This window comes from Anomaloglossus baeobatrachus, chromosome 2 (assembly GCF_048569485.1).
Source record: "Anomaloglossus baeobatrachus isolate aAnoBae1 chromosome 2, aAnoBae1.hap1, whole genome shotgun sequence".
In the NCBI taxonomy this organism is placed as follows: domain Eukaryota; kingdom Metazoa; phylum Chordata; class Amphibia; order Anura; family Aromobatidae; genus Anomaloglossus; species Anomaloglossus baeobatrachus.
In genome coordinates this window covers 286,418,704-286,562,882 of record NC_134354.1, presented here as the reverse complement: position 1 = coordinate 286,562,882, position 144,179 = coordinate 286,418,704, and the positions used below count along the sequence as shown (strand labels likewise).

General features: G+C 44.2%; 1 protein-coding gene across 1 annotated transcript; it reads right to left on the bottom strand.

The window, feature by feature from the left end:
- Positions 1-37,655: 37,655 nt before the first annotated feature.
- PLCXD2 (phosphatidylinositol specific phospholipase C X domain containing 2) lies at positions 37,656-137,839 on the bottom strand. The gene is made up of 4 exons (XM_075333824.1): positions 137,581-137,839; positions 86,358-86,818; positions 46,755-46,996; positions 37,656-38,216 (listed from the first exon to the last, which is right to left on the bottom strand). Exons 1-4 carry the CDS (start codon positions 137,663-137,665, stop codon positions 38,054-38,056), a joined length of 951 nt encoding a protein of 316 aa, XP_075189939.1. The 5' UTR covers positions 137,666-137,839; the 3' UTR covers positions 37,656-38,053.
- Between the last annotated feature and the right edge of the window lie 6,340 nt (positions 137,840-144,179).

Below are 144,179 nucleotides of genomic sequence, written 5' to 3'. Positions count from 1 at the left end.
AGGGGCTCAGTGCAGCTAATCAAAAGCTAGGGCTCAGTTCGTCTAAATAGTAGTTATGAGCTCACTGAGGCTAATCACAAGTTAGGGGCTTAGTTCATCTTATAAAAACTTAGGGGTTCAGTAGAGCTAATAAAAGGTTAAGGGCTCAGATCATCTAATAAGTAATTTGGGACTCCGTGCAGCCAATCAGAAGCTAAGGGCTCAGTTCATCTAAACAGTAGTTAGTGGCTTAGGGCAGTTAATCAGAAGTTAGAAGCTCAATGTAGCTAATTAGAAGTTAGGGGATCAGAGCATCTCAATAAAAGTTATGGGTGCAGCACATACTGTATATTACAAGCTAGGGGCAGCTAATCAGAAGTAATGGATCCTTAGTGCTAATTAGAAGTTAGAGGCTCAGTTAATGTAATCAGAGGTTAGGGGCTTGGTACAGCTAATGAGAAGTAGGGTTTCAGTTCATCTAATAAGACTTTAAGAGCTCAATGTGGTTAATGAAAAGTTAAGAGCTCAGTGCAGTTAATCAAAAGTTAAGGACATAATGTAGCTAATCAGAAGTTGGGGCTCAATTCACCTAATGCTACATTAGGGGCTCAGTGCCGCTAATGAGACATTAGGGGCTCAGTGCATCTCATTAGAAATTAGGGGCTCTTTGCAGCTAATCAGAAGTTAGAGACTCAGTGTGTCTTTAGTTCCAGTGATCTGTGGACTTTTAGAACATGAATATTTCCCAAGTCTTTGTGACACATACCCATATTTTATTATACGATAGTGATAGTCTGAATGGGGACAATAAAAGAAAATTACCCTGAGAGAACATGATTTCCATGGATGACATCTTTTCACAAGAAGCTGAAGAATTTAGTGAAGCAGGTTGCACATGTAATGATGATACAGACACGCCTAAAATGTTAGATAGCTGTCAGCTTATGGTGATTCATACGGTATGCATTCTAGAATAATTATATAATCATGGTGCTCCGCTCTTATTCTAATTATCTGTTTGGCTTCTATACAACTATAAATTCAGTAATTTGCTAGCGAGGAGTGGTGCCTACCTGACGCTTGAGTTGTAATTACAGTTTCATAGGAAGAGCCTGGCCTCAATGCTGACAAGCACCTATTGGTAGCAGATTCTAATAATATGTGGTTTCAGGAAAATTGATAGCAATTCTATCATAAAATATGAAGCACAATAAGGGATTTCTTGTGTAAACACCACATTGATATTTGACTTAAATGTTTCAAAGCATCATTTTATAAATCTTATTATATTAAAAAGGGAGATACATTACAAGCAATAATCGATCTATAATACATAGGATAATTTGCTGATCACTGGTGATCCAAGAACTACGTATGATATAGCCACATATCTCGCCTAGACCAGAAAACTTTAAAAATCCTATTTACTTTCTTATGCAATATATTAAAATTAAAATTATAAATATACTACCCTCCACAGATATAGCAATTCTCCTAAAAAATATACAGTGCTCAGCATAAATAAACACATTCCCTTTCAAAAGTAATTTCTAATCAATTCCTCACTGAGTATAAGAACAATATCCAAATTTTTATAAGACTGAGTGTCATAGAATACTTTTTTAACCCATAACATGAAAGTAAGGTTAATAATATAACTTTCATTATAAAATCTTCAGTTTTACTCAAATTAGTTAATGCAAAAATGAATATACTGTACCCCCACATCAAATACTACTACATATAGTATTTTGTGTGAGCTCCATGATTTTTAAGGACAGTTTCAAGTCTTGTACGCATAGAATGAAAAGGTTGGAGTTATCACACTGCTGCGGGTAACGCAGAGCCGTGGAGGTGGCCAGGACGCAGCAGCTGATGGGGAAAGGTAAGTGCTCCATGAGCTAAAGACGATGTTTGGATGGTCGCAGGGGCCAGAGGTGGTGGAGAGGAGGGCCCGCCAAACCCAGCCCCTGCTTCAGCTGGATGTGCTTCGGGGGGCACACATCCAGCTGAAATGCATCTTGGCGCAGAGATGACACCGCGTGATGTGGGAGCCAGGGAGGGTGAGAAAAATTATTTAATTGTTTTGCATTAGAGACAAAACAGAAACATATTTACCAGGATTAGTGGACAACAAACAGGAAAAATCCGCTCTGAATCCGTCAGGTGAAATAAAATTTAGCTTTTAATTATTCCATTAAAAAATTCATGACACTGGCATATAGTATACTGACATCATCGGTGGTTTAAAGATGGAAAAAAAGAACGCTTTTCGGCGGCAGTGCCTTCCTCCTTCCTCAGGAACCGGAGGAAGGCACCGCCGCAGAAACAAAGTGTTTTTTTCCATCTTTAAACCACCAAACCACCGATGATGTCAGTATACTATATGCCAGTGTCATGAACTTTTTAATGGAAAAATTAAAAGCTAAATTTTATTTCACCTGACGAATTCCCAGCAGATTTTTCCTGTTTGATGTCCACTGATCTACTGTGTGGCTGGCTACCATATATCCTGCTTGGATCCAAAGGGAGTTACCTGAAGGTTTTATACAGGCATACCTTTTAAGTGGTGAGCATTTCTATTTCCCCTTTTTTTGCATCATTTACCAGGATTGGGTCATATATACCAGGAGGGGAACATATATATCAGGAGGGGCCCAGGATAGAGACATATAAACCAGGAGAGAGACATATAAACCAGAAGGGGGACATATAAATCAGATGGGGCCCAGGATGGGGACATATAAACCAGGAAAGGTACATATGTACCAGGAGGGGGACATACATACTTGGAGAGGTCCAGGATGGGGACATATATAGCAGGAAGGGGACATATATACCTAGGAGGAGGACATATATTCCAGGAGGGGACATATATACCAGTAGGAGGACATTTATACCAGTAGGGCTCAAGAATGGGGATATATACAAGGTTGGGGGGATATATACCAGGAGGTGCCCAGGATGGGGTACATATATACCAGGAGAGGGACATATAAACAAGGAGGGGAACATATAAACAAGGAGGAGCAAAGGAAAGGGACATATATACCAGGAAGGGGACAAATAAACCAGGATGGGGACATATATACCAGGAGGGGCCCAGTAAGAGGACATATATACCAGGAAGAGGACATATATGCTAGAAAGGTGACAAATAAACTAGAATGGAGAAATATATACCAGGATGGACCTAGGAGGGAGACATATATATATTTGGAGGGGGCCAGGATGGAGACATACCAGCAAGGGGACATATATACCAGGAGAAGGACATATATAAAAGGAGAAAGACATATACCAGTAGGGAGACATATATGTGGCAGTAAGTCAATAGGGTGTATAAAAAATGTATAATAAAACTTACAGAGTAAATACAACACAGCAGTTTTGCTGTTTCACGCTAACAAAGCAGCTTTTCCTCTTAAGGTCTGCCCTGTTCATGGGGTGTAAGGGGTACTTTGCACACTATGACATTGCAAGCCGATGCTTGCGATGCCGAGCATGATAGTCCCCGCCCCCGTCGCAGCAGCGATCTCTTGTGATAGCTGCCGTAGCGAACATTATCACTACGGCAGCTTCACATGGACTTACCTGCCCTGCGACGTTACTCTGGCCAGCGATCCGCCTACTTCCTAAGGGGACGGGTCGTGCGGCGTCACAGCGACGTCACACGGCAGGCGGCCAATAGAAGTGGGGGGCGGAGATGAGCGGGACGTAAGCATCCCGCCCACCTCCTTCCTTCCGCATAGCCGGCGTGAGCCGCAGGACGCAGGTAGGAGATGTTCCTCGCTCCTGCGGCTTCACACAGCGATGTGTGCTGCCGCAGGAACGAGGAACAACATCATAACATTGGTCCTTCCGAAATTATGGAAATGACCGACGCTACACCGATGATACGATTTCGACGCTTTTGCGCTCCTTAATCGTATCAAAAACGATTTACACACTACGATGTCGACAGCGACGCCGGATGTGCGTCACTTTCAATTTGACCCCACCAACATCGCACCTGCAATGTCATAGTGTGCAAAGTACCCCTAACTGTTGACATCATACTGATTGACAGACAGGTCTCTGGGGTTATGTTGTCAATTAGCATGAATCCGGCAGTCACACCCCTTCAACAGAGCAGGGTGGAAGAGAAGCAGTTGTTCTATGAATGTGGCATCACTGTAAGTCGCATTAGAGTCAGCAGGAGTGCTCCATGGCAACTTTAAGCCCTCAGTGATCGGTACAGAGCACTACAGGCAGGTAGTTATCAACTGATACTTATGAAGAGGTTAACTCATGCTGTAATAGTCATTAACAGTGGCATTTTTGGTTGAATTTGTAGAAACCACATGATTTAATAGTTTTCTTGTGGTATTTTAGTTCTTCTTGTTTATTTGGTTTATTATATAGAGCAGAACATTTGTAAATGTAACTAATAAACCTAATGTGCAATAGAGGATGAATAATTTTAATTGCAACTGTACATTCACAACAGAAAAGGCACCTATAAAATATTTTTGTCAGGTCGCTAATGATAAAACTTTTTAATTTTATGCTTAGAATGCTGCAATTTTCCTTCCTTTGGTTTGCACTTTTTTATTGATACATTCTAATTCACAGTCTATGACTTGTGTTAAGAATTGTAGATCCGACCACGGTACTTGGAAGCATCAAGTTTGCAATCATTTGCATTGATTCAGAATTCAGTCTTTGAGGTGGTGGAAGGAGAAGAATGAACAACATAAACAAACATTTTGTTAATTTGCAGATAGCTTTTATTTTTAGTAGATCACCATTTGTATACACAACCTTAGCAGATCAAGATTGTACACTATTTAATGATTTGTCTCTCGATCTAAACCTTTAATGAACTGTAACGGGGGCAGGGGGCGCCTCAGGGGGTGTAGTCGAGTCCCCTCGCCTTGTGGGCCGCAGGCTAAACCCCGGCCCGGCCGTCACTTGCAAAACAGGTGTGTTGTTGGGGCAGAGTGTGGATGCATGGGGCCCATTCATGACAGCGTTCCTTCTGTGCTCTCCAGCTCCTTCTTCACTTTCAGGAAAGAGACAATTGCAGGCAGCGGGTAAACCAAACACCGTTTTATTAAACAAAGCTTCCATCTTTCTGTTTGCAGCAGTCTTACTTTAGTACGTTACAAGTTACAAGTCCTTTTCTACAAAAACGGTTTCCTTTTTCTCTACGGGAACTTTCCTTTGCCTGCAGGGGCCAATTGTTATCCCCCTAGCAGTGGTACTCCTATCCCGATTTTAGTCCAGCCCTTTCCCAGGGATTTGTATTGAACTAGGGGACGGCTCCAGTACTCACTACCGGCTCCGGATTAGCTCCAACTTCTCCGCTCCACTGCCACAGCACCCACTCCTGCACTCTGCCCCAGCACTTCTCCTCAGCTCTCTCTCCTGTTACATCTCACAGCACACTGGACTCTGCATTCAGAACCCTTCCTTCCCCACCTAGGCTGCCCTGCCCCTTCCTTCCCTGCCACTGTTACCAGGGGAACCACTGCTCTACACTGGCAGCTAGTGGGGAAACAGTTTATGGCAGGTAACATTTTACCATCAACATTTACAATTTGCCACCATACTACTGTGGCGTCTTCAGGGGGGGGAAAACCGCTCCTTCACTACCAGGGGTCCGACTACCCCTTACAGAACCTTGTAATAGGCTACCCATTTTATTCGTTCATCAATTTGTCTCTTTAAAATTATATAGCTGCTTTTCAAAAACCTGGAATGGGGTATATGAGAAGATTTTTTTTTTTTTTACTATGGTCCTAAGAACAAACAGGCAGGTAGTTGCTAACGTCCTTCCTGTTCTGCCGAGCACATATCTCAGCCAGCACAGAGCAATACAAACCGCTCCTGTCAGCAATTCTGCGCCTTCTGTTGATGTAACCTTTAGAGAGCAGCAGTTGCCCTCTGGCAATGGGGCACGATGGCAGAAATCTAACTTTGGTCAACCTAACTGCGGGGAAACCTGCTGTCCATCAGCGTGACGACTGTAGTCACACCCCGTCCACAGGGCAGACCAAAAGAGACAGAGCTGCTCTACTGATGGGGTGTCATTGCAGGTGTCATGCTGATTGACAGATGGCTCACCTCTACCCAACTTCGGGGCACCTGCTGTCAATCAGCATAATGACTGTAGTCACAACCCATTGACAGAGAAGCCTAGAAGAGGTGGCGCTGCTCTGTTATTGGGGCATGATGGCTGATGTCATGCTGATTGAGAGATGGCTCATCTCTACCTAACTGCAAGGCACCTGCTGTCATCCATCATGATGACTGTTGGCACACCTCATTGACAAAGCAGACCAGAAGAGACAGAGTTGCTCTGTTGACATGTCTGTAATCCATCTAAGCTGGTGCCAGGCTAAACAGGCAGGTAGTTAGTTCTTAGGCCCATATGAAAACATCAAAAGTCCCAGATAACAATATAAGATACAAAAGGAGGCTCTGGGATCTATTTCTCAAAAAACATTTACTAATATGACTTCCATTTCCACATATTAAGGCTGCTTTACACACAACAATATCGCTAGCGATCTTGTTAGTGATGTGACACTCCCAGATCATTGTTACGATTTTCCGAGATCGCTCATAGGTCGTTTTGTAGCGGTCACACTACACATTTCACAAATGACGCTACATCGTTCAGCGATATATTGTTTGATCAAGGCGGTCGTGTGGATGTTGTTCGTCATTGGCAGGGTGTCAAACGTAGCAATATGTCTGCTACGTTCGAAACGACGAACAATATTTTGAAACTGAACGACGTGTCAACGATCAACGATTTTCACCCTATTTGCGATAGTTCGGAGTCACACGTACAGTTAGGTCCAGAAATATTTGGACAGTGACACAAGTTTTGTTATTTTAGCTGTTTACAAAAACATGTTCAGAAATACAATTATATATATAATATGGGCTGAAAGTGCACACTCCCAGCTGCAATATGAGAGTTTTCACATCCAAATCGGAGAAAGGGTTTAGGAATCATAGCTCTGTAATGCATAGCCTCCTCTTTTTCAAGGGACCAAAAGTAATTGGACAAGGGACTCTAAGGGCTGCAATTAACTCTGAAGGCGTCTCCTTCGTTAACCTGTAATCAATGAAGTAGTTAAAAGGTCTTGGGTTGATTACAGGTGTGTGGTTTTGCATTTGGAAGCTGTTGCTGTGACCAGACAACATGCGGTCTAAGGAACTCTCAATTGAGGTGAAGCAGAACATCCTGAGGCTGTAAAAAAAGAAAAAATCCATCAGAGAGATAGCAGACATGCTTGGAGTAGCAAAATCAACAGTCGGGTACATTCTGAGAAAAAAGGAATTGACTGGTGAGCTTGGGAACTCAAAAAGGCCTGGGCGTCCACGGATGACAACAGTGGTGGATGATCGCCGCATACTTTCTTTGGTGAAGAAGAACCCGTTCACAACATCAACTGAAGTCCAGAACACTCTCAGTGAAGTAGGTGTATCTGTCTCTAAGTCAACAGTAAAGAGAAGACTCCATGAAAGTAAATACAAAGGGTTCACATCTAGATGCAAACCATTCATCAATTCCAAAAATAGACAGGCCAGAGTTAAATTTGCTGAAAAACACCTCATGAAGCCAGCTCAGTTCTGGAAAAGTATTCTATGGACAGATGAGACAAAGATCAACCTGTACCAGAATGATGGGAAGAAAAAAGTTTGGAGAAGAAAGGGAACAGCACATGATCCAAGGCACACCACATCCTCTGTAAAACATGGTGGAGGCAACGTGATGGCATGGGCATGCATGGCTTTCAATGGCACTGGGTCACTTGTGTTTATTGATGACATAACAGCAGACAAGAGTAGCCGGAGGAATTCTGAAGTGTACCGGGATATACTTTCAGCCCAGATTCAGCCAAATGCCACAAAGTTGATCGGACGGTGCTTCATAGTACAGATGGACAATGACCCCAAGCATACAGACAAAGCTACCCAGGAGTTCATGAGTGCAAAAAAGTGGAACATTCTGCAATGGCCAAGTCAATCACCAGATCTTAACCCAATTGAGCATGCATTTCACTTGCTCAAATCCAGACTTAAGACGGAAAGACCCACAAACAAGCAAGACCTGAAGGCTGTGGCTGTAAAGGCCTGGCAAAGCATTAAGAAGGAGGAAACCCAGCGTTTGGTGATGTCCATGGGTTCCAGACTTAAGGCAGTGATTGCCTCCAAAGTATTCGCAACAAAATATTGAAAATAAAAATATTTTGTTTGGGTTTGGTTTATTTGTCCAATTACTTTTGACCTCCTAAAATGTGGAGTGTTTGTAAAGAAATGTGTACAATTCCTACAATTTCTATCAGATATTTTTGTTCAAACCTTCAAATTAAACGTTACAATCTGCACTTGAATTCTGTTGTAGAGGTTTCATTTCAAATCCAATGTGGTGGCATGCAGAGCCCAACTCACGAAAATTGTGTCACTGTCCAAATATTTCTGGACCTAACTGTAGGTGTCACACGCAACACCGTGACCGCGGCGACATATCGTCAGATAAATCGTAGTGTGTAAACCGGCCTTTATTTAATCTGCATTACTCTTTCTTGGATACAATAGTGACTGTCCTCACCAAGTAGATATCAGCCTTATCATCTCCTGGACATTACTTTGAAAATCCAAAGTGAAGTAACAGCTAATAGCAATTAAGTCGCGTCTGTATTGATATGAGTGTACATTATGCTGCAGTACAGAATGTCCCTTACCTTGTGTTCCCTGGGATTACTATGTACGTTTGGTTAACCTTAATATGAGGTTGTCATCTCAATCACCAGTTTATAAATGGCCTTAAATGACCAGTACCATATGTTTTTCTTTACGTCTCTATGGTTATACCATATCTTATGGAAAATCGAGCTTTTAACAACCTGTGTTCTATCTTATTTGTGCCCAATGCACTTTTGAAAGTCAACCTTCTGTTTCTTATGATTTTTTTACAAAGACAGAATAAGTGTTTTGCATCCAAAGCAAGTATGTAAATACATTGGCATTACTCAACATTTTAACATTTATAGGGGAACTGTCACCAGTTTTTTAGTACCTCAACAATTTGAACAACCTTTTTCTGCTACTGATATGCATTTCACAAATGATTACATTGTCTCCTGACTCCCCCCTGTTTACCCTAAAATACCATTTTATTTGGTCTTATGCTGTATTTAAATGTGGAAGGTCCTGTCCAATGGTCCTCCTTGCGGCCTCTGTTTCTCCTATCTGCTGATAAAAGACGTTCTCCGGCTCTGATTTATATGGATGATGAGTCCTGTGTCATCCACGTAGCTGAACAAATTATCGCGCCTGCGCAGTAGCGTTTGCAGACGTGAAGGTGCACTATGCTCTGCCCTACTGTGGGCATGCGCAGTGATGTCCTTTATTCTGCCCACAGTAGGGTGGAGCAAAGTGGGCCTGCACGGCTGACAATTATAGTGCACAGGCGCTAGAATTCATTCAGCTTTGCAGATGACAGAGGATGTGTCATCCACATCAATCAGAACAATTGAATGTTTTTTTAAGCAGAGAGGATGAACAGATGCCGCAAAGAGCATGCCCCTAGGACTGGACCATCCTCATTAAAATCTAGTACGGAACCAAATCAAATGGTATTTTGGAGGTTTACAAGGGGGTCAGACAGCAATGTAGTCATTTGTGAAATGCACAACAGCAGCAGAAAAAGGTTGTGGCATTTGTTGAGATACTAAAATACTGGTGACAGGTTCCCTTTAAACCAAGGATGTAGTCATGGCACACATCACATATTGAATTATTTGTTTTATTTGTACTATCTTTATGATAGAAAGTCACATTTTAGCCCTTGTTGAAGCACAGCTAACAAAAAACTTTGAACATATACCATATGGTTTATTAGGCAGCAGTGATGAAATGCCACACTTGACTCATGGCATTGGCAGACAGACATTATTCTCAATAATTACCTTTTGACAAGTCATCTGTAAAGTAAAATTGAATTGTAGATGGTAAATCCTGACATGATTGCATTTTATTCAGATGATATTCATGTCCTGTGATTATGCAGACATCAAGATTAACTATGTGTCGGACACATGGAAGGATGTAGTCTCTTTTACAGTAGTCACGTTCCTAGTTGTAATACAATTAACACACATTTAGTTAATTTTTCTATACTTGTATCTAGGTAATGACATTCTTATTAGTTTTTCAGTAATTGTGCTAAACAATTTTAAAGTAAAATATTTTGTACTTCAGATATGACTTTTTAAAATTAAAAAGATGACTTGTTTAGAGTAGTTGGTACACAAGTACTTACTATAACATTTTTACACAGGCTAGTTTTCGTAGGCCCATGTAAACAGGATAGTAAACAAGTGCTGAATAACCTCTATATAGTTGATCGGTGCTTGATAACTAGCTAAAATCCGGCTGTATAGACAGATATTGCAAAGCATAGCCCCCAGGGGAACACTACTCCTGGTGGACCGCCACTTCTGAGTTGGAATGTTGCATCCTGTCCACTATGCCAAGTCAGGGCTGCACCTAGGAATTTCAGGGCCCCATACTGGTAAAATTTTGGGGCACCCTTGGGACTCCACCTCCACTACCTTGAACATTCCATAGTCCCACCGCCCATTCTTGGAAAAACTCCTGCACATGTGAGTACACAGGTTGGATATGTATATATACAATATTTATGTAATATAGAGACTGCTATGGACTGTATACACAATAGAGACTGCTGCAGGCTGTATACACAATAGAGACTGCTGTGGGCTGTAGACACAATAGAAACTGCTGAGAGCTATATACACAATAGAGACTGCTATAGGCTATATATACAACAGAGACTGCTGCAGGCTGTATACACAATAGAGACTACTACCAATTATATACACAATAGAAACTGCTTTGGGCTGTATACACAATAGAGACTGATGTGGGCTGTATAAACAGTAGAGACTGCTGCAGGCTGTATACACAATAGAGACTGCTGTGGGCTGTATACAAAATTGAGGCTGCTATAGGCTGTATACACAATAGAGGCTTCTGCGGGCTGTATATGGAATATACAGCTGCTGTGCACTGTATATAGAATAGAGGCTGGTGCAAGCTGTACATAGAATAGAGGCTGCTGCAGGCAAGGCTGCTGATAGCTGTATACAGATTAGAGACTGCAGCAGGCTGTATATACAATAGATGCTGCTGCTGGCTGTTTAAAAAAAAAGAGGCTGCTGCTAGCTGTAGATAAAATAACGGCTACTGCAGGCTGTATATAGAATAAAGACTGCTGAGGGCTGTGTAGAGAATAGAGGTTGCTGCAGGCTGAATATAGGATAGAGGCTGCTGCGGCCAGTCGATAGAATAGAGGCTGCTACAGGCTGTATATGGAGTAGAGGCTGCTACTGGCTGTATGTGGAATAGAGACTGGTGTGGGCTGTATATAAAATAGAAGCTGCCGCAGACTGTATATAGAATTGAGGCTGTGGGCTGTATATAGAATAAAGGCTGTTGCTGGCTAGGCTGCTGTTGGCTGTATATAGAATAGAAATAACAATCAAAAGACTGCTGGAACACCATTACAAATGTGAACAAGGTGCTAGCTAAAAAAGACACAATTTATATAAAGTGAAAGCTGCACACCAAATTCAAAGAAATATGAATAAGCATAACTGCTCTATGATACATAAAGAAATGAAAAATACAATTAGCCATATGAAAAATTTGAAAAATTGAAAATGTGACATTGCATGACTACTAAAGATTATTTGAAAAAATAGATATTTTGCTAATGTATTGATCAATTCATTACTGCCCAATAACCACTTCACAGTAATCTCTTATTTATCGGGTCCCTAACCAAATGTTACCTCTATGTGCGGTTAACACCTGGTTGTGTATGGGAAGCCAGTTACCTGGCTATATAGGAAATTGAATAAACATGGCTGAAGGGCTGGACTAGATTTTCAGACAAAAAAAACTGCATAACCATCAAAAAGACTGCTGGAACACCATTACAAATGTGAACAGGGTGCTAGGTAAAAAATACACAATTTATATAGAATAGAGGCTGCTATGGGCTGTATATAGAATAGTGGCTGCTGTGGGCTGTATGTAAAATAGAGGCTACTGCAGGCTGTATATAGAATAGAGGCTGAAGCTGTGGGCTGTATATAGAATAGACTGCAGGCTTTATATAGTTAGATACATATTAGCAGATTTCTATATTTTCTCCACCATGATTTTAAAGATACTTTAACTCAAAGGAATACATGTCATCAACAAACAAACAGAAATCAGAGTATATTGTATCAAAATAATTTTATTTTGCAAAAAATATTTTTTTTAAATTTTTTTTATTTATTCCAAATCACTAAAAACATCACAACATCAAGAAAAACATCACCAGAAAAAACACATAGACAAAGGGATCTTTGACCTAAAAAAATATTATTGGTGAGGAGAGCAGAAGGAGGTTATACTTTGTTCATAACGAAAATATATCAGAGTCTATATCATTAAAACATCACCTATGCCCTTTCACCAATATTAGAAACAGCACTGATACATATATTAAATTAATAAATATTACATTAATAAATACATATAATAGCCTCTGTATATAAATATTCAATCCCCAAAGGAACAAATTCAACTCTCATATAAATCTATAAAACCTATATAGGAGGGATCTCATCTACATACATATAGATTCCCCCTTAGAAATGATATTAGATTATAGCTATGGAGTTTATAAGGAGTACAAGGGGTTAATAAGGAGGAAAAGCACAGCCCATTCACTGACTTGTCTACTCGGGCTGGATGTGAATATCCACTACCCCCAAACACGACTAAATCAATCACCTTATAACAGAGGCTCTTAGTTAAATGTAGCATAAATTACTGTACCATACTTGCCTAGTATAAGGTCAAAGAAACCCTCAGAACCTCGACGCACGTTTCAAGACAAACCTTTTCATCAGGAGGCTGAAGATGAAAAGGTTTGTCTTGAAACGTGCGTCGAGGTTCTGAGGGTTTCTTTGACCTTATACTAGGCAAGTATGGTACAGTAATTTATGCTGTTATAAGGCGATTGATTTAGTCGTGTTTGGGGGTAGTGGATATTCACATCCAGCCCGAGTAGACAAGTCATGGGCTGTGCTTTTCCTCCTTATTAACCCCTTGTACTCCTTATAAACTCCATAGCTATAATCTAATATCATTTCTAAGGGGGAATCTATATGTATGTAGATGAGATCCCTCCTTAATGATATAAACACTGATATATTTTCGTTATGAACAAAGTATAACCTCCTTCTGCTCTCCTCACCAATAATATTTTTTTAGGTCAAAGATCCCTTTGTCTATGTGTTTTTTCTGGTGATGTTTTTCTTGATGTTGTGATGTTTTTAGTGATTTGGAATAAATAAAAAAAAATTAAAAAAAATATTTTTTGCAAAATAAAATTATTTTGATACAATATACTCTGGTTTCTGTTTGTTTGTTGGTGACAGGCTTTATATAGTGTATACACAGCACTATACTGTACACACATCCACACTGTATACATATAGTATATACAGACACTATATTACATAATATAATGTAGACCTGTATATACAGAAGGATGCTGTGTATGAGCTTAGATGGGAGCCAGAAGACAGACACACACAGACTATACTTACCAGCCACCGGCGACTTCGACGCTCAGATCCTGGTGCGCTCTGTGGGGACGTCCAGTTTGTACTATGCATAGCAGTCTATTTAGCACATGCACAGTACAAACCTCATGAGGAACAGAGGGCCAGACGGCAGCGTCTGACACCACTGAAGATGTCACACTCGACCAGGTCTCTCTGCTTTCTGCTGTCGTGAAGGTGACTGAGGTGGGGCGCAGAAAAGAGGTGGAGGGTAGGGCCTGGGGCTTAATAAAGTATAAAGTAATTTCCCAGTCCCCCCTCTTCAACGGGCCCCATACAACAAGGGTAATAATGCCCTGATGGCAGCCCTGTGCCAAGTGTAAGCAGAATATGAGAATGCAAAAGCGCAGTAAGGGCAACTCAGTGGTGACTCAACAACATGTATTTATTTTACATAAACAGAGGCGTAGTGGTCATTATATGATGCGGGAAATTCACAAATGACAATTGTAAGGCAGATTAATACATGGAAAAAGATGTACAAGGTATATATGTAATATTATTACTTAGTTTCTTGTAATTTTTTAAAGAGCATCATAAAATTTCATCCTTTATTCATAAAAATATTAAAAAAGAAAAAACAATGGTTTTTCCTTCAAATAATACAAACAGCTCACAAAGCCACCACGGTGAAAAACCTACTAAGTTGGGTCAGTTCAGTTTTGACTGCCCAGCATATCAAGTATAGACCAAAGACAGTCACTATAATGGCCACTAGATGTCATATAAAAAACACAAGAAAAAACACAATAGACAGAACAAAAAATAGTGATTTTTCTATAGGCAACGGACAATGGTCCTGTTAGAAAAACTTAGCAAAACAAATCAATTAAACCTAAATAAATATACGTATGCTCCTAGGATGCTGACAGTGGTCAGACAAAAGAGAAATTAACATATATCATAGCATAAGAACAAGGAATGGTCTCACTGCGTCCTTCTATATTAGGGCATGCAGGGTCTCCATCGGAGTTCTGGGTCCAGAGTACTGATCCAGTTTTAACTGTCCCTATTCACTCCTGGAGAACAAAATAAAAAATACCTGCTATCCCAGTCTCGTGTCCTAACAAGGATGGTCCACAGCTAAATGTATCAAGCTGGACCCCTAAGATGACCCTAACTGCGTCCCGACGTGTTTCGTCCTCAGTGACTCCTCAGGGGACATAGTGCTTCATGTAGGTAAGGTCCTTGCTGCCAGCTATCACACACCCATAGTGCTAAAGAGCCAGGTACATTCAAAATGGGGTCTTTTAAACATACTAGCTACACATCTAATCCAATCAAGACGGTGTAAACTCACCTGATATTGATTCCGTCAGATCTGTGCGTTATGGTGCCATAATTATAATCGCATCATTCACGTGTATTTTGGCTTCCTGGAAGGCATCGCATGCGTTCCACCTGAGTCACGCCCCCCGCAACCGGAAGCCAAAACAGGAGGAGATAAATCTCTCCTCGCTTCCTGTGTCACGTGTCATCCGCGCGAGCAGACGAGCTATGCACGATAACACAGGATGCGAAGGAGGAGGAGAAAACTCCACCCCCCACACTGAGAAGGAAAGCTTGCGTTCCATACAGAACCACGTTTCTCATTATCCGGACATCCGGTGAGGGACAGAGTATTCCTCCTCCCAGAATGCAAAGCGTGCGTTCCACTGATAACCACGCTCAGACTTTGCGTATACAGAGGGAGGGGGAGATAAGAGCCAAACTCTTCCTATATCCACCCGCAAATCAGGCGTCGCTGCAAACAAACAAAAAAGCAGCGGAGAATGACATAAATCATATCATCCAGGGAAAAGGAGAGGCAGTCATCCCTCATTCTGTTGTATATAGCTGACGGACTATTCAGATACAGAGCATCAAATCCACTCCATGTAAATGTTCAATGGCTGAGAATAAAGGTCACGTCTTGTTTGTATTTCACACAGACCCTCAATATATAACAAAAAGCATCCACAAACAAGTGAACGATTTATTCACAAAAGTATAATATATATTCCAAAGGCACCACTAACGCAACTAAATGTGAATAGTGTTACACTTATACATGACAGCAACAAACAGGTGTAAGTCACACTATTGGTGACTCCATTGCAGACCTATGGAGACACATGGCAGGCGGCCAATAGAAGCGGAGGGGCGGAGATAAGCGGGACGTAAACATCCCGCCCACCTCCTTCCTTCCGCATAGCCGGTGGAGGCAGGTAAGGAGAAGTTCCTCGCTCCGGCGGCTTCATACACAGCGATGTGTGCTGCCGCAGGAACGAGGAACAACATCGTACCTGTCGCTGCAGCGAAATTATGAAAATGACTGACACTACACAGATCACCGATTTATGACGCTTTTGCGATCATTTATTTGTGCATCTAGGCTTTACAAGTTGCAACGTCGTTACTGGCGCCGGATGTGCGTCACTTTCTATTTGACCCCGACGACATCGCAGTAGCGATGTCGCAACGTGCAAAGTACCCCTAAGTGTCACCCCACATTCTGTCACAATTATAATTCTCTAAATAATATGATCTAACAATACACAGCCCCAATGGGACAATGGCAGAACCCACTAAGCTGAAAGTCTAATTCTAGTGGCTAATCTTTATGTCACGCTAGGTACGGGGAAATACCAAGTGCAAGGCAAAAGGAAAAGGAAGGGAAACCCTGTGTCTAGGGAGAGGGAAGATGGTGACTCCAGAACAAACGTACTGTTGGACCCTGGGGTCCATCATCACCTTAGATATGTTTCGCATCTCTGCACTGAGTCGGATACCTGACCCTAGGTATCCCTACTGTAGGAAGTGGCAGAGCTAAATCCCCTCCTATGGAGAAGTGCTATTGTAATATAAATTATTATTATTATTTATTATTATAGCGCCATCAATTCCATGGCGCTTTACATGTGAAAGGGGTATACATAATAGGGACAAGTACAGTCATGGCCAAAAGTTTGAGAATGCTACAAATATTAATTTTTACAAAGTCTACTGCTTAAGTTTTTCTAATGGCAATTTGCATATACTCCAGAATGTCATAAAGAGTGATCAGCTTAACAGCAATTACTTGCAAAGTCAATATTGGCTAAGAAAATGAACTTTAACCCCCAAAACACATTTCAACAGCATTGCATTCCTGCCTTAAAAGGAGCAGCTAACATTGTTTTAGTTATTGTTCCATTAACACAGGTGTGGGTGTTGATGAGGACAGGGCTGGCGATCAATCAGTCATGATTAAGTAAGAATGACACCATTGGACACTTTAAAAGGAGGCTGGTGCTTGGTATCATTGTTTCTCTTCAGTTAACCATGGTTATCTCTAAAGAAACACATGCAGCCATCATTGCTCTGCACAAAAATGGCCTAACAGGGAAGAGTAACGCAGCTACAAAGATTGCACCTCAGTCAACAATCTATCGCATCATCAAGAACTTCAAGGAGAGAGCTTCCATTGTTGCCAAAAAGGCTCCAGGGCGCCCAAGAAGGACCAGCAAACGCCAGGACCGTATCTTAAAACTGTTTCAGCTGCGGGATCGGACTACCAGCAGTGCCGAGCTAGCTCAGTAATGGCAGCAGGCTGGTGTGAGTGCTTCTGCACGCACTGTGAGGTGGAGACTCTTTGAGCAAGGCCTGGTTTCAAGGAGGGCAGCAAAGAAGCCACTTCTCTCCAGAAAAAACATCAGGGACCGACTGATATTCTGCAAAAGGTACAGGGAGTGGACTGATGAGGACTGGGGTAAAGTAATTTTCTCAGATGAATCTCCTTTTCGATTGTTTGGGACATCTGGAAAACAGCTTATTAGGAGAAGAGGTGAGCGCTACCACCAGTCTTGTCTCATGCCAACTGTTAAGCATCCTGAAACGATTCATGTGTGGGGTTGCTTCTCAGCCAAGGCAATCGGCTCACTCACAGTCTTGCCTAAAAACACAGCCATGAATAAAGAATGGTACCAGAATGTCCTCCAAGAGCAACTTCTCCCATCTGTCCAAGAGCAGTTTGGCGCCCAACAATGCCTTTTCCAGCATGATGGAGCACCTTGCCATAAAGCAAAGGTGATCACTAAATGGCTCATGGAACAAAACATAGAGATTTTGGGTCCATGGCCTGGAAACTCCCCAGATCTTAATCCCTTTGAGAACTTGTGGGCAATCATCAAGAGACGGGTGGACAAACAAAAACCAACAAATTCTGGCAAAATGCAAGCATTGCTTATGCAAGAATGGACAGCTATCAGTCAGGATTTGGTCCAGAAGTTGATTGAGAGCATGCCAGGGAGAATTGCAGAGGTCCTGAAGAAGAAGGGTCAACACTGCAAATATTGACTTGCTGCATTAACTCATTCTAACTGTCAATATAACCTTTTGGTACTCATAATATGATTGCAATTATATTTCTGTATGTGATGTAAACATCAGACAAACACAATTAAAAACCAGAGGGCAACAGATCATGTGAAAATAGAATTTTGGTGTCATTCTCAAAACCTTTGGCCATGACTGTACAATAATCCTAAACAATACAAGACACAGACAGGTACAGGAGGATAGAGGTCCCTGCCCGCGAAGGCTCACAGTCTACAAGGAATAGGTGAGGATACAGTAGGTTAGGGTAGAGCTGATATATAAAAGTCTAATGTATTTAATGTAGTATGTAGCAGAGCTGGATGTGCGCTGCATTTGCTGCGCCCTAGCGATCACAGGTGTCATATGTTTAAGGACCTGTGCGCACTTACCGGTTTTTGTCGCGGATTTCCTGCGGTTTTGCTGCATGTTTCTCTGCATGTTATGTTCATAACATCTCTGCAGTGATTCACCAGCAAATCCTATGGGAAAAAAAAATGCTGTGCGCACTATGCAGATTTTGACAGCTGCATGTTTTGCTGCGGGATTCCCGCAGCAAAAACAATTGCATGTCACTTCTTTTCCGCATGGCATTTCACTCCATTGACTGCAATGTAATCGGGAAATCCCTCAGGGAATAATGCAGGTAGCAAATTCTGTACGGTTCATTGTGTTTTTCTGCATTATGCCCTGCGGTATTTCGCGTTTTTCGGGACATAATGTTAATGACTGCCGTGCAGTTTGCAGGGAAGGGATGTCATTATGACAGGAAGAGCAAGCGGAGCAGAGAGTAAACACACACACACAGACACAGACATATAGAATATACATATAAATCAAACGGACATATAAAAATAAAAAAATGTGTGCTCCGCCGTATTTTTACCGTCCAGCCGAAGTAAACACACAGCGTCGGCCCGGTATTCTCAGGCTGGGGAAGGCAAGGGCCATGGTTAATGCCCCCTCCCACAGCCGAGAATATCAGCCCGCAGCTGCCTCGGGACTGTCGCATCCATTACGTGGCAGTCCTGGAGTGTCCCCGGCTCTTCCTGTTGCCGTGATGCGGTGGCAATCAGGGTAATAATGAGTTGTTGGCAGCGCATCACACCGCCACTAAGTCCAGGCTTTAATCATGGCTGCGTCTATGAGACAGCTTTCATGATTAACCCGTAAGTAAAGTGAATAAACACACACACACTGAAAAATCCTTTATTATAAATAAAACACAAAAAAGCCCCTCTTTCACCCCTTTATTAACCCCCCCCCCCAAACACACAGCTCTGGCGTAATCCACCGAGGTCCCACGTCGCTTGCATCCAGTAAGCCGCGACTGACACTGGACTGAATTCAGCCTCGTAACGAGCCTGCAGAGAGGTAACCACAGGTCATTTCTCACGGCCGGTAATGTGAACACACTACCGCTCGGGAGAACTGCCGTGTGTCAATTGTTGATGGAATTGTCCTCTATCTATCTATCTATCTATCTATCTATCTATCTATCTATCTATCTATCTATCTCTCTAACTATCTATCTAATCTATCTATGTATCCCTCTATCTATTCTTCTATCTGTCTATTTATCTATTTATCTATCTATGTACTATCTATCTCAGAAGGAAATTACTTTTTTTTTTTCAATGCGCTTTATTGCATTAAATGCATTAACACACATGTACTAACCTGCGGCAATACCGTGGTAATACCGCGGTAAAAATGCAGCAAGCCGCGGCAAACCGCATGCGGTTTTCGGGTACGGTTTGCCGCGTTTTTTTTAACGCGGGTGCGGTAATCTTTCAGACCCTGCGGAATTTTCTTAAGAAAATTCAGTTTTCCAGTGCGCACAGGGCCTTATTGTAAGAAATGTATTTGATAATATGCATGCTTTAGAGTACTGTAAATAATTTGTAATGTAAAATGCTATCCCCTTGTGCTGTGTGAGGTGGGAGACATAGTTTAGTAGAGCCAGGAGCAAGATAGATATAGTCAGTGCTTTTTTTGCTGCGGTATGTGCCACATGTGTTCTGAAGCGACAAAAAGAGAAACTTTCAGCTCACCCATTCCATGTGCTCAGATTTCCTTCTGCTGCTCGGGCTGCAGGTGCTGTTACCTGTGTATAATGAAGAGGGAAGAGTTCTGCCCAGCGCAAGAAGGAGAGATACGTCAGTAAATTTCCAGGTGCTTTATTCTGCTTGGTTTCCAATAAAAACAGTCATATAAACATATGAACAGTTATGTGTTCTGAAGAGCGCTGAGGGCCAGCACCTCTTGCTCTATCCACATGGCTAATTTGTAAACTATACAAATTAGCCATGTGTGGAGCGGAGGCACAAGCAGAGTAGCTACTGGAGCTTCAGGACCTGCCTGACCTCAGGAGGGGTGGTGCCTCCTCGGACCTACGGAGGCTGTGATTGGCTGACGAACGCCTCTCAGCCAATCACGGCCACTGGAATGTTTCAGCCATTGAAAATGCTATAGCACTGATCATTGGCTGGAGCTGGGTGACCTCTGCTTCACCCGCCCCAGCTCTGATTGAAGAGATAGGCCTTGTGACCGATCTCTCCAATCTCTGTGGATCTGGGGCCGGTGACCGCTCCCCTCAGCTTCACTCCGTCCGTGCAAGCTGAGGAGAGCGATCCCTGCAAGTGACGCATCAGTAAGTTATAGCCGCCGCTGCCCCCTCCATCTGCCTCTCCCCTTCCATCAGCCGTTGCCCCCTCCATCTGCCACCGCTCTCCCCATCAGCCACTGCCCTCTCCATCTGCCACAGCTCTCACCATCAGCCGCTGCCCCCTCCATCTCCCACCGCTCTCCCCATCAGCCGCTGCCCCCTCCATCTGCCTCCCCCTCCTTCAGCCGCTGCCCCCTCCATCTGCCACCGCTCTCCCCATCAGCCGCTGCTCCCCTCCTTGATTGAAATTAGCGTACAGACTACAAAACTGAATAATGAGAAACAGGGCTACACCGTCCATTGGACAAGTTAAGCAGTTTGCTCAGGCAGCACTATATTCAGGGGGACGGGAATGCGGCCGGGGGCGGAGCTGTATGGGGACTGACATTTTCCGCCGCCCAGTGCCTCAACAGATAAACCGTGCACAGGATATCCCGGCCGCCCGACAGCACCCCCTCCCCGCTCCTCAATCTCGGCCGATGGCACCTGACATCACCCCCCCGCTCCTCACCTCAGAGATGCGTACCGGCAAATATTTTTTTACATAAAAAGCGCTGGATATAGTACTAATATAGGATGTTTTAGTGTAATGTAACTAGGGGCCAAGTCTGCAGGAGTGGGGTGTCAGTGGTAGTTAGTGAATTAGAACAGGAACAGTTGCAAATAGCCAGTTGGTAACCAGGGAGATGGAGACAAGGAGGGAGAGGTGAGCAAAGTAGGATCAGAAAGACAGGGAAGTTTAAAGTCAGTGAAGCAAGTGTGCAGACAGGGCCATAAGTGAGGGCCTTTCCAGGATGGGATGAATCCTCCCATATGTCAATATCTCACCCTGCGGACAAGCTGTAGAGCATCATGGGATCAGTGGGATATTGGGATATAGAGACCGCCGATGGCACCCTGAAATGGTTGGGAGCTGCTAAGTCATCCGAGGGCCAGAGTGAAACACGGCAGCCACAATCAACAGCTGGGTGGAAGTTGAGCTCCTGCTGGGTCCAAAAGGGAAAGAGATAAATCCAGCAGGAAAACTACCTATACTAATGAATACTGACAGTAGGAACAATGGAAATTCAGGGAGCATGCTGCGCAGCCAGATTGTGTGATCTTCGATGGCTAGCAACCACATAACTGTAACACGTGACACACCTGTGACACGTCTCAATCAGGAAGCCAGACACCTCTGTTAACGGAAGCGCAGCCCCAGTCCTCTAACTAGTACTGTATTGTACACTTGAACAGGAAGCAACAGCTCCCAGGAACAGTTCTTATACAAAATCAGTTCTCCTCTTTGTTCAGGTATTTGGTCTCCTCAGGGAATAGTGTTCGGTCTTCTCTGGGAATGGTTTTCGATCTTCTCTGGGAATGCTGCTCTGTCTTTTCTGAATGGTGTTCGCTGTGTGTTACGCCACAGGAGCGAGGAACTTCACCTTACCTGCCGCCGCCGTCTCTACGGAAGGAAGGAGGTGGGCGGGATGTTTACATCTGTCACGCTCCCCGTGTCCCAGCACCACTCCTTACCCACTGATCCACTCCATGTGTCCAGCAGTCATGGCTGCCGCTCCCGCTCCTGCTCCCCTGAGTCCTGCTCCTGGTCTTATGAGTCTGACTCTGAGTATTGGCCTCATGGTTCTGTATAGGACCAGGCCGCGCCCACTCTCCTGGTCTTATAGGCCCAGCACACCTGCAGCAGGAAATGACATGAGGCTGTGCTGGGTATATAAGACTTGCCTTTCCATGTGGGCGGGGCCTGATCAACGTGTCCTGAAGCTTGTCTTCTGAGCTAGGTGCTCAGGTCCCCTTGTGCTGTGCCCTGTTACTGTTTTGTCTTTTGCTACCGGGTACCTGTGCCTGTTTCCAGTATTATCCTAAAGAACTCCGTGACCCTGGTTACACCCGTCCCGGCCACGCCAGTGCTCCGGCTGCCGTGTACCCTGCCCCCCAGTGGGGTACTTGGTCCAGAGGATCCACCTCCTGGGCTTACCAGTCCTCCCGGTCCTGACAGATTGATCAGGCCATGGATCCCGCTGGAGCGCAAACATCCGAGCTGGCTGAGCTGCGCCAGGAGCTGGCACAACAGCGTGAAACCCTGACCCGGATGCTGAAATTCCTGGCGTCCGTGGACCACCGGTTATATACGCTGCAGACCGCCGCCTCGTCTGAGTCCACGCAGCAACCGGTCTCTACGTCCGAACCCGTTGTCTCTGCAGCCTCGCAACTCCGCCTCGCGGCACCGCCTCGCTATGCTGGGGACCCCAAGAACTGCCGGGGGTTTTTGAACCAGTGCTCGCTGCACTTCAAATTACTCCCGCACCTCTTCGCTTCCGATCAAGCCAAGATAGCCTTTGTGATGTCCCACCTGGAAGGCGAGGCGTTGTCCTGGATAAATCCGTTGTGGGAGAACGAGGATCCGGTGACGACCGACATCCGGGAATTCCTTCAGGCTTTTCGAAGTACCTTTGATGAACCGGGACGCAGTACCGCGGTTACCTCCTCGCTCCTCCGGCTACGCCAAGGAACCCTGACGGTGGGCCAGTACGCCATCCAGTTTCGCACGCTTGCCTCCGAGCTAGGCTGGAACAACGAGGCATTGACGGCAGCCTTCTGGGAGGGGCTCTCCGGTCGCATCAAGGATGAATTAGCTGGTCGTGACGTTCCCCGTACCTTGGATGCTTTGGTATCCCTAGCCACCCGGATTGACCTCCGTTTCCAAGAGCGAACCAAGGAAGTATCCCGGGAGAAGCGACCAATCCGTCACATCTCCGTTCCGCAGAGGTCTACCGTTCCCCCGCCACTGCCGTTCTGCGATTCTACTCCTGAACCAATGCAAATCGACCGACTGAGCCAAGCTGAACAACGCCGTGCAGAGCGACTTGCCCGGGGCCTGTGTTTCTATTGTGGAAGCGGTACACATCTGCTTCGTTCTTGCCCGGAGAGACCAGGTAGACCCCAAGTCCAAGGGATGGTGGGAACCGCCACCCTTGGTACCGGAATCCCTTCAGTCCCGGTTACACAGACTGTCCAGGTCACGACCGAGAAAACCCAGTTCACGGCAGAGGCTCACATTGATTCGGGAGCAGCGGGTAATTTCATCCTACAAGCTACCGTGGACCGTTATCGGATACCGGTCATCCCGCTTGCAAAACCCCTCTGGTTCGCCTCCGTGGACGGAAAACCACTATACGAACCTGTCCGGTACACCACCGAACCCGTGAGACTTTGTATTGGTTCCCTGCACACTGAGACTATTGCGTTATACGTCATCCCGAGAATGACTCCTGCGCTCCTGCTGGGTCTGCCCTGGCTACAACTACATGACCCTGACATCAGTTGGCGCTCTGGTGCAATCACTCGCTGGAGTCCCTCGTGCCATAACTGTCTACAGCCCGTTCCTCAGCCCCTGGCACCTGACCCTATTATGTCACAAGAAGAGGAGAAAATGACGCAGTCCAGCGTTGTACCACAGATCCTGGCACTTGTGCCTGTGGTGCCACCAGAACCAGAAGTGATGACGCACTCCAGCGTCGTTCCACCGTCCCTGATGATTGAGACTCTGATGCCACCGGCTACCGGGGATGAGTCACTGTCCTGTGCCCGGTCCGAGACGCCCGGGCCGGTCCTTCACGATGCCAGTCCTGTTTCTGTCGGTCCTCCTCTTCCCGTTGCCCCCGTCGCCACTGCCGGTAGATCGGCTAAGCGCCGTGCGGCTAAGAAGGTGGTACGGGGTCAGCGGTCCTTCCCCGCCTTTGCGTTGGGTCCCGGTCCGGTGTCTCGATCCGGGGTGCCCCTGGGGTTCTGTGCTCGGAGGGGGGGGCTTAGAGGGGGGGGTACTGTCACGCTCCCCGTGTCCCAGCACCACTCCTTACCCACTGATCCACTCCATGTGTCCAGCAGTCATGGCTGCCGCTCCCGCTCCTGCTCCCCTGAGTCCTGCTCCTGGTCTTATGAGTCTGACTCTGAGTATTGGCCTCATGGTTCTGTATAGGACCAGGCCGCGCCCACTCTCCTGGTCTTATAGGCCCAGCACACCTGCAGCAGGAAATGACATGAGGCTGTGCTGGGTATATAAGACTTGCCTTTCCATGTGGGCGGGGCCTGATCAACGTGTCCTGAAGCTTGTCTTCTGAGCTAGGTGCTCAGGTCCCCTTGTGCTGTGCCCTGTTACTGTTTTGTCTTTTGCTACCGGGTACCTGTGCCTGTTTCCAGTATTATCCTAAAGAACTCCGTGACCCTGGTTACACCCGTCCCGGCCACGCCAGTGCTCCGGCTGCCGTGTACCCTGCCCCCCAGTGGGGTACTTGGTCCAGAGGATCCACCTCCTGGGCTTACCAGTCCTCCCGGTCCTGACAACATCCTGCTCATCTCTGCCCCTCCGCCGCTATTGGCCGCCTGCCGTGTGACGTCGCTATGACGCCGCACGACCCGCCCCCTTAGGAAGGAGGCGGGTCGCCGGCCAGAGCGACGGTCGCAGGGCAGGTGAGTGCATGTGAAGCTGGCGTAGCGATAATTTCCGCTACGCCAGCTATCACAAGATATCGTACCTGCGACAGGGGCAGGGACTATCGCGTGCGACATCGCAGCATCGGCTTGCGATGTCGCAACGTGCAAAGCCCGCCTAACTCTTGCTAGCCTGCCCTTGAACCACAGGTATTTGAGTCAACACCTGAGTCACCCTGCATTGATCAGAAACATCAGGGAAGTTAGCAGGCAGAGTGCAGGAATCTGAAGTTTCCCCAGATCCTGATACCGACATGACGGTCGGTGATGCTTGCAAAAATCTCCTTGTGACACACCTGCTCTGGAAAAAACATTTCTCTGGCTGGTCTCCCCGAGTTCAGTGATTGTTTTGTCTTGCTGGTCTACTGGCATTGCTCCCACCTAGCCAGAATCCTACTCCACACTGATGAGGGGCAATACCCTGAAACAGCTGTCTGTGGATGGATATCTGGTCTTGGTATTTCCCTTGTCATATCTTAAAACTTGTCAAAGAGTTGGATATTGACTAAAAGGGCCACTTAATATGGTGGTTATGGTTGTCTCCTTAAAAAGAGCCACTCCTTGGCTGGGTTCTTCCCGGAGGGATATCTGGCTATTTTCTGTGTCGAGACTCCTAACAGAGGCTCCATGGACCTTTATTGATTTGCATACTTCCCAGGGGGCAATGCACCTAGGATTTCGGTGTTGAGCGCCTTTGCTGTCTGCCGGCAGTGTTTTCTCTGGCTGGTCTCCCTGTGATCAGATTGTTTTGTCTTAAAGGAGGCCAAGGAAAAGATGCCTTTCTCAATACCAAATGGGTGTTACCAGTACATTAGGATGCCTTTCAGGTTGCATGGAGCTCCGGCCACCTTTCAGAGGGCCATGGATCAGGTCCTAACCCCTCACAAAATGTATGCAGGGGCCTACCTAGATGACATCATCATATTCAGTCAAGACTGGGGAAGTTATTTGAGCCAGGTCCAGGCAAAACTTGACGCCTTAAGGAAAGAGAACTTTAATCAACAACAACGAGAAATGTGTAATGAGAATGGAGGAAGCCAAGTTTCTGGGCTATGTGATAAGCAGAGGTAAGATATGACCTCAGATAAACAGGATAGTGGTTATTAATAGTTTGCCACAGCTCTGTTACGTCACCATCGGAGTCGGCTCCAGCGACTTCTGCTCCGATCGCCAGGCGATGCCGTGTTCCTGCCGTGGATGGTGCTGGTGATGGGAGAGGAGTCGATGCCAGCGGCACCGGTGGGTGCAGGCTCCGATCATCCACTCGGCTGGGTTATCTTGGGATCTGCAGTACCACTGGCTGACTGTGGGTGGCATGTGTCTTCCAGCTGAAGTTGCCAGCATTCAGCTACAGCCAATGGGAAGACACCACACCCTTCTTAGTTCCCCTCTTGTCTGCTGACCTCTGCCAAAGATAGTTCTGATTTCCTGATCCGCCCTATTCTGTTTTGTGATTCCTGTGTGCTGACTTCTGCGTGTTTTCTGACTACCCTTCTGCCTGCTGTTTTTGTACCTCGCTGCCCGATCCGGATTTGACCTCTGCTACGTTTTCTGATTACGTCCTGGCCTGCCGATTCTGTCCCTGTTCTGCTATTCCTGGTTTGACCCTGCCTGACGACTACTCTCATCGGACTGCAGCCTTCCACAGGTAGTAATCTCCAGGGCCCTGTGTAATTCCAAATCCCTGTATAGGGGGTTAAAGGGTTTCCGGGTTCTGGGGGTCCTGCTTGGTGAGTGGCTTCCCTCTAGCCTGTCCATTACATCCCATCTGAGTCTGTTGAACCAGGCAGGTGTTACAAGCTCCTATTGAAGAATCAGGTCAGGGCATTTCTAGGCATTGTGGGCTAAAAAGCATAGCCAAAGAAATAATCAAGATAATAAAATTATAAACATAGGAAAAAGCAAGATAGTATTTACCAGCCATGGTCATAAAAACAAATGCACAGACAAGACGCAGCAGTTCCCCATAATAAAGGAGGTAACACAGGTGGAAAAGACTGAAAAAATAATCACTCTTAATCCACCAGTTCAGAGAGGGGGTGATTGCCCTGTATTAGAATTGCACACAGATGAAGCTTGTAATAGGGCGCAAGTCACATACATGTGAAGCACAAGGCCTAGCCAACAGCCTATTGCACATCCCTTGTATTTAACTAGGCGGGCTGCCCGGCACTCTCTCAGATCACCACTGAAGTACAGGCCTCTAGTTTACAAGGTTAGGTGACCATTTACGTGGCTTGTAAACTAGAGGCCTGTACCTCTGTGGTGGAATGAGAGAGTACAGGGCAGCCTGCCTAATCGAATGCATTATGTGACGATGTTGTGCATTTTTTTCTGCATAACTTTTTTCAAGATTTAGGGTCCAGTTTATTTTATTTACGGACTCTTGAATCATAGGGCTTTTTTTCATAGAACAAATCTTATTCAATGAGCTTATATATTATCTTTCAGTTGTCAGAAAGTGTTCTATATAACTGAGTACATATACCAAAGGAATCATGTCAATTTCCCTATAAATTTTCCTAAATATATTACCCATCATTTCCTATACTTTTCTAGGTGTGGACTACATAATAGCATAAATCATATTCGTCACAAAGTCAAAAATGGGCTTTTTTCTGGCCAACTGCTATTTTATCAACTGTTACATCATTTTTCGGAGACTCCTCCCCATATGGGTATTTTCTTTGGACCTCAAAGTGGTAGAGGCTCTTTTAGCTGTCTTTTTCCACTCCTTTAAATGAGGATTAGTACGCATGGACAGGGAATACACAATGTCTGTGTTCTTCCAACCCACTAAACAAAGTTCTTGATGCACCTATGTTCTCTTGGAAATTCTACCTCCATGGTAGGTAAACAGTTTTAAGAAATTTTCTGCCATTCTCAACTGGAGAAAAAACATAACCCTTGTCAGAGGAAAAAGATACAGTAGAATAATCACTAAATAATTCTTCGCTGTCTCCAAACGTCTTCTCAGAGCTAGATTCAGATATTACGTCTGTTTGAAGACGTAGTACAGTAAAGCGGGCTTTACACACTGCGATATCGCCCGAGCTTTGTCGTTGGGGTCACGGTTTTAGTGACGCACTTCCGCAATCGTTAGCGATATAGCTTTGTGTAACAGCGTTCAGCGATGTAAAATCGTCGCAAAAGCGTGATTTATCGCTAATCGGCTACACGGGTCCTAATTCCTAAAAATCGTTGTTATTTCGTTGTAACTATCGTTGCTCGTTCCTTTCAACATACTTTTCGTTACGTGTGACACTACTAAAGCGACTTAAAAAATTGTTGCCTCTAGCCTCATCATCGATACGGGCGTGTATGGTGTTTTAAATGTTCAATACGCCTACTTGATTCCTATTTGCTAACGCATCTGCTCCATGATTGGACCATAATATATGTAATACGCTAACATCCTTTTAGCGTTTTTCCATTTGGTGGGTTCATTTCCTAGGTTAATTTCGTAGCTTTTGGACGTGTCCTGCTGCCTCCGTGTACGGCGTATAGTTTGGCGTCATTCGTCCGTGAGATAAACTTCGCATGTGAGCTTGTTTGGTTTTTTTTTTTTTTGTTTCAATAATTGTTGTATATTTTTCCTCTTTTTTTTTGGTTTATGTCTTCCTTTGTATTATACCATTTAAATCTGTTAGTATTTTTAGATTGGGTTAATCATAATTTAGTAAATAGCCTATATTATGACTGTATTTGTGTTTCTTTAATACATGACAGTTATATATATTATATTAAGCATTATTGTATGTTAATCAAGATTGCAGGCATCCAAACTTTAAAGTTTAAAAGCCGTCAAACATTACTGTGACCAATAAGAATATGATTCCTATCTGTTAAAGGTTTTTATTGTGAGACTCCAAAAAAATGTTGTATTATTTTAAACATAAAAAAAAAAAAAATACACAAAAATTACTATATTATTCTCTGTTATACAGGCTAAATATGCGTAGTGAGCCTGAAAATGCCGTCATAGCTGCCATGCTTGTAGCCGGAGGAGCCCTTGCACTTGCCGAGGATCATGACATGCGAAGCAGAACTAGAAAAAGACGAATTTGGGCACGCAAATGGCTACTAGAGAGACAACGCTATACACACATGCACCTTGTAAGAGACCTACAAGAGCATAACCCACATGACTTTCGAAACTACTTACGCATGTCTGAAAGCTCGTTCTCATACCTTTTAGAGAAAGTCCGCCCTTATATCATGCGCAATAATACAGTAATGCGTCAGGCAGTACCTGTAGACGAGCGTTTGGGGGTGACTCTTCGATTCTTGGCTACAGGACGCAGTTTGACTGACCTTCAATATTCATCAGCAGTGTCCCGCTCTCTACTTAGCTCATTAATTCCAGAGACATGTTTGGCAATAGCACATGCTTTACATGACTACATGCATTTGCCAAATAGTCCAAGTGATTGGGAAAATATTTCAAATACATTCAACCTATTATGGCAATTCCCGAATTGTGGTGGCGCAATTGACGGCAAACACATAAGGATAATGCAGCCACATAATTCTGGCTCATATTATTACAACTACAAGGGCTACCACAGCATTATCCTTATGGCGATTGTCAACGCCACTTATGATTTTCTGTACATTGATATCGGCATGAATGGGCGAGTTTCTGATGGTGGGGTATTTGAACATACGGAGTTTGCATTACGGCTAAAACAAAATCAACTACAATTACCTACCAACCAAAATACCATTGGAAATTTAAATTTTGTTTTTTTGGCGGACGAGGCCTTTCCATTACAACGTCATTTGTTACGCCCATATCCACTTACAGGCTTGAATGTAGAAAGACGCATTTTTAATTATCGTCTATGCAGAGCTAGAAGAGTTGTCGAGAATGCTTTTGGCATCTTAAGCAGTAGATTTCGTATCTTTTCCATGCCAATCAACTTAAAACTGGAATCCATTGACAATGTTGTGCTTGCATGCTGTTATTTGCATAATTTTCTCAGAAAAAGAGATGGCCTTGAATATGTTCCACCTGGCTTTGTTGATGTAGAAAATCAAAGTAATGGTGTTGTTGAGCTTGGGGCATGGCGTCAGCAAGTTAACCCACTGGATAATCTTTTGCCACAGCCACCCCTGTCACGTAGTATGATGGATGCAATGGAAAACAGAACCAATTATTGTAATTTTTTTAATGGCCCAGGGGCTGTGTCATGGCAGCATGTTTCTAATTAATTAATGAGTTAAGGTGATCATTAAACATGAGATAGCATGTTTGTGTTAAAATAATGTAAGTAATATTTTTGAAAATGGTATAATTTTTTAAAAAATTGCCTTAAGGGTGTAAAGAATATGATTTTGAAGGGAAAAATGTTTATTCTGTTATGAAAGTAAATTTTTTATTTTTACTTAATACAACATTGGGAATATGGTTTTTTTTTATGGTCAAAACATTTGTAATCATCACAAAATAATGTTTGATTGTAAACCAAATATTTATTCTGGCAAACATATTAATTTAAAAAGGAACAAAAAACAATAAATAACTAATTAAGCATTACAAGCATTCTGTCAATCATTTATCTCGTATGATAAATTTGATTTAATAATATTTTTGATTTTTACATGACATAAACCATTATGATTTCCAAAATATACGCCACATTTCCTTTACTAAAATATAAATCACATACAAATTTTTTTATAAATTAAACAACAAAGTGTTAAAAAAAACAACGCATTTGCGGATACAAAAATGAGCACATAAGTCTTATTAATGTACATTACGGCGTAATACAATGTTCAGTTTGTTAACATGTAAATAAAGAAACGTCATGACGTCCAAACGTCTAAAGGACCATGTGACACGCCACACTGTGTACCTGCTGATCTAAAGCGAAACTGAAAGGGAAAATGGCAACCAACAAACGTGCTAAGGTCTGGGGCCAAGGGGAGGTCCAATACTTGGTGAAAAGGATGGATGCACTGGACTATATATGTGCAAAGACATATCAACGTCCTATGGGACATAAAAGAAGTGTTGTTAAAAAAATATGCAGGGGCCTGTACCGTAAATTTCATATCAGACGCACATCAACGCAGGTACTGAAGAAATGGGCTGATTTAAAGTACAGGGATAAGGAGAGAATAGAAGAAATTCGAAGTGACCTGGTAGTGATAGCTGGTAAGATATTTTTTCATCCTTACATAATATATATTTCTGATTTATAATATCAAAAAATTACAGTTGTTGTTGTTAAAATCATTTAAGGTCTGCTGTGATTTTTTCTACCAAATAATCACAACATAATTTTTTTTTTTTGGTTTAATTAAATTTTTTTTTATTTAATGTTAACAGATGTAAATTCATTGAATAATGAATCAAGCCAGCCCACTAACAATAATGAAGAAAATGTGGGTCAGCAGCTGGCTCCAAGCATGGATTCCAACCGTGAAAATAGCCTACCCATTTTAAATGAGGAAGCAGACAGCCTTGATTATGATGTTATTTCACCATCATCAGGACATGCTGATGCTGATGTAATGTCTGAAGAGAATATGGAGGACAATGGTACTGATGTGGTTTGGCAAACTTAGTTCAGTGGTAAATTTTTTGCTATATGGATAAAACTCTAACAAAATTAACTTATGTTGAAATTAGGTGGGAAAGGATCAGGTTGGGACATGAGCGCATCATCCGGAGATGAACGTGAAGAACAAGTTGTCAGTAATGGTAAGTTTCATGATTGTTAAACATAATGGTCAATGTAAAATTTTTTTTTTTTTATTTTTTATAATTTTTTAAAACCAAACGCTAAAATATTGACCAAATAATGACATTTGTTTTTGATTCTTTTCAGAAATAATTACACTATATGATATTTATGTGTCTGCTAACCGACTAAAAGAAGCCTCTGCGGCGCATGATGCCCTAATCCATAAATATATTAATCAACGTCATAAATAAATGATGTTTGTTTTGTATATTTCTATGTTTAACATGTATGTAGAAAATTTTTTAAATGAATAATTAAACAAAAAAATATTTTAAAAAGATTAAAAATGTATACAAGTTCATAAATGAATGTAAATTAAAATAAAAAATGTTCAAGTTTTTAAAAAAAATGTGCGTAATTGATTAAAACAACACATTATTTCATATACCATGTTTATTCTCTAGGGAAATTGGTATAGTTACAAATTTGTTTTTTGTCACAAATATGCACTAAATATCATGCAACAGAAAGAATACAATAATAAAAAAAAAAAAAAAAAATTCGAAGAACAAAAAAACAAAAATATTACAAACTACTTCTTTTTGCGTTTGTTAACCAAACTCATGCGTGACCTACGGCCACGCACACCACCCTTTGGAAGTGGTTGTATTGATGGCTCTGCTGCAGCTTGAGGATTTTCAGGGGCATCAACAGGATCAACAGGATCAACAGGATCAACAGGATCAACAGGATCAACAGGATGAGAAACCTCGCCAATGGCAACATAGGATGACTCTGTTAGTTTTTTAGCTCTTGCCAAACGTAAGACATCCTGGATTAAACATTGGGCAATGTATTTTTGGTCTGGGGTAAGTTCACGCATTTCATCATCCACGAACATTGCTATACCAGAAAGGGGTGGTCTGTTGTGCTGGTCTAGGATGTTTTGTGCCACTCCCATCAGTTTGGTTACAGCTGTAGTAGTGTTTGCAGGGATGGTTTTTTTTTCCTTTGCCAACTTTGTGTGTATAACACATTGGATGGGCCTGCCTCAACCAAATCAACATTGGTTAATTGGCTAGCAGGAGTTTCCATTAGGTGTTCAGATGATGATTGTTGACTTGTTGTTGGCTCCTGCAATACAAAAATAACATAAATAAACGTGTCATTTAAAAATATTTTTTTAAAAAACATTTTGAATACTTTTACATATATTGAAAAGTATACAAATATTCATTTCATCATAATTAAAAACAACACACATTGTTTATGACAAAATATGACAATAATAAAAATTATACCTCAGATATAATCACTTCATTGTTAGCATCTGGGGGAATATCACCACCAATATTGAGGCTACTGGTTGATGGCCTGTGAAGCTCCTGGTCCCTTGTGAAATTCAATAAATCAAAATACCAGAGCGTTGGGACGTAGACATCACCAGTGCCAGCACCAGAACGTTTGGATTCCTCTATTTTGTTCAGTTCTTTCTTATAAACTGTGCGTATTGCCTGTATTTTTCTTTTCACGAGATCCTCGGTACCTTTTTGATTTGGATGGTATTTGTCATATATTACAATCATTTTAAGGTACGCATCCTTTTTAAGTTGCCTATTGCTGTACTCGGGGGATTTTATTTTCCATAAGGGTGTTTGCGTCTGGTACACCTGTATGAATTCACGTAGGAATTCCTCCTTATTAGTACACATCTGGAAAACATTAAATTGGAGATAAATCAGTACAAACACTGATTTAAAAAATTTAAAAAAAAACAAAAATTAAAATAAAAAAAAAACATAACATATTGAGTAAAAACTATAACACATACCTTGCAGCAAAGATTCGCAAGTCCAGATTACAGTTGTTTTCAAAATTCACTTGTGCGAGGACAAACGCTGATGGGTAGACAAAAGCTGCAAGAATGAACACGCATCTGCGCACATTTATACTACCAACATCCAATGAAAATCAATAGCGCTGATTAAACAAATGAGTCGCGGCAAGAAGGGGTGTAGCGAGTTTACAATTCTACTACATCAAGATGCACTTTGTGTGGGGAACCAACGCCCATATCGCCATGACAATTTGAAATCCATGCGGTGAGACCGCTACACAACGATGCTAATGTTCCTCATTACATCGGGAAACGAGATAGCTTGGAAGGTGACTATAAAAGAGATTGTGACATGTGACCGTAAGCACACGACTAAAACATGGACACACAGCGATGAACACACATCGCACTAACGAACAGGGCGTGCCGCACATACGACGATATCGCGCCCGATATCGCAGTGTGTAAAGTAGCCTTTAGTCTAACTTCTTCTTTATTTACGGTCTTAAGGGTACTTTACACGCTGCGACATCGCTAGCGATTGCTAGCGATGTCGAGCGCGATAGCACCCGCCCCGTCGTATGTGCAACATTTGGTGCTCGCTGCCGTAGCGAACATTATCGCTAAGGCAGCGTCACACGCACATACCTTGTCAGCGACGTCGCTGTGACCGCCGAACAATCCCTCCCTCAAGTGGGAGGTACGTTTGGCGTCATAGCGACGTCACTGCAGCGTCACTAAGCGGCCGGCCAATAGAAGCGGAGGGGCGGAGATGAGTGGGACGTAACATCCCGCCCACCTCCCTCCTTCCGCATTGCCGGTGGACGCAGGTAAGGAGATGTTTGACGTTCCTGCGGTGTCACACATAGCGATGTGTGCTGCCGCAGGAACGACGAGCAACATCATAACTGTGGCAGCAGCGATATTAACCCCTTCACGACCTTGGACGGATCTATCCATCCAGGATCGTGTCCCGTTAAGCCCCGCCCCCTGCCGCGGGCAGGCGGCGTGGATCGGCACACATATCAGCTGTTTTCAACAGCTGACATGTGTGCCTGCTAGCCGCGGGTGGAATCGCTTCCACCCGCGGCCATTAACCCCTTAAATCTTGCTGCCAAAGTCTGGCAGCAAGATTTAAATGCGCGCGGCCATGTTTGTTACTTACCGCCGCCCCCACCGGAAGTCACGTGTGTTATCACGTGACTATCGGTGGTTGCCATCGTAGCACAGGGTCATGTGATGACGCCTGCTGCTATGATCTTTCACTTTCATTTTCCCTCGGCCGAGAGCAGAGGGAAAACCAAAGTGAGTGAATCTGCTGATTACAGCGGTAATGCTGTGATCAGCAGATAGCGATCAGCGATCGGATTGCTGATTGCTATAGCCCCCTAGGGGGACTAGTAAAATAAAAAAAAAAAGTAAAAAAAAAAGTTTTAAAAAATAAAAAAAAAAACAAAAAACCTAAAAGTTCAAATCACCCCCCTTTCCCCCCATTGAAAATTAAAGGGTTAAAAAATAAATAAATATACACATATTTGGTATCGCCGCGTTCAGAAATGCCCGATCTATCAAAATATAAAATCAATTATTCTGATTGGTAAACGGCGTAGTGGCAAAAAAATTCCAAACGCCAAAATTACGTTTTTTGGTCGCCGCAAGTTTTGCGCAAAATGCAATAACAGGCGATCAAAACGTAGCATCTGCGCAAAAATGGTACCATTATAAACGTCAGCTCGAGACGCAAAAAATAAGCCATCACTGAGCCATAGATCCCAAAAAATAAGAACTCTACGTGTTTCGGAAAATGGCGCAAAACGTGCGCCACTTTTATTGGACAAACTTGTGAATTTTTTTTAACCCCTTAGATACAAGTAAACCTATACATGTTTGGTGTCTACAAACTCGCACCGACCTGAGGCATCACACCCACATATCAGTTTTACCATATAGTGAACACCGTGAATAAAATATCCCAAAAACTATTGTACGATCCCACTTTTTTTGCAATTTTTCCGCACTTGGAATTTTTTTGCCGTTTTCCAGTACACTATATGGTAAAACTTATGGTTTCATTTAAAAGTACAACTCGTCCCGCAAAAAACAAGCCCTCATATGGCAAGATTGACGGAATAATAATAAAGTTACGGCTCTTGGAAAAAAAGGAGCAAAAAACAAAAACGCAAAAACGGAAAGTGCCCGGGGGCTGAAGGGGTTAAGGAAAGGAGCGACGTGTCAACGATCACCGTTTTTGAACAATTTTGTGATCGTTGCTCCTTGGTGTCATACGCTGCGATGACGCTACCGGCGCCGGATGTGCGTCACTAACAACGTGACCCCGACGATATATCGGTAGAGATGTCGCAGCATGTAAAGCACCCTTTAATCTCCTGAAATAGGGATGGAGACTCTTCTGAAATGCTCTTCTGAATACAGGAGCAACAAAGTCTCTTATCATAAGAAGTAGGAAAATTTCCTTTGCACAAGGTGCATTCTTTATTTTTACTTTTTGATAAAGCCTACTTGGGCCTATCCTATATGACATACATATAAAACACTGTATTGACAATTACAAAATTGTATGGTACCCACCCCCATAATATGTATTCACAAGGGCAATCAGCCACAATATAAAAAATCAGCAATATACGAGGAAAGTTCTATCACTGAGTAGTCAACCAATTGTGCAGAAATGTATTGCCCTTGTGAATACATATTATTGTAAAGGATCCTTTGCCCACCTCTTAAACTGTGTTGTGCACTTTATAATTGTTCTCATTTACATGCTGCTAATTTTCTGTGCAAACCACCCCCCCCACCTTTCCCTTTGGTCTTCACCTACAGCTTGTGTATTATCTTTGGGTGTTTTGAGTGAAGGGAGGCTCAACCACTGTGAACTGGACCAGTTACCTCCTTGGTTGGGAAGATAATTTTGGGGTGGGCCAGTTTTATATTTAAGCTCTGGGTGGGTTGCACTCTCATATTCATTAGCCAGTGTGGCGTGTATGTTTGCACTTTGTGCTGTGTTTTTCATGTTTTTATTGTAAATTAATAACATATGTGTTTTTGGGAATTGTTTTGTTACTACTATATATTATGCATTCCTTTTAATGCTATTCATAAGTTTTTTACAATTTTGACCAGGCCTCCAATTTTTTTTGCTCTTTTTCCTATTTTTTTTTACATAGAGCAAACCTGTGGAATAAAAAATATGGAAAACCCCTTTAAGGTAAACTTTTCTTAGCACAATTTTCTGGAGATTGTTTTATTTTTCTGTGCATTTAGTACATTATTTTTTTAGTTTTCAAAGCAGTAGTTATTCTGCCAGTTAATGTCTTGTATAATAGGGTCATTATACTTTACTCATCTCACAAACATGCTACTAATCTCTGCTAAACCTTGGAATGATTACCATTACCATACCACACCCTTATGAGCAGAGTAAGACTGCTATAGGTTTTCGGTTATGTCTGTAATACCAGAAATCTATGAGGCTGCATTATGGATCAATAATGTACAGATGTGGAATGTGGAGATGACAGCAGGATATAGACCCATAATCTACAATTGCAAGCCGCCAATTATATGCAAAGACATACAAGAAATGTTCTCCCAGTATTTGCATCGGAAAGGAAATTATGTAATTGCATACAATATTATATGAGGCAACGGCATTGCTTTACGAAGACAATATAGAATCCAATGTGGTCCCTATTGGTCTGCTATACAGAAAAATTGGAAATTTGTCAGCTCACGTACAAGGTCTCTACAAAAATACTTTAAGAACTATTCATTTGTAGGTATTGGTAGCCCATATTAACACAGTATATTAATATCTACAAGTAGTAAACCTTTTACATTAATATGGAAATTTTGAATTCCACACAATATTCTGATCACCATCTTATTAATGAAGTGGATTACACAATTAGATACACAAAACGTTCACCTTTACATCTTTTTATTAAACATACATACAAATCTGTTCTTTAATGGACCATTATTGGACACACTGACAAATGTAGATAAAAGATGACCAACAAGCTAGTCTCACAAATTGTTAGTCTTCCATCGACTATTCAAGACTGGAGAAATCAGGTCTGGATCTTATATAACACTAGCTAATCATGCAGTAGTGTCTCCTGATTCACTAACAGTAGAAGAGTCTTGGAAATGCACAATAGAAGAATGATATCTTCATCTGTTAATTAACAAATTAAATAAATGAAAGAGGTAGACGTGAGAAAAGAAAAAGCACGGACATTGCGTGCAAATTATTTTTCACGTATTTATAATTTATCCCATGGCAATGATAGACTCCTACTGACTTCAGTTTTGCTTCTTAGCCAATTTCTTTATCTTTTCTGTTTTTAAGCAGCAGATAGTTTAGTCCAATAACGGTTTCTGCAAAGTCAACAAGTTCAACAAAGTCTGATGTGATGATATTAACACCCATGGCTCCTGGTTTCTGCGTTTTCACCCAATTAAGTATCATTGGAAGATTCCTAGGAAAAAGATAAATCAATAGAACATTAAATAAGACATACAGAGCTTGATTTGCAAAAGGTCACATCCATACAGATTAATCAGGTTGCAATCAGGGACGTAACGATTGTGGTCACAGAGGGTGAGACTGGGCCCATGGTGTCAGAGGCTCCACTGAATGTGTGTCCTCAGATGCTCATTCAGCTGAAATGAAATGCATTGTAGCACAGAGAACTACCGGCTACCTAGACCTAAAGAATTACACAGTCCAACATTCATTTAGAAGCTTTGGGGTACATATCGCTGGCGGCGCATGACATCACTGCAGAATAGACGGGGGACATTATTAATTTCGGTTGGGGCTATTATTACAGGATCGGTGCCAGGATAGGGAACAATATTACAGGAAAGAGACAGGATGGAGGTCATTATTACAGAAATGGGGACATTATTACAGAAAGGTGACAGGATGGAGACATTATTACAGGAAAGGGGACAATATTACAGGAAGGTGCCAGGATGGAGGACATTATTACAGGACGAGGGACATTATTTCAGGAGGAAGAACATTTTACTAGATAGGAGTCACTATTATAGGACGGGGGACATTACTAGAGGATAGAGTCCAAGACAAAGAACATTATTACAGGTGCCTGCACATTTGGCCAACATGTTGGTGCAAGCACAGGTCCAAATTATGCACCGGGGTCCATAGAACTCTATTTACGCCACTGATAGAAAGTCTCATTAAAGGGGTTATCTGCTTACTTTAATAGGTTACTAACTCCAATAAAAGCCAATAGGGAACAGTTTTATATTCTTGCAGAGAGCTTATTTGCATGTTGTTGTTCTTTTAATGAAGCAATTGTTACGGGGGGCTGTCTGATAATAACTGAAAGGAGTATCAGACAGTCAGGGTCCACCGTGCAAAGACTTTGCTGCAGACTATGGCAGAGTGCAATACCTCTGTTAACTCACAGAAGGATATAATAAGTAAGTAAAGCAATTCCTCCCTTACTTGGAGGGTGTGTGGAATGATCTCTGTTAATAATCACAGAGACAAAGGCAATGTGTGCGAAATGGCACCTACCTAGGTCCGCTCTTCTAGTGGTGCAAAAGAGACGAACAGCAGCGTAAGCCGCACAAAGCTCCTACCTGCGTTCGCTCCACTAGTGTGCGAGGACACGAACCACTAGATATGGCACCTGCCTAGGTCCGCTCTTCTAGTGGTGCAAAAGAGACGAACAGCAGCGTAAGCCGCACAAAGCTCCTACCTCTGTTCGCTCCCCTAGTGTGCGAGGATACGAACAACTGCCAGACGCAGTATAAGGAACGTTACCCTAGCGGCAACGTCCACCTACGAGTAGAATCACAAGGCCCAGCCAGACCATGTGCCTCAGGCACCTGCCTATGTCCGCTCCCCTAAGAGGTAAGGATACGGACAGCAGCCGAAGCTGTAAGGTATAAGAACGCTACCCTGCCGGTAGCGCTCACCTAGCATAGACAGAGGAATGCCTAGAGGAACGAGCACAGAGCGTCTACTCATATGCATGAACCAAGAGGACTGAGCACCATGCGGCGTGTGTCAGGGTCTTATATAGACTCTGTGCCTCATCCAAGATGGAGGACACCAGAGCCAATCCGCTGCCAGAACGACAGGAGTGACGTCATGCTGGCCTATCACCGAGCAAGACGTCACAAGCACATGACCAGCGACCAATCGGCATAGAAGGTGTCAGAGACATGTGACCTCGTGTCAGCGATGATGTCACCCGCACATGTGCAATGGCTCCAAGATTGGACTTAGTCTCCAGCGCTCGCACATGTGCAGTAGCAAGAAATCTGGACTTAGTCTCCAGCGCTCGCACATGTGCAGTAGCAAGAAATCTGGACTTAGTCTCCAGCGCTCGCACATGTGCAGTAGCAAGAAATCTGGACTTAGTCTCCAGTGCTCGCAGCAACCGTAACAGTACCTCCCCCTCAAGGGCCCCCCTCCCGGCGACGCAGGTAATCGGCAACTAAGTCGGGAGCATGGACAGCCTCCTCAGGCTCCCAAGAGCGATGTTCCGGACCATAGCCCTCCCAATCTATCAAAAAGAACCTGCGCCCTCTAACCATCTTAGAACCAACTATGGCTCGTACCTCATAGCTAGAGCGAGAGGAATCAGAGGCAGGAGAGTGCACTTCACGAGCGTGAGGTAAAATAGCCGGCTTTAGCAGTGAGACATGGAATTTGTCATGAATCCTAAGATGGACAGGTAACTTCAATTGATAGACTACAGGATTTACCTGTCGAAGAACCTCATAAGGACCCAGGAAGCGAGGAGCAAATTTGACAGAGCTCACTCTAAGTCTCACGTGTTTTGCAGAGAGCCACACAAAGTCCCCTGGAGAAAAGACAGGAGTCGGGCGACGAAACCGATCGGACACCGTCTTCATACGGTCCTTAGCTGCTTGGATCGACTCTTGAGTCCGATCCCAAACCTCTCTGGCATTAGTTGCCCAGTCGGCCACAAGAGGAGGAGGTGCAGCAGCGGGAAACGGTACTGGTACCCTAGGGTGTTGCCCATTATTGAGTACGAACGGTGTCTGCCCAGTGGCCTCAGCCAGCGAATTGTTAAGGGCAAATTCTGCCCAGGGTAGGAGGGAGGACCAGTTATCGTGGTTCTCAGCAACAAAGTGTCGAAGGTATATAATCATAGATTGATTGGTACGTTCAACCAAACCATTAGTCTCCGGATGGTATGCCGAAGAGAGATTCAACTCAATTTGCAGAAGGCTACAAAGATCTCGCCAGAAACGGGAAGTAAATTGCGGGCCTCTATCACAAATGATACGATCTGGCATCCCGTGAAGCCTAAAGACATGCTTGAGGAATAGTTTGGCTAGTACCCTGGAAGATGGGATTCTCGATAACGGTACGAGATGAACCATCCGGGAGAAATGGTCCGTAATGACCCACACAAATCTATGTCCCTGTGAACATGGAAGATCACCCACAAAGTCCATGCCTACCACCTCCCATGGTCTATCTGGCACTGGTAAAGGATGCAAGAGCCCAGCCGGTCTCTGCCGTAATGGACGGTTGCGAGCACACGAGTAGCAGGAACTGACATATCTCTTGACGTGGCTGGCTAAGTGTGGCCACCAATACCACCTCTCCAGTAACTCTCGTGTCCGCCTAATACCAAAATGCCCACCCACCTTTGAGGTGTGGGCCCATGACAGTATATCATTCTGTCGATCAGGCGGAACAAAGGTCTTGCCCGGTGGGATTTGGTCTAACGTCACAGGGGAGAGCGTATGAAAAACCCTGGAGGGAAGGATAAGACGAGGTTCGTCAATCTCTTCCTGGGTAGAAAGCATAGAGCGAGACAGGGCGTCTGCCTTGTTATTCTTACTCCCAGACAGATAGTTGATGGAGAAGTGAAAGCGGGAGAAAAACAAGGACCAGCGGGCTTGGCGAGGATTCAGACGCTGAGCGGTTTGTAAGTACGTCAGATTCTTATGGTCTGTATAGACCTGGAAAGGATGTTTCGCTCCTTCCAGCAAGTGACGCCACTCCTCCAAGGCTAATCTCAAGGCGAGCAGTTCCCTATCCCCAATGGTATAGTTTCTCTCTGCCGGTGAAAAGGTTTTAGCAAAGAAGAAACACGGCCTTTTTCTACCTGCACCGTTCTTTTGATACAAGACCGCACCAGCACCCACTGAAGAGGCATCAACCTCTAAGAGGAAGGGCTTACTCTCATCGGGTCTTTGAAGAACGGGAGCAGTTGAAAAGTGTCTTTTTACTGCCTCAAAAGCCTGAGATGTCTCAGTAGACCAGGCTTTGGGATTAGCACCTTTCTTAGTCAAGGCCACCAAAGGGGCCACCAAAGTAGAAAAATGGGGTATGAACTGCCTGTAATAATTTATGAATCCTAAGAAGCGTTGCACCGCCTTCAAGGAATGAGGTTCGGACCATTGCAGGACAGCAGAGAGCTTCGCAGGATCCATAGCCAGACCCTCTTGTGAGATAATGTAACCCAAAAAAGGCAATGAGGACTGCTCGAATACACATTTCTCGAGTTTAGCAAACAATGAGTGCTCCCTTAAACGGGAAAGGACACGAACGACATCCTGACGATGAGTCTCCAGATCAGGAGAAAAAATCAGGATGTCGTCCAGATACACCACTACTGAGGATAACAGTAAATCCCTGAACACATCGTTTACGAAGTCCTGAAATACTGCGGGTGCATTACATAACCCAAAAGGCATGACGAGGTATTCATAGTGACCGTCTCGGGTGTTAAAAGCGGTCTTCCATTCGTCACCCTTTCGAATTCGTACCAAGTTATACGCACCCCGCAGATCCAACTTCGTAAAAACTTGAGCTCCTCTCAGTCTGTCAAAGAGCTCCGAAATTAAAGGTAATGGGTATTTGTTCTTTATTGTGATTGCGTTGAGACCCCTGTAATCTATGCAGGGACGCAAATCACCCTCTTTCTTCCGAACAAAGAAAAACCCAGCTCCCGCGGGAGAGACAGACTTACGAATGAACCCCTTCTCTAAGCTCTCTCTTATATAGGTCGACATGGCCTCCGACTCAGGTATCGACAGGGGGTAAACCCTGCCTTTAGGTGGAACCGAACCTGGGATAAGGTCTATGGCACAGTCATATGGCCTATGGGGTGGAAGAACCTCAGCACCCTGTTTGGAGAACACGTCAGCGAAATCCAAATAGGGTGTAGGTATGGGAGAGAGATCAGTTGATGCAACCGCAACGACCTTAGGTGGTAAGGGAAGACATCGGGACTGACATTTCGAACCCCAACTAATAATGCTGTCAGACTCCCAGTTAATGTGAGGAGCATGAGTCCGAAGCCATGGAAGACCCAGAAGGACGTCGTCTATACCCTCAGGCAAAACAAGAAAAGAAATCTCCTCTATGTGACCCTGAGACAGGGAAAGGCGCAAGGGAACTGTCCTCAATGTAATGGAGTCAGACAACATAGTTCCATTAACAACACGGACAGGAATAGGCGCCTCTAACATGATAGAGGGAATATTGTGTCCCTTTACAAATCCTGAGGACACAAAAATCCCGTCAGCTCCGGAATCCACAAAAGCCATAATAGGCCATGTATTCTCAGATAACGAGAGCTGACCTGGGATACAACACTTAGAGGGTGCAGAAGACGTCTCTAGTAACCCCCCTCTAATGGTTACTAGGCCAGGGAGTTTCCCTGACGACTAGGACACTTGTTGGCATAGTGCCCAGCTTGACGACATACGTAACATATAGGAGGACCAGACTTGCGTAGTCTGGAGGACGTATGACCTAACTCCATAGGAGTGGGAGATGTTTCAGATGCTGAGGAAGATGGTAGTGGACCCTCAACAACTGGAATAGCCCGATGCTTAGGGCGTGAGGAAGAGACCTCGAGTCTACGTTCCTTATGGCGTACATCGATCCTCGTTGCTACTGTGATCAAGTCCTCCAGAGAAGCAGGGACCTCACGAGTAGCAAGGGCATCCTTGACATAGCCTGCCAACCCTCTCCAGAAGATAGGAATCAACACCTTCTCTGGCCAATCTAGTTCTGCCACCAGAGTTCTAAAAGCAATGGCATAAGAACTAGTGGATAACGAACCCTGAGATAGATCTAACAGTCTCAGGGCCGCATCATGGGTAACCTGCGGACCCATGAATACCGCCTTAAGAGCATCAAGAAAGTCTTGATGTCTCAGAGTAACCACATCAGAGCGCTCCCATAGGGGAGTCGCCCATTCTAAGGCTTTGTCCTGAAGTAAGGAGATGATAAAGCCTACTCTGGACCTCTCCGTAGAGAAGCGAGAAGAGTTGACCTCTAGGTGTATCTGACACTGACTAATGAAACCACGACATGATCTGGCATCGCCAGAATATCTGTTTGGCAGAGCAAGTCGAGGATCATGTGCAGATGTCACCATGGTCTGAGGTTTATCCTCTATACTCTTGAGCCGTGACTCAAGTACTTGTATGTAACGGTGTAACTGCTGATATTCTGCCATAACTGCCAGACCCTTGGCTCAGTCCTAATGTTACGGGGGGCTGTCTGATAATAACTGAAAGGAGTATCAGACAGTCAGGGTCCACCGTGCAAAGACTTTGCTGCAGACTATGGCAGAGTGCAATACCTCTGTTAACTCACAGAAGGATATAATAAGTAAGTAAAGCAATTCCTCCCTTACTTGGAGGGTGTGTGGAATGATCTCTGTTAATAATCACAGAGACAAAGGCAATGTGTGCGAAATGGCACCTACCTAGGTCCGCTCTTCTAGTGGTGCAAAAGAGACGAACAGCAGCGTAAGCCGCACAAAGCTCCTACCTGCGTTCGCTCCACTAGTGTGCGAGGACACGAACCACTAGATATGGCACCTGCCTAGGTCCGCTCTTCTAGTGGTGCAAAAGAGACGAACAGCAGCGTAAGCCGCACAAAGCTCCTACCTCTGTTCGCTCCCCTAGTGTGCGAGGATACGAACAACTGCCAGACGCAGTATAAGGAACGTTACCCTAGCGGCAACGTCCACCTACGAGTAGAATCACAAGGCCCAGCCAGACCATGTGCCTCAGGCACCTGCCTATGTCCGCTCCCCTAAGAGGTAAGGATACGGACAGCAGCCGAAGCTGTAAGGTATAAGAACGCTACCCTGCCGGTAGCGCTCACCTAGCATAGACAGAGGAATGCCTAGAGGAACGCGCACAGAGCGTCTACTCATATGCATGAACCAAGAGGACTGAGCACCATGCGGCGTGTGTCAGGGTCTTATATAGACTCTGTGCCTCATCCAAGATGGAGGACACCAGAGCCAATCCGCTGCCAGAACGACAGGAGTGACGTCATGCTGGCCTATCACCGAGCAAGACGTCACAAGCACATGACCAGCGACCAATCGGCATAGAAGGTGTCAGAGACATGTGACCTCGTGTCAGCGATGATGTCACCCGCACATGTGCAATGGCTCCAAGATTGGACTTAGTCTCCAGCGCTCGCACATGTGCAGTAGCAAGAAATCTGGACTTAGTCTCCAGCGCTCGCACATGTGCAGTAGCAAGAAATCTGGACTTAGTCTCCAGCGCTCGCACATGTGCAGTAGCAAGAAATCTGGACTTAGTCTCCAGTGCTCGCAGCAACCGTAACAGCAATGCCTATGAGACTTCATATGCAGTTGGTCACCTTAAAGGGGTAGCCTGATCACATCATGATAATGAACTATTGGTAGTATAGGTAATCAATATGTTCGGTGTCGGTCTGACACCGGGGACCCACACCAATCAGCTGTTATTTGCTCTGGTGATTGCCAAATGTAAACAAAAGGAACTGAGATAAAAAGTGCAGTTTCATTCAATGTGTAGTGGCCGCTGCTGGCTACTGTAGCACAGCTCCTATTCTTTAGCTGTTCCTTCAGATTCACAGCCCTTAATGAATTCTAGCTCTCTTCCTCCCAAAAGATGCATTAATATAAGCAAGACAAACTCTGCTCTACTGAGAGGCAAGTTCCCTGAACTAACTATCTGTGAATTGGATGTCTGGCTTGGCTAATATGCTCAGACATGTTTCAAGGCACATTATATAGGGTTGATCATTGATCTGGGTTAGCTACTTCCAAACTGTGATATTAGAGAGATCATTTATGAATGGGGCACAACATATTATAAGACCCTTTCTTATTTTCGGGGAAACATGGTATTAGTATTTTTGTTTTTCTTTCTGACGACAAACAGAGATAAATGGGAATATATCATGATAAAATCTAATATAGTACATTTTAAAAGAATATGTATATTTATTATTTATTTTTGTTAAAGAGCTATTCTCAGGGTGAGACCTATGACATATGTAAATGATGGGAACAAGCCTTCCATGAAGTTTTACACGTAATATTATATTCTCCTCTTTATCATGGCAAGACATTATTGTGTCCATATTCTCTTTCCTTGTTAGAGCATCATTTTCAATTGTAGCAGACATATTTAATGTCGAATATAAAGCTAATGGTGTATAAAAATAATGGTTATAGTTACTGTAAATAGAACTGTCTTTTGATAATGTTTTTCAAATCCTATTAGTGGCCTAATTGTTATTGCATTGACTTTTAACATTAAAGACTACTTAGAGGTGATGGAGTAAATCTTTGTTGATGTCATGGATTTTTCAAGGGCTTTAGGAATAGCAGTTCTTTGAATGCCTACAATTTGCTAATTCCCTTAAGACAATTTCAGTCTTACCCTGAAAAGCTTTAAGAGCTCTCTTTCCCTTAGATGACTGTGCCGAGACCATGAGCTGGGGTGGAGTTTTGTAACAGTCCCATATTTTATTATTACTCTACTTTTAAAGAATTTCTGCAAGTCAATCATTTATTTTATCTTTCATCTGCAACAATCCATAGTACAAATGTCATACAAGTCGAAAAATCATGCATCCTGTCCTAAGGATCTCTTGTTTTAAGCTGATCTGAGAAGAATAAATTCATCGTCAGTTAGTAAAAGGAACATGATGTACATTCAGCTGTGAAATCTCTACATGAACTTACCTATGCACAAGTGTATTTTTTAATCCAGATTTTAATCCCCTTACAATGGTTTTAACCTGTGGGGTGAGGATGGCCTGAGACACATGAAATGTCCCCCGCTTAGCACGTTCTCCAAGAGTTGTCTCCAGAAACTGAATCAACTTGTGAACATTAGTTGTGTTGGCCCACGGTGCCGGCATCTTATTTCCTGGCCAAAGGATTGGGTGCTCGTTCCAAATATTATAGTGGTAAAAAACAAGAACCTAATTTAGAAAAAAAAACACAAAAATGTAATATTAGAAACACTCACAATGATTTAAAGATTACCCTAGAGGTAATGGTTACTGATTGAGAAATAAGGATATAAGTATACAAACAGTATTTTTGCAAACGTTTTAGGCGAGTGTGGATATAATGCTGCAAAGTAAGGCTATGCTCATATTTCCGTTGTTTTGCATCAGTCACATGCGTTGGATTGTGACTGATACAAAATAGCGGAAATGTGAAAATAGCCTAAAAATTAAAAAAAAGAAGTGTGCATAGTTTATTATTAAGTAACACAATGCACAATGATTAAACAAAAGAGAAATCTAAATCAAATCAATATTTTGGTGTAACCATCCTTTGCCTTCTAAACAGCATCAATGCATCGATTCTTCAAGGTACACTTGCACAAAGAAGATCATGGAGTCCTGGATATGATTATATGGCCTCTACAGAGCTGGGATCTCACTATCATCAAGTCTGCTGCGGCTCAGATGAAGAGAAGGAGGAATTTGCACAGGCCTACCTCCACCGAACACTGAAATCTTCTACAAGTTCCATGCCGAGTTCCTTCACAAACTGTCTGCAAGTGCTTAGATAAACTGATGCTTTGAAGGAAAAGGGAGATTACCCCAAATATTAATTTGCTTTAAATTTCTCATTTGTTCAGTCCCATTCATTTTTATCAGTTAACAAAATGCAACTATTAACATTCCTATTTGGAAATGATTCATACTTTGCAAAAGTTTAGGAGGTGTGAAAAATGCACAGTGCTATAATACACATAGAGTATATTTAAAAAAAAAGTGAGTACCCCCTCACATTTTTAATATTTTATTATATCTTTTCATGGGATTACTCCGAAGATAGGACAATTTGACCCAATGTAAAGTGGTCAGTGTACAGCTTGTATAACAGTGTAAATTTGGTGTGCACTATAAGATCAGCAGTCTTGTAGGGAGCATATCATCACTTCCAGGATTCCTTGTTCTTCTTTCTACTGAAGATAGTTCTTATTGATATAAGGCCCCTTTCACACGTCAGTGATTCTGGGACGTTTGTGCTTTTTTTTAAACGTACCAGAATCACTGACATACGCAGACCCATTATAATGAATGGGTCTGCTCACACGTCAGTGATTTTTCACTGCACGTGTCTCCGTGCGGCGTACCCGCGTGTGCGTGTTTGCTGCACGGAGACATGTCCATTTTTTTCTGGCATCACTGATGTTCCACGGACCACGCAGTGGTGTGGTCCGTGAAACACGTGCCAGAAAAAAACGTGCATTTAAAATAATAAACATTTTAACTCACCCGGCGTCCAGCGATGTCCTCTGCAGCCCGTTCTCCCTGCTGCTTCTAAGCCGGCTGATTACTGTTGCGCATATTCATTATGCGCGACACAACCGACCCGGAAGCAGCTGCTGCAGGGGTCACCGCCGGCCGGATGCTGCACCGCGGGAGCGATGAGCACCATGGACAGCAGGAGCGGGCACAGGTGAGTTGATTTCTAAGTGCAATCACGGGCCACGGATAACGGAGCCCGGATTGCACTTAGACAACCCACGTGTGCCGTGAATCACGGCACACGCAGGGACATGTGCGTGTTTTACACGCCAGTGAAAAACGTCACTGTTTTTCACTGACGTGTGAAACAGGCCTTAGCTGTATATTTGGGGTTGTTTTCCAGTTGCAGGATAAATTAGGAGCCAATCAGCCAATCTGTCTGTAGTTGTCAGCAATGAAGACACCAAGAAATGGGCAACATTGAGGACCATAGACACAGCGGTCGGCCAAGGAAATTTAGTTCAGCAAATTAAAGAAACATCATGCTTATAAATAGTGATGGGCGAATAATGAAATATTCGGGTTCACATTATGCGTACTGAATACTAAATACTATTCCAGTATTCGTCAAGAATAACAAATCTAATGCAAGTCAATGGAGAACATGAGCATTTTTCTGGGAAATCTTCAAGAAAAATTCTCTGGTTCTACATTGACTTGCATTAGATTCCTTATTTGAGACAAATACTGGAAATAGTACTTGGTGCGAATAATCTGAACCCAAATATTTCACTATACACCCATCTCTTCTTATGGATCCAAAATTACAAGGAACTTCTCTCATTCTTAAAACATAACCATCGTTTTAAATTTTATTTATTAAAATCAATTGTACACATGAAAATAAGCAACTTTGTAATAGATCTTATCAGACAAATTATGCTCATTTAATTTTCACTTCACTGCGGCCAGAAGCAGCAGCAGCGGGGAGTCGGCAGGACCGGAGACCGAAGATCAGCACCACGGACAGTGACGCCAGGGACAGGTGAGTAGAAAGTTCCTGTTCTCCGTGTGTTATCATGGATAACACACGGAGAACACACGTGCCATACACACAGCTCACCGAGGGCTATACGCATCTTTGACACGTCCGTGAAACACGTGCGTGATTTTCATGGGCGTGTGAAAGAGGGCTTAAGGAATTCGCACAAATCTCAATGACCTTTTAAATTTTATATTATAAATAAATAGTAAACATGAAAATAAGCAACTTTATAATATATCTTATCAGACAAATTTGCTTCTTTTGCTACCAGAATGGATTAGTCATTATATATTTTGAGCTAAAATCTGTATTCAGTGAAGACTTTCTCATTACTGAGATTGGGGATGTCAGCTGTTACTGGTGAGATGCTATGTAGATTGAAGGGAGAAGAAGGAGGAGTTCTGCATCTAGCTCCTACTTCTGCCTCTAGCTCCTCTCTCTGCCTCTAGCTCCTCTCTCTGTCTCTAGCTCCTCTCTCTGCCTCTAGCTCCTCTCTCTGCCTCTAGCTCCTCTCTCTGCATCTAGCTCCTCTCTTTGCCTCCTAGCTCCTCCCTCTGCCTCTAGCTCCTCTCTCTGCGTCTAGCTCCTCTCTTTGCCTCCTAGCTCCTCCCTCTGCCTCTAGCTCCTCCCTCTGCCTCTAGCTCCTCTCTCTGTCTCTAGCTCCTCTCTCTGTCTCTAGCTCCTCTCTTTTCCTCTAACTCCTTCCTTTACCTCTAGTTCCTCCTGTCATCATAAAATCTCTTCATTAACAACAACCATCTCTTATATTAGTAATGGGAAAGTCTGTCTTCTTTTCATGTGTACAATTAATTTATGAGATCAAAATAAAAACAACGGTTACTCTTTAACCTCTTCACGACTTTTGACATGCATGTAAGTCAAATGTCATACCTCTGCCTTTGATACAGGCTCCCACACAGAGCCCGTATCATACTCGACACATAATGGTTGATATAATCAGCCGTCATGTGCCTCTAACAGCCGCCCTTGGCTGTTAACCAGCAGAATCCACTGTCAAACTCGGACAGCAGGATTTAACATGTGTCGGTAGGGGGACGTCATTCCTCCTGCCCATCAGTACGCCCATGACTGTGATTGTGGCGTGCCTATGGGTTGTTATGACAGTCTGCTGATGACCCCCCATGCCTGTCATTATGTTTCTCCTCTGAACCCTGGCCTGTGGCCAGTGTTCTTAGGAGATCGTGATTTCTGCTATACAGAGCAGTGTATTAGCACTGCTGTGTAAGGCACAAGCAATATGCTGATCGCAGCTTCAAGTCTCCTAAGAGGACTAGTAAATACAGTAAAAAGTGAAAAAAACAACAAAAAACACAAAAGTTAAAATCACCCACCTTTTGCCCTATTAAAAATAAAACAATTAAAAAATTAAAAATGGCTCTTGGTAGAAGGGGAGTAAAAAACTAAAGTGCAAAAACGGAAAACTGCAAAGTTGTAAAGGGGTTAAAGCCCAAAAAGCTGTGAAGTTGCAACAAACGGCTCTTTGTCCAGTTGCCGTCATTGGGAATTTGAGTGAGCAGAAACAGCCACCATACCACTCATCCATGAGCGGTGCTTAGTTCATCGGCTGCTTTCACACATCCGGTTTTAGCAGTGCAGCTAAATCCGGCTTTAAAACCTATGCAACGGATGCGGTGAAAAAACCGCATCCTTTGCATAAGTTTTTACATGCGGCCCGTCCGGTTTTTGCCGGTTGCGGCATGCTACTGAGCATGTGCAGTGCAAAAAACGCAGGCGGCGGCCGGATGCGTTTTTTGCCGCATCACGCCGCATCCAGCGTCCATAGGCATGCATTGGAAAAAGCAATGCGTTTTTTTTTCGCCGGACAAAAAAATGTGCCAGGCAACGTTCCATCTGGCCGCCACATGGGCTAAATATGCCGCATCCGGCAAAAACCGGACCGAACACAAGGCCATGCAGCACAATCCGGCACTAATGAAAGTCTATGCGGAAAAAAACGCAACCGGTGGCAAAAAAAAACGGTTGCGTTTTTTCTGCAATGAGCCGGATTGTGCCGCACAGCAAAAACTGGATGTGTGAAAGCAGCCTAAGGCTTCCGCCACACATCCGTGAAACACGTGCGTGTTTGGTCCGTTTCCGTGTATACTGGAGACACGGCCAAACGTGCACCAATGTTACTATATCTCAGCGGTTACACTTGCGTTTTTGGTTATGTCCGTTTGTCCGTCTCCGTGATGCGTTTTGTGGGCCGTGTCTCACGCCAGCATGTCCGTTTTATTCACTCAACACGCAGCACGGACCCAATGAAAGTCAATGGGTCTGTGCGCACGTCCGAGTGACACGGACGCATCTCTGTTTGTTCCCTGTATGTTTTGTGCTTTTTTCATGTCATGTCAGTCTTTTTTCTTTTTATGTTTCGTTCTCTCCCTCAGTCCGTCGGTCGGTCTCTATGTCTGTCTGTCCCTCTAGCTGTCTGTCGGTCAGTTCCCCCCTCTCTCATACTTACCATTCCCTGATCTCCAGCGCGGCGCTGAACGGCTGTTATAAAAACTCCGGCGGCTTTTCCTCTTTTGAAAAAGCCGGCCGCCCATTAATCAATCTCGTATTCCCTGCTTTACCCGCCCACCGGCGGCTGTGATTGGTTGCAGTGAGACACGCCCACCACGCTGAGTGACAGGTGTCACACTGCACCCAATCACAGCAGCCGGTGGGCGTGTCTATACTGTGCAGTAAAATAAATAAATAAATAATTAAAAAAACCGGCGTGCGGTCCCCCCCCATTTTAATACCAGCCAGATAAAGCCATACGGCTGAAGGCTGGTATTCTCAGGATGGGGAGCTCCACGTTATGGGGGGCCCCCCACCCTAACAATATCAGTCAGCAGCCGCCCAGAATTGCCGCATACATTATATGCGACAGTTCTGGGGCTGTACCCGGCTCTTCCCGATTTACCCTGGTGCGTTGGCAAATCGGGGTAATAAGGAGTTATTGGCAGCCCATAGCTGCCAATAAGTCCTAGATTAATCATGTCAGGCGTCTATGAGACACCCTCCATGATTAATCTGTAAGTTACAGTAAATAAACACACACACCCGAAAAAATCCTTTATTAGAAATAAAAAACACAAACACATTCCCTCATTACCAATTTATTAACCCCGACAAACCCTCCATGTCCGGCGTACTCCACGGTCCTCCAGCGTCGCGTTCAGCTCTGCTGCATGGAGGTGACAGGAGCAGCAGAAGACACCGCCGCTCCGGTCACCTCCACGCAGCTAATGAGATGAGTAGCGCGATCAGCAGCTGTCACTGAGGTTACCCTCGGCCACCGCTGGATCCAGCGGTGACCGCGAGTTACCTGACTGACAGCTGCTGATCGCGCTACTCATCTCATTAGCTGCGTGGAGGTGACCGGAGCGGCGGTGTCTTCTGCTGCTCCTGTCACCTCCATGCAGCAGAGCTGAACGCGACGCTGGAGGACCGTGGAGTACGCCGGACATGGAGGGTTTGTCGGGGTTAATAAATTGGTAATGAGGGAATGTGTTTGTGTTTTTTATTTCTAATAAAGGATTTTTTCGGGTGTGTGTGTTTATTTACTGTAACTTACAGATTAATCATGGAAGGTGTCTCATAGACGCCTGACATGATTAATCTAGGACTTATTGGCAGCTACGGGCTGCCAATAACTCCTTATTACCCCGATTTGCCAACGCACCAGGGTAAATCGGGAAGAGCCGGGTACAGCCCCAGAACTGTCGCATATAATGTATGCGGCAATTCTGGGCGGCTGCTGACTGATATTGTTAGGGTGGGGGGCCCCCCATAACGTGGAGCTCCCCATCCTGAGAATACCAGCCTTCAGCCGTATGGCTTTATCTGGCTGGTATTAAAATGGGGGGGGACCGCACGCCAGTTTTTTTAATTATTTATTTATTTATTTTACTGCACAGTATAGACACGCCCACCGGCTGCTGTGATTGGGTGCAGTGTGACACCTGTCACTCAGCATGGTGGGCGTGTCTCACTGCAACCAATCACAGCCGCCGGTGGGCGGGTAAAGCAGGGAATACGAGATTGATTAATGGGCGGCCGGCTTTTTCAAATTAGAAAAAGCCGCCGGAGCAGTGTGAACGCCGTGCAGCGCCGGTGATCGGGGATCGGTGAGTATGAGAGAGGGGGGGACACCTCAGTCACTCGGGGGATTAGCGGTCACCGGTGAATCCTCCACAGGTGACCGCTAATCAGTACACGGCACACAGACAGAGCCGCAGCATGACTATGAAGTCGGGTGAAGTTCACCCGAGTTCATTCTCATCCCGCTACTCTGTCTTCCGACATGTAGTAACGACATTTTGCATCACACACGTACATTTCACACGGACAACACATACACATGTCAGTTATTTCACTCACGCACACACGGACATTCCACACGCACATACGGCTAGCATACGGGATACACACGCAGGCCACACATACCATAAAAACGGACATAAAAAACGGAAAACGGACCCGAAAAACGGCCCGTTTTACACGGACGTGGTTTTCACGGATGTGTGGCAGAGCCCTAAGACATCTTTTTGCCAGTAGGATAGTCTATTTCCTACAAGTAGAATGAATTAAGCAACATATTTCCAGATAAAAAAAAAGAATGAGAAAAAAATCCCAATAATTATAAAAATACTATTAATTACATTTAAAATAACAGAATATAAAAGGAGGACACGTCATCAAATCTCAAATCTTAAGTCCCAAACATCCTGTTATTATTATTATTATTTTTATTATTATTATTATGTTATTATTATGTTGCCTGGCCAAGGCTGCCTTTTATTTTCACACTCAAGTAAATGCAGCACGACAGAAGAGATACTTGAAGTTCACACATTGTATATTTTAGGAACTAAGAAAATACATACGTAATATGAAATGATAATATTGGCAACCTTTTCTTGTGTGCCACATAACTACATTCCTGTCTAAACCAGAGCGTGGGTGATTTGTTATGCACTAGGTAGATAGGCAGGTCCAGTACGCACAGAGCAGGAATGCTGTTCTCCTCCATATATTGAGTCATGGTGACAATTACTACTATTTAGAAAGAATGTCCTCCACGTGTGGTAAAATATCTGATGAGCTGACGTGTCACTACCTGCAATTATAATATTTATAATAATTCATGATTGCAAAAAGACTACAGAACAGTCAAAAAGTATGTAATCCATGCATTCAGGTAGGAAACCCATTTTGCTGAGTCTATATGGTAAGTTTAAACAAACAAGGCACATCTGAATATAACGAAAAGTTTCATCTTGACAGTATTTTACTGCCTATAAACTGAATGAAACACCCAAACTTTTGATGAGTCTATTGAAACTGATATAAGGAGAGAAAAAGGCCAAAAGTCGATTTTGTTGAAGAAGACTAAAAATGGAGGGGGTAATCAGACTTTAAATAATAATCCAAAGATTCGAATGATAAGGAAGTACTGTAGGTGAATAGTCAGAGGGACAGTGAATTCATTGATCTGTAATTTCCTGTAGTAACATCACAACAGCACTTTAAAGAATCTGAACTTTTTCTCTAGGTGTACTATTAATGTGTTAATATACTTAGAGCGGCGTTACACGCAACGATTTATCGTGTGATCGCACACGCCCCCGTCGTTTGTGTGTCACTTGCAATTCATTGCCGGTGTCACACAAAGTCGTTAAACCCCTGTCACACGTACTTACCTCCCTAACGACGTCGCTGTGGACAGCGAACATCCTCTTCCTGAAGGGGGAGGGACATTCAGCGTCAAAGCAACGTCACACAGTGGCCGCCCAATAGAAGCGGCGGGGCAGAGATGAGGGGGACGTAACATTCCGCCCACCTCCTTCCTTCCTCATTGCCGGCAGGACGCAGGTAAGTTGTTGTTCGGCGTTCCCGGGGTGTCACACGTAGCGATGTGTGCTGCCTCAGGAACGACGAACAACCGGCACGCAGAAGGAGGAACGACATTATGGAAATGAACGACGTGTCAACGAGCAACGATAAGGTGAGTATTTTTGCTCGTTAACAGTCGTTGGGAGGTGTCACATGGTACATCTCTAACGATGTCGGATGTGCGTCACGAATTTCGTGACCCCGACGACATATCGTACGATATATCGTACAGTGTAACGCCGCCCTTACCTACTGATGTCTTCTCCAGTACGTCATTCCGGTCCTACGACACCAATCTTTAGACTAACCAGATCACTCTATGCATGAGTCAGTAGTCTCTTTTAAAACATAAGCCTATGGAGCCTTGTTCTGATGCTCCATAGACTTATATTGTGAAAGTCCCTTCCAGATCACACAGGGCGCAGTGTGACACAAAGAGTCTAAAGAGCTGTAATGTCACTCAGAATAGGCACAGAATGATGCTGGAATACTGGAGAAGACCACAGTGGGTGATTATATCAACAAAATGACACTACACTACATACTGTATATACTGTATACAGTCCCTGACAGAAGTTCTGTCGCTTATCCATGTTATGTAAATAAAAGCTTAGAACCTGACTTTAAATTCATCCATTGGTTTCATAAATTACTTTTTTGAAAGCTGAACCCTCCCAAATTTGGTTTAGGTTATGAAAATAAAGTTGCTGCAAAGCAGAAATATTGATCATTTAATGAACACAGAAAAGTCAGATTTTGGCAAGACAAAGGTTTTGTCGCCTTGTCATATACTGCATCCAATCCTAGTTTACATGCTCACCTGTGCTCACTAAATGATCGGTTAATTAGTGGGTGTGTATAAAAAGAAACCCAGCACCCCAGACCTTCAGTTGAACTGCAACTTGATCTCTGACAACATGCCAAAAATCCACCCTGCGACCAAAGCCGTGATTATCAAGAGGCTGAAGAACAGATCCACTGCAGAAGTGGCTGGCACCTTTAATGTTTCTCAGCATTAAATTCAAAGAATTAAAAAAAGATTTGAAGAGACTGAAGATGTTTTTGACAAGCCCAGGTTCGGCAGACCCCGCAAGACAACTGCTCAGGAGGAACATTTGTTGGTTAGAAAATCCAAAGCCAGCACCTCTTCCACTGCAGCAGAGCTCCAAAAGGCCTGGTCACCTCAAGTCCCTGTGTCAACTAGAACAGTTTGTAGGATTCTGTCTCGAGATGGCATCCATGGTCGAATCAGTGCCCAGAAGCCAGCACTAAACAAAAGGCAATTAAAAAACCATGTGGCATTTGCCAAGCCCAACAGCCTGCTAAACAGATGGACGCTGGAAAAGTGTCTGAAGGTGGATTTCTTTGATGAATCTTTAGTTGAATTACACCCCAGCCACCGCAAATACTGCAAGAGACCTACTGGAGCCCGTATGGATCCAGAAAACAGTTAAGTTTGCTGGTGGAAAGATCATAGTCTGGGATTACATTCAGTATGGGGGTGTGCGAAACATTTACAAGGTGGAAAGCAATATCAATAGCCTAAAATATCAAGAAGTATTAGCTACCTCTTACATTCCCAATTGTAAAAGGGGTCAAATTCTGGAGCAGGATGGTGCTCCATCTCTTACATCCATCTCTACAACAAAGTTCCTCCTGGCAAAGAAGATCAAGGTGCTCAAGGATTGGCCAGCCCAGTCACTAGACATGAAAATCATTAAACATGTTTGGGGTAGGATGAAAGAGGAAGCTTGGAAGTCAAAACCAAAAAATCTAGATGAACTCTGGGAGGCATGTAAGACTCCATTCTTTGCTATTCCTGATGACTTCATCAATAAATTGTATGAATCATTGTTGAACCGCATGGATGTAGTTCTTCAAGCTCATGGAAGTCACACAAAATATTAAATATGGCTCTAATAGCACCACAACATCCATTCACCAATGTTATGCAACATATCTTTGTATTAGAAGTTAATTATTTTTTTGAATTTCACATTACTTTCTGTGGGCGAAAAAACTTTGGTCTTGCCAAAATCTGACCTTTCTGTGTTCATTAAATGATCAATATTTCAGCTTTGCAGCAACTTTATTTGCATAACCTAAACCAAATGTGGGAGGGTTTCAGCTTTCAAAAGAGTAATTTATGAAACCAATGGATGAATTTAAAGTCAGGTTATAAACTTTTATTACATAACATGGATAAGCGACAGAACTTCTGTCAGTGACTGTAGTCACAGGTTTAGGGGAAAAAAGTTAATGAGAATGCATTTTTGCCTTACACACTGCAATTGCAAAACAAGATGGCAGTTTAACATACTGAGTCATAATTTTGCCAGTAAATAAGAATCCTGAAACATAGACTTGTGTGTCTTAGGCAGGGAACCTATATTTTTTGCTTCTTGCTTTTAAATACAAATCAGAAATCTCCAGAATCCCAAAAATGTAAATTCAATTAATTAATACAGAAAGTGTGTGTTGTTACCATTTTTCATTTTTTACACGCTTCATTGTTGTAAACTGTGTGCAGAATTATTAGGCAAATGAGTATTTTGATCACATGATACTTTTTATACATGTTGTCCTACTAAAAGCTGTATAGGCTTGAGAGCCAACTACCAATTAAGTAAATCAGGGGATGTGCATCTCTATATTGAGGAGGGGTGTGGTGTAATGACATCAACACCCTATATAAGGTGTGCTTAATTGTTAGGCAACTTCCTTTCCTTTGGCAAAATGGGTCAGAAGAGAGATTTGACGGGCTCTGAAAAGTCCAAAATTGTGAGATGTCTTGCAGATGGATGCAGCAGTCTCTAAATTACCAAACTTTTGAAGCGTGATCACCGAACAATCAAGCGTTTCATGGCAAATAGCCAACAGGCTCACAAGAAGCGTGTTGGGCAAAAAAGGTGCAAAATAACTGCCCATAAATTGAGGAAAATCAAGCGTAAAGCTGCCAAGATGCCATTTGCCACCAGTTTGGCCATATTTCAGAGCTGCAACGTTACTGGAGTATCAAAAAGCACAAGGTGTGCCATACTCAGTGACATGGCTAAGCTAAGGAAGGCTGAAAAACGACCACCTTTGAACACGAAACATAAGATAAAACGTCAAGACTGGGCCAAGAAATATCTTAAGACTGATTTTCAAAGTTTTTTTGGACTTATGAAATGAGAGTGACTCTTGATGGGCCAGATGGATGGGCCAGAGGCTGATCAGTAAAGGACAGAGAGCCCCACTTCGACTCAGATGCCAGCAAGGTGGAGGTGGGGTACTGGTATGGGCTGGTATAATCAAAGATGAACTTGTGGGACCTTTTCGGGTTGAGGATGGAGTGAAGCTCAACTCCCAGACCTTCTGCCAGTTTCTGGAAGAAAACGTCTTCAAGCAGTGGTGCAGGAAAAAGTCGGTATCGTTCAAGAAAAACATGATTTTCATGCAGGACAATGCTCCATCACATGCATCCAACTACTCCACAGCATGGCTGACCAGTAAAGGTCTCAAAGATGAAAAAATAATGACATGGTGACCTTGTTCACCTGATCTGAACCCCATAGAGAACCTGTGGTCCCTCATAAGATGTAAGATCTACAGGGAGGGAAAACTGTACACCTCTCAGAACAGTGTCTGTTAAGCTGTGGTGGCTGCTGCACGCAATGTTGATCGTAAACAGATCAAACAACTGACAGAATCTATGGATGGTAGGCTGTTGAGTGTCATCATAAAGAAAGGTGGCTATATTGGTCACTAATTTTTGGGGGTTTTGTTTTTGCATGTCAGAAATGTTTATTTCTAAATCTTGTGCAGTTATATTGGTTTACCTGTTGAAAATAATAAAGTGAGATGGGAATATATTTGGTTTTTATTAAGTTGCCTAATAATTCTGCACAGTAATAGTTACATGCACAAACAGATATCCTCCTAAGATAGCCAAATCTAAAAAAACCCACTCCAACTTCCAAAAATATTAAGCTTTGATATTTATGAGCCTTTTGGGTTGATTAAGAACATAGTTGTTGATAAATAATGAAACCATCCTCTAAAATACAACTTGCCTAATAATTTTCACACAGTATTGTAGTCCAATATTAGGCCTGTACAGGACCAATGAATACAGGGGCCTGTTGCAGATGTTTGTTTTCAGAACGCAAAATTAACAAGTTATTTTGGAAAGTACCTGGGTGAATTTTATATTTTTAAAATATATTACACATCTAACACTTTAAAATATTTGAAACACAGGTCATAATTAACCTACTTTGGCATTGGCAAGATTATCAGTGGGGTAGCAGCAGAAAGCATAATGGAAAATACGTCAGTTGTCTCAGTTAGAGCAGTATGATCTAGCCTCTGACGATGGCACAATCAACTTTAGTCAATGTTCTGTATAGCCCTACTTTCCCCTCAACCATAACAGAACGTTGTACAAAGCATAATTTTCTTTCTATCAATGACACCCATTTCTGCCGCTTAGTCCCTAGCCTACTGAACCCTGAGGGCTAAGGAAGACACTATTTAAGAACATCTTCCAGTTGATTCAAAGAGATGAACAGTCAGCTTTTTGTATTCGGAAGACATGAAGTTGGAGGAGATGGATGAGCTCATTTTAATTCTAAGCTTCATTGCTGTCGGACATGGTGGTAGACATACTATACGTGGTAGCATAACTTTGAGCCAGTGCAGATCTTGAGGTGGGAAGCAGGCTGAGAGGGGGGAGATGCAAACAGCTTATATCATTTCCCAAACAGTCAACTGTCTGCTGGACCTGGGATGACAAGGATGATGATTCTGTGGAAAACAAGACCTGGGAACCAGATGGGTGTCAAGGAGATGATGTCTTCAGAGGAGCAGGGAGCTGCCCTCAGCAATACAGGTTGCAGGTTACGTTAGACTAAAAAATCTTCTGGAGCAAAATCTGCTTCTTCTGTGGTCAACTCTTGAGCAGGTGATACCGCACATAATGTTAGTAAAAAGAGATTCGACAGTGTCTGGTCTGTTGGCGGTGATGCAGAGTTGTATTTGTGGAAGTTCATTTGCACATTTCCACCCCTCACAATACCATAGCAGTCTGCAGGCTCTGCAAGAGGAAAATATGCCACGGATATTCAAACTCACATCATAAATTAGAAACCACGGCTCTTCATCGGCACATGTAGTGGTGTTACCAGCTCATTTGGGAAAAGCAAGGTGACCAGCAACCAGAGCAAGGCTCAAGTTGACCTCTTCCATCTTTTTGGCATACTCGTCTTTCTGAAAGCCAGGATGCACCTTCGAATAGTACCTGGTCAAAGTCAGTAGTACATTACTGCTTGTCCTATTCAGAGAACACCTTCTTCTTTGCACTTGAAAATATCAATTCAATCACCTGGTCTCAATATGAGAGCTCATAATGTTTCTACTTGCTACTAGCAAATGAAGTCTTGCAAACAAAATGAATGAATTGAAGACTCTTATGTCAACCATGGATTAAGATGTGATGGGCATTACAGAAACCTGGCTGGATGAAATGCTGCAACAAATTGAAAAGGCAGCTAATTATAATAATAATCGGGTTCTTATTAGGGGGGATTTCAACTATCCAGACATACAGTGGGACATAGAATCTTCTGGTTGTGCTAAAAGCTGTAAGTTCTTATCTACTATCCAAGACAATTTCCTCTTTCAGATGGTAGATGAACCGACGAGGGGAGATTAATTTGCTAGATCTGGTCCTGTCAAATAGACCGGATACAATTTCAGATCTACAGGTCCGGGAGCACTTGGGCACCAGCGATCATAATATGGTAAGCTTCAACGTAATATTCAATAGAACATTTCAAAGGGGAAATGCTAAAACCTGGAATTTTAGGAAAGCTGATTTAAACAAATTAAGGGAAGAGCTTAAATGTGTACATTGGTACAATGTCATGGTAACTGGGCAAAGCAAACATAAATGGGGAAAGTTTAAGGATATATTCCTAGAGTCCTGTAAAAAAGTTATACCCTCTGGTAATAAAATGTCCAGGAATAGAAAGAAACCACTATGGATAAATAAGACACTACAAAGTATAATAAAACAAAAACAAAGGGCGTTTAAAATCTTGAAGGCTGAGAATACAGAAATAGCATTTCAGAAGTATAAAGATATCAATAGGAAATGTCAAAAAGAAAGCAAGCAAAATTAGTTACTGTAACAAAAATCGCCAAGGATATTAAAATAAATCCCTATTTTTTTTTATACATACATTAATGCCAAAAGGAAAACAAAGGATAGCATCGGCCCCTTAAAATACAATAACAAGTTAGTTATAGAAGACAACAAAAGACTGAGATATTAAACAGGCACCAAGGAACTGACTGTTCCAGGGATCATTCAACAAGTGAAAAATCAAAGTTCACCACCTGATATAATTAATTTAACACAAGAAGTACGCCTGTGTCTGAGTAAATGAAACATTGAAAAATCCCCCGGGCCAGATGGAATTCATCCACGAATATTGAGGGAATTGAGCTCACTAATTGACAAACCGCTGTATCTCATCTTCTTAGACTCACTTGTAACAGAGTTGGTGCCTCAGGATTGGAGGATTGCTGATGTGGTTCCAATATTTAAGAAAGATAAGAAGGTGGAATCAGGCAACTACCGTAAAGTAAAGAAGGGTTTACACGCTGCGACATCGCTAGCAATTGCTAGCGATGTCGAGCGCAATAACACCCGCCCCTATCGTATGGCCGATATGTGGTGATCGCAGCCGTAGCGAACATTATCGATACGGCAGCGTCACACGCACATACCTGCTCTGTGACATCGCTCTTGCCGGCAAACCGCCTCCTTTCTATGGGGGCGGGTCTTCCGGCGTCACAGCGACGTCACACGGCAGCCGTCCAATAGAAGCGGAGGGGCGGAGATGAGCGGGACATAAACATCCCGCCCACCTCCTTCAGGTAAGCTGCAGTTCATTGTTCCCAGGGTGTCACACAGAGCAATGTGTGCTGCCTCGGGAACGATAACCAACCGGAGCACAGAAGGACGTTCGATTTTTTGAAAATGAGCAGCGTGTCAACGAGCAACGATAAGGTGAGTATTTTTGCTCGCTCATAGTTGCTCATTTGTGTTACACGCTACGATATGTCAAACGAGGCCGGATGTGCGTCACTAACAACGTGACCCCGACGACATATCGCTAGATATATCGTAGCGTGTAAAGCGGCCTTAAGCCTGACATTAGTAGTATGTAAAGCTTTTGAGGGTATTTTAAGGGATTACATGCAAAAATATATTGCAGAAAACAATATCTTTCATGAATCCATGCTGTCTGTCAGTTATTATAAGTCGTGTCTAACCAACCTGTTGGGGTTCTATGAGGGGGTAAGTGCAAATCTGGATATTGGTAATGCAGCTGATGTTATTTATTTGGACTTTGCAAAGGCATTTGATACTGGACTACATAATAGCCTTATACTAAAGCTCCAGAAGCAAGGACTAGGTGAAACTGTATGCTACTGGGTAAGGAATTGGCTAAAAGATAGAAAACAAAGAGTACATACTCTAAATGGGCTATAATCAGCAGTGGGGTGCCGCAGGGATCTGTGCTAGGTCCAATTCTTTTTAATCTCTTTATTAATGACCTTGTGGATGGGATTGATAGTAAAGTGTCAGTCTTTGCTGATGACACAAAACTATGTAGGATATTAAAAACTGACCTTGATAGTACAATATTACAAAAAGATCTGGATAAGATGTCAGAATGGGCAGATACTTGGCAAATGAGATTTAATCTTGATAAATGTAAATTAACACACTTAGGACGGAGTAATCCTATAACTGCGTGTACATTAAATGGAAGTAAACTCTGGACTACAGAACAGGAGAAGGACTTGGGTATTCTCATTACAAATAAGCTGAGCAGCAGCACTCAATGTCAAGCAGCAGCTGCTAAAGCAAACAAGATTTTAGGGTGTATAAAAAGAGAAATTAGATCCCATGATCCCAACGTATTGTTACCCCTCTATAAATCACTTGTAAGGCCATATCTAGAATATAGGATTGTTTTGGGCTCAACATTTTAAAAAGGACATTCAGAAGTTAGAGTCAGTTCAAAGGTGGGTAACTAGACTACTACAAGGAATGGAAGGACTCCCATATGATGAGAGGTTGAAAATATTAAGGCCACTTTACACACAGAGATAAATCTTTGGCAGATTTGTGGTTGCAGTGAAATCATGGACATATTGTTCCATTTGTACACAGCCACAAACCTGGCACTGATTGTCCACAATTTCACTGCAACCACAGATCTGCCACAGATTTATCTCTGTGTGTAAAGTGGCCTTTAGATATGTTTAGCTTAGAACAAAGACGTCTCAGACGAGATCTCATTAATATGTATAAATACATGTGTGGTCAATATAAAGGGCTGGTACATGACTTAATCCTTCCAAAGACAATACTATGGACCATGGGGCATACACTGCGAGTGGAAGAAAAGCGATTCCGGCAGCTAAATAGGAAAGGGTTTTTTACAGTTAGAGCAGTCAGACTCTGGAATGCCCTATCACAAGAGGTAGTAATGGCAGATACTATAATGGCTTTTAAAAAAGGGCTAGATGATTTCCTCAGTACACAAAACATTGTTAGTTATAAATAACTTAGGGACAAAATGTAGAATTGGTGGAGGAAGGTTGAACTAGATGAACCTAGATCTTTTTTCCACCTAAATAACTATATAACTACCGTATGTACTCGGAAGTGTGCATTTTAAGTTTACATTTAGCATCCCATGAGAAGCTACATAGTGAAAAAGGCACTATACATTGGTCCCCTATAAACATGAAGAGTAGCCATCTAACGGCAGCAATCTGATATTTTATCAGTTATAGAGGAGACCATTTATAAAGCCTCCTCTTGATAGCAGAAAAATGAGAATCAAAATTCCAGGTTAAAGTCTAATGTCTAGTAAGCTTGCCTTAGGGTGCTTTCACACATCCAGTTTTTGCCGTCAGGCACAATACGGTTTGTGCCTGATGCAACAGATCCATCACAGATTGTGCTAAAACTGATGCGACGGATCTGGTAAAAAAACGGATCCATTGTAGCAGTTTGTGCCGAGAATCCAGCTGTGGCTGTGGGTAACCTGAGTGACGTCACCGCTGACAGCGAGACTCACTTCAGTTGCTTTGTGGAGCTCACAGTGAGCGGCGGTGTTCTACGGCCGCTCCTGTCAGCTTCCAATGTAGGAGAACTGAAAGCGTCATGAGACCTCGTGTGGATTACGTCGGACCTGGAAGGGTATTTGGGGATTTTAATAAAGTGGTGAAGGAGGGTGGTTTTTTGTCCTTTTTTTCAAATAAAGGATTTTTAGGTGTTTGTGTTTATTTACTTTCACTACAGTTTAGAGATGGGGGTTCTGAAAGACACCTGCCATCACTAAACTAGGACTTAGTGTCAGCTATGGGCTGCCATTAACTCCTTATTACCCCAATGGCCACCGCACCAGGGCAATTCGGGATGAGTCAGGTAGAGTCCCGAGACTGTCGCATCTAATGGATGCGACATTTCCAGGAGACTGGTGGCTGATATTTTTAGGCTGAGGGGCTTCCAAAAATGTGAAGCTCCCCATCCTGAGAATACCAGCCCTCAGCAGTGTGGTTTTACCTTGGCTGGTATCAAAATTGGGGGGGACCGCATGCTGTTTTTTTTTTAATTATTTATTCATTTATTTTATTGCAAGATTTAGACCCGCCCACTGGCGGCTGTGATTGGTTTCAGTGAGACACCTGTCACTCAGCGTGGGGGCGCATCTGACTGCAACTAATCATAGGCGCCGGTGGGCGGAGGAAGAAGTGAATATGAGATGGAATAATGAGTGGCCGGCATTTTCAAAGCAGGAGAAGCCGCGGGAGCTTTGTGACAACTGTGCAGCGCCATGCTGTGCCGGTGATCAGTGAGTATGAGAGAGGAGGTGAGAGGGAGAGACCGACCGGCAGAGAGAGACAAACATCGACAGAGAGAGAGAGACCGACCGACAGACAGAGAGCGAGACACCGACATCGACAGAGAGAGAGACCGACCGACAGAGAGAGACCAACATCGACAGAGATAGACCAACATCGACAGAGAGAGAGAGACCGACAAAGAGAGAGATTTTCTAACCAGAAAGGAATTTACACATCTGAGTATGCTCAGTTAAAAAAACTAGATCCGTTGGTGGAATGCGTTTTTTGGCGCATTACAACAGATCCGGCGCCCATAGGCTTTAATTTTACAAAACGCGACACGGCGCCGGATACGGCGCAGTGCGTTTTTTTGCCGGTGACAAAAAATGTTCCCTTGTGCGTCCTTTCCAGCAGCCGGACACAGAAATTTCACAGGATCCAGCGCACGCTGGATGAAACACAAAAGCCATCAGGCACAATCCGGCACTAATACAATTCAATGAGGATAAAAACTAATTCGGCACCGGATCTGTTTTATCCGGTATTCGCCGGATTGTGCCTGACGGCAAAAACCGGATGTGTGAAACCCTTACTGGGAACCTAGGCAGAGGCGTATTTAGGGGGGGCTGGCAGGGCATCTGCCCCGGGCGCAGTGTCAAGGGGGGCGCTGTCATGCCGACTGATGCAGCACTGAGTCTCCCCGGCGGCCAGGGCCAGCATCAGCGCTTGGCTGTCAGCAAGGGCGGAGATGTATGCTGCTGCCCACGGGCCGAGTTCCGGGGACCGCAGAGCTCCTGCCGGCAGCCCTCACTTTCCTGGTTTGCTGGCTCTTAACTCCTCACTTGCACGGAGATTTCACTGCTGTACAGGGTCTGTTTGTCTGTGGGCGGAGCTAGCACGCACTGTGCTCCCCGTCCAACAGATGAAGGTAGATGCTAGAATGTACGGGCTGCTTCCAGGTATGACTTAATTTGTAATGAAGCTGGTCATGCCCACTAACATGAAAGGAGCCCATACATTCTAGGCTCAACCCACAGAGGAGCTGACGCATCTACATACCGCCGAGCTGTATGTCATCCTCCCCATCCCAGTGCTGTACACCCGAATGGTACTATCTGTCCAACGCGCCCCAGTGGTGTATACTCCCAGTACAATTTGCCCCACGCACCCCAGAGCTGCATACCCCCAGTACTATTTGCGCCACACACCCCAGAGCTGTATACCCCCAGTACTATTTGCCCCACATACCCCAGAGCTGTATACCCCCAGTACTATTTGCTCCACTCACCCCAGAGCTGTATAGCCCCCGTACTATTTTCCCCACGCGCTCCAGAGCTGTATTCCCCCAGAACTATTTGCCCCACGCACCCCAGAGCTGTATAAACCCAGTAATACTTTCCCCACGCACCCCAGAGCTGTATACCCCCAGTACTATTTGCCCCACGCACCCCAGAGCTGTATACCCCCTGTATTATTTTCCCCACGCACTCCAGAGCTGTATACCCCCAGTACTATTTGCCCCACACACCCCAGAGCTGTATACACCCAGTAATACTTGTCCCACGCACCCCAGAGCTGTATACCCCCCGTACTATTTTCCCCACGCGCTCCAGAGCTGTATTCCCCCAGAACTATTTGCCCCACGCACCCCAGAGCTGTATAAACCCAGTAATACTTTCCCCACGCACCCCAGAGCTGTATACCCCCAGTACTATTTTCCCCACGCACCTCAGAGCTGTATACCCCAGCACTATTTGCCCCATGCACTCCAGAGCTGTATACCCCCAGTACTATTTGCCCCACGCACCCCAGAGCTGTATACATCCAGTAATACTTGCCCCACGCACCACAGAGCTGTATACAGCCAGTACTATCTGTCCCACATACCTCAGTGCTGTATACCCCCAGTACTATCTGTCCCACCTCAGTGCTGTATACCCTCAGTACTATCTGTCCCACACACCCCAGTGCTGTATACTGCCAGTACTATCTGTCCCACGTACCCCAGAGCTGTATACTCCCAGAACTATTTGTCCCCACCACCCCTGTGCTGCATACCCCCACCCTAGTGCTGTATACCCCCAGTACTGTCTGTCACCCCATCCCCACTGCTGTATACCCCCAGAACTGTCTGTCCCCCCACCCATGTGCTGTGTACCCCCAGAACTGTCTGATCCCCCACCCCAGTGCTGTATTCTCCCAGAACTGTTTGTTCCCTGACATAAGTGCTGTATACCTCCAGAACTGTCTATTCACCGACCCCAGTACTGTATGCCCCCCAGACGTATCTGATTCTCCACTCCAGTGCGCTATACCCCCAGAGCTGTATGTCCCCCCACCCTAGTGCGGTATACCACCCCACAGCTGTATACCCCCCAGAGCTGTATCTCCCACACCCCAGTGCTGTACACCCCAAGAGCTGTATGTCCCCTCACCCCAGTGCTGTTTGCCAGTTCAGAGCTGTATGCTCCCCTCTGGAGCTGTACGTGCCCCCATTGCTGTATGTCTCCAGTCTCTCCTGTGATGTATATAGCAGTGTCAGTGAGCAGCCATGTCTGTTAGCCATGGCCACCAATAAGCGCAGCACAGCCACATGCCCAGGAGGAGATGGATGGGAGACAAGCTGGGTAGGTGAGTGAGGCTGCTGCCTGCTTCCCATTATTAATATGTCTAATGTGTCTGTGTGTGCATGTATGATGTGTATCTATATATGTCAGTGTATATGACTGTGTATAGATTTGTCTATTTAGATGTATTCTTGTGAATTTATTTTTAAATATGTATATGTGCGTTTCTATGTGTGTATGGGGCCGACTGAGACTCTTTTGCCCAGGGCCCACAAAAACCTGGAGCCAGCCCTGGATGTACTGGAAGTTGTCAGTTCATGCAATACAAATGTGTGTGGGTCTGACCTGACATTACAATTGATGTACCATGTACTGCTTGTGGTTCTGATTATGTATTGCTGTACCAATGAGGGTTTTGAGGCTGTATTTCTGAACTGATGGGGTTATATGGATGTATTTCTGTGCTGCTGGTGGTTCTGATGATGAATTTCTGTACTGCTGGTGGTTGTAATGCTGTGTTTCTGTACTGTTGGGTGTTACAATTATGTATTTCTGTACCTCTGCTGGTTCTGGTGCTGTTGTCAGCTCTGATCCTGTACACAAGTAACAATTCATAAATTGTAAGATTGGACAACCCCTTTACTTAGAATTGGTATAGACTGCTTAATTGTATAAGTAAAGGGCTTGTCTAAGTTTGAGATGAAATTCTGCAATGACTCTAGGTGACTTCAGGCTTCTGAATTCTCACAACACATGCTCTGCGCACTTTTGTGATTCTCCGGTGCCAGTGGCAAAAGTGGACGGTAATGTGAGCGCAAGTATGAGATTTTTATATTTCTGACCACATTCTGATATGACGTGTCCAGCCTCACTCAATTCATTTTGAGCGAGGCCACGCATATCTAGTCAGCACGTGACCACATATATGTAAATCACATACTTGCAGTTTCATGACCTCTCACCCTGACCATCGGCACCAGAGAATCCTGACAGCGGGCAGTGTGCGCACTGTGAGAATTCAGAACTCTGCAGTCATATGACTGCAGATTTTCATCTCAAACCTGGACAAACCCATTACTTATAAAATTAAGCACTGTAGCCCAATCATAACAGCATGCAATATACTCCCTGTCAGGATTCAGCTCTGCGTTTGGTTCCAGCAGTCACCACATGGCGACACCACTCATATGTGATTTTCATACTTGCATACGACAACTGCCTTTTCTTCATATGTTTCTCTTTGAACATTCAAAGAATTAAATTATTAAGAGCAGCTCGTCATCACGTGACTGTGAGTATGCAAATCATATATGAATGATTGGTCACATGGGGGGTGTCAAACTGAAGTCTTGCCCCGGGTGCCAGAAAGCCTAGATACACCTCTGACCTAGGTGTGAGACAACAGAGTGGTGAAGCTTTATCTATTTAAATGAGCGCATCTGGCGTGAAATGGGTTAAGTTCAAAGCTTATTTAAAAAATATACTTGCCTGAGGAGAATGGTAGCTATGGCCAGGAACGTGTCAGCTCATTTAAACTGTTCTTATGTGGAAAAGCACACACTCCTCGCTTTACAAAAACACAATTCTCTGCCAGAGCGCCACCTAATTTATGACATCACAATGGAATTAGAGGTTGCACATGTTGGCATGTCTGCGTGAGCCAAACTGGAGTATGAGTTACTTTAAAGGGAACCTGTGAACATGAAAATACAGTCCACTCTGCAGACATCATGTTATAGAGCTGGGGGAGGTGAGTTAACTGATATATAGGTTTATGAGAAAAGATTCAGAATAACCAATCATTTAAATCTCTGCTCTTTCTGGGCTTGACGTCCGGTGAGCGAGTTGTGTTACTTGGTCTGCAAGGTTTTCACCAAGCGGACACCTACCAACTGCATGACTGAGCATCTAATAATCGCTCTGCAATCTCTGCAGACTCAATGCTCCCCGGCCTGCTTGTGACAGAATTAGGGCCACAACAAGTAGCCGAGTCAGCACAGCAGCAAAAGCTGCAATATCTTTTGACATGATGGGCCACATGTTTTGACTTATTGCGACAACTTGACACAATTGAGCAAACAGACGCACCAGCTGAACAGTCAGGTTCAGTTGTACTAAAACGGTGTCTGTTCTCAGGTAGATACCCTAAACCCCGATTCCATAGACTTCTGGGTCAGTAGATTGGCAAACTGGGCCAGATATTGTTGCTGGTTCATCATCAAATGTCAGAGAGGGTATTCAGCATGGCCAGTGAAGTTGTCACATTCAAGCAGGCCACCACAAAATGTAACATTTGTCAAAATGATTCAGGCATGGATCAGTGCCGACATTCATTCACCTATGGCTGATGACAATGTGTATATCAGATGTGCAATCTGAGAGCTTGTCCATTGTCTGTCTTTTACACAGTTCTGCTGCCACTAGTGCCAACGTGCCATGCTCAGCTGGCATCCACTCGCTGTTCATCATGTCATCTATAGTGTAGGACTGTTGCTGCCGAGTTTACAGTTGCTAGTCCTACACTACCACACATCTTCTTGTTTGCCCCATCCTAATTTTCTACCATGAGGCGTTACAGTGGCACTTCAAAGCCACGCTAGCCACACATCTGCAGGCTGTCTGTCCACTGCATTTTATAGTGCTAGACTGTACTGCTCCTGCCAGGCCTGCTGCTGTTGCTGGCCCTACACTGCTAGACATCACTTTGCCTACCCCATCCTAATTCTCTACAATGCGGCTTTTGACGCTGTCACTGCCATTGCACAACTACACCTCTTGTTGACAAGTTCCAGTGACTCTTAAGCGAGGGCTGCTGAGTGGGCACCGGCTGCATTTTAAGAGTGGGAGTTGCAGATTAGGGCATAGTTAATCACAATATCATAGTTTAACACAAGAGCATCGATTGGTGTATTCCTTTCTGCTTTTCTACTGTTTTTCTAATTTTATCTTTACTGTTTAGCCCCATTCATTCAGTATGTGTTCCATGAAAAATGCTACCATGTGTGCATCCCCTTAAACAGCTGTTCGAGGGTGAATACATCTGTGCTCAATGTCAGCGTGTCACATATTTGGAAGCCCAGGAAATGGATCTAAATATGCAGCTTGCAACACTCAGGAGCATTGCAAACCTGGAGAGGAGTTTAGAGCTCACTGAGCACGCTCTGGTTGGGGCCAGTGATATGGAGGAGGGTGGAGGTGGGGAAGGTCAGGACCCAGAAGTAGGTAGCTGGGTAACCGTTAGAAGAAGAGGTAGGGGGGAAAGTGTCAGGAAGCCTAGCCCTGATCTGGCTCAACCTAGTAAATATGCCTGTTTGGCTGATATTAGTCATGCAGGACCAGGACTAGGATCACTACAGCCAATTGTTGCTGCTAGCAATGAGAAAAATGACTGCTGTGTGAAGGAGGGAAATAAGAGTGCAGGAAAGCCCAGACAGATGTTGGTGGTAGGGGACTCTATAATTAGGCGGACAGACAGGGTCATCTGCCACCGAGACCGTGAATGCCGAACAGTGTGTTGTCTGCTGGGTGCTCGGGTTCGGCATATTGCGGATCGGATAGACAGATTGCTGGGTGGGGCTGAGGAAAACCCAGCGGTCAAGGTGCACATTCGTACTAATGACAAAGTTAGAGGCAGGTGGAAGGTCCTTAAAAAAGATTACAGGGATCTATCAGAGAAGCTGAAGTCCAGGAACTTCAAGGTGGTGTTTTTAGAAATAATACTGGTGCCACAAGCGACACTAGAAAGACAGCAGGAGCTTAGGGAGATAAATACGTGGCCTAGAAATTGGTGCAGGAAGGAAGGGTTCGGGTTCATGGAGAACTGGGCCGACTTCTCTGTTGGCTACAGGCACTATAATAGAAATGGGCTGCACCTCAATGAGTTAGGTGCATCTGCACGCTGGGAAAAAATGGTCAGATGGTTGCAGGAGCTTTTAAACTAGGATCTGGGGGAGGAGGGCTAGTGTAGCAAATAAGGGAATAAAGAGAGTAGATAGAGACAGTGGAACAGTAGGGGTCAAAGAGGATTTAGGGAGGTAGGGAAATGCAAGGAAAGTAGGGGTGTGCATACGATTAATAAATGTGATACCAGTATTAAATGTCTGCTGGCAAAAGCAAAAAGTCTTGCAAACAAAATGAATGAATTGGAGACTCTTATCTCAGACACTGATGTGGTGGGAATTAAAGGGAACCAATCATCAGGATTTTGGTGTATAAGCTGCAGCCAGTGCAGTACTGGCACTATCATGCACAGTGTGTACATACCATTGGGGTGCAGCTCGGGTGTTTAGGCAGTGAAATTCATCTTTATAAAGTTTGAAATTTCGTGCACTTTTTGATTGACGTGTGCACCTCTGCAGCTAATGTCCGGGCGGGTTATGCAGGAGTTCCCCACCCCCCACCAGCCTGTCCCTCCCTCTCTCCTGATGTCCGGGCGGGTTATGCACGTGTTCCCCGCCCCCCCCCCCCCCCCGCGCCGCCTGTTCCTCCCTCCCTCCCTCTGGCTGTATGTAAATATCTAATCTTCAGAAACATGGCGCCGGAGTGGGCCTCTGCGCATAGCGCTTATCTCCGGCTCCATGTTTCTGAAGCCCCCGCATTACACAACTTGGTGTCTGAGAGGGCGGCGCCACAGCGATTTCACACCGGCTGGTGTGTTGGCCCGGTGTCCTGGGGCGGCACGATACAGGAGCAGCAGGTAATCGCGTCCTGCGATCAGCTGTTCTGCAGTCCTGTTGTGATCGCGCTCGCTCCCGTGGTCACAACGGGATCTGAAGGAGCGAGGGCGCATGCGCCGCCCTCTAACACCAAGCTGTGTGATGCGGGCGTCAGAAACATGGCGCCGGAGATAAGCGCTGTGCGCAGAGGCCCACTCCGGCGCCATGTTTCTGAAGATTAGATATTTACATACAGCCAGAGGGAGGGAGGGAGGAACAGGCAGCGCGGGGGGGCGGGGAACTCCTGCATAACCCGCCCGGACATCAGGAGAGAGGGAGGAACAGGCTGGTGGGGGGGCGGGGAACTCCTGCATAACCCGCCCGGACATTATCTGCAGAGGTGCACACGTCAATCAAAAAGTGCACGAAATTTCAAACTTTATAAAGATGAATTTCACTGCCTAAACACCCGAGCTGCACCCCAATGGTATGTACACACTGTGCATGATAGTGCCAGTACTGCACTGGCTGCAGCTTATACACCAAAATCCTGATGATTGGTTCCCTTTAAGGGAACCTGGCTGGATGAGAACCATGACTGAGTGACAAACATAGAGGGTTACAGCAGAGTCAGTATGGGTTAATGTACACACGGAGGGTAATAATGGAAAGCTGCAAATTGAAGTTTGCTATAAGCCTCCTAACATACCTGCACAGGTAGAGGGTGAAATGCTGCAACAAATTAAAATGGCAGCAAATAATAATATATCCAGACATTCAGTGGGACATAGAATCTTATGGTTGTGCTAAAATGTGCAATTTATTATCTACAATTCAAGACAATTTCCTCTCTCAGATAGTAGATGAACCAACAAGGGAAAATAATTTGCTGGATTTGGTCCTGTCAAATAGACCCGATACAATTTCAGATCTACAGGTTCGGGAGAATTTTGGATGCAGCGACCATAATATGGTAAGTTGAAATGTTCTATTGAATATTACATTGAAAAGAAGAAATGCAAAAACCTGGAACTTTAGGAACACTGATTTCAACAAATAAAGGGAAGTACTTAAACACTGAACGACGAAAGACGTACTGGTACATTCTTAGTCGCCTTCCTCTGGTTACCGTGGTACGATCTGATCGCGGTATGATCCGCCCCCGCCTGTTAACCCCTTAGATCATGCTGTGAAATAGTGACAGTGCAATTTAAAGGGCCCGGGCGAGGATCGCACCGCTCCCCACCGCCAACAAAATTAGGTTTTTCGTCGCTGCAACATTTCTATAAAATGCAATAACAGGTGATCAAAATGTAACATCTACACAAAAATGGTATAATTAACCCCTTTACAACCAAGGACATACCAGTACATCCTTGGTTGAGTCACGGTAATCACCGCCAGCTGCTGCAGTGAGCCAGCAGTGATCCCATCACATTTCTGCTGATTTGAATAGCAAACATGTGGGGCTAACAGGTGCAGATGTGTACATACACTGCCGCCATCAGAGGCCCCGTGACGCAATCACAGGGAGCCGACGGTTGCCATGGTAGCGACGGTCATGTGATGACCCCTTTCGGTATCATGATGCACTTCCTGTAAGAAGTGAAAGCTGCAAACCAAATTCAGAGAAATATGGACAAGCATAGCTGCTTTATACATAAGGAATGAAAAATACAACTAGCCATATGAAAAATTGAAAAATTGAAAATGTGACATTTTTGTCATGTGTTTCATTTTGAGCTCCATTGTACAGAGCAGCATCTCTGTGTCCTGTATTCTAGAAGGAGAGGAAAAGAGATTTTTTTTCTCCTAATAAAATTACTAAAAATAATAAAAAAATAGAATAATTGTAATTTTATTACATTTTTTTAATAAAATAATAAACATCACAAATCAGCAAATAACATGAACATATTTAGTGTCACTGTAGTCATAACGACCCGAACAACACAGTGATCAGATTATTGATGGGGATCAGTAAATGGCATAAAAAAATGGCGCAATTTATTATTTTTCTTTATTAAAACCCATAAAAAATTTAATAAAAATGTATCGCTGAGGCTGTGTTCACAAGTAGCGTAAATGCTGTGTTTTTTTCTGCAGGTGTCTGCACCACGAGCGCAATAACAATCTTCTCTGATTATTGTGTGTTTGTGGTATTTTTTATGCATTGTCCCCTGATTTGATACATGTTTGTTGCTGATGTGAATCCTGAAGCTTATAAAGAAAAAAAGTCACCAAAACCGCACAGTTCAGTGGTGTCTTTAGACCGAGGGCGGAGATTTCATAACATCTCATCCACTTTGCTTGGAAATTTAGTCCGTGTTAACATGTAGTGTAAATGCTGCATTTTGTTCTGCTGTTTTTTTGCACATTTATTCTGCTGTGTTTAATTGTCAAAGCAAAGTGTATGTGATTCCATGAAAAGATGCCGCCGAACTCTGCAGTTGTGATGCTTTTTTTTTCTCTGGAGGTTTCTATGTGGAGCTTAAAAAAATGCAGGAAAAAGCTTCTCTGTACAATAAAAACACTTAAAAACGCAGATTCACATCTGAACCAAAAACGCATTAAATAATGGAGAAGAGGCAGAAAAAATGCAACAAAACTGGAATGGAATAAGCAGAGAAGATAGTTATTGTGTAGTTTGGTGCAGACAGCGACAGAAACAAAAAGAAACAGAATTTATCCAGCGTGTGAACACGGCCTTATAGGCACAAGTAAGCAACATGTCATATAGTAACACATATAAATATAAGAAAATTCTGGCTGCTATGACTATTAACGAACAGTCCGGGACATCTGCTGACTGACCCTTACTGTCAAATGGGTGTGGCTAGGGGTGTGGCTTGGGGCGTGGTCAAAATTGTCGTGGCGCGCTGTGTGCGCTGCAGGCTTTGTCCCTTTTTCCTTTCTTCAAAAGTTGGGAGGCATGTATATAGATTGTGTATATTTTGGATAGCACCCTGTTCACATTTACAATGGTGTTCCAGCAGTCTTTTTTTAATGTACTTCTCTTAAAGGAACAGTGCATTTTTGCTGATCAGAGCTGTGCAGCTCTGATCAACAGAAATCCACAAGTAAATAGACTGCTGATCCATAAAGTCTCCTAGGAGGACTAGAAAAATAAATAAAAAAATGTAAGAAAAAAAGTTTTAAAAAATATGAAAAAACTAAAGACCTCACAAGGAAATGTAAAAAAGAAATCAAGATAGCAAAGTTAGCTACTGAAAAACAAATAACCAATAATATTAAAAATCCCCCCCAAAAAAATGATAAATACATCAATGCCAAAAAGAAAAAAACAGATAGTATCAGCCCTTTAAAAGATAAGATAATTATAGAGGACAAAAAAAAGCTGAGATGGTAAACAAGGACTTTCATCCGTGTTCACCAATAAACTGACTGTTCCAGGGAACATTCAACAAGGCAAAAATCAAAGTTCACCACCCGATATAATTAATTTAATACAGGAAGATATATGCCTGAATTTGAGCAAATAAAATTTTGACAAATCCCCTTGGCAAGATGGCATTCATCTACGGATATTGAGAGAATTTAGCTCAGTAATTGACAGACCGCTGTATCTCATCTTCTTAGATTCTCTTGTAACAGGTTTGATGCCACAGGATTGGAGACTGGCTGACATTGTACCGATATTTAAGAAAGGTGAGAAGGTGGATCCCGGCAATTACCATCCGATAAGTTTGTCATCAGTGGTGCATAAAGTTTTCGAGAACATTATAAGAGATGATATGCAAAAATATATGGCAGAGAATAATACATTAACTGACAACTAGCATGGATTCATGCAAAACAAGTCGTGTCTAACCAACATGTTGGGTTTCTATGAGGGGGTAAGTGCAAATCTGGATGTTGGTAATGCAGCTGTCATTTATCTTGGCTTTGCAAAGGCATTTGAAACTGTACCACATAATAGCCTTAGGCTATGTTTACACAGTGCATTGTTTCTAACCACAAGGGTGCAGTGTTTGTGCCCCCCCAAAAAAACCCCACAAAATCCGCACCCACGGCAAAAACGCATCAAAGACCGCATTTTTGCAATGTTTTTACCACATTTTGCCCAATGCATTTTATAAGTCAAATCAATTGACTGGAAGGGCTCAAAAACACTGGAAAAATGCAAAAAGAATTAACATGCTGCATCTTGGCTGCATCTTCAAAAACGCAGCCAAGATGCAGACAAAAAAAGATGCCCAGTGCGAACAGCAAAATAGAAATCTCATAGATTTTGCTGGTGGAAGGAAATGCATGCATTTAGGTGCATCTTTGTGACCTCAAAAACGCACCAAAAGCGCAATAAAAGGTGCACTGTGTGAACATAGTCTTATACTGAAGCTCCAAAAGCAGGGACTAGAGGAAAGTATATGCAGATGGGTAAGGAATTGGCTAAAAGACAGTAAAACAAAGAGTCATTGCAAATAGTACATGCTCTAAATGGGATATAGTGAATGGGATTGAGTATCAAAGTATTAGGCTATGTGCCCACGGGAGAATGTAACTGCAGATGTATCCGCAGGTACGGCCGCAGGTTTACCGCAGCTGCTCGCCGGCATCCGCAGCTATTTTTAGCTGTGAGATTACAGCGGAATAGCTGCGGTAAACCTGCGGACTTTCATGCGAATTACCTGCGGACGTCCCGGCCTCTATCTCCATAGCGGAGGGCCGGGATTTCCGCAGGTAATTCCGCATGAATAATTGACATGCAGTTACATGCGGCTGCGGGACATCCGCAGGATATTCCGCAGCCGCACTTTCCACAGCGTGGACACAGACACTCCCCATGTCCCATAGGATAACATGGGGAGTGTCTGTATGCTAAAACCTGCGGATTTATCTGGAAAATCCAGAAAAGTCCACAGGTTTTCCACGGCAAAATCTGCAGAAACAAGCTCCCGTGGGCACATGCCCTTAAAGTATCAGTCTTTAACTATGCAGGATATTGAAAATTTACCTTGACAGTACAATATTACAAAACGATCTGGATAAGATGTCTGAATTAGCAAACAATTGGCATATGCATTAAATGGAAGTGTACTTGGGACTACAGAAAAGGAGAAAGACTTGAGTATTCTGATTACAAATAAGCTGAGCAGCAGCACTCAATGTCAAGCAGCAGCTGCTAAAGCAAACAAGATTTTAGGGTGTATAAAAAGAGAGGCTAAATCCTGTGATTCCAACGTATTGTTACCCCTCTATAAATCACTTGTAAGGCCACATCTGGAATATGGGATTCAGTTTTGAGCTCCACATTTTAAAAAGGATATTCAGATTATTACAATAGATAGAAGGCCTCCAAATGTTGGAAAACTTGAGGTTGTTTAGCTGGAAAAAAAGACGTCTCAGATGAGATGTCATATATATTTATAAATAGATGTGTGATCCATACAAAGAAGTGGCACATGACTTATTCCTTCTGAAGACAGTACTAAGAACCAGGAGGTACTAACTGCAACATCTAAATAGGAAAGGGGGATTTGCAGTTAGAGCAGTCAGACTGCGGAATGCCCTACCACAAGAGGTAATTATGTCAGCTATCATACTAGTTTTTAAACAGGGCTGGATGATTTTCTAAGTGGGCTATAGATAATTTAGTTACAAAATATGTAGAATTAGTGGAGAAAATTTGAACTTGATAGACTAAGGTCTTTTTTCAACCTACTGTTGAAACCATATGTTTACATACACTGTCTAAAAAGACACATGTGCATGTTTTTCTGACTATCTGACATGAAATCACAATAAACCTTTCCTGTTTTAGGTCAATTAGGAACCAAAATTATTTATATTTGCCAAATGCCAGAATAATGAGAGAGAGAATGTTTTAAGGTATTTTTATTACTTTCAAAGTCAAAACTTTACATACATTTCCTTAGTATTTGGTACTATTACCCTTAAGCGGTATGACATTCGTCAAACGTTTTGGATATCTTTCCACAAGATTCTCACAATATTAGACAGGAGGACAAGAGTAAAGTGCAAAAAATTCATATATTTTATTAAGACATACACAACACAGAACGATTAAAATGGTGGTACACTACCATAAAACAGAGGGGGACACAATGCCAGGGTCCAAATATCATGGCATAAGGGCAGCCACCTACAATGTGTCAGTAAGTAGAATACATAATTGTAAAAAATGGAGGCTGTCATAGAGTTAGCGCAGGACATAGGCAAGGAGAGTAGTACAGGGCTGGGAAAATGAAAGGGAAGGCAGCACATATATTTCCACCACAGAATCTCCCAAGGGAAGGGAGAGACTATGGTGAAGCAATAACTGAGGTCACAAAGTAATAGTACAATATATAATAAAAAGACCAAACAGTACAGGGGCACATAGAATACTATCTTCGGTATCTTACCTAAAGTGCTAGTGCAGTGAGGAATTCAAAAAAGTGCTCCAGGATCTGCCAACCCAAACACTGTCCAGAAGCTCAGTACGGTCCCTGGATAGCGCCCAGGATATCCATCCGACGCGCGTTTCGCGGGGTTAAGCTTTTTCAAGGTGGGGAGCCAGAGTGATAAGCACAGTACTGGCAGTCCTCACAATAGTTGGTAGGAATTTGGTCTCAATCCTCGTGACAGAACTGGTGTAACTGAGCCATATTTGTAGGTTGCCTTGCTCGCACCTGCCTTTTCAGCTTTGCCCATACATTTTCAATTGAATTGAGCTCAGGGCTTTGTGATGACCATTCCAAAACATTGACTTTGTTATCCTTAAGCCACTTTGTAACCAGTTTGGCAGTATGCTTTGGGTCATTGTCCATTTAGAAGACCCATTTCTGCCCAAGCTTTAAGTTCCTGGCTTGAGATGTTGCTTTAGTATTGCCACATAATCTTCTTTCCTCATAATGCTATCTAATTTGTGAAGTGCACCAATCCCTCCACCCTCGTATTTAACAGTTGGGATGTTGTTCTTAGGATTCACAGCTTCCCCCTTTTTCCTCCAAACGTAACGATGGTCATTATGGCCAAACAGTTTTATTTTGGTTTCATCAGACCACAGGACATGTCTCCAAAAATTAAGGTCTTTGTTCCTGTGTGCATTTGCAAACAGTAATCTGACTTTTTAATATTTCTTTTGGAGTAATGGCTTCCTCCAGGCAGAGTGTCCTTTCAGCCCATGTTGATACACTACTTGTTTCACGATGGATAATGACAAAATCTTACCAGTTTCCACCAACTTCTTCACAAGGTATTTTGTGTTTGTTCTTAGGTTGATATGCACATGTCTGACCAAAGTATGTTCATCCTTGCTACACAGAACCAGTCTCCTTCCTGAGCAGTATGATAGCTGGCCATTGCCATCTTGTTTGTACTTGTGTATAATTGTTTGTACAGATGAACGAGGCACCTTCATGTATCTGGAAATTACACCCAATGATGAACCAGACTTGTCCAAGTCCACAATTCTCTTCCTCAGATCTTGGCTGATTTCTTTTGACTTTCCCATGATGCTACACAAAGAAGCCAAAGAAGCAGTGTGTTTCAGGTGTGCATTAAAATACATCCACAGGTGTGATTCTAATTAACTCAGATTTTGCCAATAAGCCTATCAGAAGCTTCCAAAGACATAACATCATCATATGGGCTGTCCCATATTCTTTAAAGGCATAGTACCTTAGTGTATGTAAACTTTTGACTTTGCAGACAATAATAAAAATAAAAATGCCTTATAACATTCCCTCTCATTATTCTGGCATTTGGCAAATATAAATCATTTTTGTAACCCTATTTGACCTAAAAAGGGAAAGGTTTATGCAGATTTCATGTCAGATAGTGAGAACAACAGGACAATAAGGAGAAAAATGCGTAGGCAAGAGGAAGCATTCAGCTCCCAGAAAATGCATTAATATAAACTTTATTGTGCAAGATTAAAACCACTTAAAAACAATATAGGGACCATCATGCTGCTAAGAGGCCACCTGATAGACAAAATTATCAGTATGTGCAAATATCAGTAAACAGATACACAAAGATAAAGTGAGACTGCAAACCATATATAGTAATCAGGTAACACTACAAAAACCTAAATATAGGAGAGTGTCCCCAAGAAAATACAAAAATGGTTCAGAATGCAGCTGTAAATATAATGTCCATCGGGCAAAACGCATACATATACAACCTGGGAGAAGGCCAGTGATAACATGAAATATATGTCAAGATACAAAGCCTAAAAATACCCATGGACTCACAAGGAGTCCACAATAAGGTGCTAGTCTAAGGGGTACTTTGCACACTATGACATCGCAGGCCGATGCTGCGATGTCGAGTGCGATAGTTCCCGCCCCGTCGCAGCAGCAATATCTTGTGATTGCTGCCGTAGCGAACATTATCGGCGTCACACGGCAGGCGGCCAATTGAAGCGGAGGGGCGGAGATGAGCAGGATGTAAACATCCCGCCCACCTCCTTCCTTCCTCATTGCTGCCGGGACACAGGTAGGAGATGTTCCTCACACAGCGATGTGTGCTGCCGCAGGAACGAGGAACAACATCGTACCGTCGCTGCTGCAAAATTATGGAAATGTCGGACCCTACACCGATCATACGATAACAACGCTTTTGAGCTCGTTAATCGTATGTAAAAGGATTCACATACTGCGATGTCGACAGCGACGCCGGATTTGCGTCACTTTCAATTTGACCCCACCGAACGTGCAAAGTACCCCTAAACATCAGCATCCAACCTAGCTAGATATACAAACACAGAACATAATGGAACACAAAATCACCAACCCAACACTTGTCGCTACAAGAGACAGAGGAGATAAGCACAAAGCAGAATAAACACATATATATCCAAAATTTGAAAGTGAATGAATACAATATCACTGTGTTGTGTAATTAGGTGACCAATTGTGATTGATTATTATGTATAACAATATCGCTGCCTTTCTATTTGTTTACCTTTGTTCAATATACTGAATAGTCATTGTGATTGTTGGTATATAACAACAGGGACTCCCTGGTAACACTTCCTTTCATTTGTATACATACTGTAATCTCTGTAATCTTGTACAGGTACCTTATGCCACTTTACTAGCAGTGTTTTCATCCTCTGTATTCATTATTTGCTGGCTTAGTTTAATACTTGAATAACAATCCTTGTACGTTTGCACGCGTTAACACTTGTGCAGACCAAGCTGTGAATTTCATTCTTGATGCGTGAGCATATATTGGCGCATGTGCAATACAATTTTTAAGTTTCTGCACTTCAGTAGCCTTTCGCGCATGCGCATTGTTTATTTCCAAATGCCAGGGGATCACACAACCACAACATACTTGTATTGTATTCATGTGACGTCTGTCCGGGACGGATGAGCGGAACTTGCGCCCACCAGAGCCACTGGTTCTGACTCCTCTCCTGTCACCAGCACTGCCACGGTGGGAATATGGCTGCGCCTGGTGACCAAAACAGAAGTTGCAGGAGCGGATTCTGGTGGAAACGTCACAATTCATTGGCTCCTAAATTTTGTGTATATATGTGTTTATTTTGCTTTGTGCTTATTTCAACTTCCCATGATGAAGCTCTTATAGTGACACGCATTGGGTTAGGTGATATTGTGTTCCATTATGCTCTGTGTTTATATATCTTGCTAGGTTGGCTGCTGATGTTTAGGCTAGCACCTATATACTTACATTCGGAACCATTTTTGTATTTTCTTGGAGGCACTCTCCTATATTGAGGTTTTTGTAGTGTTACCTGATTAATATATACTGTTTGCAGTGTCACTTTATCTTTGTGTTGTGTATTTATTGCACATACTTATAATTTTGTCTATCAGCTGGCCTCTTATCAGCATGATGGTCCCTATATTGTTTTTAATTGGTTTTAATGTTGCACAATAAACTTTATATTAATGCATTTTCTGTGAACTGAGTGCTTCCTCTTGCCTACACTTTTTTCTTCTTATTGTTCTGTTGTTTGGTAGGCATTTTGCTCCCTCACTTTATTGATTTATTGAGATTGTATACCTCCTTTGTATACGCTGTGCATTCCTGCCTCTGGCTATATACTACATAGTGAGAAAAACATGCATATGTGTCTTTGTAGATAGTGTATGTAAACATTTAGGAAAGAAAAAGTCTTGAAACTGATTAATTTTTGCATCACCTTGTGTGAAAAAGCCACATCTTCTTCTGTTTATACTACCTGTGTTAAAACACCAGTAAAGCAAGCACCTAGCCACCAAATATTGATACATTACTAATTTGCATGATATTGACTGAAATCCCTATTAATTATAAGCTTATCAGTCAAGCGGGTGGTGCTAATTAGGCACTGACAACCTTTCCTGCATAAGTATGCATACAGAGATCACTGATTAGGACCACCCCCTTGACTGCATTGATTAAAATATTTAGGGATTTCCATAAATAAAATTAATGTAATCTTTTTCCAAAAACCTGTTCAATCTTTTCATTATCTTCTTCACTACAACTTTTGCTGACAATGTGACTGGATGTTTAATGAGACAAGTTCCCTTTAAGTCCTGTAAGTTTTAAATCGGGGACCTCGATTGATCAGATATGTTTTTATTGCAAATCCCACAGATACTGGATCAAAAAGAGATGATTTGGAGAGCAACTCAATGAAAACGCATGTAGTCTGCAAATGACTGTATCAATAAATATTTTCCAAAGCCAAATACCATAACATTCCAAAAATGCAATGACAAAAAACTGAATGAAATAAACAAAGGAACCCAATTTTGTTAATAGGTTCAGAAATGATTCAGAAAATCTGCAACATCAAAAACTTACCAAGTACTCATTGTGGGAACATAGCCTAAAGGGTGCTTTACACACTGCGACATCGCTAACGATATATCGTCGGGGTCACGTCGTTAGTGACGCACATCCGGCGCCGTTAGCGACATCGCAGCGTGTGACACCAATGAGCGACGATCAACAAGCGCAAAAACGTGAAAAATCGTTGCTCGTTGACACGTCGTTCATTTCCTTAATATCGTTGCTGCTGCAGGTACGATGTTGTTCGTCGTTCCTGCGGCAGCACACATCGCTATGTGTGACACTGCAAGAACGACGAACATCTCCTTATCTGCGTCCACCGGCAATGAGGAAGGAAGGAGGTGGGCGGCATGTTCTGGCCGCTCATCTCCGTCCCTCCTCTGCTATTGGACGGCTGCCGTCGCTGTGACGCCGCACAAACTGCCCCCTTAGAAAGGAGGCGGTTCGCCGGCCACAGCGATGTCGCAGGGAAGGTAAGTCCGTGTGACGGGTGTTAGCGATGTTGTGCGCCACGGGCAGCGATTTGCCCATGACGCACAACCGACGGGAGTGGGTACGCTTGCTAGCGATATCGGTACCGACATTGCAGCATGTAAAGTACCCTTAAAGGCCGCTTTACACGCAGTGATCTCGCTAGCGAGATCGCTAGTGTGCGTACTCGCCCCCGTCGTTTGTGCATTATGGGCAAATCGCTGCCTGTGGCGCACAACATCGCTCGGACCCGTCACACTACTTACTTGCCTAGTGACATCGCTGTGACCGGCGAACCGCCTCCTTTCTAAGGGGGCAGTTCGTTCATCGTCACAGCGACGTCACTAAGCGGCCGCCCAATAGAATGCGGAGGGGGCGGAGATGAGCGGGTCGAACATCCCGCCCACCTCCTTCCTTCCTCATTGCGGACGGCCGCAGGTACGATGTGGTTCCTCGTTCCTGCGGTGTCACACATAGCGATGTGTGCTGCTGCAGGAATGACGAACAACCTGCGTTCTGCAACAGCAATGATATTGCGGTGCGGTGCTAAGACAGTGTCAGTGCAGAAGTGCACATAGTGTGGGTGTGGGCACGTTCTCATCCCTGGCTCCTATCTGTGGCCACAACTCACTATACTAATACTGGAAGAAGGAAGTATTCTACAGGAGTGCCCCCGTCCCTGGTTTCTTACGTGTTGGGAGGCTATACACTCCTTGTTGGTTCACAATTCAGAGCAGCGCCATACTGCCAGAAGATTGCCCTCTCCGATGCTGCAGGCCAGCTCCAGAGCAACTGCCAGAAGGTTGCCCTCTCCGATGCTGCAGGTCAGCTTCAGACCAGCACCATACTGCAAGAAGGTTGCCCTCTCCGATGCTGCAGGCCAGCTCCAAAATAGCACCATACTGCCAGAAGGTTGCCCTCTCCGATGCTGCAGGCCAGCTCAAGAGTAGCACCATACTGCCAGAAGGTTGCCCTCTCTGATGCTGCAGGCCAGGTCCAGAGCAACTGCCAGAAGGTTGCCCTCTCCGATGCTGCAGGGCAGCTTCAGAGCAGCACCATACTGCCAGAAGGTTGCCCTCTCCGATGCTGCAGGCCAGCTCCAGAGTAGCACCATACTGCCAGAAGGTTGCCCTCTCTGATGGTGCAGGCCAGCTCCAGAGCAGCACCATACTGCCAGAAGGTTGCCCTCTCTAATGCTGCAGGCCAGCTCCAGAGCAGCACCATACTACCAGAAGGTTGCCCTCTCCGATGCTGCAGGCCAGCTTCAGAGCAGCACCATACTGCCAGAAGGTTGCCCTCTCTGATGCTGCAGGCCAGCTCCAGAGCAACTGCCAGAAGGTTGCCCTCTCCGATGCTGCAGGCCAGCTTCAGAGCAGCACAATACTGCCAGAATGGTTGTCCTCTCCGATGCTGCAGACCAGCTCCAGAGTAGCACCATACTGCCAGAAGGTTGCCGTCTCCGATACAGCAGGCCAGCTCCAGAGCAGTACCATACTGCTAGAAGGTTGCTCTTTCCGATGCTGCATGCCAGCTCCAGAGCAACTGCCAGAAGACTGCCCTCTCTGATACTGCAGGTCAGCTTCAGAGCAGCACTATACTGCCAGAAGGTTGCCCTCTCCGATGCAGCAGGCCAGCTTCAGAGCAGTACCATACTGCCAGAAGGTTGCCTTCTCTTTGTGGCTAGGAGATAGTCCACCACTGATTTACAAGCCATCGCTGCACTCTCCTAAGCAAAGAGCAGTAAGATTTCAATTTTAACCATTTATGATAAGAAAACTCCTTTAGGAAAAAGCCCAAGATGTGCCAACTTTATTAAGAAGTGTACCCATTGCAACCCCCCCACACACGATTTATTGCAACAAACAACAACACAACAACAAAGAAACGCACTGACTGGCCTAAATGTAGCAGGACGCTTCTACCTTTATTAATACCTTTGTGCATTTTTTTGCTGAAATTGCAGCAAGACTGAGGCATTTTTGCTCCAATTGACTAAAATTACCAATAAAATCACAATGCTGAAAAATGCACCACAGTTTTAACATGTGAACCCAACCTCCTTGCACTGGTAAATAGCGCTCTCATGTGAAGCATTTATGAGTTGGAGACTGTTGGACAGGTCTGGCCACATCCTCATTGTAAACCTCCATTTTAAGAAATGGAATAGTATGAATTGTGGTGCGAGTTAGACTGTTCTAATAAATGCAGGAGGAGAATCTGTAATCATTGTATATTAGCAATAGTAAGTGCCATAAAAGACCTGTCCATCTGCATCCTTCACTTTAGAAAGTAGGAAAAAAGCTTTCCCTTGTACGATGTCATTCAGCTGGAGGAGGCTAATAAACCATGATTATCCATAAACTGCCAGTCCGAGAACAGAAGAGTGGTGCAGTCTGTGGAGAAGCCTATACTAACAAGCAGGTTTACAAGGCACTCCAAAACATGCTAACAATACATTTGTTACAATAAAGATAACGTGGACAATCCCTTTAAGTATAACACATGGTGATGATGGATATCACTAAATCATTAGTCCTTGTGCAGAGAGAATCTGAAGACCATTTCTACAAATACCTGTAACAGATGACGGTTTTTACAAATGATAGACAGTTTGTAGTACTATAAGATATACATTTCTATATTTGACTATTCCTATCTTCTCCAACTGCATCGATCAGTTTCTGAGCTCCTATTTTTAGTGCTTGATTTAATTGATGATAATTGAAGCATTTGCCTACCTGATACTTCTTTTCCCAAAGGTATTGTAATGTAATGTTTTCAACACAGTCCGCTATACACAGCTTGCTGCCAAACACCTCCCGGAGCATATTCACAAGGTACAAATGATGTGTATTGTCCATTGCATAGAAGTGGTTAAAGTCCAACAACACAACTTCAGTTCTGTGATTTGTTAGGAAAGTGTTAATTTCTGTCAGTCCATCCCATACTTTAATTCCGTATAGTCCATGTATGAAGTAGATTTCAATTCCAGCTTCCTCTGGCTTTGAAGATACCCTTAGGTCAAAATAGCGAATACCAGACTCCAATTGTTCCTTGAACGTTAAATTTTGGGTAACAGACCACTTCTTCATTAGCTTCTTGACCAATGAGATTTTTGCTAAACGTTTAAGTGATCTTGCCTGGTCTGGTCCAACAGGAGATTTTTCATCGACCCAATAACTGAATGAATCATGCGACCCTGAAAGAGAATAGACCATCTTAAAGTTTATACTGGCTCTTCCAAGAAGGAGCAACACAAGTCATGTAGCCTGAAGAACATGAAATTAAAACAATGAGTACCTAAATAACAGGCATGACATATGTTAGGGGTTTAGCATGTGAGAGAGACCACTGTACATTAGGAGAAAAAAGCATTAGTATACAAATTTTGAAAATGATTGAGGTGAAGAATTTATTTGATGCTAATGGTGGTTTCCAAGTCACTGCAGATCTTAAAGCCAAGAGGCCATATTATTGGAACTAAGAATATATGTTACAGATTATGCATATAATCCAGCTATTAAATGTAGAATGAGATGTAGGAGCGTCAATGCTCTACAAAGTCAATAATAATAATAATAATAATAATGAACCCAACTCTCAATGTAGAGAATCAAAAACTGTAGAGGAACCATTGCTGAAGAACTGTGCAACTAAAGCTTATACAAATGGTCCATAAAGATCATATCTCAAATAAAAGTGTAATTAATGTGCTTCCTCTGTCCCTTGGCTGCTCTTTGTGTATTTGTTTGCTTTTTACTCTGTTTCACTGATCCTAAAGTGGGCTTTACACTCTGCGATCTCGCTAGCGAGATCGAAAGCGATCGTACCCGCACCCGTCGGTTGTGCGACACAGGCAAATCGCTGCCTGTCGCGCACAACCTCGCTTACCCCCGTCACACGCACTTACCTGTCCTGCGACGTCGCTTTGGCCGGCGATCCGCCTTCTTTCTAAGGGGGCGGGTCGTGCGGCGTCACAGCGACATCACACGGCAGCCGTTCAATAGAAGTGGAGGGGCGGAGATGAGCGGGACGTAAACATCCCGCCCACCTCCTTCCTTCCGCATAGCCGGTGGAGGCAGGTAAGGAGATGTTCCTCACTCCTGCGGTGTCACACACAGCAATGTGTGCTGCCGCAGGAACGAGGAACAACATCACTAATTAGAAGAAAACGATTTTTTGTTTTAGGACAACCTCTCCGCGGCAAACGATTTTTGCCACTTTTGCGATCGTTTTAGGTCGCACATAAGTGTCACACAATGCGATATCATTAATGATGCCGGATGTGCGTCACAAACAACGTGACCCAGATGATAATTCATTAACGATATCGTAGCATGTAAAGCCCGCTTAAATCTTGTTTCCTGTTCTCAGTAACTGTATTTGTCTACAGTGATAAATTCACTTCAACAGCGCTGCAGCCAATCAGTGCCCTCTGCCTGAGTTTACGAAAAGAGCTGCTCAAAGCCGCTGAGATCAGTAAATGGCAGAAGCACTGTTGACGTTACGTCACCTCAGCAAATAATAACAGACACTGAGAGCAGCGGCAGAGACCCAGCACTGGACCTGTGGAGAGTGAGTGTTTTTTTTTAACAAACTGCATCCAGAAAACCCATTTAAAAGGCACCCTGAGGTCTATTCTATGAACATTTGATGCCTAGCTGAGCAATATGCATTATTCTTTCTTTAAGAAGCCATTTACATGGGTTTCTCAGGGCAATAATTATAGTAGAGGTTACCCACTTAAGCTACTGATGGTTGAGTGGGCATTACCATCCGTTTCTGGTATGTCATGGCACAGACCAGTATGTACCGGCACAGGACCTGGGGATGATCAAAGTTATGATTATTTCCTTTTTCCAACTATACTTCAGGCCACATTCCAACTACACGTGTATGAGCAAAGCCATGCACATCTAGTCTGAATGAAGCTGGAAGTATGAAGATCACATACTCGTGGTTACATGACCGACCACTGTCACAGTCACCACAAAAGAATTCTCACAGCATATGATGTGCGCTGTGAGGATTCAGAAGTCTGCAGTCACATAGAATGGACAACCCCTTTAACCCCTTCATACCCCAGCCTGTTTTCACCTTTATGACCAGTCCCATTTTTGCAATTCTGACTAGTGTCACTACATATATGAGGTAATGAGGTAATAATTATGGAACGCTTCAATGCATCTCGGAAATTTTTAACACTAAAATGTTTTAGCCCCAGATTTCCAATTTTCACAAGGGGAATAGGTAAAAAAGGTCCCATAATGTGTTACACAATTTTTCCTAAAATTGCCATCTTCAGCTTTTCTCCGGGAAGACGGCAGCTGGTAAATATCAGACAATGGTTATGGCCTTACATTAGCAGCTTCACTTAAGCACTGAAAAAAAAAATAAAAAAACTCTGGACCCCTTCACGACCGGCCGATTTTTCGCTTTCCGGTTTTTTTTGCCATTCTTCTTCTGAGAGACGTAACTTTTTTATTTTTCAGTCAATATGGTCATGTGAGGGCTCATTTTTTGCGGAACGAGCTGTACTTTTAAATGAAACTAAATATAGTGTACTGGAAAACGGCAAAAAAAATTCAAATGCAGAAAAATTGCAAAAAAAGTGTGATAACACTATTGTTTTTGAGATATTTTATTCACTGTGTTCACTATATGGTAAAACTGATGTGTGGGTGTGATGCCTCGGGTCAGTGCGAGTTCGTAGACACCAAACATGTATAGGTTTACTTTTATATAAGGGGTTAAAAAAAATCGGACGTTTGTCCGAAAGAAGTGGCGCACGTTTTACACCATATTTCGTGACCCGTAGCGTTCTCATTTTTCAGGATCTATGCCTCAGTGACAGCTTATTTTTTGCATCTCAAGCTGACGTTTTTAACTGTACCATTTTTGTATTTAAAATATTTTTTATTTTGAAAATTTGTGGGGAAGTACAAATTTGAAGGAGTTGTATTGTCATTGCATTAATCATTCTTATGTTCTATAATCTTACCATTTAAGTACTATAAAAATGGGAAAGGGAGTAAGGATAGGAAGAGGAGTATGGGGTTGAGGAGAGTAGTGACATTTTTATTGGGGAAACTGGTAAGAGGGGGAAGGAAAAAGGGAGGGAAACTGGGAAAGGGAGAACATCTAATAAGTTGGTTGCAATATGAGAGAGAATATGAGGATTAAACATAAACAACAGTTATAATTGGGAACTATGAAATATATCACATTTGTCAACGTCTAGAGGATGTCAGTATTATAAGAAAACCCGAGCTGAAGGCTAAATAATAAGATGAACACAAAGACAACCACGTTAGAATTCAATTAGTAGGATCATCTGATCTCATGTAACGCCTTGGCAGTATTGATTCCATGGATTCCACTGCCGGAAATATTTAGGGAAATTATTGTTAATAGTGGCATAATGTTTCTCAAAATTGTTGTGTTGGGCTAATGCTTCAATAAGTTGTGTAATAGATGGAGGGAGGGGATTTTTCCAGTTGGCTGCAATAAGGGATCTGGTGGTGAGGAAGATGTGGATAATAACAAATTTGAAGGATGGATTAATCTGGTCAAGGTCTAGAGAGAGGAGAGCTAATTGGGTGGTAATAACTATGTTGGAATGGGTGATTTGATTAATTAGTTTGGATATTTCTATCCAGAGGTTTTTTAATATTGGGCAATCCCAGAAAATGTGCAGTAGGCTACCGGTGCTGTTACAGTTCCTCCAGCATGAGGAGGAGTTGTTTTTATTAATTTGGTGGAGCCTGAGTGGAGTAAAATATCATCGGGTGAGAAGTTTGTAGTGGGATTCTAAAAGAGAAGAGCAAATAGTTGAGGAATTTGTTGCTTTTAAACCGATCTGCCAATTCTCTTCAGAAAAGGATTGCTTTAGGTCCTTCTCCCAATCCAGCATGTATTTCAGTTTCTCGAAATTTAGATCTTCTATTAAATGTTGATATATTTTTTGGTTTTTCCAAATAGGCACACTATTTGGGTTGCAGAATAATGTATCAATTATCTCTGGGAGGGGATTGTTATTATTAAGGATTTTACGCAGGGATTCTCTGATGGAAATAAGAGTTTTAAAATCTGAGTCGGGTATTTTATGCTTAATTTTAATATCCAGAAAAGAGATAAAATCCAAACCATCATGAATGTCGCTTATTTTGTTTAGTTGTGAGTTGTGCCATGAGGTCGGTATCTTCTGGTTTGCGATAATAGCTAGGAAGTTGAGACTAAAGTTTCTAATTTAACTGTACCATTTTTGCGCAGATTCTACGTTTTGATCGCCTCTTATTGCATTTTGCACAAAAGTTGTGGTGACAAAAAAACGTCATTTTGGCGTTTGGAATTTTTTTGCCGCTACACTGTTTACCGATCAGATTAATTGATTTTATATTTTGATAGATCGGGCGTTTCTGACCACGGCGATACCATATGTGTGTATATTTATTTTTTTTTTAACTCTTTAATTTTCAGTGGGGCGAAAGGGGGGTGATTTGAACTTTTAGGTTTTTGGTTTTTTTAATTTTTTAAAACTTTTTTTTTTCCTTTTTTTTATTTTACTAGTCCCACTAGGGGGCTATAGCGATCAACAATCCAATCGCTCTGCCCTATCTGCTGATCACAGCTACACAGCTGTAAACAGCAGATACGCTCACTTTCTGCTTCACTCGGCTCCGGGCCGAGTGAAACTGAAAGTAATTCAAGTGTAGTACAGGAGTCATCACATGACCCTGTGATACCATGACAACCACCAGAAGTCACGTGATCATGTCACGTGACTTCCGGTATCGGCCGGTAAGTAAAAGTTTACCGCGATCGCAATTATAATGGTGCTGTCACATATTGACATCGCCATTTAAGGGGTTAAACGGCATGAACAGATAACGATTCTGCTCGTGCCTAGCAGGCAGACATCTCAGCTGTGAAAATCAGCTGAGATGTGCGCCAATCGCGGCATGCTGCCGGCAGCAGACCACGGGCAGTAACATTATGACCGTTAGGACGTAATATTACTGCCCGCGGTCGTTAAGGGGTTAATTGCACAACTTTTGTATTGCCATAATAGTACTGTAATCAAACTGTAATTTTAAACTCTATGTAAACTGTAAAAACAATTCCCAAAAAACAATGTCAGAATTATGTTTTTTATTAGCAATTGCACTGTCCTTGGAGTTTTGTTTTCCATTTTCCAGTACACTTTATGGTAAAATGAATGGGGTCATTTAAAAGTACAACTTGTCATTTGAAAAACAAGGCCTCATACGTCTATGTGGACAGAAAAATGAAAACGTTATGGCTCTTGGAAGAAGGGGAGTAAAAAACTGAACCATATAGGCTGAATATGGCTATGCTAAAGAAACTAAAGACATGTATGTACAGGAGTATTCATGCTGATTAAAGCTTTATCTTGGTTCTAGAAATGCATTTAGCATTTTTGGAAATCGAGTGTTGACATCGTTTGCAAATGAGCTGCAAGTGCCTTGTGGTGGGACATTGCACTCCCAGTTTTCCTGGCTGTTGTATAGCTCTCTGTTCTCTGCCTGCCTCCTGTGTCTGAATGACAATACACTCTTAGGCTATGTGCGCACGTTGCGTACAGTCACTGCAGAAATTTCTGCAGCGATCTGAAGAGCACACGTGCGCTTCAAATCGCTGCAGAAAATGTCCATAGTGAGAAAAAAAAAAAGCCGATTCCATGCGCTCTGCCTGCAGCTCCTGCCATAGACAGAGCAGGAGCTGCCGGCAAAGAGCACGGAAGAAGTGACATGTCACTTCTTAGAACGCGCGCTCCGGGCAGCAGCCGAAGCGCTGCGCTCTAAGACGCCACGTGCGCACGGCCCCTGCACAATCTCCATAGATTGTGCAGGGGACGCAGGACGCATGCAGTTACGCTGCGCTGCAGAGCGCAGCGTAACTGCATGAATTACGCACACGTGCGCACATAGCCTTATATCAGTGACTTGCCTTCCTAGTGAGATCTCTTGCCAGCATTGGGGGTGCTGCCACATGACGTCGCAAGACTCAATCTGTAACAATCTGCCCCTCCTATGGTGGAGGAACTGTCTGTTTTCATTCTAAAGAACCCTGTACACATTAGACTAAAGTCAGCTGAACCTGCAAATATTGATGGAATTGTCCAATAGTTTAATAAGTATAGAGGTTGATCGGTTGATTGTGTGGTGAAAATGACCTAGCAACTTGATTATTTAGATCAGTATGATTGTGGTGATACCAAACATAAGATTTTTTTTACATACACTGGAGATCAAAATTAGAGGAAAAATACACAATTTCTTAAATGTTAAGGTCATTGTGTAATCCTATTTGATTATATCCTAACATGAGTAAACTATCAGTATTTTAAGCTTATTTAATACATTTAATTTATTGTAAAGCACATAATAAAAATGTAATGAGATAAATGAAAAAGAACACTGGTCAAAATTAGAGAACACTTCCAGATACCTGCAAGTTATTGGTGTTAATCTGGCACCTGGTGCTAATTTCCTTAATTATCTGACAAACCCTATTTAACTGGCAGCCTAACTTTCCAGTTTTCACTGACTTTGCAAAAATGGTGTGCTATTCCAAAGTGACTGAAACCCTCTGGCAGCAGGTTGTCCAAATGAAGGCCAAAGAGGTGACCCTATCAGCCATAGCAAGAGAAGTTGGTTGTTCCAAGTCTGTGATTTTGAGACTATTGCATATTTAGAACATCACAAACTCTTTTAAGTCTCCCACCTGTAAGACTGAACCCAAAGTGTGTTAAGAAGTCAGTGAAAGGTGGTGGAGTCAGTGAAATGTGGTAAGAAGTCAGTGAAGTGTCATGGTTTGGGGAATGTTTTCTGCAGCAGTAGTTGGACCTCTAATACAGCTAAATGGCAGAGTGAATGCAAGTGTGTATCAGAATTTTCTTCAACAACACATGGTTCCTTACTTGCATTCATCACTCAATCAGCCAGCAATTTTAAAGCATGACAATGCCCCCATCACACAACAAAACGAGTAAAGCAGTTCCTTGAAACAGAAAACATTGAAACAATGAAATGGCCTGCCCATAGTCCTGATCTGAACCCTATAGAAAACCTCTGGAAAATCCTAGGTGATAAAGTTATGGCCAAGAAACCCACAACAGTCAAAAAACTGTGTAAGAGACTGGAAAAAGAGTGGACCAAAATAACACCAGAGCAGTGTGAAAGACTAGTGATGTCCTGTGGTTGCAGATGTGCTGAAGTCATTCAAAGAAAAGGCTTGTACGCTTCCTACTGATTGGTGATGGTTGTTACTTTAACAACAATCCAGGAGGGGACCCACAGGACCGTGCACCAGACTCCCCCGAGGAGGCAACCGCGAGCTAACCCCTATACAGGGACTGTCGGCGCAATCTCAGAAGGCCTAAATGCATGACAGCCGGAATTATCAGGGTAATAATAATAATCTTTATTTCTATAGCGCCAACATATTCTGCAGCGCTTTACAATTCAGGAGGCTCATATACATATACATATCATATACATAAACATATACAAACAAGTAACAATTATAGAAGATACAATATTTAAAGGGAAAAAAGGCAACCCTGCTCATGAGAGCTTACAATCTACAATGAGATGGGGGGCGGGGCAAGGTACAAGTGCGTATTTACAATAACAATCCAGCCATCTCAAGGAAATGAGGGAAAGATAATGGCTTCCTAGACCAATAGGCCAGAGCCTTGAGATGCATTTGGGTGCCATGGAGTTTGACGTGGGGTTATGTTCTGAGAAGTTGTAGAGGGATTAGGTGAAATTAGTTTGGCTAGGGAGTGTGATAGGCCGCCCTAAAAAGATGCGTTTTTAAGGAGCGTCTGAAGCTTAGTAAGTTGTGATTTGTCCTAACTTCTTGGGGTAGAGCGTTCCAGAGGTTTGGCGCAGCTCGGAAGAAGTCTTGGATTCGGGAGTGGGAAGTTCGCCTTAGTGTGGATGTTAGTTGAAAGTCATTTGCAGAGCGTAGAGAATGGGTGGGATGATAGACAGAGAGGAGGGTGGAGATGTAGGGGGGTGCCGCACTGTGGAGAGCTTTGTGGGTAAGAACAAGCAGTTTGAATTGGATCCTGTGATATATGGGCAGCCAGTGCAATGACTGGCACAGAGCAGAGGCATCCGAGTAGCGGTTAGCCAGATAGGTGACCCTGGCTGCTGCATTAAGGATGGACTATAGAGGAGAGAGTCTAGTTAGGGGTAGACCAATTAATAAAGAGTTACAGTAGTCAAGGCGAGAGTGGATCAGGGCCACGGTGAGGGTTTTTGGCGTTTCCATTGTGAGAAAGGGGCGGATTCTAGAGATGTTCTTGAGGTGCAAGGGTACACTGGGTAGTGTCCTATTCGGGTCCACGGTAGAAGCCGTAACTAGCCTGAGACAGATGCAGACTGGCGGGATCAGGACGAAGGCCAGGACTGAAGACAGGTGCAGGCTGATGGAATCAGGAGGAGTCCACAGCTGGCTGTTACAGGAGGTGACCAGAGGAGATGGAAAGATGGACGTACTTAGACAGGCACTCAGGATTTGCTGGTAGAGACAGACTTAATTGAGGCATAGCGGGACCTGAACAACTAGCACAGAGACAAGGCTACAGAGACACATTGAACAAGCACCACCCAAAGGAAAAGGAAGTCTTAAGTACCCAGTACCTGTCAGCAGCAATATCCGGATAAATGGTGCTGGCCCTTTAAGAAAAGGTGAGAGCATGCGCCCGTGCCCTAGTGCGCATGCGTGAACCCCGAGACCCGGACGCCAGAGCTGGAGACACAGGAGAGGAGGCAGAATGCAGGTGCGCAGGATACCGTGCGGGGAGCATGGCGCGACGCTGGGACCGATGGGAAGGAGGCGCAGGTGGTGCCGCTGGAGGAGAGCAGGCAAAGCGGTTGCGAGCAGAGCGCACGGGAACCAGAGCGGTGAGTGACGGGCGATGAAGCCGCCCCGGGTGCGTGACAGTTACCTTCAGAAAATTTTCTTTTAAATTCATTCTCTGTGCATCAGTCATTATTGTTCTCTAATTATGATCAGCACATTTTGGGCAAAATAAAAGTTTAATGTTGATAAATTTTGGATCTATTGTAAAACCTGTAATACACTGTTCTAGTAGCATGGTGTACCCCTTACAAAAACCTTCAACTGTTAATCAATAGATTACATAATTTCGGAAAAAATCAAGTGATCATACATTGTTTTCTAATTTTGATCTCCAGTATATATATATATATATATATATATATATATATATATATATATATTAATGGTTAAAAAATATCAGTATATTGTTGCCATTGTCGTAGATGTGAAAATATTACCTTACACATTGTAATGCAAGTCACTACTCACGGACAAGCTTTGAGGCAGGGTATTGAAACTATTCGAGGTCAAATACCAAGACAGCATAAAGATAAACAAAAGGGAAAAGACAAAGGTATAGTCAGGTCATTGTCCGGGGTTTGAATACCAGGAGGATAGTGGATCAAAGCAAAGAGACAAGGTCAGGTAGTAATAGACCTATACATGCACCCTTCGTCAAGAATTAAGCTAAATAATAATTTAAGCGATTCTTTTGACACCCAGAACGGAACTAGGCAGGGGTGCCCATTATCCCCCCTCCTCTTTGTTCTGGCGATAGAACCCCTAATACAAGCAATTAGAAACTGTGATAGAATTCAAGGGTTTAAGATAGGGGAGACCACACATAAAACTGCAGCATTTGCTGAGGACCTCTTGATAATCATGTCCCGACCGAGTACAGGCCTTTTTCGCTCTCATGTCCATTCTGGAAGAATTTGGTTATCTGTCCAATTTTAAAATCAATCTTTCCAAATCCGAAGCTCTCAGTTTAAACATTCCCACCCACTCAATTAAATACTTCAAGTCTAACTTCCCATTTAGCTGGCCATCTAAATACATTACTTACTTAGGCATCGAGATTGGAAGGAATCCTGCAGAACTTTTTGAATTTAATTTCAACCCTCTCTTTCCCAAGATTTCAGAATGCATCAAGTCCTGGAGAGCACCATTCTTGTCATGGATTGGGAGGAAAAACTTAGTAAAGAGTATAATCTTGCCGAAATTCATCTACTTGTTCCAGATGCTTCCCATCTTGGTCCCAAAGTCCTTTTTATCCAAGGCTAACTCATTTATCCATAACTATATTTGGAATAACAATAGGCCACGTATTCATTCTCACACCCTTTCTCTACCCAAAAGTAAAGGGGGAATGGGCGCTCCGAACCTACACAAATACTACCAGGCTGCTCTGGCTTATAGAATCCTTGAGTGGTTCCGGGAATCCAAAGGAAAACAGTGGGTTGCTATTGAGGACCATATGTCCTCTACCCCCCTTCGCTCTTTAGCATGCTCACCACGTGGCTATGGACCTAAAAGGAAAATAAACAACCACCTAACTAGATCTGCAGTATTGGGCTGGAGAACTCTATCTACTACACTAGCACCTCCTCTATCCCCCCTGACTCGTGTCTCGGACATACTCGAGATACACACTCTGAACCCTAACACAAGGACCGCAGGCCAATCTCCTAATTTAGATATTACGGTTGACAGCTTACTAACAGAGGGCTCGTTAATGACCTACCAAGAGATGAGAGAAATTCCTGCTCTTGCAAATTTAACTTTCCTTCATTATAACAGGTTAAAAAATGTCATCCTTCACTCTCACTCTGGCAGTAGCCTGCTTAGACCATCCACAAAATCTGAGTCCTTGTGTTCTCAGTTGAATCCCCCAGGAAGGTCCTCTCGCAAGCTTACAACTTGCTTCTCACCCGGAATTCTACGTCGAGAAGAGCTTTTGTGTCTGTCCTGCTGGGAGAAAGACCTAGGTACTACATTTTCGGACTCTCAAATTAACCTCATATACAACCTTTCACATGGTCCCTCACACTGCATTAGGTTCCAGGAAAACTCATACAAAATAGTCTCCCGCTGGTACACAACCCCACTTCAATCACACCAATGGGGGGGGCGTGGCCTGCACGCTGATGGCACTGGTCACCTAGGAACTGAGCTCCAGCCACAGTGACTCAGAAACAGCTCAGAACAGCTCACCAGAGACTCCAAATTCTCACTGCATGGTGGGTAATCACAGAGATAACCCCCTGGAGCTAGATATGACAAAGGGAAAGTCCCAAAAGAGGCCTTCTCCAGCGAAAGTGACAGATTTCTTTATTAGTGAGAGGTCACACAGTCAGACGCTCCAGCGATCCCACCAGCAACCTGACCTGGCAGGGATCGCTGGAGCATCGCTACACGGGTTGCTGGTGAGCTGTCACACAGGCAGATCTCACCAGCAACCAGTGACCAGCCCCCAGCCAGCAGCGACGCACTGAAGCGATGCTGCGCTTGGTAACTAAGGTAAATATCGGGTAACCAACCCGATATTTACCTTGGTTACCAGCGCACGCAGCTACACGTGCAGAGAGCAGGGAGCAGCGCACACTGCTTAGTGCTGGCTCCCTGCTCTCCTAGCTACAGTACACATCGGGTTAATTACCCGATGTGTGCTGTAGCTACACGTGCAGAGAGCAGGGAGCAGCGCACACTTCTTAGCGCTGGCTCCCTGCTCTCCTAGTTACAGCACACATCGGGTTAATTACCCGATGTGTGCTGTAGCTACACGTGCAGAGAGCAGGGAGCAGCGCACACTGCTTAGCGCTGGCTCCTGTTAGGACCAGGAGGACGGGTAGGCCCCGGAGGTGGATCCACTGGACTGAGCACCCCACCGAGGGCAAGGTGCCTGGTAGCCGGAGCACTACGGGTAGCAGGACAGTCCGTTCAGAGGAGTGGAGTGAAGAAGTCCCTGGGACCACGGAGTCTCTGAAGGTAGTCCGGGTGACGGAGCTCAGATTCGGAGGCCGAGATGATGTCAGGCAGAGTCCGGAACCAGTTGAGCGAGGAGGTCGGTCACCACACGGATCCAGGGATCGGAGATGGTAGGGACTGACGAGATGGCGGACAGTCACCGTTCGGGGTTCTGGAAGCGTCAGGACCGGTTGGCGAGACAGGAGCGACTCTACAAGAGAGATAGGTAAGTACGGGACAAGGCACAGGGAGACCTGACTCCTAGCTTAGCAAACACGAAGAACAGGCCCCGCCCACTTAGAAAGGATCCCCCTATATACCCTGTACCTGAATCTTCAATATCCTGTTGGAGGACGCTGGCCCTTTAAGAGAGGGTCAATGACCGCACGCGCGCCCTAATGCGCATGCGCGAGGCCCGGGTGCCAGAAGCCAGAGCAGTAAGCGGTGCACAGGACGCAGGAGTGCCGGGCTGGCTCAGCATCGCAGACGGGCGCCGGGAGCGGGGACCATGTTGCCTGGAGGACGCAGGTGAGGGAGCATGGAGGCCGTGGAGCGGGGGACCGGGGAGCGTGGCACGGGAGCGGGGAAGCATGGCAGGGGAGCCGGGAAACATGGCAGGGGAGCCGGGAAGCGTGGCAGGGGAGCCGGGGAGCATGGCACGGGAGCTGGGGAGCGTGACAGTACCCCCTCCCCCACGCCCCCCTCCCCGCAACCGGGACAGGAAGGCACGTATCAGAGGAGTACCCACATTCTCCCGGGGTTCCCAGGACCTATCCTCAGGACCATACCCAGCCCAGTCCATCAGGAAGAACTGTCGGCCCCGCACGGTCTTCATGGCCACGATATCCCTTACCGCATAGATGTCATCGTCAGCAATAGGAGGTGGAGCAGAACTGGCAGCAGCGGAGAAGGGACCAAGGACAACTGGCTTGAGCAGGGAGACGTGGAAGGAGTTGGGTATCCTCATCGTGGCCGGGAGCTGCAGCTTGTAGGAGACCTCATTGATCTTGGCGATGACTTTAAACGGCCCGATGTATCGAGGACCCAGCTTGTACGATGGTAGCTCCAATCGGACATATTTGGAAGCAAGCCAGACCAGATCTCCTGGAGAGAAACACGGAGGATCTAGACGCCTCTTGTCCGCGTGTCTCTTCATCTGCAGGGAAGCGCGTCCAAGGGACGTCTTGACAGAGTCCCAAATTGTTGAAAAGTCACGGACTACGGTACCAGCAGCGGGGACATCCGAGGACGAAGATACAGGTAATGGGACGGAAGGCTGAAGTCCGTAAACGACATGGAAGGGAGAGCTGGAGGAGGACTCACTGACGTGATGGTTATGGGAGAATTCAGCCCAGGGAAGGAGCGTGGACCAATTGTCGTGATGGGTGTTAACGTAGTGACGCAAGAAGGAGGTCAGGATCTGATTGACTCTTTCCACTTGGCCATTCGACTGAGGATGGTAGGCCGAAGAAAAGTCCAGAGTCACTCCCAGATGTTTGCAGAGAGCCCTCCAGAAGCGCGAGGTAAACTGAGTTCCTCTGTCGGACACAATGTGTGATGGAAAGCCATGCAACTGGAAGATGTGCTGTATGTAGACGTCAGCGAGCTCCTGGGCAGAGGGCAGTCCAGCCATAGGGACGAAATGAGCCATCTTGGAGAAACGGTCCACCACGACCCATATGACCGTGTGTCCGGAGGACAAGGGCAAGTCTGTAATAAAGTCCATTGCAATGTGTTGCCACGGAACGGAGGGAATTGGCAGTGGCAGAAGACAACCATATGGCAGTTGTTTGGGCGTCTTGTTCCGGGCACAAGAGGAGCAGGCTGAGACAAAGGACGTGACGTCCGTGCGAAGGGATGGCCACCAGTAGTGACGTACAATTGTACTCCATGTTCTCTTCTGACCGGCATGGCCAGCTATTTTCGAGGCATGGCCCCAGTGCAAGACTTTTTGTCTGTCAGTTTCAGAGACATAGGTCTTCCCGGGTGGTATCTGGGCCAGAGTGACAGGAGCCACCGGAATGATTTTACTTGGGCAGATGATGGGTTGGGATGTCTCCTCCTCCTGTTCCATGGGCACGAATGACCTGGACAAGGCATCTGCTCGCACATTCTTATCCGCGGGATGAAAATGGAGTTGGAAATCGAACCTGGCAAAGAATAAGGACCACCTGGCTTGTTGTGGGTTCAGTCGCTGAGCAGACCGCAGGTATTCCAGGTTCTTGTGGTCCGTGTAAATGATCACGGGGTACACTGCTCCCTCCAGAAGGTAGCGCCATTCTTCCAGAGCCAGCTTGACTGCTAATAGCTCTCGGTCACCGATGGTGTAGTTGCGTTCCAGCGCTGAGAAGCTCTTGGAGAAGAAACCGCAAGTAACCATCTTCCCGGTGGAGGACTTCTGCATGAGCACTGCCCCAGCTCCAGAGGAGGAGGCATCTACCTCCAAGGTGAACTGTCGGTTTAACTCAGGACGGTGGAGCACAGGAGATGAAGCAAATGCCCGCTTCAGGGAGCCAAACGCGGCGTCGGCCGCAGGTGACCAGTCCTTCGGATTAGCCCCCTTCTTGGTCAAGGCAGAGAGAGGCGCAGTCAGGGCAGAGAAGTGAGGGATGAACTGACGGTAATAGTTCGCAATACCAAGAAAACGTTGAATTGCCTTCAGTCCGGAAGGAGGGGGCCAGTTGAGAATGGAAGAGACCTTCTCCGGGTCCATCTGCAGGCCGGTATCGGAGATTACGTAACCCAGGAAGGGAAGAGAAGACTGCTCGAAGACACACTTCTCGTACTTGGCGTACAGACGATTCTCTCTCAGTCTTTGTAGTACCAGCTGCACGTTCTCTCTGTGGGTCTGGAGGTCCGGATAGAAGACCAGGATGTCATCCAGATATACTACCACACAGACGTACAGAAGGTCCCGGAACACGTCGTTCACTAATTCTTGAAAGACTGCCGGTGCGTTACACAGGCCGAAGGGCATCACACAATACTCGTAGTGCCCATCGCGAGTGTTAAATGCAGTCTTCCATTCGTCCCCAGAGCGGATGCGGACCAGGTTGTAGGCACCACGAAGATCCAACTTGGTAAACACACGAGCTCCTCTAAGCCGATCAAACAATTCGGGGATGAGCAGCAGGGGGTATTTATTCTTTACGGTGATTTGGTTCAATCCCCGGTAGTCAATGCAGGGGCGCAGGTCGCCCTCTTTCTTCTTAACGAAGAAGAAGCCTGCTCCAGCAGGAGAGGAGGATCTCCGGATGAATCCCCTTGCCAGGTTCTCAGTGATGTAGGCAGACATGGCTCTTGTTTCAGCAGGGGACAAAGGATATATCCGTCCTCGAGGTGGTGTGGTTCCCGGGAGTAGGTCGATGGCGCAGTCGTAAGGACGATGTGGCGGCAGTACCTCCGACTCTTTTTTATCAAAAACGTCCGCGAATCACCAATAGGCCGAAGGCAGTCCTGATAGGGACTCCGGAACCGGAGGTCATCGGATGGGCTGTATGGACTTCAGGCAGTTCTCGTGGCAAGAGGAGCCCCATTGGGTAATTTCGCCAGCACACCAGTTGACCGACGGTTCGTGTGTCCGTAACCAGGGGAGTCCCAGCAGGATTTGATGAGACATGTGCGGGAGGACGTAGAGAGTGATTCTCTTGGTGTGAAGGGCACCGATACGTAGTTCTACAGGCTTGGTGATCCACGAGATGGTGTCAGAGAGGGGTCTCCCGTCTACAGAGGCAATCACGAGGGGTTTGTCGAGTGGAGTAGCCGGCACCTGGTACTTGTCCACCGTGGCCTGCTGGATGAAATTGCCTGCTGCCCCGGAATCAAGGTACGCCTCTGCCGTGAACCGCGTCTCTCCCGCTGTCACTTGAACAGTCCACGTAACCGGGTCTGAGAGGGTCCCAGTACCTAGGGTGGCCTCTCCTACCAACCCTAGGCTTTGGAGTTTCCTGGCCTTTCTGGACAGGAACGTAGCAGTTGTGTCCTCTCCGCAGTAGAAGCAGAGGCCCTTGGCGAGCCGTTCTGCTCGGCGTTCGGACTGCCGCAAACGATCAATCTGCATGGGCTCGGGGACAGAGACGCCAGACGACGCCAACTGAGGTACGATGGGCTTCTGCGGAGGAGAGGAATGCCGTATCGGACGTCTGTCGTGGGACACCTCTTTGGATCGTTCCTGAAAACGGAGGTCCACGCGGGTGGCTAGTGTGATCAGGGCATCCAGGGTGGAAGGAACATCGCGGCCTGCCAGCTCGTCCTTAATACGACCGGAGAGTCCTTCCCAGAAGGCGGCGGTTAGGGCCTCATTGTTCCACCCTAATTCTGAGGCCAAGCTGCGGAAGCGGATGGCATATTGACCCACCGTCAAGGTCCCCTGACGTAGCCTGAGGAGTGATGAGGCGGACGCGGCGGCACGTCCGGGTTCGTCAAAGGTGGTTCTAAATGCCTGCAAGAATTCCTGGATGTTAGTAGTTACAGGGTCCTCCTTCTCCCACAAGGGGTTCATCCAGGCCAGTGCCTCACCCTCTAGATGGGACATCACAAACGCCACCTTGGCTTTGTCGGAGGCAAACAGATGCGGAAGCAGCTTAAAGTGGAGGGAGCACTGATTCAAGAATCCTCTGCAGGTCTTAGGATCTCCGGCATATCGGGGTGGAGAGGCCAAGCGGAGTTTAGAGGCTTCTGAGGAAGCTGCCATGGGAACTGCGGCCGTGGACTGTGCTGGTGAAGACTGAGATACCAGGGACGTGGCTGTTGCTTGCAGCGTATTCAGGCGGGTGTCCACCAAGGACATGAAGGCCAGCATGTGGGACTGGGTCTCGCGTTGTCGTCCGAGTTCCTGCTGCAATCCGGCCAGCTGGGACGCTAGTGCTTCGGCGGGATCCATGGCCTGTTCTTACTGTTAGGACCAGGAGGACGGGTAGGCCCCGGAGGTGGATCCACTGGACTGAGCACCCCACCGAGGGCAAGGTGCCCGGTAGCCGGAGCACTACGGGTAGCAGGACAGTCCGTTCAGAGGAGTGGAGTGAAGAAGTCCCTGGGACCACGGAGTCTCTGAAGGTTGTCCGGGTGACGGAGCTCAGGTTCGGAGGCTGAGATGATGTCAGGCAGAGTCCGGAACCAGTTGAGCGAGGAGGTCGGTCACCACACGGATTCAGGGATCGGAGATGGTAGGGACTGACGAGATGGCGGACAGTCACCGTTCGGGGTTCTGGAAGCGTCAGGACCGGTTGGCGAGACAGGAGCGACTCTACAAGAGAGATAGGTAAGTACGGGACAAGGCACAGGGAGACCTGACTCCTAGCTTAACAAACACGAAGAACAGGCCCCGCCCACTTGGAAAGGATCCCCCTATATACCCTGTACCTGAATCTTCAATATCCTGTTGGAGGACGCTGGCCCTTTAAGAGAGGGTCAATGACCGCGCGCGCGCCCTAATTCACATGCGCGAGGCCCGGGTGCCAGAAGCCAGAGCAGGAAGCGGTGCACAGGACGAAGGAGTGCCGGGCTGGCTCAGCATCGCAGACGGGCGCCGGGAGCGGGGACCGGGTTGCCTGGAGGCCGCAGGTGAGGGAGCATGGAGGCTGTGGAGCGGGGGACCGGGGAGCGTGGCACGGGAGCGGGGAAGCATGGCAGGGGAGCCTGGAAACATGGCAGGGGAGCCGGGAAGCGTGGCAGGGGAGCCGGGGAGCATGGCACGGGAGCTGGGGAGCGTGACAGCTCCCTGCTCTCCTAGTTACAGCACACATCGGGTTAATTACCCGATGTGTGCTGTAGCTACACGTGCAGAGAGCAGGGAGCAGCGCACACTGCTTAGCGCTGGCTCCCTGCTCTCCTAGTTACAGCACACATGGGGTTAATTACCCGATGTGTACTCTGCTACACGTGCAAGGAGCAGGATCCGGCACTGACAGTGAGAGCGGCGGAGGCTAGTAACGAAGGAAAATATTGGGTAACCAAGAACAGGGCTTCTTGGTTACCCGATGTTTACCGTGGTTACCAGTGTCCGCAGAAGCCGGCTCCTGCTGCCTGCACATTTAAGTCCCCTTTACACACTGAGACTTTCTAGCGATCATGCTGCACAGCGGGAAACAAAGGACCAAAGAATGGTCCTGAACGATTTGTAGCGATCAGCAACTTCACAGCAGGGGCCAGGTCGCTGATGTGTTTCACACACTGAAATGTCACTGGAGAGGTCGCTATTATGTCACAAAACCGGTGACATTACAGCGATGTCGTTTGCGATGTTGCAGTGTGTAAAGCCACCTTGAGGGTATGTGCGCACGTTGCTTTTTACCTGCTTTTTACCTGCTTTTTTGCTGCTTTTTCTTCTGCGCTGTTTAATGCCAAAATGGATGTGTTCTTCTATTCAAGCAAAGTCTATGGGAATTTGGGTTTCTTGTTCACACTATGTTGTTCAAAATGCTGCCTTTTTGTGGCAGAACTTTGGTCAAAAACTCAGCTTTGCAGTGCAAAACCCAAATGGCAAAAACAATTGACATGTTGCTTCTTTGAAAAGCTGAGTTTTTGACCAAAGTTCTGCCTCAAAAAGGCAGCATTTTGAACAACATAGTGTGAACAAGAAACCCAAATTCCCATAGACTTTGCTTGAATAGAAGAACACATCCATTTTGGCATTAAACAGCGCAGAAGAAAAAGCAGCAAAAAAGCAAGTAAAAAGCAACGTGCGCACATACCCTTAGTGCTGGAAGAGATAAGATGGCCGCTTCCTCCTCCACTGCTTCAACACGCTCATCCAGGAGGGGCTCCACGGCTGCTACAGACCTTGACACTGATAATGCTGACATTCCACTTACAAAGCGAACGATGCAGAAGCTTCTCAGTGCCCTCCGTGCCTCACTGCAAGAGGACTGGAAAGGCATGGTAGCTGAGATGCGTGGAGATATTACAGCCATAGGGGCCCGCACCTCTCACATTGAAACAAAGATGGAGGAGCTCACAAGATCCCATAACAGCCTCAATGCAGACCTAGAAGAGCAAGTACAGGGGCTGCAAACTAAAATCCTGGATCTGGAGGACCGATCTCGCCGGAACAATATAAGAGGGATTCCGGAGGTTATACCAGACGGAGGATTGCAGAGCTTTTTGATATCCTTGCTGCAGGAGGCCTTGCCAGATCTGGGCCCAAATGATTTCATAATAGACAGGATTCACAGAGTCCCAAAACCAAAATTTCTTAATGCTGAGGCCCCTCGGGATACCTTAGCTCGCCTGCATTTCTACAAAACCAAGGAAGCCCTGCTACAAGCTCTGAGGAAGAAGCCATCCCTGCCTGAGACATTCCGCCTTATATCCATTTTCCCTGATCTGTCGGCTGGAACTCTGGCAAAACAGAGAGAATTTGCTCCTTACACCAAGATCTTAAGAGATTATTATTATTATTTATTATTATAGCGCCATCAATTGCATGGCGCTTTACATGTGAAAGGGGTATACATATTAGGGACAAGTATAATAATCATAAACAGTACAAGACACAGACAGGTACAGGAGGAAGAGATGAAGCTATCGCCTACAGATGGGGCTTCCCTGTCAAAATCCTGATCACCCGGGCAGGGAACACCCACGTGTGTCACTCGCCAAACCAGCTGGCTAGGCTCCTTTCTTCGTGGAACTTGGTGAATCTCCCAGACAGATCTCCGAGAGCAGCAGGGCCATCCCACAGGGAGAAAATTAATGAAGAGTGGTCCGTAGCGTGAGTTATCTAAAATTTCGAGTCGTGGTTGTGACTTAGTTATTTTTCTTGAAGGCTCTCTGGATATGGTTCATCCAGGTCCTTCTGGCCCCCAGGGCGGCAATTTCCTATCATGCCACTGGTCCTTTTTTGGACTTTTTTTTTCCTTTTGGACAAATGTTGGTTATGCGTGTTATGTTCTACCTAACCTTCCTTTCCCTCCTTGCAGTCTTAGCCAAGAGACTCTAATTCTAGCATAATGGTGTTAAACTGTATGTCTATAAATGTAAAAGGTCTAAATTCGCCAGCTAAGAGGTCTATGTTCTGGCGGGAAGTGTCAAGATCAAAATGTGATGTGATTTGCGGACAGGAATCACATCTTCTCCAAAATGACACGTATCGGCTGAATAATCCTAAATTCCCATTTATGATGCATGCATGTGGTCAAAAAAAAAAAGGCGGGTGTATTTATTTGTGTAAAAAATACTGTCTCTTTCACTATGCTAGCCCAGCACTCAGATCCTGACGGCAGATATGCTATTCTAAATTGCTCCATAAATGGGTCCAGTTATACTATTGCATCTGTATATGCCCCCAATACAGGCCAGATCTGTTTCTTGCGCAAATTCCTGATTAAACTCTCAGCAGTCACGGGAGGTAAGCAAATAATTTGCGGAGACTACAATATGTTAATGTCAAGCTCCTTGGACAGTTCGAATGCTGCTGTACAGAGGAAAGAGATGAGAGTAGTGGTCTCAGAATGGCACCTTCATGATATATGGAGATACCATCATGCAAATGAAAGAGACTACACATACTTCTCACCTCGGTTCCTACAGCTCCTACAGCTGATTGGACTATTTTCTGGTAGATAGTACACTTATTACAGACTGTTCAGATTCTAAAATTGGAATAATATCATGGTCAGATCATGCCCCCATTTATTTGACTATTCGAGAGCAAGATCGCTCGCCTATATTTGACCGGTGGCGAATGAATGATTCCCTTCTAGCTTCCAAACAAGTAGCTGAGGAACTAAGATCTGACCTCAACGAATTGTTCAAATTTAATGATAATAACGAAGTAAAAGAGGAGTCATTGTGGTTCTCTCACAAAGCTTATATTAGGGGGTCATTCATAAAAATCGCCACTAGGGAGAAAAAAAGACGTCAGGCAGCTTCCAAAGCTATCCTAAACCAAATCAATTTCCTTGATTTTATGCCATGGGTGACAGGGCAGGAGCCTTATTAGCCAGGAGAGTCAAAAAAAGAGAAGTACAAAACAAAATAGAGTTCCTTATATCAGGCCCTCATTCAAAAAATTGCAACCCAACAGAGATCGCCAATGCATTTGCTGACTTTTACCAATCACTATACAACCTTAAAGATGACCTCACCACCCCAAAGTCCTCCCAAGACACAATTAGTTCCTTTTTAAATAGCATTAACCTCCCCCGGTTATCCACAGATCAGCTAAAACTGCTCAATGTGCCCTTCTCTATACAAGAAGTTCGCCAAGCAATTAATTCGGCAAAAAGAAACTCAGCTCCTGGCCCAGACGGGCTCACTAACACATATTATAAACAATTCACTAACATTCTGTCCCCATTTATCCTGAGAATCTTCTCCTCTTGGCAAGAATCAGTAGCTATCTCGCCAAGTAATCTTGAGGCCATAATAACTACCTTACCTAAACCGGGAAAACCCCCAGTAACCCCCGGAAACTTTAGGCCCATATCCCTTTTGAATTGTGATGTAAAATTGTATGCAAAAATTATTTCGGCCAGGATTCATAAAATTCTCCCGAAACTAATTGCTTCAGATCAGGTGGGATTTGTGGCGGGCAGACAGGCGAAGGATGGAACAAGAAGGATGCTGGACCTGATCGCGCTAGTTGAGAAAAGGAAAACCCCCAGTGTGCTCCTGTCCTTAGACGCAGAAAAAGCATTCGACAGGGTACACTGGGGTTACCTGAAATCGGTACTAGATAAGTTTGGATTTGAAGGCCCTATTTTATCTGCTATAATGGCGCTTTATTCTAGTCCCAATGCTAAGGTATTGGCGTCCGGGTTTATGTCTCGGAGCTTTGAAATCACTAATGGGACACGTCAAGGATGCCCCCTCTCCCCTATCATTTATGCTCTCACCATAGAACCCTTGGCCCAGGCCATTCGTGAGTGTCCGCAGATTTCGGGAGTGAAAGCGGGCAAGATGGATCATGTGATCAGCTTATATGCAGATGATGTCATCCTATCGTGTACCAATGTAGTAGTGTCCCTGAAGCATATAATGGAGATTTTGACCTCTTTTTCACAAATCTCGTACTACAAACTAAACGTTAATAAATCCCTCATTTTTCCGCTTTTCCTGCCTCAGGCTACCAAAACTGCCTTATCTCAGTTATACCCCGAAGAGGATGGCATCCCTTACCTGGGTATTATACTGGCCCCACTTAAAACCATAATTCAAAAAAATATGATAGCTCTACATAATTCACTAGAAAATGAACTTGCCCGCCTCACTCTGCTTCCCCTGTCCTGGATGCAGACTCCCAAAAATCATCTACCTCCTGAGATGCCTCCCCTTGGCAATCCCACACCGCTATCTATCTAAAATCCATTCACTAATGGGAAAATTCAATTGGGCTGGGAAAAAAACAAGAATAGCCCTGCGCTGCATGCATGCACCATTGAATGGCGGAGGCATGGGTATCCCAAATATTCTAACCTATCATAGAGCTGCCATTTTGGAGGCGGCTCGTGACTGGTGGAAAAACGAACTAGACCAGAGATGGTTGCAGATCGAACATTCCTCAATCAATTGTCACACCTATAAACAGTTCATTGAATCATTAATTCTAGCCCCCTCTTCCCATGGTGATCTTCTTCCCACAACAGCAACACTGAAGAAAAATTGGAGCGAGTGGAGTGGAACAGTGTCACAAGCTTTAAGACCAAATATCCCCCTGAGAGCGCTTGAATCCTTTATCCCAAATTTAAACCTTACCTCATGGGTAAAAAAAGAGCCTGTGGTGTTAGCGGACCTATATAAAGATGGAGTTTTACTTCCCTACTCAGAGATGTGTGAGAAATTCAATCTTCCTCGGCACAGCTTGTTCCAATTTTTTCAGTTGCGCCACTTTCTCATAAACGCTCCAATTATCTCCAACCCTTTAGTAGCTGACCCCATCTCAATTAAAAACTTCTTTCAAAATAGTACAATTAAGGGCCTCTCATACGTCTATAAATTACTAAATGGCCCGCTAGATGATAAACAACTCCCCTACATGCTTAAATGGGAGAAGGATCTTTCCTCCCCACTCCCAACTCAGGCCTGGCACTCTGCCTCAAAGTGGATCCAAAGATTTTCCTCATGCCTTAACCAGTGTTTTTTTTTGTGGTGGTACGCGCCGGTACGGCGTACCGGAAAATATGAAGAGCGCCTCTGGCTCTGTCCACATGGCTAATTTGTAAACTATACAAATTAGCCATGTGGAGGGGAGGCACAAGCCAGAGGCGTCTCCAGGTGGCGCTGTCGGGCTGCCTGATGCGGCGGTGTGGAAGTCTGCCGGGTGGGAGCCGCTATTCTCTGAGCGGTCACGCTGACAGCCGCACTTATAGAAAGTGCAGCACGCGGCTCCACTGCTCAATTGTCCTTGCATCTGTCAGACGCGAGGACAATTGAAGCGGTGATCCCTGGCGCTGACTTCCGGGTCAGCGCGACGGCGGTCATGTGATCAGGTCAGCTGATCAGACTGCTGACCCGGAAGCCAGCACTGCAGCGCGGAGGAGGCAGAGAAACGCTGAGAAGTGCTCCACTGTGGAGCTGAAGAAGACACGGACGGAGGAACATTATGGGGTAAGAGGGGAGTATTTATGAAATAGTATGGGGGAGAGAGGGTGAGGGAGGGAACCATCTGTGCACACACTATGGCGGGGAGAGAGGGTGAGGGGAGGGAACTATCTGTGCACACACTATGGGGGGGACAGAGGGTGGGAATGGGAACCATCTGTGTACACAATATGGGGGGGACAGAGGGTGGGAGAGGGAACCATCTGTGGACACACTATGGGTGGGACAGAGGGTGGGGGAGGGAACCATCTGTGGACACACTGTGGGGGGGACAGAGGGTGGGGAATGCGAACCATCTGTGGACACACTATGGGGGGGACAGAGGGTGGGGAATGGGAACCATCTGTGGACACACTTTGGGGGGGACAGAGGGTGGGCAGGGGGCAATATGTATATACACAGTATGGCTGGTGGAGGGAACTATCTGTGCACAGAGTATGGTGGGAAGAGAGGATGGGGAGGGGGAAGTATCTTTGGACACAGTATGGGGAGAGAGAGGATGAGGTTTCATGCATGGGGAGAGAGAGGATGAGGGATAAACCATGGGGAGAGAGAGGATGAGGGGTAAAGCATGGGGAGAGAGAGGATGAGATTTCATGCATGGGGACAGAGAGGATGAAATTTCATGCATGGGGACAGAGAGGATGAGGTTTCATGCATGGGGAGAGAGAGGATGAGGTTTCATGCATGGGGAGAGAGAGGATGAGGGGTAAAGCATGGGGAGAGAGAGGATGAGGGGTAAAGCATGGGGAGAGAGAGGATGAGATTTCATGCATGGGGACAGAGAGGATGAGATTTCATGCATGGGGAGAGAGAGGATGAGGTTTCATGCATGGGGAGAGAGAGGATGAGGGGTAAAGCATGGGGAGAGAGAGGATGAGATTTCATGCATGGGGACAGAGAGGATGAGATTTCATGCATGGGGACAGAGAGGATGAGGTTTCATGCATGGGGACAGAGAGGACGTGGAGCGAACTGGAAAGTAATTTTGAGGACACAGAATAAAGAGTGACATGGTATGAGGAGCAAGTGGGCAGGATGGGGAGTGAGGTGGAAAAGTATATGGACACACAGGAGGTAGTGAGGAGACAGTAAGGGATGAGAAGAATGGGAGGGGCACAGAATAAAGACTGCGTAGTGGAGGGGGTGGTATGGAGAAGGGGCAGAATGGGAGGAAAGTGTGAGGTTATAGCAAGGAGGGGGAGTGTGATGAAGGCACAGTATAAAGACTGGGCAGTATAAGGGGACACAGTGTAAAGGACACTGTAAACAGTAGGCTCAGCTTGGAAAGAGGGAATATGTAGGCCATGTACCATAAGAGGGACAGTGTGGGTCATATTTTGTGCAGAGAATACTGTGAGGGGCCATTATTTATTCTGGGGCACTGCGTAGGGCAGATATTTTTTAAGTAGAAGTATTATAATCATTCTGCTATTTTTAGGGGCATTGTGTCGGGATGTGCTGCAGAAGACCGGAGAAGATGGAAATCTGCAGAGACGAGATGTGAATGTAAAAAGTCATCATTGCGTCAGGACAAGATGAAGAATAGAAAGAAATGACTAGAGACAACATCATCTATAAGGTACCTGAATGTAAATGGGTTTTTTTGTGATACTGACAATGTCTTATCATTAGGCCTTGGTCCCACTTGTGTATTGCTTCTGATGTGAGCACAATGGGACCACCACTGATCAGCTGATTATGGTGTAGGTGGCCGGAAATGCTTATTTCTGGATCTGCTCCATCCTCAGATAGTGTCCGCGGCCGGGTACTGCACATCCGCCTCATTGATTTTAATAGGAGACTGCTGCCACTATCAGAAGACGGAGCAGATCCAGAACTGAGCACTTCCAGCCACCACCGGCACCTAGTGTAGGGAATTGGCGGGGTTGCCAGGTGCCGGACCCCGACCATCCAGACATTGGTGACCTATCCCAAGGAAAGGTCATTAATGGTTAAAGTAGTGGACAATCCCTTGTGCTCATGAACACCCACCCCCCCCACTCCTCAATGTCGGCCAGCGGCGCCTGAAAAAGTCCCCCCCCCCCCCCGCTCCTTGCCTCAGAGATGCGTAGCAGGAAATATTTTTGTACAAAAAAAGCACTGGCCTTAACCATATTGAACAACTAAAAAAAAATCCACCTGAGATGGTATAATTTCCCCACCAGATTAGCAACCTTTTCTCCAAATACGTCCCCACTGTGCTGTCATATGTGGTGGTTCTGCCCAAGGACCTTTGAATTTTGGAATTTAGTTTTTGAAATGACCCGGGAGGTCACTGGTCTCTGGATCCCCCTGTCCCCAGCACTCGCCGTTCTACATATGGGTATAGACACAATTTCTGACCCCTTTAAAACCCATTTCCTTATTGCAGGTAGGCATTGTATAGCTTACAGGTGAAAGTCCCCGCTGTCCCCAACTAGGACAGAGCTAACAGACAGGCTGAATCTACAGTGGGTATATGAAACGAGTTTAGCTTCTAGTCTGAAAAAGAAAGAGGCAGTGCTGGAACAATGGGCCCCCTGGGCGACTTCTCCATATGCTGCGGCTCTCCCGCAACCTTCTAACCCCCCACAGTCGCCAGGCTCCCCTGAACCTTGAAGTAACTTAGAGCTGGCCCCTTGAGACAGATAACCCCAGGGAAAATGCTAGACTCACTAAGGTAATTTATCTATATGGCTGCTCACCCCCTTCTCCCCCCTCCCCCCTATGTTTTTCCTTAGTTATCCCCAGTTCGTACTGTAGGGGTATTTAATGTCCCACAATGATATGTTGATATACCCTATATGTACTCTGTTTTTGTATTGTTACCTGTATGTGGTTTGACATGGTCAAATTTCTTTGTTATATGCTGGAAATGTAATAAAATCTTTATGATTAAAAATCACACCAATGGCACTCATCCTCCTCTCCTATGTGTTGGAGGTGCGGAACCAAGATGGGAACTTATCTCCACTTGCAGTGGACGTGCCCCTCTCTATGTAGCTTTTGGCGGGATATCTGATCACTCATCTCAAACCTTACTAGTTTTCAAGTCCAGTTAACTCCAGAAGAGGCTCTACTCAACCCATCTGGCCGGCTAACAAACCGTTATCTAAGTTAGCTGTTTTTATTGTGGCAGCGGGAAAACTCCTGATTCCAACTCATTGGCTAGTGACCCCCATACCATCTAAGAAACACCTCCTAAGTAAAATTGACCTCTTGTATCATACCAAGGAGCTGGCTTTACTTACTCAACACAATTTGACCTCTTTCCAGAAGATCTGGAGTCCATGGATAACCTATAGATTGTCAAAAGAGTTTATCTCTGAAATGGCATTAATGCCTGCAACACTTGCCTGCCCTCCTGACAAGTAAACCAAACTGCGGCACACTTACATCTGTTTCGAGCCATGTGAGCCTAAAGGTGGTGTCACACACAGCGACAACGACAACGACATCGCTGCTACGTCACCATTTTCTGTGACGTTTCAGCGACGTCCCGTCGCTGTCGCTGTGTGTGACATCCAGCAACGAGCTGGCCCCTGCTGTGAGGTCACCGCTCGTTGCTGAATGTCCAGCTTCATTTTTTGGTCGTCGCTCTCCCGCTGTGACGCACAGATCGCTGTGTGTGACAGCGAGAGAGCGACGAAATGAAGCGAGCAGGGAACAGGAGCCGGCATCTGACAGCTGCGGTAAGCTGTAACCAAGGTAAACATCGGGTAACCAAGGTGGTTACCCGATATTTACCTTCGTTACCAGCCTCCGCCGCTCTCACGCTGCCAGCGCCGGCTCCCTGCTCTCTGCACATGTAGCTGCAGTACACATCGTGTAATTAACCCGATGTGTACTGTAGCTAGGAGAGCAGGGAGCCAGCGCTCAGTGTGCGCGGCTCCCTGCTCTCTGCACATGTTGCAGCACAGCGACGCGTGTCGTTATGATCGCTGCTTCGGCTGCTGTGTTTGACAGCTAAGCAGCGATCATAACAGCGACTTACAAGGTCGCTGCTACGTCACAGAAAATGGTGATGTAACAGCGACGTCGTTGTCGCTGTCGTTTAGTGTGACCCCAGCTTTACACCCACAATCTAATCCCCACAACCCTCCCCTCCTCTCCTAGCTTGTCTTTCCAATGTCTTCCTTGTCTTCTGTTTTTCTAATTGTATATCTTCAATTTTTGTTTGTTATGCCCTGAGTGCTTTTATTAATTACCTCAGACTACCGGTGACCTCTCCTCTCACTTAGTCTTTTTTCCCAATGGACATTTAATTATAGTTCTACTTTATATCGGCCAGGTTTTGTTAAAGGCCCAATGTAGGCAGTGAGGTGGGGCCACCACGTGGCTGAGGCTAAACTCTAGCTTTTTGAGTGACACTGCTGTAATAGCTACCTGTATTCACAATTTTGTTGTTCGTGATATATAATGTTATTTTTTGCAAAGTGAGCTGTATGTTTCTATGAAAATTTAAATAAAACATTGAAAAGAAAGAAAAAGAAAAGGCAGTAATAGACCAGAACACAGAGCACATACAAACGAGGCAAACATGGACAAGTGAGCAAATGCAATGAATGGCAGTGATTTGGGACTGACTACTCAGCTAAAAAGCTGGGCAATCACTCAGAACATGGAACATCTGAAAAAGCCCATCATCTACTAATCTCAGATTGGGCGGCTGAGCTGTCAATCAACATACCAACAGCTCAGCACGCCCCTGTACTATATTGGATGACTAAGCTCTCACTAAGGGTGGCTTTACATGCTACGATATCAGTACCGATATCGCTAGCATGTGACCCGCCCCCATCTTTTGTGCGAAACGGGCATATCGCTGCCCGTCGCGCACAAAATCGTGCACGCGCATCACATACTTACCTGCATAGCGACGTCGCTATGACCGGCGTGCCGCCTCCTTTCTAAGGGGGCGGTCCGCTCGGCGTCACAGCGACGTCACTGAGCGGCCGCCCAATGAAAGCGGAGGGGCGGAGATGAGCAGGACGAACATCCCGCCCACCTCCTTCCTTCCGCATTATGGCCGGCGGCAGGTAGGAGATGTTCCTCGTTCCTACGGGGGTCACACACAGCGATGTGCACTGCCGCAGGAACGAGGAACAACAATGGGAAAGCGATAGTATCGATAATTGGGAGCGGACCCCCATGTCAACGAGGAGCGATTTTGGACGTTTTTGCAACGATCCAAAATCGCTCCTTGGAGTCACACACTACGAGATCGCTACAGCGACCGGATGTGCGTCACAAATTCCGTGACCCCAACGAGATCGCTGTAGCAAAATCGTAGCGTGTAAAGCCCGCTTAAACTAACAACTCAGCGTAGTCCTGATTTCATAGCGCAGCAAAACTGTCACTCGCTGAGTTCAAGACACACTGAAATAAGGAATTGTGACACACATTAGATCAGCCAACAGTCAAATGTTGGAGCCTCCCATAGTTGAAATTGGGCAAGTCAAATTTCCAAAAGCTGATCCTTTAACTCTCAGGGAGATAGGCCGTTGCCAGACAGTATTGAGGGTTCCGAGAAGCCTGACAGTGGATGTATCATAGAGAACACAGTAGTGCTTGGTCAAACAATCTTATCCGTCAGCTGCTGTCCATTGTCTATTGGAGGAACTAAAGGGGTTTTATCAAGCCTAAAAGATATCCCCTATCGGTATATAGGGAATGACTTGCTGATTGTTGGGTGTCTGACCATTGGGGCTGTACTCACACCTGCACTCCATCCATTTCAAATGAGAATGTAGGAGATAACAGTGATGTGGTCACCTCACTTATCCGTGTTTCCCGGAGCCTGGAGAGATCGGACATGTTTTCAGTCTCTCCGGGTTTGGATTTAGCAGAGCCAGGACTATCGTGGGACTTTGTCTGGACTACATCTGATATGCAGGGAAGTTTTGGGGGTTAATAAAGGGGTGAAAGAGGATCTTTTTTTGTATTGTATTTCAAATAAAGAATTTTTTCGGTGTTTGTGTTTATTTCTTTTCACTTACAGATGCTTGCCATCACTAATCTAGCTGTGAGCTGAAATTAACTCCATATTACCCCAATTGTGACCACACCAGGGCAATCGGGGAGAGCCAGGAAAAGTGCTGGGGTTGTTGCATCTAATGGATGCGACAATCCTGGGCGGCTGCAGGCTGATATTTTTAGGCTAGGGGGCTCCCAATAACTGTGAGTCTCTCCAGCCTGAAAATACCAGCCTCCAGCTGTTTAGCTGGTTGTCAAAATTAGGGGGGACTGCACAATGGTTTTTTTTATTTATTTTTTTATTTTTACTGTACAGCTGCAGACTGGGTCTCTGATTGGAAGCATCAGACAGGCTGTCACACAGGCTGTGGGCGCTGTCTGACTGCAACCAATCACAGATGCCGGTGGGCGGGGGAAGCAGTGAATATGCATGAGCCTAAAGAGTGGCCCTAGAAAAAGAGTGGCTGCAGGAGCAGTGTACAGCCATGCAGATGACTCAGTAAAAAATGTTTTCTTTAGTTTTACTTTATTTTTTTCCAGAGTTGAAAGGCACCCACGGGGGTGAGACTTTACAGTCCAGTCCACTCATCACTATTTTTCCCCATAAAAAGCATCAAATTTAGAATTAACAGACGCACCAAAAAACGCGCAAAAAATGCACCAAAAACACACAAAAAACGCACCAAAAACGTATCATGATTACAAGCATTTTTTTTTACTTTTCAAGGCACTCTGGGACAAGGTGCAGTTTTGGTTGCAGTTTGGGTGTAGTTAAAACTGTAGCGTGTGCATATACCCTTATAGTTTTTATACCCTTATAGTTTTAGGGTCTGCTGCGAATTGTGCATTTCCCTAAAAGTATATTGAACAAATTGCATTCAACACTTTCTAGAATTTGCTATTACTTTCTGATCCTAGAAATTAGACTCACACTGATGCAGAGAAATTGAATAGTTTACCTGGATGGGTACAAAAGGGAAGACAAGTGCGGCACTGACCTAAGCGCAGTAAATGCTGAAAAGACTTGGATATAAATGAATTCAATGCTCACCTTTTTGAAGGTATAATTCGCCTTGAAAGTAGCTGTATTGAGCCACGGCAACTGGCCCCTCTTGGCTTGCAGCAATCTCTGGACACTATGAAAGAATCCTCCCTTGGATTCACATAGGCACCACAAATCAGAACCATAAAAAAATCCAGGCTGTGTGTGATTGCGCTTCCATAGGAGGCCAGAGCGGGGTGATCCTTTTTAACAATTATTTAATGATGTTCACATAATCCACATACAACGCATTTTGGCTAGCAAGCCTTCTTCAGGTATAATATAAGCAATAGTTATTGCTTATATTATACCTGAAGAAGGCTTGCTAGCCGAAATGCGTTATACTGATGCAGAGAATGAAGTGGTCTCAGATCAGATCTAGCACTGTCCTCTTAACTGTCATTTCCTACATAACGCCACTCTGGGCCACCGAGCTGTTCAGGGAACTGTAGTATGGCCAATTGGTTTCACATACAGAGTACTGTGTAGATTTTAGGCAAGAGTGGGACTGATGTGCCCCAGTTCAAATGTGGACATTGTGTTTGTGAAAGGTGTTAGGTCTGTATGCCTTATAATATCAGACCCGATCCAGTGTGGCCCTGAGCATATCATATCATACTTATGCTGTCAAATTAAACAGACTTATCTGTGCAGTTATGTGACTGGCATTGGTGAGTTATACCAATGCCAGTTCATTTAGATCAAGCATTAACAGTGACCTTTTGAGAGCATAAAGCCTTCAATTTGCAACAAGGTAGTTTCAATGTATTCAAACAACAATGGCCGACCTACATACTTCCTGATACCCAAACAATGATAGATGGCAAGGTCTACTTATACGCGCTCATTAAAATAGAATTTGAAGAGATTAATTTGTTAAATACTGTTGAGAAATCATAGAGGAAAAGCAAAAAGTAGATTCCAACAAGGTCCCTGGATTCAGGTCACTAACAATCTACAGTTAATCCTATAATTAACGGATTAACTTCTTAAACAATCCTCTTTAACAAATCCATGCACAAAAGCCTACCGTTCTAACATACACATGTAAGTAATGTAATATTAGATGTGTTCCCACGTAAATTATGTCTAGTAATGTAAAATTACAATATATTAAAAACCAGACCAACACAGAGACTTGGGCTCCAATTCATCAAAGCGATTCTGGCAGAAATTGCTTTGAAAAGTTGCAAATTTTTGTGCAATCTGAAGTTGTGCTAAATGTTTGCGACTATTGTCATTTTAACTGGACTGGGTCGTGATACTAGAGCTCGTCTACTTCATGAAAGGCCTGAGTAATGTAAGAGTTTTGGCACGGCACACGGAGGCACTTGTCAGAGACTGCTGATTTAATAAGAGGCATGTGGCTCTTAATGAATCATACACGAGACCTACTCATCAAAACTGCTGTGAACCTTGGGGCCATTAGTGACAGTCATTGTTAAACAAGTGAAATTATTGAAGTTCCATTTGTTATCATTGATCACCAATTGGTGATAAGCAATACAAATAATTATTGGTGGCTCAATAGATAAATTCCAGAGTGACACGTAGACAAGATATTGCTGCCAGAAACATAGCCAAGGTCCTGGGGTTCATTGGTTTCTGATCCCCAAGACTCAAGTGCTCGTTTGAGAAATACAGTATACAGTATGCTGTGCTACAATCTGGATATCATACATAGATCAGCCCTACATCGTAAAAATGCTAATAAATGCAGGGACCATAATACCACCACATAGGGACTAATCTATCATACTAAACAATAATGGAATAAGGCCATTTGCACACGTGGGCTTTTTTTTCCTGCATTTCGGCTGCATCTTAAACTGCACCGTGTCAATGATAAAATGCATGCTTTTTGCTTCCACAGCAAAGTCTATGAGAAGTCAGAAAATTCCATGCGCACGTTGCTTTTTTTTTAGACAGTATTTTGTTTCTCAAATATTTGTCAAAATTATTGCCTAAAAAAAAGCATGTCACTTCGTCATTGGGTTTTTGTTGCATTTTCCACCCAATGAAATGAATGAGGTGTGTCAAAACACAACCAAAATGTTTAGCTGTGCATTTGCACTGCATTTTAGTTGCATTTTGTATGCGTTCTTGTCAACAAAAGTGCAGGTCTTTCGGTCTCTTATACTCTCTGTCAGTGTCGGTCTCTCTCTCTCTCTCTCTCCGTCGGTGTCGGTCTCTCTCTCTCTCGGTCTCTCTCTTTCTCTCTCTCTATCGGTCTCTCTCTCTCTGTCAGTCTCTATCTCTCTGTCGGTCTCTCTCTCCGTCGGTGTCGGAATCTTTCTCTCTCCGTCGGTGTCAGTCTCTCTCTCTCTCTCTGTCGGTCTCTCTCGTTATCTGTCGGTCTCTCTATCTCTCCGTCGGTCTCTCTCTCTCCGTCGGTGTCGGTCTCTCTCTCTGTCGGTCTCTCTCTCTGTCGGTCTCTCTCTCTCTGTCGGTCTCTCTCTCTCTGTCGGTCTCTCTCTCTATCTCTCTGTCGGTCTCTCTCTCTCCGTTGGTGTCGGTCTCTCTGTCTCTCTCTCCGTCGGTGTCGGTCTCTCTCTCTCTCTGTCGGTCTCTCTCTCTGTCGGTCTCTCTCTCTCTCTGTCGGTCTCTCTCTCTCTCTGTCAGTCTCTCTCTCTGTCGGTCTCTCTCTATATCTCTCTGTCGGTCTCTCTCTCTCCGTTGGTGTCGGTCTCTCTGTCTCTCTCTCCGTCGGTGTCAGTCTCTCTCTCTCTCTGTCGGTCTCTCTCTCTGTCGGTCTCTCTCTCTATCTCTCTGTCGGTCTCTCTCTGTCGGTCTCTCTCTCTGTCGGTCTCTCTCTCTATCTCTCTGTCGGTCTCTCTCTCTCCGTTGGTGTCGGTCTCTCTGTCTCTCTCTCCGTCGGTGTCGGTCTCTCTCTCTCTCTGTCGGTCTCTCTCTCTGTCGGTCTCTCTCTCTATCTCTCTGTCGGTCTCTCTCTCTATCTGTCGGTCTCTCTCTCTATCTCTCTGTCGGTCTCTCTCTCTCCGTTGGTGTCGGTCTCTCTGTCTCTCTCTCCGTCGGTGTCGGTCTCTCTCTCTCTCTGTCGGTCTCTCTCTCTGTCGGTCTCTCTCTCTATCTCTCTGTCGGTCTCTCTCTCTCTCTGTCGGTCTCTCTCTCTGTCGGTCTCTCTCTCTATCTCTCTGTCGGTCTCTCTCTCTCCGTTGGTGTCGGTCTCTCTGTCTCTCTCTCCGTCGGTGTCGGTCTCTCTCTCTCTCTCTCTGTCGGTCTCTCTCTCTGTCGGTCTCTCTCTCTATCTCTCTGTCGGTCTCTCTCTCTCTCTCTCCGTCGGTGTCGGTCTCTCTCTATGTCGGTCTCTCTCTCTGTCGGTCTCTCTCTCTGTCGGTCTCTCTCTCTCTCTGTCGGTCTCTCTCTCTATCTCTCTGTCGGTCTCTCTCTCTCTCCGTTGGTGTCGGTCTCTCTGTCTCTCTCTCCGTCGGTGTCGGTCTCTCTATCTCTCTCTGTCGGTCTCTCTCTGTGTCGGTCTCTCTCTCTATCTCTCTGTCGGTTTCTCTCTCTCTCTCCGTCGGTGTCGGTCTCTCTCTCAGTCGGTGTCGGTCTCTCTCTGTCGATGTCAGTCTCTCTCTCTCTCTGTCGGTCTTTCATTCTCTCTGTCGGTGTCGGTCTCTCTCTTTCTGTCATTGTCGGTCTTTCTCTCTCTGTTGGTGTCAGTCTAACCCTCTCTCCCTCCTTCATACTCACTGATCACCGGCGCGGCACAGCTGTCACACTGCTCCCGCGGCTTCTTATCTCATATTCACTACTTCCCCCGCCCACCGGCACCTATGATTAGTTGCAGTCAGACGAGCCCCAACGCTGAGTGACAGCTGTCTCGGTGCAACCAATCACAGCCGTTGGTGGGCGGGTCTATATCGTGCAGTACAATAAATAAATAATAGTAAAAAAAACGACGTGTGGTCCCACTCCAATTGATACCCAGCCAAGATAAAGCCACACAGCTGAGGACTGGTATTCTCAGACTGGGGAGGCCTATCGTTTTTACTACTTTCAAATATTCATAGCAGTTTTTCAATACCACTTTTCATGTATTTCATTTTTTCCAGATAGCTAAATGTATTTTTCTTAGTTAATAGTATCCCTATAGCAGTAATGCTTTACCATTTTTCATGTTTATATTTTTATAGTGGTTAGTGTACAGCTTATTATCTTTATTATTTGTGTATGAGGGTGCTCCTGAGTCTGTGTGACTGCACCTGAATCTGTGTTTCTGTCAAAGGCTATGTGCGCACGTTGCGTCGGAGTACCTGCAGTTTATTCTGCACGTTTTCCTTCCCTTGGTTTTTGACCAAATGACTTTTGACCATTTTTTAGCGCTAAAAACGCATGCGTTTTTACCGCGTTTTTAGTGCGTTTTTAGCGCTTTTTACCTGCGTTTTCACCTGCGTTTCTGCAGATGCGTTTTTTAGATCAAGACACTGAGAAATAAAGTTGAATTAGTCAAAAAGAATGAAAAAAGAGAAAAAAAGTATAAAATTTACTTTTAATAAAACTATATGGGAAATTATCAATTTTAATGAAAAAATAGTGGTTATGCACATTTTATCAGAAAAATAGGTGAAGTTTCTAATTTTTTAACATTTAAATTTTCGGTTATTGTGTGTGTGTAAAGGAACATTAGAACCCATTAATTTTTGTCCAGAAAAGCATGCGTTTTTGGAGCCAAAAACGCAGTGGAAAAGCAGGTAAAAAGCATGAAAAACGCAGGAATTGTGATTTTGGTTGCGTTTTGCCATTTCTCATTGACTCCAATGTTAAGGAAACGCTGCAGAAATGGCAAAAACAACTGACATGCTGCTTCTTTTTCAGCATGGTTTTTGACCACAAATATGCAAATTAAACGCTGCAGAAAAAAAAGCAAAGTGCAGACAGGATTTCTGCTTTTCCCATAGACTTTGCTGGCAATCAAAAACGCATGCGTTTTAGCGCAAAAACGCTGCTGCTAAAAACGCTGCAGAAACGCGGAAAAAACGCAACGTGCGAACATAGCCAAAGAGTACTCCTGAGTCTGTGTGACTGTGTATGAGTTTACTTCTGTTTAGGTGTGTCTGTGTAAGAATGTGCTCCTGAGTGTGTGCATGAGTGTACATCATTTCACCGTAAACTGACCAGGTGCTTCCGGCAAGATTTCTACAGAAAGACCTGGAATCAGGAGGGAATCAGCAGGTACAAATGTTTCAAAGAAAAAAATAAGTAATGCACTCAACCTCCATGGCCTGTATGCACCCTCACCATGCAAGACTCCAAGGACTTTTTAAAGTTTGCTCACCAACAGTTAGACAAGCCTGTGAAATACTGGGAGAAAATAGTCTGGTCAAATGAGGCCAAAACTGAACTCTTTGGGATTGGGGTCTTCTACACTTGCGATTTCCATGTGCGAGTGCGATCCGATAAAAAATCGGATCGCACTCGCACCAATGTTAAGCTATGAGGCATTGTCCACTAGCTTAATTTGATACGATACGACTCATGCTCTCGGTGAAATAGCAGCATGCTGCGATTTGCACCGAGTCTCAGCTCTCGCACCCCCATGCAAGCCTATGGGAGCAAGAAAAAAATCAGAATACGGGTGGCATGCGCATGTCATACAGATGGCATACGCATGTCACACGGATCCTTGACACCTGCATACCACTTCGGACTAGCTACTGGAAGAATCTCCAGTAATACCAGTCCTGGCCGCGGTTACATGCACTGAACTCCGGAGCTGTCACCTGAGCTCCGGAGTGCAGCCTGGACTGAACAGCGATCGCCGAGTGATTGATTCCCCGGCGATTGCTGTTCAGTTCAGCACAGCTGCAGACAGAACAGGCTGAACTCTTGATCTCAGGTGACAGCTCCGGAGTTCAGTGCAGGTAACCGCGGCCAGGCCTGGTATTACTGGAAATTCCTCCGGTAGCAAGTCCTACGCTGCTTGCATAACACTCACATAGCACTCGCATGACGCTCGCATGTCATACGGATGCTATGTGAGAAAAAAAAACGTACGCAGACCACACAGGACACTCGACTCACATTTGTAGCCGAGTATCGCTGTCATTTTTTTAACGCAAGTGGAGAGGAGCCCTACCAAAGTTTTCCACCACAAAAAATCCATACCAACAGTGAAGTTTGGCTGTGGGAACATCATGGTTTGGGGCTGTTTTTCAGCATACAGCACTGGCAAATCTCATGCAATTGAAAGAAGGATGAATGAACAAATGAACAGAAAAAATCTTGATGACAATCTGCTGATATCTACCAGGTTGATGAAGAGGAAACGAGGGTGGACATTTCAACAGAAAAACAATCCCAAACACACAGCAAAAAAACCTCTCATTTGGTTTCAGATAAAGATAATAAAACTGTTAGAATGGCATAGCCATCACCTGACCACCTGACCTGAATCCAATAGAAAATTTATGGAAGGAACTAAACCTCAGAGTGCATAGAAGGAGCCCACAGAGCCATCAGGATTTGAAGAGTGTTTGTGTGGAAGTATGGTCCAAAATCTCACCTGAGCAATGTATGTCACTAATTTCTCCATACAGGAGGCCATCATAAAATAAGGGTTTTTTTACGAAGTATAAATTAATTTTCAATAAGTGTATTCAGTACTTTTATCTGTGTCCTTTGACACAATTACACATAATTTATGGACATCTGTGGTTTACCTGTGTGGATTAAATGGATTATTAAAGACATCTGGTTAGAATTTCATGTCATAGAGCCTTTAGCAATATATTTACTTAGAAAATTGATGATGTGTTCAGTACTTATTTCACCCACTGTATGTGTGAGTGTGTTTGTTTATATATCAGTGTTAGTGTGTGGTTTAGTGGCTGTTTTTCTGTCTTATGTAGGTTGTTTATTACTGTATGTGCATATTAGTGAATTAATATTTTTTTCTGCCTGCACAGCCCCTCTAAAGGAGTTTTGATTTTTTTTAAACCATACCCACACTTTCACAGGTCTATTTTCCACTACTGATATTTTCTTTACTGACTGGCAGCAGCGGTAATATCACAGCTACAGCTCACATGACTGCTGCAGCATATCACTTGACTCAGCGGTAATGCTGAGGTAGTCAGCCCAAAAACGCTGAGCCTAGTGATTGGGTGCAGCGCTTAAGGTTGCCCCTCTCATGATGTCAACACTGCAGCCTGTCAACAAACATTGGAGCAGGAATGGAGAGGCAGCAATTGACCTGCAGAGGTTAAGTATAATTGAGTGTCATTTTGTATGTCTGCAAACCTAAGAAATAAAATCTTGGAAAATCCTCTGTTTATATGAAGTACGATTATGGAACCTCTGTTTCAGGGTGCAGTCAGTATAACACAGATGACAATCGCAGCCCAATTCACTATGCAGCTGTCACGCTCGGGTTAGGAGAGGCGTAGGCCAGTACGAGCATTGCAATGAGATTGTTGTCCATGTTATATGGCTGTCTGACAGCGCCCCAACATATATACTAGAATGTAGACATTAAAGAGGTTTTCCAGGCAAGAGCAAACTTTCAGCATGAATTGTATTATGCCAAATACTAATAGTGTGTAATATACTCACTGTCAAAATTCAGCACTGCTTGTTGGTTCCAGTGGTCATTATTACGTGATCCCTCATATACAATTTTCATACTTATGGTGACATGCCAAGTAGATTTTCTTTCTGCTTCTCTGAATGAGGCAGGAGCTGTAGTTTTTCACTGAACATTGAGGAAATCAGGAAGAAGAAGCTAGTTGGCACATGATGAAATATGTAATCACATGGGTGGTTACATGAAGACTACTCGTATGACTTAGGCCCCCTTCACACGTCAGTGATTCTGGTACATATGTGCTTTTTTACGTACCCGAATAACTGACATACGCAGACCCATTATAATCAATGGGTCTGCTCACACATCAGTGATTTTTCACTTAACTTGTCTCCGTGCAGCGTACATGCGTGTCCGTGATTCTGCATGGAGACAAGTTAGTTTTTTTCTGGCATCACTGATGACCCACGGACCCCACTATGGTGTGATCCGTGTGTGATCCGTGAAACACGGACCAGAAAAACACTGACATGTCAAATAATAAACATTTTCAACTCACCTTTCCAGCGACGCTCTGTGCAGCCTGTGCTCTCTGCAGCTACTGCCCGGGTCATGAATATTCATGAAAGCAGGAACAGCCGACCCGGAAGTAGCTGCAGAAAGCGGTGGGCGGACGCTGCAGAGCCGAGGAGTTCAGCACCATGGACAGCAGGAGCGAAGGCAGGTGAGTAATATCCATTTGCAATCATGGATTGCACATGGACAACCCATGTGTGCCGTGAATCACGGAATACGGAGGGACATGTGCGTGTTTTACACGTCAGTGAAGAATGTCAGTGTTTTTCACTGGCGTGTGAAGGGGGCCTTAGACTGTGTATAGGAATTTGCAACAAACTGAATTTATGCCTCGGGTGCTGGAAAATCTAGATCTGATGTATGAACAGTAGACAATGGTATCTAAACATCCGCCAAAAGTAGCTCCCCCAACTATCTTGCAGTAATTTTCCCAGTAAGGTGAAGCACTATGTCACAAGGCAAAAGTGATAAGTGGATCAATGAACAAAGCTTTGAAATTGTGGGTCCATGGCCAGAAATCTCCCCAAATCTTAATCCGAATAATAGCCTGTAGTCTATCCTCAAAAAGTAGATGGACAAAAAAAAACACACACAGAAATTGTGATAAATGTCAAGCACTGATTAGACAAGAACAGGTTGTCATCAGTCAGGATTTGGCCAATAAGCTGATATCCAGCATGAGAAGGCAAATCGCAGAAGTCTTGAAAAATAAGGGTCAACACGGTAAATAGTAAGTCTTTGCATAAACTTTGTGTCACAAAAAAAACATAAAAACTTATTAAATGCTTATAATTGTACTTCAGTAACAATAGAAACATTTGACAAAAAGATCTATAAACAGAAGCAAAAACTTTGTGAAAACCCAAATTTGTGTCAGTCTGGAAACTTTTGGCCATGGCAGTAAACTAACAAGACTATTTTTGATAATTTACTGTTCTTTTTAAGGAGCTTTCCTGTGCGTCTCTACCTCTAGTTCCTTCCTCTTTAGCACTTCTCTCCATAGACTTTTATTGGAAGCAACTGTAATCTGAAATCTGATCTCTCAATGAATTCAGAGAAGAGGAGACTGATAAGTAAAAGATGAGGGGAAAATAAGATTTTTTTTTTTATTAATATATATCACAATATCTTCTATTCAATATTGATTTTAAAACTTGTTTTTATTATTTCAAGCATTTTTTGCATTTCACTGTGTATTTACATATAATAATCTATGAATCTGTATATACAGGTAATGGTAAACGAGAGTTGCTCAGTAATTGGGCAACATGTCCAGTTTCTCTGTTACAAAATGTTAATTTATGAGATATTACTATACCACAGTTATGGAAACTTTTAATACACTATTCAAATCTGATATAGTGTAAATGCAGTCTATGGCTCTGTGAATTCAGTAAAGAGAATTACACTTGTCCATGCCCCAAATTGCACTCTATTTCTATCTCCCTTACAGATTTGCTTAATCTGTCCACCAACGATTCGGATGTCGCCCCGTGATCCGATCATGGTGTACTGATGGGATATTATTGTACCCAGAAGCCTGCTGAAAGCCCCAGTGACTGTCATGTTGGGATTCCTGTGAAGGTCAGCCACAGGTACCACGATTTTCACTATGAGTCAGATTCATCAAAGTGGTTATACGTAAAAAAAAGGTTACAAATTTTTATGCAACACGAAGTTGCTCATAAATGTTGTCACTTATGTCGTTTTTCTTCCGCCCTTCCAGATCTGCCAAAATGTGTGGCGCATGGATGGAAAACAGCATGGCGGCATCCACCTGCCAAATTCATTATAAGATATACCAATTTAGTCAGTAACTAAAGCAAGAAACTTTATTCCTGTCCTGAATGGACAAGTATTTTTAGTGAGGTATATGGATGTGCAAACCATTGAGAAAATGCACCAAAGTCATTAAGTGGTGTGCATCTCTTACAGGAGTACTCCAAAAATGAGATAAACTGTCATCTAATAAAGCTGACTGTGTGTATGTATGTATGTATGTATGTATGTATGTATGTATGTATGTGTGTATGTGTGTGTGTATGTGTGTGTGTATGTCCACTAAAGGAATCCGCACTGTTGCATTTAACAACAGGAAGATGAAAAATCGACCGCAAACAGCTGCTATGCCAAACAATTTCTTTTTTATTCAAGCGTTCTTTTCATCGGTGCAGATAAAAATGCGGGAGGTGACTAGGATGCGAGTCCCTCCAAAGGACGACGGCCGTTTCGTCTGTAAGCCAGATCACAAAATTTTGCACAGCCACCTCATTTGACTCAGGAACGTCATATACTATGTTTTGAGGGGACAATTTAACCCCACGCTTTACAGTTATTCGCCAAAAACATCCTGACATTAAAATCAATGGAACTGGGAATGGATCTGTTATTATAGACTCCTATTATGAACTGAGAGACAGACAGGGAGACCCACACACACAGAAAGAGACCCACACAAACAAAAAGACAAACACACAGAAAGATACACACAGAAAGAGACAAACACACACAGAAAGAGACAAACACACAGAAAGAGACACACAAATAGAAAGAGACACACACACAGAAAGAGACACACAGAAAGAGACACACACATAAAAAGAGACACCCAGAAAGAGACACACAGACAGAAGGAGACATAAACACAGCAAGACACACACACACAGAAAGAGACACACACACACAAAGCGACACACAGAGACACACACAAAGAAAGACACACACAGAAGGAGACCCATACAGAAAGAGACAAAATCAGAAAGAGACAAACACAAAGAAAGAGACACACAGAAAGACATACACACACAAAGAGACACAGACAGAAAGAGACAAATACACAAAAAGACACACAGAAAGAGACACATATCGAAAGACGCACACACAGGCAGAGACACACACACAGAAAGAGACACATACAGAAAAAGACACACACAGAGAAACTGTTTGGATATTTGAAGTAATATATACAGTGCCTACAAGTAGTATTCAACCCCCTGCAGATTTAGCAGGTTTGATAAGATGCAAATAAGTTAGAGCCTGCAAACTTCAAACAAGAGCAGGATTTATTAACAGATGCATAAATCTTACAAACCAACAAGTTATGTTGCTCAGTTAAATTTTAATAAATTTTCAACATAAAAGTGTGGGTCAATTATTTTTCAACCCCTAGGTTTAATATTTTGTGGAATAACCCTTGTTTGCAATTACAGCTAATAATCATCTTTTATAAGACCTGATCAGGCCGGCACAGGTCTCTGGAGTTATCTTGGCCCACTCCTCCATGCAGATCTTCTCCAAGTTATCAAGGTTCTTTGGGTGTCTCATGTGGACTTTAATCTTCAGCTCATTCCACAAGTTTTCAATTGGGTTAAGGTCAGGAGACTGACTAGGCCACTGCAAGACCTTGATTTTTTACCTCTTGAACCAGGCCTTGGTTTTCTTGGCTGTGTGCTTTGGGTCGTTGTCTTGTTGGAAGATGAAATGATGACCCATCTTAAGATCCTTGATGGAGGAGCGGAGGTTCTTGGCCAAAATCTCCAGGTAGGCCGTGCTATCCATCTTCCCATGGATGCGGACCAGATGGCCAGGCCCCTTGGCTGAGAAACAGCCCCACAGCATGATGCTGCCACCACCATGCTTGACTGTAGGGATGGTATTCTTGGGGTCGTATGCAGTGCCATCCAGTCTCCAAACGTCACGTGTGTGGTTGGCCCCAAAGATCTCGATCTTGGTCTCATCAGACCAGAGAACCTTGAACCAGTCTGTCTCAGAGTCCTCCAAGTGATCATGAGCAAACTGTAGACGAGCCTTGACATGACGCTTTGAAAGTAAAGGTACCTTACGGGCTCGTCTGGAGACCATTGCGGTGGAGTACGTTACTTATGGTATTGACTGAAACCAATGTCCCCACTGCCATGAGATCTTCCCGGAGCTCCTTCCTTGTTGTCCTTGGGTTAGCCTTGACTCTTCGGACAAGCCTGGCCTCGGCACGGGTGGAAACTTTCAAAGGCTGTCCAGGCCGTGGAAGGCTAAGAGTAGTTCCATAAGCCTTCCACTTCCGGATGATGCTCCCAACAGTGGAGACAGGTAGGCGCAACAGGTAGGCGCAACTCCTTGGAAAGGGTTTTGTACCCCTTGCCAGCCTTGTGACCCTCCACGATCTTGTCTCTGATGGCCTTGGAATGCTCCTTTGTCTTTCCCATGTTGACCAAGTATGAGTGCTGTTCACAAGTTTGGGGAGGGTCTTAATTAGTCAGAAAAGGCTGGAAAAAGAGATAATTAATCCAAACATGTGAAGCTCATTGTTCTTTGTGCCTGAAATACTTCTTAATACTTTAGGGAAACCAAACAGAATTCTTGTGGTTTGAGGGGTTGAATAATAAATGACCCTCTGAATAAACTTTTCACAATTTAAAAAAAAAAATAAAAAAAGAAATAACATTCTTTTTTGCTGCAGTGCATTTCACACTTCCAGGCTGATCTACAGTCCAAATGTCACAATGCCAAGTTAATTCCGAATGTGTAAACCTGCTAAATCTGCAGGGGGTTGAATACTACTTGTAGGCACTGTATATATTGGCTGTTTTGACAGTCAGCCTGGATATTTATCAGGTGGCCTATAGCAACCAATCACAGTTCTGCTTCTATTTTGCTACAGGTCATTAATAGGAGCTCTGATTGATTGCTATAGGCAATAAAGGATATTCTTAGTATAAGACAGCTTATGTGTCAGGTAATATGATTTTGAGGGAGAGTGGGAAATTGGGAGAGTGACAGAGAGCGAAAGAGTGGGACAGAGAGAGAGTGGATGAGCGGGAGAGGGAGAGAGGAAGAGTAGGAGATAGAGAGAGGCAAGAGAAAGAGAGAGAGAGTGGGAGAAAAGAAATGTGGGAGAGAGAGGGAGAGGAAAGAGACAGAGAGACTTAGTTACTATCCCGGGCAACGCCGGGTACTACAGCTAGTCACTAATATAATTCAAACTGCAGCCTGTCCTAATCACATGTTACTGTGGCCTGCAGACTGTAGACATACAGCTTTGCAGACCTATGTTTCAACTAACAAGAGCTGTATCACACATTCCTCAGTCAGTGGCCAAGAGCAAGGATGTGATGTGTGAAGAAATGTTTTAACCCATGTTATGCTTCTGTCAGGCTGACATCTTTATAGCACTACACCCACAAATTTAAATGTATTTTATTGGGATTTTATGGGATATACTGAAACAAAGTAGCAAATATTTGTAAAGTGTAAAGGAATTGATACATGGTTTTCTAAATATTTTAAAAATATAAAATCTGAAAATTGTGATGTGCATTTGTATTCAGCCCTTCTAAATCAATACTTCATAGGACCACCTTTTGCTGCAATTACTGCTGCAAGTCTTGTGGGGTATGTGTCTGGCAGCTTTGCACATCTAGAGGCTAACATTTTTTCCCTGAAAGTTCTCATCTTACCAGAACACCTTCTTCCATATGCCGTGTAGGAAGAGGGTGCTCTGGTCAGATGAGAGCAAAGGAGAACCCGCGCTGTGTGTCAACCAGAGATTGCACCTGATGCTGATGTCTGACAGCAGCTTTTACTAAATTAACTTCTGGCATCAGTAACTAACTCATAAAGCTCCTTTAAAATTGAGAATTAAAAAAACTGAACATATTCGGCATCATTGTGTCTACAAAAGTCCAATTTATCGAGACATAAAATTATTTAACCCAAACTCAAAAATACCCTCCAAAAAAGAACCCAAAAAAACAGAATTGTCCTTTGTTGGCTGCCACACTTCCCTCAAAAAATGAAATCGATCAGTAGTTAGAGAGACTTTTGACCTCCAAACATGGAGTATATTATGGCATCCAAAGAGTTCGATTGTGGTCTCATCTGACCACATTATATTCTCACAGGCTTCTCTAAATTTTTTAACTTTTATTTTTCACCTTTTCTATATCATTTCACTGCTTTTTTTCAGTTCATTGTATGGTAAAATGAATGGTATCATTCAACACTACAACTCGTCCAGCAAAAACCATGTTCTCATAAAGTAATGTCACCAGAAAAATTACAAAGCTCCAAGGTTCTTGAAAGAATGGGAGGAAAAAACAAAGGTACAAAAATTGGATGCATCAGAAAGGGATTAAAGACTTTGAGATCATATTATATGATTGTTGTTTACAGTTGTATTCCTGAAAGAAATATATTTAGTGGATGCTGCTGAGAACTGCAACATAATTGCATTGTTTTACATACACAAGTCACAAAAATGTAGGGATACTTGGCTTTTGGGTGATATTTCAGGATTATTCTAAAATGCACTCTTTAAAAAATCCCCTTCATCTTGCTGTTCACATTATGACAACATGAGTCCAAGACAGCGCCTAACAATTGATCAACAGTACCTCACCATTTCAAAGCTTTAAGCAGGATATTCTCAGATGGAAGTGGCCACTGAGCTTATAGTGTCACAGAGTGTCATCAGGAGGTTGCAACAGAGATACAGAGAGACTGGAATAGCTACAAAAAGGCATAGATGTGGATTTCCTTTGGCTACATCCCACACTAATGAGCGCTTCATTGTGAACAATGGATGATGAATGCCACACAATTCAAGGCACATTTAAGAAAGGTGAGAGGCACCCAAGTGTTACATCTGACCATTCCAAACCATTTAAATAAGTGTGGACTGCATTCTAGATGACCTGCTAGGGTACATGACCACACCAACAGGCAGGTGTCATCATCTTGCTGGATGAAGGACCAGTGGACCCTTGTTCTGTTCACCTATGAAAGTAGATTCACGCTAAGCAGAAATGATGGCCACCAACAATGTTGGAGATGTCAAGGGGAGCAGTATCCATCAGCCATTGTTGTCACTAGAGGAACCTTTGGTGGTGGTGTTACAGTGTGGGCATGTGTGTCAATACAGAATGGCCGTACACTTTCTACATGGTACCATGACAAGCCCCTACTACTTGAATCACATAAGTACTCTAGTCATTGTGCTTCTGCATGAACAACTCAGGTTAACTGCATCTTCATGGATGACAATGCTCCAGCTTATCAATGTTGCATCATCAAGAAATGGCTGCTGAAGACTGGGGTACCTCAAATGAAGTGGCCTGCACTTTCTCCAGACCTAAATCCCATAAAAAAACCTACGGGATCTGCTGAGTCGTCGGGTAGAGGCATATAACTCGGTACCCCAGAACCTTAATGATCTGAGTGCCTCCATTTAAAAAGAGTGGGATGCCATGTCTCAGCAGATAATAAGTCGACTTGTGAACAGTATGAGACGTCGTTGTCAAGGTGTAATTGATACTCAAGGCCACATGACACATTATTGAGAAACTGACATTTTTTTTGGGGGGGGTATACCCTCAACTGTTGTTGGCTTTTGTTTCATTAAATTGTTTGAGATGAGGAACTCACTATTGTATTCTTCTCCTTAAATGACCTATTTTCATGATAACATACCACAGTAGCATGAATTTTTCACGTTTTCTTTAAATTTGACCCAATAGCCAAATATCCCTAACTTTTTGCGAGCAGTATTTCTTAGTGGTTACCTTTAGTTAGTAAAACTGCACTAAAATTTTTCTCTTAGGGCCCCTTCACACGTCAGTAATTCTTGTACATATGTCACAGTTTTGATACATAGCAGAATCATGGCTATACACAGACCTATTAAAATCAATGGGTGTGCAACACATTAGCGATTTCTCACTGCCGTGTTTCTGTGCAGCGTACATGCAAGTCTGTGTGCTCCGCATGGAGACATGTCCATTTTTTCCTGGCATCAATGATGTCCTACGGACCACACTATGATGTGATCCAAGAAACATGTACCAGAAAAATCACATACATTTAAAATAAAAAGCTTTTTAAACTCACCCGTCTCCAGCGGTGTTGTCTTCAGTCGCTGCTATCTCCTGCTTCCAGGCCGGCTAATTATGCTCATGCATATGCACTGCACAGCCAACCCCGAAGTAGCTGCAGAGGGGAGACAGCGGCAGCCGGACACAGCATCACAGGAGACTTCAGCACCATGGATAGCAGTGCCGGGGACAGGTGAGTATAAGTGCCTGATCTCCATGTATTATCATGGATAGCACACGTGTGCCAAAGTCACGGCACACGAAGGGACATACGCACCTTTATCATGTCAGTGAAAAACGTGTGCCTTAGGCCCCTTTCACATGTCAGTGATTCTGGTACGTTTGTGCTTTTTTTTAAACGTACCAGAATCACTGACATACGCAGACCCATTCTAATGAATGGGTCTGCTCACACGTCAGTGATTTGTCACTGCACGTGTCTCCGTGCAGCGTACCCGCGTGTGCGTGATTGCTGCACGGAGACATGTCCATTTTTTTCTGGCATCACCGATGTCCCACGGACCACGCAGTGGTGTGATCCGTGAAACACGTGCCAGAAAAAAACGTGCTTTTAAAATAATAAACATTTTAACTCACCCGGCATCCAGCGATGTCCTCTGCAGCCCGTTCTCCCTGCTCCTTCTGTGCCGGCTGATTACTGTCGCGCATATTCATTATGCGCGACACAGCCGACCCGGAAGCAGCTCCTGCAGGGGTCACCGCCGGCCGGATGCTGCACCGCGGGAGGATTCAGCACCACGGACAGCGGGAGCGGGCGCAGGTGAGTGAATCTCTAAGTGCAATCACGGGCCACGGAGAACGGAGCCCGGATTGCACTTAGACAACCCACGTGTGCCGTGATTTTCTGCACACGCAGGGACATGTGCGTGTTTTACACGCCAGTGAAAAACGTCTGTGTTTTTCACTGACGTGTGAAACGGGCCTTAGGCCCCCTTCACACGTCCGTGAAAATCACGCACGTTTTTCACGGACGTGTCAAAGGTGCGTATTGCCCTCCGTGTACCGTGTTTATGGCACACGTGTGTTCTCCGTGTGCTATCAGTGATAACACACGGAGAATGGGAACTTTCGGCTCACCTGTCCCTGGCGTTGCTGTCTGTGGTGCTGATCTATGGTCTCCGGCCCTGCTGACTCCCCGCTGCTGCTGCCGGCCAGCAGTGGAGTGAATATTCATGAGCATAATGAGCGGGGGTCAGAAGAAAGTGCCAGCATCAGCAGAGACAGCAGCGCTGGAGAAGGTGAGTATAGAAATTCTTTTTATTTCACAGGCACGTGTGTTTTCTCCGGTGCGTGTCACACAGATCACATCCGTGGGGTCCGTGTGCGGTCCTTGTGACACCCATGATGCCGAAGAAAAACGGACATGTCTACGTGTGGAGCACACATATGCTCCACACTGACACACGGTCCATGGCAAAACACGGATGTGAGTGCAGACCCATTGATTTTAATGGGTCTACGTGTGCCCGTGTCTCCGGCACGTGAGGAAACGGACCAAACACGTGCGGAGACACGGACGTGTGAAGGGGGCCTTAGGGAGTGTTTCTCCCAGTAATACAGGCTGATGTGTATCTAGAGTGTTGCTTTGTTTATTACCTCATACATCAGCACATCTTCTATCCTGCAATTTCGTTCTCATGTAGTAGCCTGTACACTCTCCTCTCCCAGAGTAATTTTCCTCTTTCTCTAGATCTGTCTACAACCTCCTTCCTTAAACCTCATTCAGACATGTTTATCTTAGATAGAACACATACCCATTATATTCCAAGGTCCTTTGAACACTCTCCATCAGTCCACACATAAAAACACATGTTCGATTTTAATTCAATTTGAGGATTGGCCATTAAAGTCAATGGATTTCTCTAAAAGTGGGCACTACACCGATGCCTTCCGTGTTACACCCTAGTACTGGCCATTTCTCCCTGTCTAATGGGAAGCAGAAGTTTGGAATCTTTATTTTGGCTATGAGAAAAATAGATACCACACTGAGAGTAAAAACAGAGACACAGACCAAGAAAGGCTGGAAATCAGACCCCACGCCCTGATGAAACAATTTGCCTTCAGAACAGGGACGCGGAATAATTTGTCACATTTCTGCAGATCACGCAGTATGGTGAAGGACTATGTCGCCTCAAAGTGGTAGAAAAAAAATGTAATAAGTCTATTTGGAAAGTTGCTGGACTTTGCATTTAGGATACGAATTCAGCGTTGGAGAAATGGGTCTAGGAGGGATTCTCCATAGAAAACACAACATTCGATACAAACTAACCCAACATGCCCTTGATTGTACCTGCTGAAGACAACTGGGAAAATATACAAAATCTACAATTCCCTCCAGCAGCTGCACAGCTCGGCTCAATGTGTCTGGAAACAGCAGCTTCCCCAAGTATTGGGAGAGATGGAGAATACTGCGCAGATATAACTGCTCAACATTGAAGACAATTCCACCGCAGTAAGAACACCATGCCAGCGGTAATACCTGAGATCTGCAGACTTACATGACTTCTCAACAGTGCGCTACCTTGTGAGTAGGAATATTAGGAACACAATCCAGGTTGTAATCACATATCAGGCCTTAAGAGTTTATACATGTATCTACGTGCCAAGGAGTGGTGTGATAGATACCCCTCATCAGTCTATATGTAGTATGGTAGCAGTATGATATAGTGTGATATAGCATGATAGCAGTAATACTGCATAAAGTATAACAGTACAATATAGTATGATATAGAAGTAGTACTACACATAGTATGAAAGCAGTAGTACGCCATATAACATAATATGATAGCAGTAGAACTATATATAACATGATAGCAGTAGTAATGCATATAGTGTAATAGCAGCAGCACTACATATAACATTTAATATGATAGCAGTAATACATCATATAACATGTAGTATGATAGCAGTAGAACTATATATAACATGTAGTATGATAGCAGTAGAACTATATATAACATGATAGCAGTAGAATTACATATAACATGATAGCAGTAGTAATGCATGTAGTGTGATAGCAGCAGCACTACATATAACATGTAGTATGATAGCAGTAGTACATCATATAACATGTAGTATGATAGCAGTAGAACTATATATAACATATAGTATGATAGCAGTAGTACATCATATAATATGTAGTATGACAGCAGTAGTACATCATATATGTAGTATGATGGCAGTAGTAATGCATGTAGTGTAATAGCAGCAGCAGCACTACATTTAACATGTAATATGATAACAGTAGTACATCATATAACATGTAGTATGCTAGCAGTAGCCTACATATAATATGATAGCAGTAGTACATCATATAACGTAATATTATCGCAGTAGTACTACATATAACTGTAATATGATAGCAGTAGTACATACATGATATAATATGTAGTGTGATTGCAGTAGTACATACATGGTATAATATGTAGTATGATAGCAGTAGTACATACATGATATAATATGTAGTGTGATATTAGTAGTACATACATGATATAATATGTAGTGTGATAGCAGTAGTACTACATGTAACATTTAATATGATAGCAGTAGTACAGACATGATATAATATGTAGTGTGATAGCAGTAGTACTACATGTAACATGTAATATGATAGCAGTAGTACATACATGATATAATATGTAGTGTGATAGCAGTAGTACATACATGATATAATATGTAGTATGATAGCAGTAGTACATACATGATATAATATGTAGTATGATAGCAGTAGTACTACATGTAACATGTAATATGATAGCAGTAGTACATACATCACATAATATGTAATATGATAGCAGTAGTACATACATGATATAATATGTAATATGATAGCAGTAGTACATACATGATATAATATGTAGTATGATAGCAGTAGTACTACATGTAACATGTAATATGATAGCAGTAGTACATACATCACATAATATGTAATATGATAGCAGTAGTACATACATCACATAATATGTAATATGATAGCAGTAGTACATACATGATATAATATGTAGTATGATAGCAGTAGTACATACATGATATAATATGTAGTATGATAGCAGTAGTACTACATGTAACATGTAATATGATAGCAGTAGTACATACATCACATAATATGTAATATGATAGCAGTAGTACATACATGATATAATATGTAATATGATAGCAGTAGTACATACATGATATAATATGTAGTATGATAGCAGTAGTACTACATGTAACATGTAATATGATAGCAGTAGTACATACATCACATAATATGTAATATGATAGCAGTAGTACATACATCACATAATATGTAATATGATAGCAGTAGTACATACATGATATAATATGTAATATGATAGCAGTAGTACATACATGATATAATATGTAGTATGATAGCAGTAGTACTACATGTAACATGTAATATGATAGCAGTAGTACATACATCACATAATATGTAATATGATAGCAGTAGTACATACATCACATAATATGTAATATGATAGCAGTAGTACTGGTTACATGTAACACATTATTCAGAATTAGTAATGACCAGGTGAATAACATAGCAGTTCTGTGACAGAGGGAAATACCTGGTATGGCCAGGTTGGAGAGTGGCATGGAGCTTAGGCACACTGGCAGAGCGCCCATCCAGCCCTCATTGCACTTCCCAGCCATCAGTGAGTCGTGCTGGAGGGTCCGCTCATACTCCCCCGGCTGGGTGTCCTGTGGAGCCACTTCCTGGCTGCAGACCTTCCGCGTTGTGAGCCCCAGTGACAGCTCCGGTGACAGCTCTGTGTGACAGCAGCAGTAAGCGTATTAGCCTGTCTGCGGAGTAAGCTGGGCTGTACCGGCCTGTCAGGTGTGTCTGAGGCAGAGCGTGCCAGCGCGCCATCTAGTGGGCAAAATCCGGTACACCGCATCCAGGGCTCCGATCTGTTTCCTGCCCAGTGTCACAGTGACAGTAATAACTGTGGAGCTTCAGCGGCTCCCGGTCACATGTTGTTCTTCATCATAGTGGTAAATTTAGGATGATATTTTTTTACATTTATTTGTGAAAATATCAGAATTTTGGCAAAAAATTTGAAAATGACACGTTTTAAACTTTCAGTTCTTATGTTCTTAAAACATAGATATATCACACAAAGTAGTCACTAAATAACACTCCCCACATGTCTGCTTTACACAGCACAACTTTTAAAACATTTTTTTTCTCATTTTTCCAACATTTACAAAACCATTTTTTAGGGACCACATCACATTTGAAGTGACTTTGAGAGACCAAGGGGACAGAAAATACCCCAAAGTGACCCCATTCTAAAAACTGCACCCCTCAAGGTACTCAAAACCACATCCAAACTTATTGGGCAGTGAAGAAAAATTAAATTTCTAACAATAAAATGTTGTTTTAGTCCCAGATTTCCAATTTTCACAGGGGAATAGGTAAAAAAAAGCCCTAATAATGTGTTACACAATTTCTCCTGAACATGGCAATACCCCACTTGTGACCATACAGTATGCATGGCCACACCACAGGGCTCGGAGGGGAAGGAGCGTCATTTGACTCTTGGAGCACAACATTTCCTAATGGACTCCATTTGCAGAGCCTCTAAGTGCCACAACTGCAGAAAGCCCCTTAAGTGACCATATTTTGGAAATCAAATCCTTCTATGAATTCATTTATGTGTGTAGTGACAATTTAGACACTGGAAAAACACCCATGGTGTCAAACACAGTGAATGTTGCAGAACTAAAAATTGCCAATAAGCCCTTGTAGTGCCCAGTACATTGTAGTGCCTGTACATTGTACCTAGCTCGTGCTTCTGGAAACCTGCACCCCATAAATTAAGCGGGCTCTCCTCACTACAAAAATGCCAAACATGTGGATGCGAACTGTGGTTTAGGAACATTGTGGGGCTCAGAAGACAGGAGGGATTTGGATTTGAGAGTACAGATTTTGCTGGATTTCTTTTTTTTTTCCAGAGCCTTTGTGTTATCAGTAACATAGAAGCCCCCTATATTTCCATTAACAAATGAAGGACCTGAGTGGGGACTTGTTTCTTTGTGGGTTGAGTTGAATGCTATTGGTGGTAATTTGGATACAGTACACATTTATCCTGTGCTCTATGCTGAGAACTTACATCAGGGTTTCCATCTCTAAAATATGTAATTCTGGTGAAACCTCTGACAGATCCATTCACTAATGATGCAGCAGAGATACTCCAGACTCCATTTGGCCTCTGTTCAGTGGTGTCCATTTTTTCAAAGGTGAACAAAACTGTTGATGACTTTTTTGTGCCTGTCTAAACAGACGTGTAAGAAGATGAACACCGCTAGATAGAATTCACACGTAATCCCTGGTGTAAGTGCTCAGTGTAAAGCGCAGGGTAAATGTGAGATGAGCCTTCCTGCGATCTTTGGGAGACAGAATGAACAAATCAAGAGCAGGTGAAGAATTGGTTTTATTACTATTTTTTACGCCATTCACCTTGCGGTATAAGTGATAGGCTATGTGCCCACGGGGACAGTGTCCTGCGGATATATCCGCAGGACATTCCGCAGGTGCTCCCAGGAAACAGCACCACAACTTTTGTCTGTTTCCATGCTGCGGAATGTCGTGCGGATATGGTGCGGGCTTTCTGCATTGAGGATACAGTACCATGGCTTCGGCACTGCATCCTCAATGCAGAACAAGTGCTGCAGTGATCGGGGTGCTCATACTTACCTCCATCATGCAGCACCTCGCTTTCCGGCGGCCGGGTCACTGTCAGGCAGCGTCTGGTTCACTGTGCTGGAGGTGGGCGGGCCTGAACTAGCTTCGGCTGTCACATGACCGGAGCTCGTGCAGGCCCCGCCCACCTCTTCCTTCCTGTACCTGGCTGGATCCACCGCACTGCTGCCGCTGCCGCTACACCGGACGGGGAAAGTGACTCGGGTCTCTATCAAGGCAGGTAAGTATATGAGACCCTGCGGAGAAATTCGCAACAATAATTGACATGCTGCAGATTTTTCCGCACAAAAATCCGCACGATTTCTGCTGCGGAAAAATCCGCAGCGTGGGCACAGCATTTCCCAAATGCCATAGAAATGGCTGGGGAGTAGCTGTGCTGCAGATTTCTGGAAAATCCGCGCATTTTCCGCAGCATGGGCACATAGCCATAGGGTGGATTTATTTCTTAGGTCAGTACGATTACAGCGATACCATATTTACATAGGATTTTTTAGGTTTGGCTACTATCACACTAAAAACTGTTTTATGTTGAAGGCTATAGTTTTTTATTTTTCTGCTGACATGTCAGGGCAGGTTTTTTGTGATATGAATTGGAGTTTTTATTGGTACCATTGTGGGCAACATAACATTTTTTTGATCATTTTCTAGCCCACTTTTTGTGAGGCAGAAGCATGAAGAAACAACAATTCAGGAATTATTTTTGTGTTTCTTTTTTTAATTTTTTTTCACATCGTCATAAAATTGATAAGACAGCTTTATTCTTCTGGTCAGTACAATTCCATTGATATCACATTTATATAGTTTTGTCACTTTTACACCATAATAACTTTTATAGAAAAATAATAGCTTTTGCATTTCTGTATTCTGAGAGCTAGAGCGGTTTGATTTTTTGCTGACAGACCTGTATGGCGACTTGTTTTTGCAGGATAAAATGACATTTTCAGCGGTACCATTTTTATTCATAGATCGTTTTTGCTATGTTGTTACTTTTTATTTTTTAACAGTGTTCACTGAAGAGGTTAACTACTGTGACAGTTTTATAGATCAGGTTGATCAAGATGCAGCAATACCAAATATGTGTATATTTGTTGATTATTTTTGTTTTTATATAAATATATGTATTTAGTGGTATAATATATATTTTTTTTGTTCTTTATTTTCTGACTTTTTAAACATTTTTACAATTTTTTGTTCACTTTTTTTACTTAGTTCTATATTGGACATTATCTTTTATTGCCTTGGTATAATGTATTGCAATGCACCGGCGTTGCAATACATTACACCTGTCAGTATAACACCTGGCATGGTCTAAGAGGCCACCGCAGCCAGATAACCTGAAGAATGTCATTTGACCTCGAGTTACTATGGCAATGATCGGGACCTAGTGGTCACGTCTTGGGGGTGCCAATCGGGAGGGAGAGGGAGCGGGAGCAACCTTCCTCTTCCAGCCCCCTAACGCTGCGATCGCTATTGATCACAGCATTTAGGGTGTTAAACAACCTGAGGTTGTGCAGGCAACAGCCCTCTCTAAGACAGCTGGGTCTCGGCTGCTATGTAAGCTGAGCACCTGGTAGCAGTCTCGCAGGCACAGCTCCTGTGCCTGCACGATCCCCAGGACCTACCTGTATGTTAATTTCCAGAAACACACAGCAAATTTGGATGTACCGGTACGTCCTATGTCGGGAACGAGCTAAGGGGGTTGTCCACTACTTGGATAACCCATTCTCATTCCTCATGTTCGCCCCCATAAAAATAAAAAAGCCCATACTCACCTCCGGTGCCGACACGGTTCCAGCGGAGTTGGAATTTGTGCAGCCAGGGATCAAGTGACATTGTTATGACACACTAGCTCTGCGACCAATCAGCACCGGCTTCTGTCTCCCCTCCTTGGGATGGTTAAGTAATTAACAGGAAGTGAGCACTGTGGCTGGCCGCTCACTTCCTGTTGATTGTTCCGGTGTCTGAAGGAGGGGAAAGTGGCCAGAACTGATTGGTCGCAGAGCTCGTGCGTCATAACAATGTCACGTGAGTCCTGGCCGCACAAATTTCAACTCCGCAGGAACCGCATCGGCACGGGAGTAGCGTATGGGCTTTTTTATTTTTTGGGGGGCGCACATTAGGAATGAGAATGGGTTATCCAAGTAGTGGACAACCCCATTAATAGAGAAGAAACAGAAAACAAAAGAAAACACCTAAAACTACAGCATGATCAAAAATGGTTAAGACAATTAACCCTTTTATGATGTGGTCAATTTCCATTTTTGCGTTTTTTGTTTTTTCCTCACCTCTTCCCAGAGCCATACCTTTTTTGTTTTTCTAGTCAATCCATTTTAAAGCCATTTTAAGGCATTTCGCGCATACATGAAATGAACACATTTTTCTCCAAAACTATAACAGATGCAAGCTTGTCCTGTTTGGTGGAGATGATATTTAATAAAATAAATAGAAATCCACTAACCTGACATTGTTATTTGGGAATTGTTTTTATGGTGTAGATTGTATGGTAAAAAAATTACCTAGCAATATGATTTACCTCATCAGTATGATTATGGTGATACAAAACCAGGGCCGGCTCCAGGCTTTTGTGGGCCCCGGGCGGAAGAGTCCCAGTGGGCCCCATAAACACGCAGACACACACACATACACAGATACGTATATATACATATTTAAAGACAAACTCACAAAATACATATAAACAGACAAATCTATACAGTCATATACACTGACATACATAGATACACATCATACATGCCTACAGACAGACACACACAGCTCTGCTGCATACATATGGACAGACACACACACACACTGCTGCTGCATACATACATACAGACACAGCTCTGCTGCATACATAGACATACACACAGCTCTGCTGCATACATACAGACACACACTGCTCTGCTGCATACATACACACTCACACTGCTCCGGCAGCTTTTCCTCTTTTGAAAAAGCCGTCCGCCCATTATTCAATCTCGTATTTACTGCTTCCCCCGCCCACCGGCACATATGATTGGTTGCAGTCAAACCCGCCCCCACGCTGAGTTACAGCTGTCTCACTGCAACCAATCACAGCCGCCGGTAGGCGGGTCTATATCATGCAGTACAATAAATAAATAATTAAAAAAAAAAAACGGCGTGCGGTTCCCCCCAATTTTGATACCAGCCAAGGTAAAGCCACACAGCTGAAGGCTGGTATTCTCAGGATGGGGAGCCCCACGTTATGGGGATCCCCCCAGCCTAACAATATCAGCCAGCAGCCGCCCGGAATTGTTGCCAACCCGGCTCATCCCTAATTGCCCTGCTGTGGTGGCAATCGAGGTAATAAGGAGTTAATGGCAGCATCCCATAGCTGCCACTAAGTCCTAGGTTAATTATGGCAGGCGACTATGAAACACATTCCATGAGTAACCTGTAAGTGAAAGTAAATAAACACATACACCCGAAAAAATCCTTTATTTGGAATAAAAGACAAAAAAAACCACCCTCTTTCACCACTTTATTAAAATCCCCAAATACGCCTCCAGGTTCGGCGTAATCCACACGAGGTCCCGCATCCAGCTCTGCTACATGAAGCTGACAGGAGCTGCAGTAGAACACCGCCGCTCCTGTGAGCTCCACGCAGCAACTGGAGTGAATCACGCTGTCAGCGGGGACGTCACTAAGGTAATGCCGGTGTGTGTGTGTGGTGATGATGGGTGCGGTAGTGCCGGTGTGTGTGCAGTGATGATGAGGGCTGTAGTGTCGGGATGTGTGCGGGGATGCCGGGATGTGTGCGATGATGTCGGGGTATGCGCGGTGAAGATGTGGCCGGTAATGTCGGGGTGTGTGCAGTGAAGATGTGGGCGGTAATGTCGGGATGTGTGTGCGGTGAAGATGTGGGCGGTAATGTCGGGATGTGTGCGGTGAAGATGTGTGCGGTAATGTCGGGATATGTGCGGTAATGTCGGGATGTGTGCTGTAATGTCGGGATGTGTGCGGTAATGTCGGGATGTGTGCGGTAATGTCGGGATGTGTGCGGTAATGTCGGGATGTGTTCGGTAATGTCGGGATGTGTGCGGTGATGTCGGGATGTGTGCCCCGGGAACTCGGCCCGGGGGAAGCAGAACTGAAGGAGAGTGGGCAGGGCCCGGGGACAGCTGAAGTGACGAGGCCGAGTGGGCCCCCCAGCTCTCCAGGGCCCCGGCATTTGCCCGGGTATGCCAGGTGCTGCCGCCGGCCCTGTACCAAACATGTTTTATTATTTTAGTGGAAAAAAAAAAATATATATATATATATATATATATATATATATAATCTCTATCTATCTATCTATCAAGAGTTTGAATTTTTTTTTTTGAGGAGGGTTGTGTCGTCATTTTCATAGACCCATAACTGTTTAATTTTTCAGTCGATGGAGCTGTGTGATGACTTATTTTTTTGTGGGGCAAGACAACATATTTAATCGATGCCATTTTGGCA

What these genes read in the sequence shown, in the direction of transcription:
- PLCXD2 (XM_075333824.1), bottom strand. Translation starts at nt 137,665, where the DNA reads ATGGCTGGGAAGTGCAATGAGGGCTGGATGGGCGCTCTGCCAGTGTGC. An exon ending in TTTGGGAAAAGAAGTATCAG is followed by an intron (nt 46,997 to 86,357) that starts GTAGGCAAATGC and finishes TTTCTAAATTAG; the next exon opens with GTTCTTGTTTTTTACCACTA. An exon ending in AAAAATACACTTGTGCATAG is followed by an intron (nt 38,217 to 46,754) that starts GTAAGTTCATGT and finishes TCTTTTTCCTAG; the next exon opens with GAATCTTCCAATGATACTTA.